The sequence below is a fragment of the Hydra viridissima genome, unplaced genomic scaffold (genome assembly GCF_058129835.1).
Source record: "Hydra viridissima isolate aposymbiotic clone 2 unplaced genomic scaffold, HvirCarnegie_v1 scaffold_7, whole genome shotgun sequence".
In the NCBI taxonomy this organism is placed as follows: Eukaryota; Metazoa; Cnidaria; class Hydrozoa; order Anthoathecata; family Hydridae; genus Hydra; species Hydra viridissima.
The window spans coordinates 9392258-9496545 of NW_028324306.1; the positions used below are offsets into that span (position 1 = coordinate 9392258).

Here is a 104288-nt window from a genome sequence, read left to right on the forward strand (position 1 = left end):
CCTCGATCTGTCATAGTGAAGACAGAGCCTGATGGTCTAGTCTGGCATCGTCATATTGAACAACTCAGGCATCGCTACAACTCCGGGGAGGTGGAGGAGTCAATAATAATACAGCCCGATTTGTTGTCGTGTGAGCCGACTGGTCAAGATAAAAAACAAGTCAAAACAAGACGATCTAGTAGATGCCTATCAAAGAATAATCAAAACGCTTGCTCTCCGTAAAACCAAGCTGGCGAGGAGATGTTACGGTCCATTCTAGAACTTTCTAGATACAACAGAACATTCGAGAATCTTCCATAGAACCCTCTAGATATATAATAACGCTCCAGAATGTTCTGTATCTTTCTAGGAACTTTCTATTTTACTATAAATATTAAGTTTGTGATATTATTGTATTGTATTGGTATTACTGAATCAAAAATAAAAGCTTTACTGAAATTGAACTTTTCTTTGGATCTGTTAAGAAACATAACAGATACACTTAAACGTTTCTTACATCTACTTGTGACTGGATGCTGTATCTCTTTAAAAAAAATCAATAAATCCCCCATATTGGGATAAAATACTCCTAATATGTCTTCTCCATAATATTGATTTTATGGTGAAATACTTCATTAACTTCATAGCGTAAAGCCCTTAAGTTACTTGGAAAGAATGACAAGTGTGAGTGTAGGAAATACATTTTCAAAGACATGTAGAATCTCATTTTTTGAACTAACCAGACATCTACCTTGTGATTGTTATCTTCCTTATGATGTAGTATTTATAATATCTATAGTATCTGGTTCATATATCTATCGTTATATGAACTTGAACTTACCTGAAGGTGATCTTACATGGTTTAAACAGTTTCCGAATGAGAATTGTCTAAATTCAAATTAAATTTGAACAATGGCACAACAACACTGGTTGTAAACATCAATCACTCATTGTGTTAGTGTCATAATGAATTTTTTTTGTGGTATGTTTAGTAAATCACTTAATATGAGATATCCTTTAACTGAAGAGAATGATTATGATGAGGATTTGGACGAGAAAAAGCCCACAAAGAAGAGAATAAAACAAAAAGCGAATAGCAACTAGTTCTCGAGCTGTAACTGTAGCTAAGGTTTATAAAATTGTCAAAATGCCCAAAGTGTTCTTTACAAGAAATGATGAAATCTTCAACCTCAAAATTTTAAGTCCTCTGGGAAGGAAAATCCTCTGTTTTTGGATTGTAAGCCTCAAAAGAAAAGTCTTCATAAAACACTGCAAACATCTATGATTTTCAGGTTCCTAGAAAAATATAGAACTATGAAATCTTCTTGCTCCCATTGAAATGGTAGTAGAATATTTATGTGAATATGTTAATCTTTTACATGCAGTAAAAATTTGCTGTAAAGAACCCGAGTTCAAAAGTGCGACGAAACTCCGATTTTCTGATGAGCCGCATGATCATATCAGAAATTAGGACTAAAACCACACCTTTGCAGATGTTGTATTTACAGAAAGGTGAAAAGCTGGCAACAGATTTTAAAGTTAAGGAAAAGAAAAGTGTTTCAGAAGAATTTGCTTTATTCATTGATACTTTGATTAAAATGTGTCAGTTCTACTAAGAGTAAGAATAGTTTAGAGGTAAAAGTCACTAAGAAACTATTTCATATTAATAAAACTTGTCGTAGCTTATTTAAAATTTTGCTTTTATTGTTAGACTATTAAGTAGAGATAATGGATAAACTGACCAAAATTGTTAAGGTAAGTTTGACCAAGGTAAGTTTGAAATTACTCATTGCCCTCACACCTGCCCGGAAAGGCTCAAAACATAAAAGTCATGCTCAAAAAATAAAACCAATTGGGTTTGGTGGCCCATACATCCATGTTTCAAAAAATAAAAAAAAATTGAAATCATCTGCCAACGTCTAAGGAAAAAAAATGACTTTGATACTTTGGATTTTTTTGTTCCTTGTTTTATCGCCCGGAGAGCCTCAAACCACAAAAGACACACTCAAAAATAAGAAATAAATAATAAAACTGATATTACTATGTTTGATATGCATAGTCTATACATAGAGGCTTTAAAAATAAAAAATTAAGCCATCAGTCAATCTGTAGGAAATCATTGTTACTCTGAACTTGTCAGTCATTTTGACCTTACTTTTAATGGAAAAGATTTCTTTAACCACCATTCTTTCTTTGAATTTGAATCATTTCTAAACTTAAAACACTGTCGCAAAAAAAAGAAACTATTAAAATAGCGTCTATAATTAAACTTTGGCAAAAGCTGTTTCAAAATTCTAAATATTATTGGTTTTACTTACTGTGGTTTTTTTTTACAAACTACAATTACACACAGGTTAAGCAAATAAATATTTAAAAAGATTTAATCTCATGAATAAATTTTTGAATCAGTTTAAATAAATCCATAGATATTTTCTCAGTTGATTTTTTTTTGTCACAAACACTTATTATAAAGTAGCAAGGTTTCAATGTTCATTAAAGATGCAACAGACATATTTCATCTAAATGTGCTTGCTATTGTATTCAACCACACATCTTTCAAGCCAATTTCCATATTGTGGATGTAATTTTGAATGTTTGTATCAATGCCACTGAACAGAAAAATCTTGATACTTTTAAAGATTGTTCACTGAAAGGACCAAGGGATTTTTTCTTCATTCTAATAAAATCATCAATGTGAAAGAAAACGATGTGCATTCTTGGGGTCACACTTACAAATCCTAGACTTAAAAAAGATGTCCGAAATTCTTCAATTTTTTTTTCATACTCCTTGTCAAAGACATTTCCAAAGCAGGTTCTAACAACAGCAATGAATTTTTTGAATGTATCAATGAGGCCAAAACTGATGAATCTAGGTTCTCAAAGAGCTGATCTATCACTTCAATATTTTTCAGGAGTTTTTTGCAATCATTGCCAGCAAATTGTCCGCCATGATATGGTTGGATTGTGAAGTTGAGTCTTTTTGGCCACTCATCTGCTTCTGGCAATTCTTCGTTTAGTGCTTTGAACAAGTGATTTACTATCTCAATAAGCAGATAAAGTTCCATTTGGGGAATTAGTTCAAAAATGAATTTGCTTGGATCAACTTTTAGAAGTGGTTTATGGACAATATTGTTGAAAAACTTTGCCCTTGAAAAAGAGTGACATTGCAAACCACATAAAATGTTAGCAACTTTCTAGTCGCAAGAGATTACAAAGTCTACATTTCCAGGTTGAACAAACTCAATAAAGATTTTGATGTTGCTGTAATTCTCATGTATATCCTCTGCAACTGCAATTAGAAACTGCTTTTTAACTCCGCTGTCTTTTAGAGCTTGAGATGAGACAATTTTTTTTGAAGATGGACTGCTTGAATCATCTTCATCATTCATTCTTTGAAGACTTACTGTTAGCATTTGGAAGCCTCGACCTCTATCAATCCCAACTTTTATGAGATGACCTGCTTGAAGTTGTCTTTTAAGTGAAATTTCTGCTAGAAAGTCAGAGAGATTTTTGCAGTGAACAATTGTGTACTTTTTGTGTGGCATTTTTTCGCCTGATGATGCAATTGTAGTTTTTGTAAAAAAATTTGCAAGTTGCAACCCTTCTTCATGAAAATTTGCTTGATAGTTTGACTCAAAAAGAGGCTATTTAGAAAACAAATTTAGTGTTGTTGTAAGTTTTTTGACTGCAATATTTGACATGCCTGTAGCTTGCTGAATTTGCACCAGGTCTTGGTCACTTAACTTATACTTTTCTGCAGTTGTTGATTTTGAACATGATTCTTCCAAAGACAAGTTTTAAAAAACCTTGTTATGAAATGTAATCATAGAACAGACAAAATGGGACCATTAAAAACAGGAAAGATACAAAATTTAAGTTACCGAGGGTCACAGGTAATGAACGACCTCCCTCAGTCACTTACAGCTTGATTGCCCCACCTGGTGATGATTCGTGACCTTTGATAGTTGCAGAGGCTATCTGTTCAAAAACTTTTTTGTTTTCTATTGAAATTTCTCTAAGGTTTAAATTCAAAAAAGTAGAGTTGCATTTATGACGTAAGTCTTTCCCTACTGGTGACAAACAATCTGAACATCTTTTCAGGGAATTTGTGGGATTTTAAGTTGTAGAATTATCCAAAGGATATTTTTCAGTCAGCTTCAGCTTACCAATTTGGCTAATCAGGCAATTACAGTTGGAACCTCTTATCACAGTCTTGACATTGATAGTTTGAAAATTGTAAAGAGTAGGTAGCTTGACAGATACTCCTCTTTTAACCCTTCTAAGTTGATTTCTACACGTTCCACACATTCCAGTTGGAACTCTAGACTCCAAAAAGTCAATGTCTGTTGCAAAAATATTTTTGAATCTTTCAAAGGCTACACGATAAATTGATGAATTGCACTTTTTCATACATAAAACAGACACTGTTTCTCTACACTCTTCATGAGATTTAGCACTATTGGGCATTTTGAAAGAGTCCAAGTAAAGGTAAAATTGCAAAAAGTATTTGTTCGTGTTTTCATTTGATAAAGCACTTAGTTTATTGTCAGCAACTAATAAAAAAACTTATGTTTTCACAGCTTCTTTATTTCACTATTAAATTACATAAATACATAACACTGTAACATTAAGTTGTAAGCAGTAAAATGGACCTAGCAATTCAAAAAATATGGGCTTAAAAAAACGTTTAAAACACTTGACTTTTAAAAAAAAGCGAATTTGCAAGTAAAGATACCCCTAGGGTTATGCATTTTAAAATGGATTAACAATAAAAGCAATCCAGTTTCTTTTTGTTTATTTTTTTTTATGGTTTTTTTTATCAAATTTTATTTTTTCTAGTGATTATCTATCAAGTTTTATAGTTATTTATAAATAAGTATCATCTTTTCTTCCTTATGCCTTTAGGAAAGAAGCCAATAACACGAGAAATATCAAAGTCATTTTTTTCCCTTGGACGCAGGCAGATGATTTCAATTTTTTTATTTTTTGAAACATGGATGTATCAAACACAATTGGTTTTATTTTCTGAGAATGACTTTTATGTTTTGAGGCTCTCCGGCCAGGTGTGCCCTAGTAAATTTTTTTACTCAAAATAAAAGCTAACAATCCGCATCCAGTTAAAGCTCACGGATGCGCGACGGACAGGATTGTATCGTCTTGGTTAGAGCAGTCTTTTTTAAAACGCGATTAAAAATAAAATATTACGAACATCATTTCATATAAATAAAGTATTAACAATGTAAAGGACGAACGAAAATTAAAGCAAAAATGCAAACTGTTAGAATAGAATGTGAAATTATAAGTCACTGACGTTTAGCTTATTTATAAAGTTGTACTAAAAATTTTATTTATAAAAAATAGAAGTTTTTCACGCAAGACGAGAATTTCCGGGAAAAAAATTCTTTAACATTTAGTTGATATATTCAAGGTTTTTAATTTCGATAACCACATCAGTTCAAATCATTTTCTATTTCTTCATTTTCCAGTTCTTCCGCCGAGTCTATTTCAGTTAAGTTTTCCTCATCGTCACTATTTAAACCAATTTGCTTTAAGTTGTCCTTATGCGACAGTTTTGATATTCCTGACAGATGAGACAAGGCATCGGATTGGTCATCATGCAACTGCATTTTGAATTTATAAGTTTTATCCGTCGTTTCCAATTTGCCTAAGGTGCAAAATTTTCAGAGGTAATAATAATGTAAAAACAAACACACTCTTTGGTTATCATGCAAGGAGGTTATTAAGTTCTTGAAAAGAGTATCTAAAATAACCAACCTGACGACAAGTCAAAAGAACGCCCTATAACCCCGTGGTCTTCTTTCGGTGGTGGAGACCACCAATTGTATAGTGAACTCACCAAAGGCACATTTCGCAAAACACCCTAAAGACGACGAAGATAGTTTAAAATGAAGAAGTTCATTGAAAAATGCAAAGAAATTATGCACAACAAAATATATGTAAATATATAAAAAAATTTGACGCATAAACCAGCGTTTTCCTTGGAATCTCCTACAATAATAATTCCATATAAAAGCGTGCAGCACCAAAGCAAGAATCGATTTAGGCACACGTATATTAAACAATTTTTTTTTTTTACTTATAATAGGACTATATATAATAAAATTGCTCAGCTATATTTTTAGGAAAAAAGGAAGCGCTTTTCAGGATTATAATTTTGGGCTATTGTTACTACGCCGCTGAAATCTAATATCTGTAATTGAAACTCTAACATAGGAAACAATACAGGTAAGTTACTAAAGGATTACAGCCATACATCTTGGAAAAATTTTTCTTCTCTTTCTCTTTCTATTTTTAACTTCGCTTCTTCGATATTTTTTTGAACAGAATCTTTCAACATTTCCGCATACTAGAAAATTAGAGTTAAAAAAATTAGAGTTATAGATGAAGAAGTAAAAAAAGAAAAAAAAAAGGAAAATAGAGAATCCATTTTCAAACCTTCTCATTATCTTCCATGTCAATGGTGGATTTTAGAACTTGATCGGCAAAAACTTGCAAATCAAAAGTCTCATCAACCTGAAAAGAGCAACGTTTTATACAGTAGACGTAAAAATTTAAAAAAAAAGTTTCATCGACCTGAAAAACAGTAAAGTGTTATGCAGTAGACGTAAAATTAAAAAAAAAACGCACGCAAAACAAAACTGCAATAAAAACTGTATACAACATCGTACCACATTAATGAGAATAAAAAACTGTCCATTTGACATTACACGTTTCTCTAAAAAGCGGCAGTGCTGAAGAAGTACATCGAAGATTTTTACGTTGAGATCGTTCAATTCAGCTTTTTTAATTTCAGAAAGATTAGACATGTTTTTCGTTTTCCAATACTTGGGTAAACACCTTAAAGACAAAAAAAAAAAAAAAAAAAAAAAAAATCTGTTTTCTAAATACTTCTATATTTATTAAAAGTAAAAATAAAAATAAATTACAAATCACTTACTGGAAAGCACCAAGGGCGAGCTCGTCGCTTACATCAACAACAAGAAGATCGGGTATTCTATGGAAAATTTCACCGAACGTTGTACGTAAAACCAACGTGTGATCCAGTTCAACCTTTAACAAAAAAAAGTACTGAATCATTATTTTGGTTCTTTGAAAATAAGTGAGAATATTTAAACGAGAGATTAGTCATTTGACATTTAACAAAGAAGGAATAAAATTTTAAAATGATATTGAGAATTCATTAGCAATTTACCTTTTTAATTTAAAAAAAATTAAAGGTTTGCGTCTCGGAATCGTTTTCTCGAAATGAACCGGAACAAGCATAACGAGACAAGAAATGTCCCGGAAAAAATTGACGAATAAACTGTCCCGGAATAAAGTTTAAACCGGGACAATAAATTTTCTTTCGGAATTTAAAAATTGTGTCCCGGATATCATCGTCTCGTCTCGTCTCGAATAGAAAAATAACGAGACGCAGACGCTTAAAAAAAAATACTTACAACTTTTTTCTGCAATACTTCCATGAAATAGTCAACATCACCTTTAGTTGTTTCACGACCTGAAAATTTAAGAAATGCGTTCTCAATACAAATCTTATTAACTAATAAATTTTTAATTTTATTTATTAACTTGTATCTTTTATTAAAAATGTAAATCTTCATATGAAAATCGGTTTTTAAAAGTAACTTGTATTATAAGAACTTTACGTTAATCATCTTAATTAATATAAAAAGGTACTGAGAATAATATTACTGAGTCAGAAGTTTTGTTATTAAATAAAAACAAGTTTTTTTATAGGACTTTTTAATCAACTATATTTTATCAACTTTAATGAAAAAAATTTAAAAAGCAAAATATTAAATTAAAAACATTAAAGACAATTTTCTAATAAAGCTACATACATCTTGAAGAGCATAACGGGTGGAATTTCAAACAAACACCTTCTCTTGGTATGTTTATAACATCTATTGAAACTTTCTTTGAATGGTTCTCGAAATGACTGAATAACTAAACAAAAAATGTACAAAACATTTCTTTTTAACAAAATAAAAGTAAAAAACATAGAAAATAAAAAATTGATCACAAAAGATAATTACATGCTCATTGCACACATCAGCAAATTTTTGAGAAACATCAACCTTCCCTCGAGGAGCAGCTTTGGTTGATTTCAAACTGTTCTCTAAATAATTTAGAGAAGTTAGCAAGATAAAAATTATACAAATCAAAAACTATAAATATGAAATATTTAAGAGCATGTATAAAAAGAAACTATAAAAATTTAGGAAGAATGATTTAAACTTTTACCTGAACTAAAAGAGAGAGGCAAAGATGGTGAAGCCTTATACTTGAAAACAACAATTGGTGAAACACCTGATGGCTGCTCTAACCGTTTTATACTATTGATCATATCAAGACGATGACTAATTTGTTGGGCCTATAAAAGAAAAATAAGTTTCTCTTACTGGTTTATGAAGAAAAAAAAAAAAAAGAAAGTAAAAAACAAGAGAATATTTCATACCAGTTCAGATGAATGCTCTATTATTCTTTTTATGTCATGAGTACCTAATAGTAAATAATTTGCTATTGTAACAAATTCTTTAATCCAGAGTTATTGAAGTTGAAACAAATATATCAAACATCAAATTAATGAGTTCCAACACCCAAAAAAAGAAATTTATAAGTATAGAAATCTTATTTCAATGGTATATTTACCCATGAACTGAATTATGACCCACAATGGTAAAGCAACAATGTCATGTTGATCAGATATCATAGATATTGGGATTGTCTAAAGTTTGAATAACTAATTCATATTCCACTCTCTCACACAAAAAAAAGTGCAGCTGACAAAAAAGCTACTTACTGTTGTTGGATGTTTTGTTTTGTAAAACGTCTAAGTTTTAGTTAAGTCTTAAAAAATTTAATTAAAGAAAAAAAAAAAAAAAAAAAAAAAATTAAACTACATAAATTAATGTAAATTGAAAAAAAAATTTAGTTCTTCTAAGAATTTAAGTAAGTCTCCAAATTTCTTCTTTGTGTTTTGTTTTGTTTTATTTTTTTTTTGTTTTAACACAAAATTATGTAAACTTTATTATTTAAATAAAATTATGTATAGGGATTAATTCTAATAAGGTAAACTATGGACTGTTACAGTGTGTGTTAAGAATCCTCTGATCTATTTTAAAAAATGGTTGAAAAGATACACAAAATGGTATATTAGGTAAGCCAAACCATGCAGGCAAATTTAACGTTAAGCTGTCTGCTGATGAAGCAACCTAAAGTATAAATAACACTATGAATGAGTAAAAAGCAAAGTTATATTAAAACTATATTATAAATAACTTGAAAAAATAAACTAGAAAAAACTCAGTACTTGGATTGAAGGCTGCATTTGTGTTAATGCAAGATTTGCAAGAATATCACTAGAAATTGTAAAAAAAACAAACATCAGATTACATAAAAACTTTGCAAAAAAAAGAAGCTATTATATACGATTATTTGTAGCATTCTGTTTGTAATATATGTAACCACAATCCATAAATAAAAATATTATAACAAAATTCAGTATGATTTTTATAAGCAGTAAAAATAGTCTGAATGAAACTTAAATTTAGTCAACTAATTACAATTTGTACCAATATTTTAGAAAAAATAAAAAAATATAAAACATGAACAAAAGTTGAACTTCAAAATGAAGAAAAGTTTTTGAGTGAAAATGAAAAGTTTTTGAGTGAAAATGAAAAGATTTTGAGTGAAAATGAAAAGATTTTGGAGAACATTTTTAAAAAAATTTCAATATCAGGAAAAAGAAAAAAAGAAAAAAAAAAAGATGAGCCAAATAATTGGACCCTAACTGGCAGAGTTGATTGCCAGTCAATTTTTCATATAAAACAACACAATATATTGTAAAAAAAGTATTAAAGTAATTTAACAAGTATTAGTCACTACTGTACAGCTCCTGACATTGAATTCTTTAAAGTTAACTATATATTAAATCTTATTTAACTCGAGTATTATGCTTTTAATTTTCTTTCCAGTGAAATTTTAAAAAAATACACAATAATTGTTACCCTTCAACGTGGAACCAAACGCCTGACTGAGTACATATTTCACGTAAACGCCCAAGATTATCAGTATGCCCAGATAAAGGTGTACCAGCATAAGCTATCAATAATAATGGTGTTTTTCCACATGATATATCATCAGTAAGATGTCTCTCAAATGCACTGACATCCTAAAATTTAAAATCCTAATTTTAAGAGATGTTTTTATTTTAAGTTAAAGAAAAATTTTTAATAAAATAAAAGTTCATTAAGGCTTACCATTGTATATGGAGAACCAAACATTGAATTACAAGGAACTAAACAATTCACAGAGTTTGACATAAAATGACAAGTTGAAATTATGAAAAGACTGATATAACTAGCAATATAATTACCTACCAATACAAATACTTGACTGCGGAAGACTAAGCTAAAATTAGATTAAAATAATATTAAATATCAAATATAAAATGAAAAACACATATCATTAACTATTTTTGTATAAATAAATAAATGTAATGTATGTAATGAATGTAATGAATGTAATGAATGTAATGAATGTAATGAATGTAATATATGTAATGTATGTAATGTATGTAATGTATGTAATGTATGTAATGTATGTAATGTATGTAATGTATGTAATGTATGTAATGTATGTAATGTATGTAATGTATGTAATGTATGTAATGTATGTAATGTATGTAATGTATTTAATGTATGTAATGTATGTAATGTATGTATGTATGTAATGTATGTATGTATGTATGTAATGTATGTATGTAATGTATGTATGTAATGTATGTATGTAATGTATGTATGTAATGTATGTATGTAATGTATGTATGTATGTAATGTATGTATGTAATGTATGTATGTAATGTATGTATGTAATGTATGTATGTAATGTATGTATGTAATGTATGTATGTAATGTATGTATGTAATGTATGTATGTAATGTATGTATGTAATGTCTGTCTGTCTGTCTGTCTGTCTGTCTGTCTGTCTGTCTGTCTGTCTGTCTGTCTGTCTGTATGTATGTATGTATGTATGTATGTATGTACGTATGTATATATTGTAATGTAATGTAATGTATGTATGTGTGTCTATGTGTGTATGTGTATCTATAAATAGTTAATGTGTTTAAATGTTTCTTTTCTTTAACATATAATCTAAAAAATGCAATACTAACTTCTGAACGCAATTGTTGCACAAGAGAATCAGGAGCAATTGCACTAATGTAAACCACAGGTGGACGTGTGTAAAGAGCTGTAAATCCATCTGTAGCATATTTAGTGTATTTTGAATGAAGTGAGATTCTGCAAACTTAATTAATAAAAGAAAAAGAAGTTTTATTTACTTTCTCTAATACATTCCAGATAAGTCAACTTCAAATTAAAAAAATTCATACCATTCAAAAGTCCTTCATTTTTTTTATGGTGAAATATAGAATAAACATCATCCAATCTAAAAAATAAAATAAGACAATAGAATAAACATCATCAAATTTTATTTAATTTAATAATTTTAGTTCAACTTTAAGAATGGTAGATGAATGCTTTAGAAATATTCAGCATCATTTACAGCTATGAAACTCAGCAATTATATTGTAATATAATACTAAAAAACCACAAAATTGATTACCCAAATAATTTACTGAGCCATTTTGTTGTTTTTTGTGTAACATGCTGTGAAAGTTGTGAAAGTTCGTGTGTTGGAAGGAGTTGCAAGTAACCTTGCAAACTACCACTAAGAATTGAAATATGATTATATGTGTTTGGTGGAGAAGTTCTAAAAAGAAAAATGTAAAAAATTATTGCACGAAAATTAGATTGTTTAAAATTTTTTATTTAACAATTTATAGTAGATTTAGATTATGTAAAAGACATTAAAACATTTTACAGATTTCTTTTAAAAATAAAATTCTTAATCAAAATTTTTTTTTCTTTTTGAGAAAAGTGTTCAGAACATACCTTTTTGTTGATGGCAAATGAAGAGCAGCTAATCTGTTAAGTATTTCTGATAAACTAACACCTCTAAAAAAAAAATTTGCAATTTCATTCTTAAAATAACTATCAAAAATACTAAGTAAGAACTTTACATAGAAAAATATATTTTATCCCATTTTGTATTCCCTTTCAGGAATTAGATAACATGGTTGAAGTTTTTGAATATAATAACTGCTTTTCAAATTTCAAATTTAAAAAATGAAAGAAACTAAAACATTTCTGCTATTTTAAGATACTATAGAATAAAGTGCACAAATATAATATTTGAAAATATATCATAGACCATGCAGAGATATATTACTTTAAAAGATAGAATAATATGTAATACTCTAAAAATTTAAATATTTACATTTTTTATGTATTTTGTTTTTAAAACAACTTCATTCAACTTTAAAGTAAGTTTAAAACATTAAGGCTTTTTTTAACAGGTTTAAAACATCATCTTAACAATTGAAATCTTAAAAAATGGTGTGTATTTCAGTTATTTTTAATTTATAAAACAAAGCTGTGACTTTAAAATGAATTTAAAGAAAAAGAAGAAAAAGAAGAAAAAGAAGAAGACAACAACTAATATTTTGCTCATTCCTAACATATGTTGATAGCATCCAGTTCATAAATCTACGGACATAAGCCTCATAAAATTTTCCAATGAAATGCATAAAAAGAAAAATGAACATCAAAAAAATATTAGTAAAATATCTCACTTATCAACATGGAAGTCTTCAATACAAGTATGCTGCCTAAACAATATAAAGATATAGCAACAAAACGTAGGAACTATATATATACATATATACATATATATATATGAAGACCACACTGGAAAAATGATCAAGCTACATTTTTGCTTTTTTTGGGTTTTTGCCCCTTTTATACTCGGTTGCAGTTTAACTATATAATAATAGACTACATAACTTGAAAACCGATCAAATTACACAGATACTTAGCTTAAAAAATTCAGCTATGGTTTTTTCGAAGTTTAAAATCTAATATACTTAAAACAATAAAAATGTAGCTTGACTGGTTTTCCAGTGTATAAAAGCACATCTTTACATTTTGCTATATATATATATATATATATATATATATATATATATATATATATATATATATATATATATATATATATATATATATATATATATATATATATATATATATATATATATAGCAAAAATGTAAAGATGTGCTTTTCATGCTTTCACTAGAGGATACTTTCACTAGTAGGGATAGTCCGGATCCTGATAGGAACTGAACAAGACCCAACCCAAACGGTTAATGGACACCAATAAAAGCCAAAAAACTTATTACCAGACTCTGATTACCAGATAATATCGATAAGATCGGGTAGTTTTCATACCCGACTTGACTCAATCTTTTGGGTATTTTAAATTATCAGTACACGAAATATATTGATCCTATCGGTTCCTGAACCCATTCACCCATTAAAAAAATAATTCTCAAATGGTTCTGTTGACTATTCAATGAAAAAGGTCCATTTTGTTAAAAAATAATTGATATTTCTAAAAAAGTGGAATACAACTGTAATAATCCCAATAGTTATATTTTCACTTCACTTTTTGGCAGTTAAACAAAATTTAATATACTTTCTCTTGCTATTCATTCAATCCAGTTGACAAAATTACTGTATCTCACCCTTTATTTGAAATGCTCCACTCTGATTGGTTGTAACAAAAAACTCAAGGAAACCAAAACCAGCAAAAGTGATCATAAAGCATGATTGAGTTATTTCAGAACTGTTTCCTTTTCATTTCTCGAAATGATGTTAGAAACGCTGTAATTTTAAAATTTTGAAATTAAATCAGACGTGTGTAAAAGAGCAAAACATTTCAAAAATATTTGCTAGCCAGTCAAGTGCTCTATCATCACAAGGTCTAGGCGATGTTGATACTGAAAACGAAAAAGAAAGTGAACGTTAAAAAGAAAATCCAACACTATCTTTAGATCCAGATGACCTACCTCCCCATGAAATAGTTGTGAATATTAGGCCATAAACTCAGAAAAAATTGGCTAAAGTTTAAATAAGCCTGACTATCTGCCCTTAAAGTCAGTCTTTTTGCCCATAAAAGTTAGACTTTTTAATTCTCATTTTTTGTTTTTTAGACCAATACGCCAAGTTCTTGAAAGCCAAGTTCAAAGAAACTAAATTCAGTCTTCAGAATTTGGCCAAGGATCCTGAAGAAGCTATCAAAGAGTTCTTCTCAAGTTTGTTCGACAAAAATGAGGAAGAAAGTCTTCTTTCCCACTTTTGCCGAGATTGAACCATTCCCTGTCGACAGCAGCCTGCGGCACTCAGAGTTTGGAAGCTTCTCTTTGAGCATTATCCAGTCAAAGAAGCAGAAGAAGAGCGCGATCGGATTGAAAGAAGAACCTTTTGCTTATGAAAATGATGTTAAGCCAGTTACGGCATGGATGGGAAAGCCAATGGAGTTCTAGATGAAAAAACGGAAAGTCTATCCATTTCTTTTCCAAGGCTGCCTGTGCTATTCTGAGCATTCCTGCAAGTTTAGCATCCTCAGAGCGCTTGTTCAGCGCTGCTAACCTGACAGTCACCAAGGGAAGAAATCGCATGGATCCTCTGAAGACTGAAAAACTGCTCTTCATCGAAAGCAAAACTAACTACTCTTAGTTTGAGAGAAAAATGCTGCTCAACTTCTGATCAGAAACCAAAAGCTCTTCATCAATTCCAAATGAGGAGCCTGATGATGATGATGATGATCTCTAGGAAGCTCCTGTTGATGCACTTAACGTTATGGACGTGCATGACGTTGAAGAAGATAAAGAATTTATCAAAAATGATTTTTTAAACGATGTTTCAAATTTCTTTCAACTTATTTCATGCTAAGAAACTCATGAAAACAATCAGCACATCTCCAAATTTTAAATGTTTGTTTTTTAATCAGTGTTGGGTAAAAATTCAAAGGTGAAAATACCATATTTGCCAGTGTTTTATTTCTATGACAACTAAGGCAACTAATGAGTTTAAGAAGTTCACTTTTGGTACCAAAACTGCATTTATTTTCAAACCATTTAACCTGTTTCATTTACTCATGTTGTTTAACTAACTTTGGACTTAATCTGTTTAATTAAATGCTTCTTTAATTAACTCCCAGCTTAAATAAGTTTAATTTAGTACCTTTTTTAAACTTTAGTTTATACATTTCACAGACTCTTGCTAAAATGCTAAAATTACTGTAAGCATCAACTTGTAGCAAAACTTTGTGACTTTTAGCAATTTCTTTGATTTTTTCAATTTTTAAAAAACCTTTTGCTAAGTTTCGGGAACCAAACGGTGATAAAGCCAAAAAAACCGAACGGGCTCGGATTTTCAAGTATTAAAAAATTCAATACTCAAACAGGTACCCGATAATTTTTCGGTTTGGGTTCTTTAGCTGTCATTGCTCGTTAACCTGCTTGATCGTTGTTTTGGGTTGTCGGGTATTTAATGAGTCTATACCCGAACGGGTTCCCAATGACATGTCCTGCACTACAGTTTCAATAACTTTACAAATAATTGACCAATTTGAAAACTATGTCATTTGAAAGAGTAATTTTTCTAATGTTATTTGATAGAAAGTGATCACAAGAAAAATGCCATCTACTTTTAATTACTTTTTATTTTGTTATTTTGAAATTTACTATTAAAAAATAACGGAACTTTTATTATTGTTAGTTGTTCATAAATTTTTCATTTTTGTTTTGTTTTGTTTTTGTAGCATTTCTCAATTTAAGAAAGCATTTACAAAAACTGCATAAAACATGAAACAGTCAAAGAAAAGAAATATTAAGTTTTCAGACTCCAGCCATTCAAACATTTCAGCATGAAGCATACAAGCTTTTCTCCATCATGCTTAACAATCAGAAGTTGATGCTTAGAATTAAACCTTTAACAGACATGATACCTAAAACATTCTATAACTATACACTTTGATTAATTGCTCTAAAGAATATAGCCTTAATTAATGGCAAAATTCAGTATTTGAAAGGCTCAAAGTAATTATTTGGGGTTGATTTAATCATAATATGATTGGTCAGATTCACTGTATTGACCTTGATCCAGTTTTATAATAAGTAATCATAGACAAGGTGAGAACTCCACATGCTAAACATAAATTCTGTCTAATTATTATATTGATCAAATTAAAAACTGATAAAATAGGTGACTTTAATTTTTTGAGGTGACTTTAATTTTTTGACTACTATTGTATAAAGTAAATAGACATAATAAATTTCTCTTTGCAATTGTTAGTAATGTACAACTGTAATATGTGGTAATAACTGTTATAGGATAAAAAAAAAATCTATATAAAGAACAAAAAAACAAGACAAACCTTATTTGTTCTTGAAAGAATTGATTAATACATGATTGAAACTGAAAGCTTATATTCTAAAGTAAATTCTAATAAATTCATAACTTAAAAAAAGTATATAATACATGTGCATAGCATATAACTTCATATGGTGTGCAAATATATAGTATACAGTCATGGCCGCCGAGAGGGGAGGGTGGACGGGGAAGATTCCCGGGGCCCCGTGTATCTAGAAACAATTCTTTTTAAATCATTTTTAAAAGATTTAAATAGTTTTGACTTTTAAAAAATTTAATTAACTTTCATTTTTCATTTTTAATGACTAGAGCACGCATCTATTGGTCCTGGGTATATAATTGATCATAACGAGGGCCCCTTAAAAAAACTTCCCCAGGGCCCGAAATTTCTCTCGGTGGCTATGTATACAGTAAGCAAAAAAGAAAAAAAAAATTAAAATAGAACTAACAACTTTTATATTTTTTCACTTATTTTTTGTTATAGGAAAAATAACTCTTACCAGATTTAAATTGAAACTAAAGCTTTAACTTAATAAGTTCTTCATTAGAAAAGAAACTCTTTCTAATTATAAACTTCCATTAATTATAGCAAAATGATAAATAGAACAAGAATTTAATTACACTTTTTAAATTTTAAAAAAAAACACCATCTAAATCAGTCTTTTTAAAATAAAATTCAAATTTAATTTCATTAACTAGGATTTAAACTTGCTTAAACATTATATTTAGCAGTATGACTGTCAAAAAAGCGCTGAATGATGGCTTTGCAAAATTTAGCTGTAAATTTGTTGATCCAAGCCCTGTCCAAAAAAATTAAGTTTCTTGAGATGTTCTCCCTATCAGATGAGGATCCACACCTAAAGATTGTTGAGAAGAAAGCTCTCCTCAGCAGTCATTAGGAGTGGTGAGATGTCACATGTTTATTTTCATCACCATAAGATTGAAAAAATGGTCATAAAAAGAAGCTAGAGAACTTGTCATTTCACAGCTAAATGAAATTTAGGCCAAAGAATAATTATAATACCTGAACTGATAACAAAATATATTGACAAAATTTGAAAATTTATTTAATAAATGTCACAACATTTGTTACAATAAAAGTATAAGTGTGGTTACACAAATAGCCAGCACAATTTGAATATTCTTTCAATTTGCTGGTAACTTTGAAAACTAGAGTGTGATAACTATTAAAAATTCTCCATTGTGGTAACTTTAAAAACTCATTAAAATCATTATTTTGCTGATAAAATTTTTTTATGAAATCAAAATTTTAAAATGTTTTCCTGTTTTACAAATGACCAGTTAAAATTTTATAGATCTTATTTATGTCCTTCTGAGCTCCCTATTAAATCAATACCAAATATGTAGTTAAAAGCTTTTGTTGAAAAAAAAAAATTTTATCTGAAATCTATATTAATGCAAATTTATGATAGCTAACTTAAATCAATTTTCACCAGCATTCTAAAGGCACTTGAAAATTTTTGTGATCTGTTAGTTTATAAGTTCAATAACTAATAATTAGAAGCGGATGTCTGGTTTTCAAACATGAAAAGACAAGAATATAAAGCTTAATTTGAAAGGACTGGACTCTCAACTAAGGTAATAAATCTTCAAAGTCAACAAGAATCTTAATTGAAACAGTTGTCCTGAAAAACTGACTGATCGTTAGAACAGAACTTGCAATTTAAGTTATTAAAACCTATTTTAAAACAAAAAAAATTAAGCAGACATAATTGCTAACAAAAAGGAAAATTAAGGAAGAGGAATTCTATTTCCATCAAAAATCTGAATAAAAGTTTTCGGTAATTCAACCAGAACTCTGTTTTCAAAACTGAATTGTAAAATAATCTATTACTAAGTTCATGAGAAAACATTTAGTTTCAATCACCAATCATACAAGATTATGGTGACTTATTGTTCAATCTGACAGCATTGGATCAAGTATTACAGGAGTGAAATATTTTTGAAAACATTTTGCTTCTTTTTTAATTGATCCGTCTTGTTAGGAGAAGATGAAGCTAAATGCATTTATGTTGTTGCAGTATTATGTATATACTATATTTTAAAAAGCGTCTTTTTTACCTGCTCATCAGTTATATTGTGTGATATCATGGCATCTTCAAACTTTTGATTATCGTTTTTCAACGGCATAGCCACTGCTTCAACAGCCATCTTTGGTATAATGCAGCCACGTTAATAGTTATTTATACGCTTTTGAATTATTTAAATCATTTGTTTATTTGATTATCTAAGTTTTCGTCGTGCGCTCTATTCTTTTCTCTCTTTAACAGAAAAGACTAAAGTTAATTTAGCTATTTTATTAAAAACTCATAGGTTACCTCTAGCCAGGACCGTCACCAGGAAGAGGCAGCTTTTGCGAACGCCCCTCCTTTTTAATTCCCCTGCCTTTATCATTACGCTGTAAATAAAAATTAGTAACTAATCCTTGTAATAGAGAGGCTACATAATTGCTTTTAAAGTTATACTAGCAAAAAGTAAGCAAAACAAATCAATTGATTTTGATTTTTTGATTTTAGTTGATATTAAATATAAGACTTAAAATGTAATTGCGCGAGGAAAACGAAGGAAGGATAAAATCGTAGCTACATCTTTTTACCACTTATACAAATAGACATAAAAAATACAATTAAAAAAGTGTCATGTTTTAAATTTCTGTTCATACGAAATGAAATCCTATGATTCTATGAATCTTATGATTATATTAATTGGTTTTTATTTACGTTTAGCTGTTCGTTAATCAAACAGTACTTGTTTGGTTTTTATGCTTTTCTAATATTCTCGGTATTTTTTTCAGCATTTATTTTGTTTTTTGCAAGTAAAGTTCGTTTCGCACCTTTCATATGTCCTTGTACTTTTGTTTGCTTATTTCAAAGATTTGGTTTTTAGAACAGTTGCCCCTGGATTCATGTAAAACTTCTTTATAATACTTTTTTTATAGCAGTTAAGGCCTTCTTCAGACATCAAACCCCCTGACGTCGCTAAGTGCAGTTTTTTTTATGCAGTGCAGTAAATGTTAAGTTATTAAATGTACAATATCTCAAACTATAAATGAAAATGGGTTTTTTGTTTGTTTGTTTGTTTTTGTTTTTTTGTTTTTTTTTATTTCCAAAAATTACCCTAATTCTTTTCAAAATCAAAAAAAAATTCTATACATTTCATTTTTGTAAATTCATACTTATGACTTATTGGTAAATTGTGGTTGCATAAATTTTAAAAATTAGGTTTTATCTTAAAACACTATTATTAAAGTTGGTACTTTATTCGTTATTATTCGTTAAAAACCAAAAAAGCAAACGCCGATGTTTTCTTTGATCCTGTTTTTTTATTGTCCCCGGACTTCTGAATCTTCACAGAAAGTCAGTTTTTTATTTATATAAATTGTAAGATTACTTTTGTAATTCTTTTTCCTCGAGAGGTGAGAGTTGTGTATATTTAGTTATTCCACATCTAGGGGCATAAACTTGTCAGCTTTTTAAAAAATGCTTTCTTCAAATAAAATTCAAATAAAAAATTGACAAGAAATCTTTCCAGCGCATATACCAAGGACAGACACATCATTGGTTCTCTGAAGCAAAAGAGCGGCGCAAATTAAACGAAAGGGATTGGAGTAATCTATAATTTTTTAATGTTAAAGTTAATTCATTTATTTTTTTATTTTAATTAGTGCGCAGATATGAAAAATTTATAGGTTTTTTTTTTGATTGGTGTGTCCATTTTGAGCATTGCATAGTCGTACTCTTTTGAAGGAATTTTCCTTATAAAAACACGTTTGTTTAAAAATCCGCAAATGAAAAAGTCAGGTGCAGTTAAATCAAGTGAACAAATTTATCCATCATGGTACGATAACGAGTACCATTTATCGGTAACTGTAATACTTCATTCAATTTCAAAAAATACGGACAGATGATACTCCACACCAAACCGTACATATTTTAGGGTCATTCCACGCCAAACGGTCCAATTTCAGAAATAATCCCCGCACTACCATCTCCGATTTTAATAAAATTTTGACAGTATGTTGTTAAACATGTTTCATGAACATTGCCAAAATTTCAGATCAAAATAATTATTATTTCGGATTTTGTGGTACTTTTTGTAAAGCTTACCCAAACTTCAATATCTGTCAGTAGCTAAAATTCGTATATTTGGAGTCCTATATTTTTGCAATGAAAGGGTAATATATCTTAAAAACATGGTTTCTTTGTAAACCGAAGGTGCAGATCACAAATAATTTATTACAAGTTTCATATTATGTCTATATTTTAGTCTATGGTTCGCCAAATATCGTCACAAACGCAACGCTATAAATATTTTTTACTTATTTGTAGGGTCATATCTCTAAAAATAAAAGTTTTTGAATATTGCTATTTTGTCAAAAGGTTCTACATACAGTCATAATGATATGGATTAAAAATTTGCTATTTTAATAATTTCTCTGCTGAGTTATTCTGAGTGCAATATGGCGAAAAAAGTGAAAAACCCTAAAATAACGTGTGTTTGAACCCCTAAAACATGATGCGGGCAAATTTTTTTTGTTTTTTTAATTGTATTATTGGAAAGATCTTATTTCAAAATTTTAGAAACAATAAAAACTGTCTTGGAGAGATTTTTCTTATGAACGAAAAACATCTAGTTTTTATAAGCTAAGTTAGGTCTGCAAAGTCTTTGATATTTTAAAAACGATATTAAGGTCCGTATATTAACTTTTGCCATGCAGAGGTAATTTTAGTAAGTAAGTATATTATTATTCTACGGACAAATCTCTCTAAATTAATTTCAAATATTTTAGTTTATCACTAACATTTAATATTCGAAGACGAAAATTAGAATAGATGTTATAATAAGAGTTATTTTAAATTTATCCTGACATGTCTGTTGAACAAAACTTAACTACTTGTTGTATTGGAAAATTTGATGGAATTTTATGTCATTTAAGTACTTATTCTCGAAAAAAGGGTTTTATTGACTTTTGCTCAGAACTTTCGAACGAGGAACAGAGTTTGATTGTGAGGCGAACTTATAATTTAATTAAAAATATTACTTTAATTTGTTTCCACCACAAATCACTGCTGTTGGTTAAATACGCGCATTTACAGCGCCATTGTTTAAACCCTTTTGGTATGGCCAATCGTTGCTCAGTTAAAGGACAAATAACTTTATTTGTTAAATTCGAAAGACAGTCTGCAGTCTCTTGGTATTGACCAAGAGACTGCAGACTGTCTTTCGAATTTAACAAATAAAGTTATTTGTCCAGGTTAAAAATTGTGTCCAAATTGCCGCAAAGCTTATTCAACCACAAGCTCTTCAAGTGAAAAAATTGACGATATTGATGACATAGATGATATATTTTGTTCAACTGACACTATTAATACTAGCCTTTCTGAGCTTGGAATTTCACCTTTAAGAAAACGTGTTGGTAAAAGAGATCATGCTAGTTATGTAAAAAGCAAAATTTCGAAAGTGCAAATAGCAGTTGCAGAAAAAGTAGTTGTTGTTAGTGGTTTATCACCAGATAATAGTGTCCTACCACTAAGCAGTGCAAGTGTAGAGTGTGAGAATTGCATTGACTGGTCAGATTTGATATTAGAATTGAAAGATAAAATATCTACAATCAGTAATCCCCGTGAAAAAGTTCAAGTTTTAATTCTTATACCAAACAGTTGGTCAAGAATAAAAATATGTAGTGAGTTTAAAGTATCAGACAGAATGGCTAAAGCAGCAAAAAAATTAAAAGCAAAAAGTGGAATCTTAGCACTTCCAGAAAGAAATGGAGCAAAGAAATTCCCAGAACATGTTAAAGAAAAAATTTTGAAATTTTATGAACACGAAGCTTTTAGCAGAACATGTCCAGGGAAAAAGGATTTTGTATCTGTAGGCATTGGTGCAAAAAAAGTGCATATGCAAAAAAAATTACTGTTAGTTAATTTAAAGGAACTTTTTTCGGAGTATAAAAAAGAAAATGGAGCTGAAGTCAGATTTTCTAAATTCTGCGAGTTACGTCCAAAATGGTGTATAACTGTTAGATCTTCAGGTACCAATCGTATTTGTGTATGTACTATTCACCAGAATATAAAATTAATGCTTGCAAGTAGCCCAGTTACGGTAGACTATAAATGTCTAATTAAAAATATAGTTTGTGATATTGAATCTAAAGAATGTATGCTTCATCGTTGTGATAAATATCCAGGGAATGAAATGTTAAAAGCTTATCTTGAAGAGCAATTTAAAGACTTTGAATCTGATGAAACTATAACATTCAAGCAATGGGTAAAAGTAGATCGTGAAACTTTAGAAACTTTGCAATTACCAGTAGACGACTTCATAGATGATTTAATTTCAAAAGTATCTACTTTATCTAAGCATCATTTTATTGCCAAAAACCAAAACAACTATTTGCGATTATTGAAAAATGAACTGAAATCAAATGAGTTGATCATTTTGATGGATTTTTCTGAAAACTATTCATTTGTTGTGCAAGATGCTGTTCAAGGGTTTTACTGGGAAAACAGCCAAACAACTTTGCATCCTTTTGTTGTTTACTACAAACTTAATGACATACTTAAAAATAAATGTTATTGTGTTATCAGTAATTGCATGCATCACGATACTATTTCTGTTTATGTATTTCTTAGTAAATTATTAACTGGACTTAAAACATTTTTATCTTTTGAACTTATTCATTATTTCAGTGACGGTTCAGCTGCACAGTACAAAAACTTCAAAAATTTTATGAATTTATATCACCATTATACTGACTATGGTATTAGAGCAGAATGGAATTTCTTTGCAACTAGTCATAGAAAAACTCCCTGTGATGGAATTGGAGGAACTGTGAAGCGTTTAGCAGCACATGCCAGTCTTCAACGGCCAATTAATAATCAAATTTTAATGCCCTTAAATTTATATGATTTTTGCAAGGAAAGTATCACTTAGTACTGGAAACACAGTTGCAGGTACTCGCAATAATCACAAATTTGTACCTGTAAATGAAAATCAGGTTTGTGTCAGTCGTATTTCAAATGACAATACATCTTCTATTGCAAACGTTAATGAGAGTTACAACAACAACTCAACCAAATTAGTTTCACTGTCTGATCTTAGTCCTGGAAATTTTGTTGCATGTATTTACGATGCACATTGGTGGATTGGACATGTTTGTGAAATTTCAGAAGAACAGGAAGATGTTTTCATTGATTTTATGCATCCTCATGGTATGGCTCAGTCATTTTACTGGCCTAGCACCAAGGACAATTGTTGGGTTCCTGAGCAGCATGTTATTGCAGTCATTCCAAATCTAATCAGTTCTGCAACAGATCGATATTAAAATTTACCGTCAATTGTTGTTTCAGACATTAATTCCAAATTTGAGGCTATTTTAAATATGTAATTTGGAATCAAGTTGATTATAGTTTCGTACAACTGAATTTTTTCTATCACAATTTTTTTTTTTTTGTAGATAAGAAACAATATGTTAACATAAAAATATTTGTTTTTAGTTTTTTGTTGCAGAAAATGTGTTGTAAAAGCTGTATTGTTAAACTAGATTTTGCATATATAACCAGGACCGCATTTGTGACGTGTTGGATTGATGGTGCTCTTAGGCATATGAATAATCGTCGCCTAAAATTTCGTAATAAAATTTAGAAAAATACATGTATAACAAAAAAACAAGCGCCCCTTTTTGGTTGGTGCCCATAGTCAGTTGCCTCAACTTCTCTAGTATTTTAAATTGCCAATAACATGCATTTATCCGCAGTATTTCATAGATAATAAGATAATCTCTTCAATAAATCTGTTGTAAGTTTTTTTCTTTTCCTTGGAGTAGTACCATATTCAAGAGATTAAAATAGCTCTTCTAAATCTTGAATTTAATGGCTATATATTCTAGTTTTTATTGTCATTAAAAGCTCTCTACTTAAAGTACCATTAGATTCTTTTAATTTTCTTAACATAAAATCAATTGCTAATTGGGATGTTGGAAGATTAGAAGCGTTTCTACTAAAAGCTTCAACATTTAATTTAATAGGCTTTAGCGTATTGTCAACTCATGTTTCATATTAATATTTTCTTAAAGTGCACACTTCCAATACCTTGAAGAGTTTCTTAAATGATACAAAATTGTTTTAAAATACATTAGAAAATATTATAATTTATATTTTGCCTCTTTCTGGATTAGATTTACTCAACTATTTTGTAATTGACAGTTTTGATCCAACCGTTAATTTTATGAACTTTTTTTACCGTGGGTTGCCCTAGCGATAATATAACTACAGTATTATCTAAGCATGCTATTATGCATCACATACAGATGACTAGAGAGGTCAGGGATTCAAAAAACACCCTGATGCGTCCGAAACAAGTCCAGGCATTCAAATCACGAGACTCGCCGAGTCTTAGACCGGGTATTCAGCCACAGATTCGCCGTGTCCGAAAAAAACGGGTACTCAGACCCGAAAATCCCTAGAAATAACTCAAGCAAATGTTAAAAAATATTTTTTGAACATTAAAATATTTTGATTTTTGGCACAATAAGCTTTGATTTTGATGCAGTATGATAAACCTTTATGTTTAGGACGAAATTGTAAAATTCAAAAAATTTATATATTGACCAAGTTTTTTTCGTTCATAAGAAAAATCTCTCCAAGACAGTTTTTATTGTTTCTAAAATTTTGAAATAAGATCTTTCCAATAATACAATTAAAAAAACAAAAAAAATTTGCCCGCATCATGTTTTAGGGGTTCAAACACACGTTATTTTAGGGTTTTTCACTTTTTTCGCCATATTGCACTCAGAATAACTCAGCAGAGAAATTATTAAAATAGCAAATTTTTAATCCATATCATTATGACTGTATGTAGAACCTTTTGACAAAATAGCAATATTCAAAAACTTTTATTTTTAGAGATATGACCCTACAAATAAGTAAAAAATATTTATAGCGTTGCGTTTGTGACGATATTTGGCGAACCATAGACTAAAATATAGACATAATATGAAACTTGTAATAAATTATTTGTGATCTGCACCTTCGGTTTACAAAGAAACCATGTTTTTAAGATATATTACCCTTTCATTGCAAAAATATAGGACTCCAAATATACGAATTTTAGCTACTGACAGATATTGAAGTTTGGGTAAGCTTTACAAAAAGTACCACAAAATCCGAAATAATAATTATTTTGATCTGAAATTTTGGCAATGTTCATGAAACATGTTTAACAACATACTGTCAAAATTTTATTAAAATCGGAGATGGTAGTGCGGGGACCACTTGGCGTGGAATGACCCTTTACACTTTTACACTTCGTTGTCGAAAATGTGTTATTAATCGGTTTTTTTGTTTGTTATTCCACAGTTTATCTTTTTATTTTAATTTCAATGTTTTATTTATACTAATCTTAAAACAATTAGATATAATTACATTAAACTAAAAAATTATACTTAAAACCCCCTCCGTTTCTTTTGCGCCATCCTGTATTTGTGAACTTCATATTATTGAAGACCGGTTTTTAGTTTCTTCTCAAAAAAACTTAAAAGAAGGATCATTGACAGCTCTAAATCTTTCAAAATAACTAATTCGTTAAAGCGAAGCTCGCTTGCGTGATAAATTGCGTGAAGAGCTTTTAGTATGAATTGATTCTTCCAGCAACTGCAAATACGTCTTATAATTCTTTTTTTTAAAGAGTAATCTCTCTCTCTCTCTCCATGATCGACATAATTGTAATTCTAAAAAACATATTTTACCTAAACATTCTTTATCATGAAATGAAAATGAAAACATGAGAAAATGAAAATATAAGAGTGAAAACATGAAAGTTTTGAGTAAGATGTTTAAAAAGTATTACCAAAATTGACTGTTGAAGGTGACAACAACAGTCCTAAACTGGAGGAACGCAATGTGAATTGAAGCTATAATTGCGTGCAGAAGTTTTAAGGCGTTCACTTTCTATTCCGGCTTCTTCATCTTTTTCTCAGAGAGAGTTCTCTCTTCAGTAGAAAAAAATTTAATCATTCAATCAAATTGCAGCCTGAGCAATTATTTAACAAAACTATAACAACGTTGAAATTTGGAACTGGTAAAACTATAACAACATTAAAGTTCGAAAACTTTTACAAAGTAGTATGAATGTATCAACAATAAAAATGTTTTGTCACAAAGTTAATAATTTTTGTGAGTGTTTTTTGACAGCTAACACAATGTCAGCTATACCAAAAAATATTCTAAAAAGATCTTCATCGTCAGCTATGACAAAAAGAAATTTGATTGTTGTTTAAATAAAAAACAAAAGAATATGTTTGGAACAAATATTGTTTGTTATTTTACGCTAAATAAAACAAGCATTTCTCTTAGCAGAGAAAAAAGGTTTCGTTGATTTTCTTAGATAACATACGACTTTTAAAACAAAAACTAAACAAATACTGATAATAGAGCATCCATAAAGAACTTAAAGTTCATATAAAATTGTTGACAGAAAAAAGGTGAACACTTTAATTTAATTCAATTTAAAGTAATTTAAAGTGTTCACCTATTTTCTGTCAACAAAATAAATTTGAACACTTTAAATTACTATTAAAGTCAATTTATTAATCACAGTTTTTACGGTAGACGATTTTAATATAATGCCTATCTTTTATCTTCATTTTTAGTCCCTTGGAAATTCAAATAACACAAAAAACTGCGCGCTATCTAATAAAAGTTGATAGAGACAAAAAACAAAAAAAATGTAAGAATTAGATAGTATGTTTCTGCAAAACATCAAAGCTACCTATCAATAGCTACCTATCAATAGCTACCTATCAATAGATACCTTTCAATAGCTACCTATCAATAGCTACCTGTCAAGAACATTAACGTTGATAGGTAGCTCTTGATAAGTTCGAAACTGGTGAAACTATAGCAACGTTGCTATAGTTTCACCAGTTTCGAACTTATCAAAAACTACCTATCAAGAGCTACCTATCAAGAGCTACCAATCAAGAACTTCCAAATATAAAAGTACTTAACATTTATGAAATGAATGTATATAAAATATTATGCTTTATGTTTCAAAGTAAAATCAATCCGTCCTTACACGTTTTAAAGATTTTATTACCTTAAAAACAAAAAATAAGTATACACTACGAAATGATAACTCACTCTTTAAACCCTTTTGTCGAACAAAATTCAATCAGTTCTGTATAGCTTATCGTGCACCCACGAACAAAATTGTTTTACCTAATTTTGATTTATCAATTACCTTCCAAGTCTTTAAAAAGAAATTTAAAAAATTCATTCTCTTTAATGACAATATCTTGAAATACTTTTAAAAATAAGAAATTTGTATATACACGCTCTTTTATTTTTTGTATTTTGTCATTTTTATTTGTCTATATTTGTTAATGGCTTAAGTTATATTCTATTATAACTTTTTATGGTTCTGGCGACAAGATCATTAGATCTTCTATCAGATACCAAGTTTTTATTTAAATTAGTCTATATATAACGGATTTTATTGCATTACGAAAGCATATATCTCGGATTTTGATGTATTACGAGAACATATGTCATGGATTTTGTTGTATTACGAGAGCATATATCACGGACTTTATTGTGTTACGACTAATTAAATGTAAAACTAAAAAAAAAAAAAAAAGAACTACCTAGCGATAGCTACCTATCAAGAGCTATTTATCAAGAGCCTAAAGTGTTGAGCTCAATAAAAAAGGGCACTTAGTTAAAATACTTTTAATAAATGCATATAATAATTACAACAACAACTTAAATCAATAACTTAACAAGTAAACAAAAACAAAAAAATTGTTAAGATAAAAATATACTTTTTAAATCATTCGTTAAATTTACCATCAAAAAACTCAAATGATTTAAGTTACTTGTTTAAAACAACGAAAAAAAACACTGTTTGAAAAGTTTTTATCACATTTTCTAAAGGGAAATCGATAAAAAAAACTTTTCTAAACTAAAAAAATTAATTAATAATGACTGAATCCTCAGCGATATCCAGATTAAATAAGTTTCTTATATGACTCACTCACAGCTAACACAACGTCATATTTTAGCTCCCACATTTGAATCGCCATTAAATGGATGTTGCAAAAAGAAAAAATGACGGTTACCTTTGTTAGTCAACTTTTTTTTTACGGGTTAAACAGCAACTGACCCATTACCAATGTTCCTATTTTTGGAACATCAATTTTATAATTATTCTTTTAACTTGGTTACAAACTTTAACTCTTTTTCAAATGTTTGCAACGTTTTGTAAGTTTGTAGAGGATATGCGCAGCAATTTCTAGTTTAAAAAAAGTAGTTTTTCGAATATTAAAACTTGAAAAATGTTGAAAACAATCATTAAAATGTTTTTGAACAAAAGGCGTTACGTTTACATAAATATAAAGTTTATATAAATGTTTTGATGTGTCATCTACAGGTAAAAATGTTTACCGACAAAGATGCGTTCTTTTTTCGGAATATGGTGATTACCCACTATCAAAAATTGCTCATATTGTCGTTTTTTATACTTTAAATAATTTTAGTATAAAATCTTAATTAACTCGAAAGTTATTAACATAAAAAAGGTGTGCAGTTTTCAGCAATTTTGAAAAAAATAACTTTATAATTGTCAGTAAACTTCAGAACGCGTTAAAAATTGTGAGGACGAGAAAATTGTGAAGATGAAGATTTGTAAATTATTGTTTTTCCTCAATGTTAAGACAGAGAAAAATAATTAGTTGATGTTGGGAGAAATAAAAGCTCCTTCAAAACCGTAATAAGATGACGATGATGAAGAAGTAACTTCAGAAAGTCGAGAAAACCGCAAAACGCAACTATATTCAAATTCTCCAACCCGACATAATTGCTCACACCTATCCAAAAAACGATCGATGGGCTATTAATCCGCAAGATCTCAGGTATCACCAGATGTAAAAATTAAAATCTAATCTCTATAGCCAAAGGAGAAAAACACATTTAAAGTTTTATAGCAACTTGCGCTACAGATCACACTTGGAGTCCCGTTGTAAATCTATTTTGTTTTTTTTTTCACTTGTGGGTAATGGAGTTTTTTTAAAAAAACCAAAAACTCTTTACATATATGCGCTGGCTATTACTTGACAAAAAATCAGCTCTCTAACACTTGTGGTTTGTGTACAGGGACCTAAAGTAAAATATGGTGTAGAAAACACATAGAGGCGTTTTTTCTAATTGTTCTGAATTTAAAACACATAAAAACCTCTTTAAATTTTAGTTGTTAATTCCACAGGTTTGATTTGTTGTTTTTGTTTAAAATGATTGACCAAATATTGGATATACACACAATAATAACAACTTTTTTTAATTTAAATAAGAAATATATCTTTACTGAAATGGGTTTTAACAAGATATCAAACAAAAGAAAATCCCATTTAACGTTTATCTCTCGTTGAAAAAACACATGCATACTGACATGAAATGATTTCTTTAAAAAAAAAATTACTTTATGATGGTGTTTTGATGTTTATTACTTTTTCTTCTAATTGCTGTTGAGATTTTTTTATTTAGTACTTGCAAAATAAGATATATACTTCTGATTAATTTTTTGTAAACTTATGATATTTTATGAAACTATAAATAAATGAATATAGTTTGTAATATTAAAAAAAAAAATTAGACAAGAATTTTTCTAATAAACAAATGTTATATCAAGTATTTCTAGAATGAAATTATTTAAATTTCATTCTAGAAATACTTGATATAACTATTCTAGGCTGAATTATTTAAAAAATCTAATTCAAAGATGCTTGCTGTTATAGTAAATAATACATTTCAGTAACTGGTCTTTATAAACAGGGTGATCAGGGTTTCTTTTGTATCTAGCCCATTGAGCACTGAAGATTAAATGCAAGACTTCTGTTGATTGCTCACTAAAAATGCCCTACACTGTACCCTTTTGAGCAATAAATTCAGGAACATAGTAGAACACTGCATCGGCTTTTGGGGTGACTAAAACTGGGAGTTGAAGATATGAGTTCTTAAAGTCTTTGATATGTTGAACATATGTAGTATTTAATGTCCTTCCAAAACAGGAGCTAACAACTTAAACCATATTAAGGTTGTAACTTTAACTTGATACGTAATGGCCAATCTTTGCCTTTAGGCCTTATCTTTAGCATTGATTTGTAAAGATGATTTACAATTCCAAGGAAACGATGAAGTTCCATTTGGAAATAAACTCGATAACTTGTTTGATATCTTCTTGGTCAAACAATGGGTTATGAACAACACTATGAAAAACCTTTGCGCACATCTGATCTGAAGTTTCTTGGATTTCCCTGTACTTTGAGGTCACTAGACTTAACATCACACCAATCATGGCTAACTTCAAGTCACATGCAATAAAGAAAGGCACATCAATTTTCCCAAATAAACTTAAATTTTTTTTGATATTTTCATAAGTTTCTGAAACATTTTCAGCAACAGCAACAAGTAGCTGACTCTTGGCACTTGTTATTTCCCATGTTCTACAGTCAGTAAGCTTTTGTCATTTGAGGCTGAACTTGTTTGACACATTGACATCCACCATTGGAGTTAACACTCAAGCTGAACTTGAGGAAAGATCCTCCACCATCAATACCTAGTTTGATGGGAGGCGGTGAAGTGATTGCTCTAACTCTGAGAATTTAGTTATAAAATTCCCCTAAACTCTTGCAGTGAACACCCTTTGCCAAATAATCAGTTTATGTTGATGGGCTTGTAGGTGAGATTTTGGAAACTTTAAATAAACTTTCAACATTTCGACCAGCCATTGTAAAATTTTCCCTAAATTTTGTTTCAACAACTTTTGAATTTGTAATATTGTAGCCAGTTCTTGCATCTTTTTATTTGAAAGACCAGTATTAATTTGAACTTGAAACATGTCCAAAGTAGTTAGAGAAGTTCTTGATATGCACTGAGCTCTGGAGGGATCTGGAGGAATAGTTAAAGCTTTATCATTTTCTCTGCTTAACCTAGATGTGCACTGTGGGGAGGATAACATTTGAGTTATTACAGAGGACACAATTTTTCAGAAGTTCTGGAATCAGAATAGGAATGCTCTGCAGGAAAGATACTAAGTATTTTTTCTGGAAATCAATGGAATTTCCAGAAAAAATACCTAGTATTCTTTCCTCCATGAAATCAGAAATATGCCTGTCACATTTTGAAAAACAGAAGAAGCATAGAGATTGCCGACAATCTTGATAATTTTTTCTTTCACATGGCATTTCAGTGATTAAAAAACTGGTCTTTGAAAAATAGCTTCAGTACAAGCTTGTGTTACTAAAAAATCTTTTTAGTTGTTTAGGCTGTTGACTGCTTAAATGTAATTACTTTGATGTTGTGGCTTTTCCCGGAAAATAAGAAACATTTGTTTTTACATTTTTAAATTGTAGAACAAACTTGGTCAAATCAATAAAAGATTTTAGGAGATACTTCAATACAAGAAAAAAAGCACATCAAGGTTATACATATTTGATTTATATAAAAATACTTGATTCTAATATCAATTTTGAAATTATTTTATAAATTACCAATTAATTTTGAATTTAACGTTCTAAAGTAACTTTAATAAAATGAAAAAAAGTTGTTATTATATCCAATATTTGGTCAATCATTTTAAACAAAAGCAACAAAGCAAACCTGTGGGTTTAACAACTAAAAACAAAGAGGTTTTTATGTGTTTTAAATTCAGAACTATTAGAAAAAATGCCTCTAACTATGTGTTTTCTACACTATATTTTATACAAACCGGGACAAAAAAAGCACTCTTTTTGCAGACATATAACACACAAATAAGAAGTCTGACAACCATAGAATCCCATATCCACTAGTCACATGATATTGTCACTAAATTAGTTATTTGGTGTAACTTTGAGCATAAAAACCACAAAAAGCATAAAAACCACAAAAAGCTGCTATATTTTAGCCGTTTTTTCAAAGACGAGATTCCTACTTTAAGAGCTACATCTTTACACAGATAAAAGATATCTTGCTTCTATTTTTTTTGCCTGAAAGATATATGTCAAGGTTTCATTCTATTAAACTTTGAAACTTCCTTAGTCGATAATAAAGTTAGAATAAAAACGTAAAGCATTTGTCTCTTTTTAAAGAGGCTTTTAGTGCCATACCCTATACTTTAGGTCCCTGTACACAAACCACAAGTGTTAGAGAGCTGATTTTTTGTCAAGTAATAGCCCCACCCGGGGAAATTCACCAAGCTTTCAAAAATATTTAAAAAATAAAAACCATAATATACTTAAACATTAACAAATATAACAGTTTAAAAACGATTGTAATATTTCCGCAAATACCTATGGTGATTTTCAAAAGTTTATATTATTTTCGAATTTCAGAAACTCCACGCTTCTGATGAGTTTGAGACTCATTTGAGATCGGTAAAAACGTAATAAAAAGCAAATTAACGGAACTACATAAACTAAAGAGTTAAAAGTTAAACGTTCGTTTAGCATTTTTTTTCTTTGATAAATTTGGCAGTATTATTTGTATTATTTATTTAAAAGTTTTGAATTAAAAGTCAATTGAATTAAAAAAACGTAAGTTTTTGAAGAAATTTTTTAATTGTTCAATGGTACATTGACTTTTAAGTAATAAGTTGTAGGATGTTGTAGAATGAAGAAGATTTGTGAATACTTTTCAAAAAAAGAAAATCAAATTGAAGCAGTTGCATTATTTTCTGAATCTCAAAATGCTAATAACTATCAATATAATAATCATGAAAGTTTATCATTTGTTCAGTTAGATGATGCAACTGATTCAACCGCTGTTGTTGAGTTGCCGTCTTTTACAGAGGAGTCTAGACCTTGTTGTTCAAGACAGTCATCTTTTCCATCAAAAAAGGGAAGAAAATTTAAACAAAGCTGGAATGAAAAACATAAATCGGTTTTACATGACTGCCAGAAAGAAAAAGTTTTTTGTTCTACCTGCATCAAAGCTACCCAAATAAAAATGCCTTTACCTCGTAGTTTAAGAGAAAAAGATTTGTACGAAGCTTTTATCTTAAAAGGATTTTCTAATTGGAAGAAAGCGTCACAAATTTTTGGTTCTCACGAGCGATCTGAACTCCATAGGGCGTCTGTTACTACGATCGCCTCAGCAACACTGGAATCAACATTTATCCAACAGCTTAATCATCACCAAGATAAAGAAATGATGGATAATCGTACGGCTTTATCAAAAATATTTAATAACACTCCTTTATTTGGTAATTCCTCAATTTCGTTTAAGAAAAATTTAGATTAACTATCAATCATTAAATTTATTTACTAGATAAATAAATGTTTTCTTCTAAATGTATTAGGGAACGCAAGGCCTTTTCATTCGTGGAAAGGCTGAAAATAATTCAAACTTTCGCATGCTACTCAAATTACGAGCAGACGATTCTCTGGAACTGAAGAAATGGTTGAACCGTCCTGAAAAGCAAAAGTGCCTCTCGCCTGATATTGAAAACGAAATCCTACAAGACTTTGCTCATGCAACGCTTCGTAAGCTATGCGAAAGTATAAGGGAATCACAATTCTATAGTTTGATCCGATGAAACAATGGATATGTCCAAGAAAGAACAAGTTTCGATCTGCATTCGGCGTGTTAATGAAAAATTTAAAGTTGAGGAGCTTTTAATGGGATTTTAGCAAACCGAGAACCTCAGTAACTGTTTAATGGACGTTTTGTGTCGATTTAGTCTGTTGATTCAAAATTTTCGTGGCCAATGTTTTGACGGATTGTCTAACATGTCTGGAAGTATCTATGGATTGCAGACTTTAATGAGTGGGAAAGAAGAGCGGGCTTTTTACGTGCACTGCCGCGCTCATAATCTCAACTTGGTAGCACAAGGTTCTGTTGAAAATCAAACAGAGATAAGGAATATTATGAATTTAGTGCAATCATTCATCGTATTTACCCGTGGATCTCCAAAACGATTGGCATGTTTCAACAAATTTCGAAATGTAGAGGATGTAGAAAGCGGAACATCACTGCGGCCATTTTGCCACACTCGATGGATCCTTAGAAAACCGTCCATTATGTCTATTACGAGTAACTATTCCGCCATTATCAATTGGTTAGAGGATTTTGAACATCATTCTGATAATTCAGCCAAAAATAAGTCAGAAGCAGCGGGTTATCTGGAATCTCTTTGTAAGTTTGACACATTTTTCAAATTGGAAATTTTGCGCATGATCTTCACGTTAATCGAGGATGCTAATACAGCACTCCAAGGTAAATATTGTTTTATTTCATAGTGTGTTTTTTTTAATATATTATTTTAAGCAAATTATAATGTTAAAAGTTTATTGAAAATTATTTTAGGCACGCAGCTTAATTTTTGCAAAGCAAGAAATACCATCAACACGTTTAAAGAGGTGTTAAAAGAAGCCCGGGGTGATACTCGCTTCAAAGTCTTATGGGATGCAGCCGTTGTAGCAGCAGAATGTAGTTTACTTGACAAACCAGAGATCCCACAGAAACGTAAAATTACATCAAAATTTACTGGAAGTGGAGTTCCATACTTTGCTACGACTCCAGAGGACAACTACCGCCAGCTTTTCTATGCATCTCTGGATTGTGTTATAACGGGACTTGCGACCCGTTTCAAACCAACTGAGACCACTGAGCATTTAGCAAATGTAGAAAAATTTCTCATTGGTCAGTGCTTGGAAGTTGGATTCGTTGAGGCTTTTAACAAAGATGACTTTGAAGATTATAGAAGGCTACAACTCCATCGTGACATATTTATTGATCATGCAAAGTTCAAGAATTTTCAACTAATTAATTTTGAATCAGTTTTGAAAGAGATGTAGACCATGATGGTGTCCTTTCTCAACTAATTTCACTGATTTCCTCATGTACGTGTGAGCGCTCTTTTTCTTGTCTTTGTAGGCTTAAGACTTATTTGCGTTCTACAATGTCTTAGGAGCGATTGAATCATCTCGCTATTTTAAATTGCCATCGCGATATTGCCTACACTCTTGATCTTGATCATTTGATCGATGAGTTCAAAATGCGTGCCTCCATACGCATGAACACATTTTACTTGAGAAAATAAATTAAATTTTTATGCCTATTGAAAAAAGTTTTTATTTCTTATTATAGATTTTCAACTCCTACAAAATATTTTATGCCCCATCCGGGAAAACTAAAACTCTACTTTTATGGATACCTGAGGTCTTGCAGATTAATGCCCCATCGGTCGTTTTTTTGGTCCTCAAAATTGAGGTTGGGACCATTTTTGTATAGGCGTGTGCTAGCGACACCAAATATTATGAGTGGTGTTAATTCGTTAAATCATTTCTGTACTGATTATCGTATTAAAAGTCAAAAGGGCTGGCAATGTCTTTTTTTCAAATTTTTTAAATAAGGCAGTTGTGGTTTCATCGCGATTACACTGATCTTCTGGTTGTGATATATACCATATCTCATCTTCCGATGACAAGTTATGAGGGCACTGTTTGGTAATTATGAAGCTGCAGCTTGCCAAATGCTTTCGAACATGTCCCATAAAGTGACGTCACAGTAGATGTAAAAAATCTGCTAGAAGAACACCTCATTCAAATGTAAACATTAAGATATTTGGCTTCACGCCAAATGTCTTACAGGAGTGCAAAACAATAAAATATTTACTGAATGTTTGATATTGAATGTTTGATATTGATTGTTTGATATATAATGTTTAGTTTTGAATAGACAAGACATGAATATAAATATATGATAAAAAGATTCGTTTGGAGACATTTGTCCTGTTTCAAAAATGGAGCAATTATATATTTAGCAATTAAATTTTTTTAGCTTGAAAAAAAAATTATGAAATTGCAATAACTTTTTGTTATTCAATTCTGATTGTTACCACTTCTATTTCGAAATTCAAACATGGACATTAATGGATTAAAAATTATATCAAAAGCGATAATTCACAGGAAAACAATCTTTCTTTCTCTTAAGAGGAAGCTTTGTCGATATTCACCGATTTAAAACTAATTAGACATTAGCATAATAAATAATCGTCAGAAAATATTTGCAAAATCCACGCATTTATTCTGTGCTTTATTGTAGGACCTATTGCATCAATTTTTTTAACAACCCGCACATCTTTTAAAGAAAATGATGTCATAATCAAAGATGAGTTTGCCTTTTTCGATAGACGGATAGATAGTTTATTAACTTTAAGAGTAAAAATCAAGTCGCCATTGCATAGAAAAACTATGGTAGATGGAAAATTGTTCTTCTCTGTCTTAGTATAAAGCTATTCAAAAAAAATAGTAATAAATGGAAATCTTCTCTTTCTCTGCTCAATGGCTTAAAGAAATTGCAATCAAAGTTTTCTAATCCGGAGAATCTAAATCTTGGATTGTCATTATTACATTCCAATAAACACTTTTATGTGCCATTTACATGTGCCATATACAATACCGACGGGAAGTTTGAGGCAGGTTGCAAATTTTTAATTAAAACAATAATGCAGCTAAAAAATAATTGTTTGGATGCCTACATACTTTAAAACATATAAGTAACACTGTTAAAAATTATTTACTAGGTTTAGAAAGTAATCAAGTTCTAGAATTATAATAGAACGACCAGTAGGCAGGGCCGGCGCGAACACGTAATTTTTTTTTTTTTTTTTGGGGGAAGGGGGGTGTGAGTCAAGAAAATTGCCGACTAATTTTTCTTCGTCATTATTATGTAATCATTTTAGTATAGTATAGTTGATTACTAAAGTAACCAAAAGCACTCAAAACTTGTTTGCTTATAGATATATATTTTTCAGATTCTTCTTTTATTGAGGATAATATATGAGAAGTAGAAACTAAAAATAAAATTGGATTTGGATAACTTTCTGTTTTAAGTTTTGTCAAAAGTAAGCTACATTCCTGGAAATTATTTATAAGTGATCCAAGCATTCCAGCGCAAGAAACCCAATCATAAGCACAATTGTCACCTGCAACCATAAAAAAAATAACTATTTAAATAAAAAAAACCAACTATATTTCATTAAATATTAAATAAGTTACCCAATTACAATAAACAATATATATGATAAATACTAGAATAAAATATATTATATTTTTTTTTTTCACATTTTACATGCTGCATTTTTCAATTTGTTGGTATTTTTCATTATTTTATGGAATACTGTATTAAAGCCAAATACTTAAGTTCTTAACTAATAAAAATTAATATTAAGTTCTTAATTAATAAAATAATAATATGTATGTTACGTTATTAATGATAACCTGAGTTATCATTAATAACATAGCATACATACATAACATAAATCTTACCTGAGTTATCATTAATAATCTCAGAATATCTAGCTTCTTTAATAACATTATCAACAGTTTGAATACTTTCAGTACACTCTAAAAAAACTAACGCCAAATAACAAAAAAAAATATAACGCCAGAGTTGAGCAAATATAACGCTAGTTAACCGTTATATTAAGCGTTATATTAGGCGTTATATTAGGCGTTATATTAGGCGTTATATTTGCTCAACTCTGCCGTTATATTGGCGTTATATTTAGAAAAAATAAACTAACGCTTCACCCGTTATATTTGGCGTTATATTTGGCGTTATATTTGGCGTTATATTTATTTTACTAATCTTATATTTACAAACTTAATATTAAAAAAAAATTAAAAATTGAAGATATAACAATTATGTATATAAAATAATGACCATTTATAATCATTTTGAAAAGATATATCATTACCATTTCCAATGTCGATGCTGCTAAAAAATGCAAAATAAAAAATATAATTAACAAATGAAACCTTAAAAATTTAAATATTTATTAATCTTTAAGATTCATACATGATTGGTATGATTATATAATAATCTTTAAGATTCAAATATGGTCTTATACAAACATTTTGAAAAGATATAACCACAACATTGCTTTCAAGTGTCGATGCCACTAAAGAATACAAAATAAAAATGATAAAAAGCATATGACTCCTTTAACAGTTATGGAATATGAAAAGATACATGTAACTTTACCACTGGTATCAAATGATGTCACCATTAAAGATTAAAAAATAAAAATTTAAAATTTAAAACGACATTTCCTCATACTAAGTGATTTACAATCATTTTGAAAATAATATTTACCAATGCTCTATTATCAAAGATTACAAAATACAAAAGATAAGATAATTCGTATTGAAAAGATACATGTAACTTTACCACTGGTACTAGATTTTATTGCCAATAAAGATTACAAAATAAAATGAACAATAATTTAAAAAGACATCTTTTACTAAGTCATTTATAATCACTTTACCACTGGTACTAGCAGGCCTTGTTTTAAAGCCTTAACCGTAGAGCGTTTTTTGATTGCGTTTAGCTATTTTAGTCAGTACAAGATTTTGATTAAGCAATTTTTTATTTTTATTTTATTAAAAAAAATATTAAAAAAATATTAGCATAATCGAAATCCCTTATTGCTTAAAATAGCATAACGATAAAATAATGATAAAAAATACTGTATAGTGTATAGTGTGTATTAATAAATATACATTAAATATACATGTACTTGTTATATATACATGTAAATATTTAAGTCAGTTTAAATACAACAAAGAATTTTAAAATAATATTAAGATAAAGATTATACAAGACTAAAAGTTTGCTCTATCATCATATTTAATCAAATTTCAATTAGCTTAAATAATGGGTTGTATATCTTATTTAGGTATTATTACTTTAATTTTGTAACAAAAACGAAAAGACAAGAAAATAATTTATGATTAAATTCAAAGAAATTAACATTCTCCGTTTTTAAATGTATAAAAAAACTTTTAAAAATTTATGAACTACTGATTTTTAACACATATCTTGCTGCAGCCTTTGATTTATGAGGGTAGTTGATTTTTAGAATAGTTTCTTGGAAAATCCCAAGTAACTGGGCAAAGCAAGATGGATAGCTCAAATCTTTAAGATAATATACTGCTATTATCGATGCTATAACTTCCTCCATGCATAAGATTTGTGTAGCACATAATTTAATTCCAGTTCGTGACCGAATACCAAAATATAAACCATTGAGCACTACTTGTGGACCATATAATGAGGGAAGTGCAAGTTCCGTATCGATGTTATCAGCCTAATAATAAAAATCATAATTTATGTAGTTTGATTAAAATTATACTTTTAAAGGTAAACCTATGAAAAAAAATTATTAATAAGATATTAAAAAAACTTACGTGTGATTGCAAAAAAAGAAAATCTTTACTTTTTCGAGAAACAAACATTCTTTGCAGTTCCATTACACTTGAAATAATATTTGCATTATCTTTAAATGCAGCCTTAAGAAACAATCTAGAATTGCTAACAACATTTTCATGTTGGGGAAAGAATCGCTTAAACTCATCAATTAGAAGAGATGGAGCTATTCTGAGTCTATCTGGAATTTGTTCAAATATTTGGTGGTAAAATAAGTTTCTGTTAAGGATGCTCAATACAGCAATAGATGGTACAGCTTTTTGAAGTTCGTTCTGTTATATAGTTAACACAAACAATTAGTAGTTAATAGTAAAGTTTCAAAAAAATAAATGGTATCTTTGATTAAAAAATATATACTTTGGCTATCAATAAAATCTTTCATATCAACACAAAAAATACTTACATCCAAAGCATTTCAAAACAATAAACAAGTTTACATAAAACATGATAAACTAAAAAAAAGGAAATATACCTTTATCTCTGCCTCAATTTCGTTGGCTGATAAAACTGGTTCAGCATGTGCTACAATCTCCTTGATTGCTAAAGTATTATGTCCTCTAGCCAGTTGGAAAAATTTTGGGGAACTTTCATGCATTTTTGACCATCTTTGTTGACGAAGATTGTTACTTATCTGAACAAACATTGGCTCCTAAAAACAATAAATTTTCAAAATCAATTGATTAAACTAAATAATCATAGTCACGACAATTAAATAATACTGTTTTATTGATGTATATACAGTTACAACTATTATTAGTGGGCGTAATAGTAGACCTAAGGAAAATAGTTTTAGCTAATATTAAACACTTGGTGTTGTGCAAATCGACCTTTTGAAAGCCTACACCACCAAGAGTAGTGACTTTGTTTTCTGTCAACTTATTCAAGATGGTCTAAGTAGAAGCAATTAAATTTATTGCGCTCGTTTTTTCTAATAAGTTTATAATAAAGAATTTTTACAAACAAAATGTATCAATCCTCACCACCTACAACATTATTGTTTTAGCAATGTATTTATATTAATTGGTACTTTCCTAATAATTTTTTAGCAAAAATATGTTTTTAAAGATTGCGTTGAATTATTATAATTCAGTTAAAAAGAAAAAAGTAGGAAATCACAAACACATACCCAATCATCTTTGAACTTAGGATAGAGATTTTTCAAAGTAATCTTGAGTCGCGAGAAGAACTCCCTGTTACCATAACTGTCATTAGCACTCACCTTTAATGATGCAAATTGAGTTAGTGCATTCTTCAGTTCTTTCAATACAAAAACATTACTAGCTCCATTGAGTAATTCTATAACTGGCACAGAAAAATAAGTCAGCAGAAGTTCGACATCTGATTGAGGAAGTTTAACTTTGGACACCTAAAAATATACTAGTTCTAAAAAGCAATAAGAAAAATATTTTTAAATGAAAAAGTAAAATAACAAGATTAGTAAATAATAACTTGAAATAACAATTTTTTATACTTAAAATATATATTTTTATACTTAAAATATATATGCTTAAAATTATGGTTAACAGGACACAGAAAGTGTCAAAAACAGTTGTTTATACTGTATAACAACATACATTGTTTTGCTTGAAACTAAAAAATGACGCTCAATATTATGAATATGGAAGAGACTATGGCTAACCCATAATCAATATTAAAAAGCTAACACACAAAAAAAAGACTTGAAACATTAAGGAGATAAATAGGTTACTAAGAAGTTTTAAGCCAGTTAAATTATTCTAGACTTTCCATTATTATTAAGTCCTCACCTACTACGCTCTAAAATGACTCAAATTTTATTATTTCATTTTGAAATTTTATAACTGGATAAAAAACAACTATCAAAATGGACTTTCCATTTCATCTCAATTTCTTTCAAACTTCAATTATAATGAAGATAAAGATTTTTTTTTAATAATCCTAATATATAAATATTATTAATATATAAGTACTTTAATTAAGATAAGCCTGAAATATGGTTTATAAGATATAAAATTTTATAAGATAAAACATTTGAACTAGTTTATTGTTAGCTGATTTGAAATACCATCATAAGACAAATTGGGAATAGCAAGTGGAAATACAAGGATAACATCACTAACTGATAGTCCAATTGTGCACCATGGAAACTGCAAAGTCTCAGGAAATACAATATTAATTGAAGAAAATGAAGGTAATCTGCAGGTGGAATAAACATTTGAGCATAAAGTGTCTAATTTTATTGTTTCAAAGTGTCTTTTTCCAGATAATGATACTATTTTATTGATTTGGTGGAAAATAAACTGATCATTCTCAAATATAGTAATTATCGAGCCATTTTTATATAAAATTCCATCAATATTTGCACTTTGTATTGCTCCGGAAAAGTACTTTAGTTCATCCTCATTATAATAGACATCAGCTTTAATTGCACCAACTGAATTAAAAAATTGTGCAATGGTATTTGCTACCATTGATTTACAGGCTGTATAAGGAATGTTCTTGAAGTTAAAATGTCGAAAATTCTTAATCACTTGATGTTTGCGCTCAAAAGCCATGCACATGTGCTCCCTTAACGGGCCTGAAGTAGCAGCCTGAGCTGGATAGTGGATAAGAAAATGGAGCTTCGGTATAAATTTATGAGGGTATAAACCCAAAAACAGTTCATGATGAATAGCAATGATTTCTTTCAAATCAGTAATGTATTTTTCTGTTATGATTGGAGACATACATAGCTGAACTATTTGAATCAATTTTAGCAAACATTTAAGATGTTCATTTTGAGCCAACATATTTTTCAATAAAAAAAATGGTAGAACTCTTGTAAGAGTAAGTATTTGACCACTTCCAAAATTACCTTTAATTTTACATGTTTTTAAAATTTTACCAGGCTTTTCAATGCCCGCTGGATAGACAAATGATTGGAGCCATGTATTTAATGATAATATTGTTACAAAATTACTTTCAATAGCATATAAAAGAAACAGTTCTAACTGAAGAGGAAAAACACCTTCTAAAAGATCGTGCATTGGGTCAAATAAGATTTGCTTTGTTACATCAAATAGTGGAATTGATAAAAGAACACTTGATGAAGATACCCCATAATATTTAGACCATTTAATTCTATCTTTAGGTCTAAGACCTGAATCTAATTCGTTTACTCTAATTAAATGTTCTTTTAAATTACGTACAGAGCATTGTTCATGCCTAGTGTTTGCATACATTTCCCCTCTTGTTGAATTACAAACTCTGCAGCATCGAACAGTCTTCCTGCTAAAACCTTCTTTAAATCCACCAATAGCATTTGCAGCTAATGAATCACCAGAAAAATAACACAACTCACCTGTCAATACTTTAGGAACTCCTAACACTGTTATCTCTATCCCTGTCATAAGTTTTGACATAACATCAATAAAGTCAGTCAACATTGCACGGAAGAAGATATTATCTTTAATCATCGTACTACTTGTAAATGCTAAAGGAAATATGGTTGATGTTCTTCCACGGTATTTTGCAGGAATATTAAGAATTTGAAAATACATTGCCCAAAGTTTGTGTTTTGATCTTGCTTTACCAATAGGATTTGTGATACCAAGATCATCACAATAAATAGCTATACTAATTTTACTATCAACAAACTTAGCAATCTCAGGAGATTGAAGTAAAAAAGATAACATGTCTAAAAAGGGTACAATACAACCTTGTTTTTTGAGACCAACATATTTAACTAAAGGCATTTTGAATACACGCACAAAATATTTCTCACGACAATTTTGAGATGTTAAAATTTCACAACAAGATTTTAACTTAGGCACATCAATATCTGGCACAGACAGCATTTCCTTTAAATGCAGAAAAATTGAATCTAAAATGTTTTGAGAACACCTGTGTTTACCTTGAAGATGCAAAGCTAAAGCTCCTAAATAATCATCAGTTATTTGATATTTTTCTGCATCTTCAATTAAATCAACATTAAAACTATCCTCTACAAGTGCTGAATATTGCTCAGTATGCTTTTGAAATCCGTAGAGCGTTTTAAACTTTGAATAACAAATATCACAAATAATTGAACCTTTGTTTCCATGAATGCGTAAGTGATTCTTCATCAAACAATACCTAGAAGATATAAAAGTACAGCAGTTACATTTGTATGAAAATACCTTTCGTTTTGGGTTTAAATTCTTTGTCAAATGATTACTATTTGGAGATATATTTATATTGCTATTTGGAGATATATTAGGAGATCTTGAACATTGTGCAGTTTGATTTGTAATATCAAGTGTAGTTGTATTGATTTGTGACAAAACAACTGGAAATTGATCATTTAAGCATCTTTGCTTGCTAACAGTGTCTTCAGCAAAAATTTCATTGCTTTGCAAGTCAGTAAGAAAGCTGAATGATGTGGAGCATAATGGTTGAGGATCAGTATGGAAACAGGAAGATTGAGACAAAGGCTGTTTGTTAATGTGATCAACTTCTTGTATATCAACTACAAATTCTAATGATTGTTCATTTAACAACGCTTTAAAATTTGTTTCTTGAACTGGGCATCCAAGCCATTTCAAGCCAATAACTTGACTGACACCAAATGTTAGACAGACTAAAAATATAATATTATATGTTTATAAATATATATATATATATATATATATATATATGTATGTATGTATGTATGTATGTATGTATATATATATATATTTCATAGCCAAAAATATCTTCTGATATAAAAAATATTGTATAACAATGTTACATGTGTGTATTTTTATGTTTTACGTTTGTTACAATATAACAAATGAATAAACATATAACAAACAAATACATATAACTTATATGTATTTGTTTGTTATCTGTTTATGTTTGTTACATGTATTCACATCTGTGTTTTTTTATGTATCATTTTTTTCTTTAATGTATTTTTTTATGCTATATTTTGTGAATATAATAGGTTGGAATATAATAGGTTGGTAGTAAAAACATTATAAAAAAATATATGTATACTTACCTTGTTGGACAAACGCAAACAAATCAGAATTTGCGACAACAATTTCGCTTCGATTTTTTAAGGTGACTTTTATTGCCTTCATGTTATTAATATATTTTTATATAATGAACACATAAATTTGGTATACGAGTAGCCGGAGAACAAAACAACATAACGGATAAATATAACGGATGAATTTTAGAGAAGAATATAACGGATGAAGTTTATCATTTGAAAGGAATCAATCAAGCATACATAAATTATGGCGCAAACAAAAAAATATAACGCCAAGATAAAGCCAATATAACGGAAAGCTTTTACTTATTTCAAATTCATCCGTTATATTGGCGTTAGTTTTTTTAGAGTGTAGTGCTTAGGCCTGTCATGGTTGGCTCAACAGAGTTCTAAATATGTTTCAAAATATTTTTTTAGTAACATATCAAAATAAAATTTTATTAATATATAATAAAATGTTTGTATATTGTACACATAACTCTATCTTACATTTAAATTCATCAAATGGTCTATTGTAGCTGAAAAGGTTGATTTTATTGCTGCTGATAGTAAATTTATATCAGTACCTGAAGCAACAGTGTTATTCCTTATTTTCTAAATAAAAGAAACACAAAAATAACAACCTGTAATTTTTTTTATTTATAATTTATAATATATTCAAACAAACTCACATAGTGTATGCCATACTCTGATTTTGATGCTTCCGGTGCATTTTGTAAAGGAGTTAAAGATAAGTTTTCCAGGTTTGATGAACTCTCAAATGAAGATAAACTAGCTGCAGTTGCCTATTATTAATTTAAAAAAACAAAAAGTATTATGTTTTAGTATATATTTTTTGATAATATTTCGATCTATTATTAATTACTTTTGGTATGGTTTTTTCTGTGATAAGATTCTCATTTGAAGCAGCAACAAAAGGATTATCTGGGACACCAAAGTGTTTAGTTTTCACTTTTTCACCGCCATGTTGTTTCAATTCGTGTTTTATTTTATAATCATTGTCAAATACGCTATCGCACTTAAGACACACTAATTTTGTTCTCTTTCTTTTTTTGTTTTTATTTACATTCATTGTAACTTGCAACAAAATAAAAATATACTTCATAAAAAAGAAAAACGATCATAAACATATTTTAAAAACCGGTAACCGACAATAAATCATATATAGTTGACCCAAGGAGGTTTAATACACCTCCTTGAGTTGACCTTTCTCCTACAATCGAAACGGGATTATGATTAACTCTTAAGACTTTTAAAAGTACGATTAATTTATTATACGATTAACTTTTAAAACTTAAAATTGTAAGTCTTAAAGGTTAATCGTAATAGTTTTAAAAAACTTAAAATGCTGTAAAAAATTGAAAGTAAATAATTTAAAATGTAATCGCAAAAATTTAATCAGTCTGCATTGCCGACTAAGATCATTAAATCCGTTTTGTGCCGACAAAGATTCAGTGTTTGGGGGGGGGGGGGGGTGTCACACACCCCCATGCACCCCCTATCGCCGGCCCTGCCAGTAGGGTGGGTAGTAAAGCTTTTTTTTTTTGAATTTCTAACTCAAATAGTAATAACAACAACAACAACAACAACAACAACAACAACAACAACAACAACAACAACAACAACAACAATAATAATAATAATAATAATAATAATAATAGTAATATTAATAATAATAACTAGCAAAAAAGCAACCCGTAATACGGGTTATGGTCGGTCTGTTAATTTATAGTGGCTGTTTTCCACAATTTAAAGTTGTAAAACCATAACTATTACCCTTTTAGAAAAACGCCTTCAAATTAAAAAATATGCAGAGGTAAAATAATTTACCAATTATTTAACATTATTTGAGTAATTTACAACTGACATAGGTCATATCAGTGTAATGCAGAAACATTTTCCTCGACATTACTAAGTTCAAAACAATACGTTTTTAGTTACTGATACAAAATAATATTACTTCCTCATGCTTTAAATTGACGAAAAAGTAAAGCTAAATTCGTGTTATATTCTTATAACGTGAACTTTAATTAATAAGATTAATATAAAGCGAACGTAAATTTTACATGAATTAATAATTCTTTGGCATCCCCTTGATACATGTTTCTTTAACACGTTCGCTGCCGAGCTATTTTAAACTATGCGTTATATCTTTTGCCGAGCCATAATGTCTGCAATGATTAATTTTTGCCGAGGCTGTTTTGCGTGGTTTCATTCTCAATGCCAAAGCTAGATATCAACATTCCAATAAAAAAAATATTTTTAATCACAAAAAATTTTATAATATTTTTTATTCTGAATATAACTGACAAAAAAAAAAGCACTACGAGTATACTCGTAGTTTGGCAATGGAGAAGGAATTTTTTTCTCCAGTGCCGAAAATCTCGTAACACCGTAATGAGTATAACTCATTGCGGTGACTATACCTTTTCAAGATGTAATTGAGAACTTGAAAGTTGTAATTAAGAAACGTAAGATGTAATTGAGAAATACAACATGTAATTTAGAAGTCGCAATATGTAATTTAGAACATGGAAGATGTTACTAAGAAACGAAAGATGTAATTTAGAAGATGAAAGTTGTAATTAAGAAAAGTTTATAATATATATTTCAAATTACATATTACGATTTCTTATTTACATGTTGGGTTTCTCAATTACATCTTACTTTTTTTAATTACAATTTTCAAGTTCTCAATTACATCTTGAAAAGGTGTAGTAATGTGGCTTATTTGATGCATTATTATTATAAATAGTGTTTCAATTTTTTTACACATGCACATGCACATTGGCAGTTTTCATGAGTAAAAAAGGTAATTTATATTTCGTTTTCTTTATACTAAATTGTTGTGTTTTTTAGACTAGAAGCTAAAATATATTTGATAAATATATTATACTGTATGTTATTAAAAATGTGAAAAATAACTTGAAATACACAACAAGATGTTTTTTAATACATTAAAAGACATTTTAGTGTGCACTTCGAATTTTTTACACAGTATACTAATTAATGTGTTTTATAGATGAGTAATTTCTTTTTTTATAAATAGATAATTTATAAATTTATCTATCTCCTATTAGCTCAACACAGATATTCCACAATTGGATCAGCACATATGATAATGGAAGATTGTGAGGACAGTGAAGATGATGATATTCAAGATTCGGATTCATTTTTTGCTTATGCTACTACCAATTCGAGCTTGACTGTATCAGAATCAGATTCTGAAGATAATAACACTTAAGAAAGTGATGACAATCAGTTAACAGACGTTCATCTAGCAGCCACTGCAGAAGATTTTATTAATGGCGCCGAAAAGAGCAAAAAAACAACGGGTGGTCCATCTAGAAATTCAAACCAATGGAAAGATGAGCCGAATATTGTAAAACAAATTCAATTTACTGCCGATCCTGGTTTGAAGATAAATCAATAAACATACATTTGTGGTACTTTAAGAACTGACCGAAAGTCAAATCCAAAAGAGTGAACAAAAGCAAAACTGAAACAGGGAGACGTTATAAGCAGAAGCAGAGTGGGTGTAGTGGTTGCTAAATAGAACAACAAAAGAGGCGTGCTAATGATTAGCAACTTGCATTCGTTGCAAATGATTGAAGTGACAAACAGGAGAGGAGAGAAGAAAATGAAACCCAACATTATTAAAGATTACAATCAATATATGTCAGGAGTAGATAGGGCGGAACAAATGGTATCATACTATGATTGCCTAAGAAAGACAATTAGATGTTATAAAAAAGTAGCACTTCATCTCTTTGGTTTTGGTTTAATGCTTACTGTCTAAACAGCAAATATGGAGTAGATAACACAATTTCCTTGCTTAAGTTTAGAGATTTATTGAGTGAACATTTGAATGAAATTGTGCCTAGAATCACCAGTAATAGTACTTGTCTTCAACACCACTACTTGTCTTCAATACCACCGAATGATAAGAAAAAATTCCCAACCAAACCATGTCGAGTCTGCTCTAAAATAAAACATAAAGAAACACGATATGAATGTGCTGTTTGTGAAAATAGAGCTCCGTTATGTATTGGCGAATGGTTCAGAATGTATCATTCAACAGAATAGGTTTACACTTGAATTTTCATGAAATAAAATTAAATCAATATCAATGTTTTATTTTTATCTGTTTTAAGCTATTTCTGTCTTTATCCGCATTTTTTGTTAGGTTCCCTGGATTTTTAAAATAAAAAATTGAATCTAATATTTTCTGAAACCAAATGTGAAGCTAAGAAAAAAAAAAAAAAAAGAACAGCCAGTAATGCACATGTGTTATTTGAAATAAGTTAGTATAACTACGAGTTTACTCGTAGTTGGCAAGTTCATGACGCCAGCTTACTACGAGTATTCTCGTAGTTGGCAGATAAATGACGCCAACTTACTTCGAGTATACTCGTAGTTGGCAGCGAAAGTGTTAACAAAGGAAATTGTCTTTAAAATGTTAAATGCACACAACTAAATAAATTTATTCAAAATATCTGAGCATTTGACTATTGCTATTTATGGCACTAATCTGACCATTTTTATATATGGCCACTTTGTTTCAATAATTTTTAGTAAACGGTTATTTGCTACCATTTATTAAAAATTCCTTTTGTTACTCGAAATTTAACTCTCTTTAATAATTTGACACTAATAAAGGACCTCCCTTCCCCGTTTTTGCCTTAATGGTGGTAAGGAGAATACATTTATCTTTATTAAGAGTTATCAAGTTTTTGATGAAGACCTTCTACCAGAATAATAAAATTATTATTTTTAGATATATGGAAGCTCTAATGATGGAAATACAGCGCGCCGCTTTTTTCAAAATGCTGCTATATCTGCTGAAATAACAGGATTTGATGAAAAATTAATTCACCGATTTCATGTTATTTTGCAGGTAATTTCGAGCGGGTTTGATATAGATAATGAAACATTCAAAGGCTATTGTGTAAATACCGCCCATTTATTTGTTGCTTTATATCCGTGGTATTACATGCCTACATCTGTACATAAATTGCTGATCCATGGAGCAGAAATTGTAAATATGCCCTTTTACCGATTGGACAACTTTCTGAAGATGCCCAAGAGTCACGCAATAAGGACATTAAAAACTTCAGATTACATCATTCAAGAAAATGCTCAAGAGAATTGAATATGAGAGACATTTTTAATAGGCTCTTATTAACATCAGATCCATTTCTCTCGAGCATCAGGAAATTGCCCCAGAGACCGGTAAAATCTCTACATCAAGAAGCTATACAATTGTTAAAACAACCTGAAGTCACCAGACAAGAGACAAGGAACGATTTCGATTCAGATACAAGTGGTTCAACATCAGATTCCGAATCGAATGATTCGAACATTGATGAATATGACATACGTGATTTTTGTTACCAGGATTAAAGAAACAATTTTTTACATATATGTGACTTAATCTTTTACCAATTTAAAAAAAATAATAAAATTAAAATTGCAAATTTCTGTTTTTTTATTAATAGTATAAATTTGAAAATAATTTTGCAATGTTTTTGCTCTAACTTATCTCCTGAATCATTAGCAATGACCTCGAAAACCAAACTACATGAGATTTCGTATTTTCAACGTATGAACAGTTTTGGCCGCCATATTGGAGCCGCCATTTTGAATTTTTTAAATCTGACCTCAGATTCGTAATCAGCGACCTCGAAAACCCTTATGTAGGTAATTTGGGAATTTTGGCCACAAAATCAGGATTTCGTCCCATTGTGCGCCGGTATAAAATATTTACTTCTATTAACCTTGACAAAAATAAGATTTCTAAAAAATCAAGACTAACAGAAAAATTTACAAAATCTCAAATAAAACATAGATATATCAAAGAAACACGAAACAATATTTATCAACTAGGTAAATGTCCCGCCAAATAAATAAATGTAACAAAAGCTGACCCAAATTTTGCTCCTTAATAAGACCCGGCCATTACTTTGCCCTACAATTTAAAATAAAAAAGTAATATCATTTCTTGAAACAAAAGCGATTTAGTACAGCCCAAGTATTATGACCCTTACAATTGGTATTTTTAAAATGATGGTATATTTACTTCAAAAGACAAAATTTTAATATATCGTCTTTTAAAGCATGCGGCGGCGCTTGTTTTATCACCTTTAAATTTCATCAACTGTCTAACATATCTTATGCAATGTCATTCTCGGGGCTGTTTTTCTAACCAAGTTAGCAACGTAATTGACAGACGCTCGTGAGCCACTAAATGTTCGTAGTATTTAATGTTAAAAAAATGATGCACAATTGTTGATGCGCTGTTAATAATGCGCTCGTAATTCACGGACATTTGTCCGTACTTTACAGACAATTTTCACGCAAGGAATCTTTTACGCATATTTTATTTAGATGAATGTTAAATACTTTTATGGAGGCTTTCCTAAGTCAAAACTTCATCATGCTCGAATAAAATTTTCAATCAAATATAATATCCATAAATTTCAGATGGTAATGACTTCTGCATTGGTTTTGATGAAGAGTTAAATCTAAAATTTATAGAAAGTAGCGATTTATACATTAATAGGGATAAAGACTTTATTTCAACACAGAAAAAAAAGTTTGGGATGATTGATCTGATAAAATATAAACACTAAAAAATTGGGATTGCAAGAATAAATCAAATGTAAATGTAAAGCACTCTTCTATTGTACTCAACATACAACAAGTTTGAGTGGGGTAGACTTGTTGGATTGGTACCATAAACTTGTTTGGCATAATTTAGATATGATAATTGTCAAAAGCTTGGATCATGTACTGTCCGTGATATGAAAAAAAAAATGCTTCAAAAAAAGAAATTTATCAATTGAAATCATTCGAGTTAAAACTAGCTTATGATCTAATGAAAGCCGGTGAAACTTTGAGGAAAAACAAAGAGATCAAAGATTATTGTAATTCCAGGCAATATATTTTTTCTTTTAAGTTTTTTTAAATTCATGCAATATAAGGTTAAAAACAAATTTGCATTTACCAGTAAAAATTTGACTTTGAAAACTAGGTATCTTTCTGTCTTTCGTTAAGTTTAGCAGGAAAATGATAGACCTGATTTGTTTATTACAACATTTTACAAAGAAATGTCCGTAGCTACAATGATTTATTCATAGTTATAATCATAGTTAGTCGATCTAACCATATTTTCTAGTGCCTACCATAAAAAGTCAATACTTCATTTTTCTTTACTTATCTACAACGGTTAGTCGATATATGTGCACTTTGGAACGTTGATCTTACAAAGTAGCTTATTTTAACTTGTTAAATAAAAAATATCAGTAGTATTAAAATTTAAACAACTTGTAATAAAACGTTTTTGTAGCAGTAATAAAAACCAGTCTGCGTATTTAAAAGAGAAACCACGAGGAAAACAATTGTAGTGAAAATGCAAATAAAAACTGATGACACGCTGAAAAACAATTTTTTTTCAAAAAGGAATTACACCAAAAGATATTTTTTTTCATGTAAAAGAAGAAAAAGTCAGTGTTTGAAAAACATTTTATCTAACTACACAGTCAATTTCACAAAAGCTAGTTTACACAGCTCACAACATCAAATATGTTAAAACAAATACTCCTGCACAAGATCTACGAGGTAAAATCATGAAAGGCAAACGTACACCGCACAGTGTACCAAAAAGTACACCAACTCAGCTAGGGATCACATAAAATCTTTTCCAACAGTTGAGTCACATTGTCGTGTAAGTACCAATAGAGAATACCTTGAGTCACACCTTGATATTTCAAAAATGTATAATCTTTACAAAGAGAAATGTATAAACGAAAATGTTGAGCCAGTAAAAAAATCTATGTACTACCATATTTTCTCCACCGAATTCAATCTTGGTTTTCACATTCTCAAAAAGGATAGATGCGACCTTTGTGAAGTTTAAAGTTGCTGAAAACACTGATACTATGTCTGAAAAGTTGAGAGAAGACTTTGAAAGACATCAAGTTTTTTTTTAAAAACAAAGAGAGATATATGTGCTAAAGAAAAAAAAGATAAAAATGTTCCGGTTTTACTTTTTGACCTTCAAAATGTTATATTGACTCCGCACGCAAAAATTAGTTCCTTTTTTATCTGAGAAAGCTAAGCGTGTATAATTTGACAGCTTATTTTTCAACAACCAAAAAGTGCACTGTGCATTATGGACTGAATCAATGGCGGGATGAAGCGGCAATGATCTTGCCAGTGCCTTTTGCAAAATTTTTAAAGGTGATGTGGCAGAGGAAAACGACGTAAGTGACTTAATTACTTGGTGTAACTCCTGCGTTCCTCAAAGTCAGAATAGTATATTATCAAATGCTGTATTAGATTTTTTAAGAGACTATCCTAACATTAACTCAATCACTATGAAATATTCCCTTCAGGTCATTCATGCGCCCAAGAGGTGGATCATGCCCATAGGGAAGTTGAAAAGCTCATGAGGAAAACTGATTTTTATAGTCCAATTGGATTGATAAGGATGTTGAAACAAGTTAACAGAAAAAATCCTTGTCGTATCATTCAAATGAAACCACATGACTTCAAGGATTATTCAGTAACAGCAAAGCTAATTAATTACAATTCAGTTCCTTTTTCTAACGTTGCTGTTCTAATATTTGTTTAAATATCTCACATTATACATTTTAAATCTAACCATGATCGCAATTGACCTATGAACTGTGCGAATGTCAAGTTTGATGAAAAAACTAATAGAAAGAATGTAGCAACAAGTCCATCAACTTTCACTGTTTTGAATGTAAAACCAAAGATTCAAAATTGTACAAAGGAACTTCCAGACTTAAAAAAAAAAGATATAAAAGCTGCATTTCCGTTTATGCCTCTCGAGGACAGAGATTACTATCGAGTTGTTTTTCACCTATAAAATAAACGTGAAAAACCTTTAAGGTTGTACTTAATGTAATGATTTTAAAATGTACCAAAAAATGTAGTACAAAAAAAAAAAAAAATGAGTAAACAAAATGTTGTAACCTTGTTTTGTGACTGAAACAATCTAATTTATAAAAAATAGCTTTTTATTATATTATTGTTTCAGTTACAAAATTTAAAGTAACTGCTTCAGTCATAAAATTTCAAAATAACTAACATGTTTCTAACTACCGTTGAACAGCAGTTAGAACCTTTTTATAGTGAGAATATGATTATTTCACTATGACAAGGTTCTAACTGCATTTTGGGGGTATTCATTTTTCTATGAAGAGTGAAACATTTTTTAATAAAAAATAGTAATACTTATAGCAATTGCTTATGTTATCATGAGTAAAAAATATTGATGGATTTTAATAATTTTTGATGGTAACAATTTTTAAAATTGATTTACTCAAAACTCTTCGCGGATCAGTTAGAACCTTGTCGAACCAACGCGAAGAACTGTTATAATTAAAAACTGATTACGCCCCCCCTTTCCCCCAAATTAAAATATAATTGTAATTAAAAAAATCATCATGACACTAAATTAAAAAATCTAAACTTAAAAAAATAATAGTTTGAAATAATTTGAATAGCTTGAACCGAAATTTCAGCCAAAACCGAATAAGTAGAATGTCGCCAAAACAGATATTTTGGTTTCAGCTGAAACTAATACCGAAGTTGAAAGTTTCTGTTCACTACTTGAAATAGTAAACTATTTTTTTTATTATTATCAAATAGTTACTGTTATTGTTTTTCGTTAGCAGTTAGAAAATGTCATAATTATTAGACACGAAATTAAAAAAAAAAAAAAAAAAAAAAAAAAAAAGATAAAATTACATATAACATAATAACTAAACATATTTAATGTTGCTTTGTAACATAGATCTAAAAATAATAAAAAATGGTAGTCCAATAGCTAAGTATTACCTTTACTATTCAACTTTTTCATTTTAATTATTTGTATTTTTGTTCGTAAAATTTTATTTTAATTTTATTTGTAACTTTGCCGTATCTATAATTAATAGGTGTTAAATTTCACAACTGTGCATTTAATTAACTTGTCTATTATTTCATTTTCAGGACCGCTACTATTTCTACGGTGATGTACACTGAAAGGTAATCGGTAGAATTTTATTAGATTGTCCTCTTTTAGCCAATAAGATTTATATTTTTTAATTAAAGCCAAAAAATATCCCGATAAATATTTTTAAAAATCATTTTTAATATTTACGTTTCTCAAATTTTTTTAATCTAGCAAATCTCACATTTATGTTTGAAGAACTTGTATCAGTATCAGTTGTGAATGAGCCTGACGAAAAGTCATTTTGTTGAAAACTGTTTTGTATAGGATATGGCAAAAAAGCTTCGGTAAAGCCATGCTCATTTGGTGGGTAAGGCGCCAAACTATCACTGTCATTAAAGTCTTTAAAGCTTGATGGGGCAGTAGGTTGTGTACTAGATGAGTATCCTAAATTCCATCCATATGGAGGCGGACTTTGATATTGAGAATTAATAGTAGAATGAAATGAGGAAGTTCTATGAAAGTTACGATCTTGTAAGCTATTTCGTATTGCTCGTTGAAGGTCTTCATCTTCATTATTACCTAAAAATTAAATCTAAAATTAATTTAAATTTAATACAAGATGAATTATTTTAAACTACACACACAAAATCATGACTATGATTATCTCAATAAGCACTATCCTCCTTTATAACTTTAATTACAACTTTTTACTAAGATGATTTTTGACCAATTTTCTTGATGTCTTGACATCTTGAAGCATCAAAGATTTTAAAAAGATCACTTCTAACATGCGATTTCGATTTTAAAAATATTTTCAATGATTATTTACACATTAAACTAATATTAAATTAGGAATCAAGGTTTTACTTGATTGACACGACTTAAAACCTGGCTTTAAAATAAAAACAAGAGGAAGGAGTCCTATTGCAAACTTAAACGTTCTTAAGTAATCATAAATAATTTATCATCTTTGTGTATAGTAGCTGCATAGTTAACTTTTATCTTAACTTAGATCTTTGGCAAGAAATTAGAATATTAATTTAAACCTAGAAACTGAAGTTTGTGTGTGGTGTGTGTCTATATATATATATATATATATATATATATATATATATATATATATATATATATATATATATATATATATATATATATATATATATATATATATATATATATATATATATATATATATATAGACACACACCACAGTAAGCGAAAATTAATATTTTCAATAGTGAGAATATGTTTACAAGTTTTATATACGCTATTTTTACCATCAGTCATTCTAAAACTAAGCTGCTTATCTAAAAATTAGTAACTTTTTTTGGATTAAAAAATATCATGGATAGGATTGGGAACAATATCCTTTTGAGAAATTTTTGTTTAACGCATCTTTCTCCCAAGCAATTTTGTCAAGATTCAGCAGTATCAATTTTCAAACCTGTAAAACGTAACCCGGATGTTTCCGATAGTAGTTTAACAGTTCGCTCTACACTCAGGGAGTCTGGAATGGAGATGGGAAGTCTGGAATAGTTGGCTTAACAGAATTCTCTATGAAGTATTGAATATCTTGAATTGTAAAATGTTGCGTAATAGGAGGTTCCGTAACGTCTAGAGCAGTGAGGTCAAACAAATCTGACCAGTGGATCGAATTCTTTCTTGGGTGTTCTTCATACCATTACTTTCCCATCAGACCAGAACAGATTAAATTTTAATTAATTGGACCAAATGACAGTTTCCCAAACCTTAATTGACTTGTTCAACATTGTTTTGGACAACTTCAAATGTTTACCTTGATTGATCTTATTGGCTAATAGTTTCTTTCGTGCTAAACAACCGAAAAGCCCAGCTTCATTAAGGCTTTTTGGAATAGTATTAACGTGTAGTGATATTCCTAGTTCAGTCTTCGATCTTTCCAACATTTGCAGATTTACTTCGATCAGACTTCACTTTTTGTACTATTGATTCAATGTTTTTCTTTTTCGACGGAAGTAATGTCTTAGCAGCAATTTCCCGTTGAGAGTCACTGTTTTGATGATGCTGAATTACTAAAGTTCATAGATTATTATTATGTTCTTTATTTTTAGGCGCCATTTTATTTGATTGTTATATAGTCAAGAAATGTACAAGTATTTATACTATGATTAATGGTTCTAGATATGTTTAGATTCTGAAAAAATTAAGGAAATTTTAGAACTTTTCAGGGAAATTCTTTTCTTTTCTTTCTTCTGAGGCATTAACTTTTTGTATGTGATGTTTGACAAACTTATACTGTTTTGTCAATAAAAAAAGAACAAAAGTCATTGAAAAGCTGAAATTAGTAGTACATATGCTAATGATAGCAGACCACACAATGATATACTTAGTAATTTCCTCCTATAATTCTTTTATGACGCAAACATAAAGTAGCTATGTAAGGGTGGGCCAATAATTTTTGGACTCACTGTACAATACGATTTTCTGAGCAATTTGCACTATTGAATCCAATGAGCAAGAACAAGCAGTAATATCCAACACCTTATCCAAATTTGTACCTAGATTTTGTTTAGTAGTTGCTCTACCATGCTTGCAGTTAATATTTTTTCACTAGAATGAGATCTTTTATTTTTCTAGCAATTTGACAGTTGTTAGATTAGGATTCACCATAGCAAAAATTGATTATAATTTATTTTTGTTTTGCTCAGTTACATCTATGACATCTGCAGTTGGCTTTACTTGAATAAGATAATAGTAGTATTGAATAACCTGTAAGTACTTGGATTCGTCATTAATAATTCACATGGACCACCACCATACTTCTTTTCACATTTTTTCGTGTAATAGGTGTAACTATAACTTTTGACATTTTTGTATTGTTAAGAATATTTAGAATTTTTGTTGAAGCTTTTATGTTTACTATTTTATCTGTTTATTCATCTGTTTATTTATCTTATAACCGCCAAATAAAGATTTATTTTATAATTGCCAAATGTAACACAAACATTTTATTGGTTGCATTATATATCTAAAATGAGATTTTTGAAACGAATTAACTTGTTTGGAATTTAAAATTTCAAAGATTGAAACTCAAAATATTTAACCAACTTAACAAAATAAGTTCATAACTGAAGACTTTAATGCAAATCCGCAAGCCATTTTTAATGCAGCATTCCTAAAAGTCTGTGGAGCTGTTATTATACCCTAGCTACAGTAATAGCAGTTTGATATTCAAAAAATATGGTAAAACCGACCTACCTTTTATATATATATATATATATATATATATATATATATATATATATATATATATATATATATATATATATATATATATATATATGTTTAACTCTTTTTTACATATATTTAAAACAGTTTTTATCTTAGCTTGCTAATCAGATTTTCAAAACATTTTTATTGAACCATATACGTCAAATATGATGTAAAACCTGGAAGTTTTTCTGGCTAATAGTGGTTTTGTAATTTTACAAACAATTATGTGAAAAAAAAAACACTTTTTTGAGGACATTTGATTGAAATATAATTTTACAGGGACTTCTGGATCCTAAAATGCATAAATCAAAATAATTTTTTTTCTTGATGATTACCTCCCATTTTGTTCCTATTCATGTAAAAACATTTTGTTTCTATTCATATTGAAGATTAAATTAAGATTGATTTATTTGTAGGGGTAGTTCGAATTTATAGGCTTTAGACTTTTAAACTATGTTGATGCTTTGTTACTTTTAACATTTCATATTGTACTGTGCTTTGTGAGCAGCACTGAAACCTAGGACTAGCAACTAAACTAGTTATTAAAAATTATTTGCACTGTGTTTGTTTGCTATTTAGTACTGTTTCTTACTAGATTTTGTGATAACAGTCTCTTGTTAGAATTTGTGGCTAGTATTTAACAGCCACAAACTCTAGCAAGAGACTGAATATCAGTTAATATTCAATTTTCAAAATTTTAAATTGATCACTAATTGATTATTCAGTCATAATCAGAACTTTAAATAACAGAAAATTTATAACAAACTAAACTTATTTTACCTTTTAAAGGAATTTGTGACAGTTTTATTTATCTATACAGAACTATACTTTTGATTTATCTATTTTCTACAGCTGCAGTGCTAAAAGACAACTTCAGTTCTCTTTCACTTGGGAACTTGCAACGCTGAAAAACCTGAAGCAAATGTTGTTTTTGTTGCTAATGTTCTTTCCTTGTAATCAGTGAATGAAACTTTTGAATCGTAGCCTCTCTGTACATTATAACTTTCTATTTCTAATTGCTCATCATGTTACAGACCTCTTTAAAATGATCTTCAAGTTTCAAGATCAGACTCAAGAAATTTGACAGAAGTGGTACTAACAGTTCTGGACCTGTATTATAGTAAACCATTGGCACCTTCATCACAAAGAGCTCTCACTTAGTTTTGGTCACAACATCTTGATCAAAAAATATAAAGCCTGATATTTTTTTACATATGAACACTAGAAAAACATTGTCATTGGGTGAAAAACATTTTACTCTTAACTCTAATTCTCAAACTTACATTGTATTTCTCATATTTAACTCCTGCAAAAATCTTAAATAACTGCTTAACAAAGTAGCTTGAAGGGCTGTAAACAATGCTCTCATATAGAGTCAGTAAAAAGACAAACATTCCTAAGATTTGTTTCTTCTTTTATTGTAAGATTAAAATGTCTTTGAAACAATCATAATTTTAACAAGGTTTTGTCATCCATTAAGCGTGATAAAAAACTCTTGGAGCTATGAATTGATTTTCATGTGTTGGAATTCAATTTGCAATTGTACACAAAAAATAAACAACAATTTAACATGTGTTGGATTTAGTGCTTAAATTTAGTTTGTATACTGGTTAACAAAACAGAACTTAGCAATTTGTAAAAATTAAGGAGTTTTTTTCATTTAAATCAAATGTTGCATAGCTATCTAGCAATGCTCCTATATGATTTAAATAAAAACTTCACTTGACTATGCCTAAATTTAAATGCATTTGGCCTGAACTACATTTATAGTTATAGGAACTAAATGGGAAAGCGCCACAACCATTGTTAAAAATTTTATTGTCCTAGTTATTAGGGACCACCCTAATAACTAGGACAATAAAAAAAATTTAACTTATAGACTAAAATGATATAAAACCATAAAAAAAAAAAATTTGTCATAAAATAAATAGCAAAGATTAAAGACTCATAATAAAATGAGAAAGTAATGAGACATTAATTTGCCTCTGCACTTCTCTGTATTTCTGAGAAAAATACAGAGTAACAACATGTGGCTAAATATTGTATGCTTTTCTTATTTCAAACTCCAAAAGAACAAACCTGACTAACATGTTATATATAAACACTCATCAAAATATTATGAGTATTCAAAATAAAACTTAAACCTGTAGGAGTACTTCTAAATTCATACGATTGTTGATAACCTTGGGTTAAGTATTTTCCTAAAATATTTTAAAGCATATAACAACAAAGTTAATGATAGAATAAAGTCATTCCATGCCAACATTTTTTTATTTACAAACTTCATTTTTCTTTTTGCATAGCTGACCCTGTCTTTATGAGCTACTAGTTTTAAAGGTGAACAACCAAGGATATTAATGCTTGAATTAAAGTTTTCTTTTAAAATGTTAGTCTCATTAAAATCATTATCTTTATGTTGACATGAATCGCTTCCATAATCTTTTTTGGAAAAAATGTGACATTTGAGAATTCAATCTCAAAGTTTTATTAAAGTAAGTCAAGAGTTGTTTACAATAAAAAAAAAACTAGAAGGTTTTCTGAAATTTTGTTTTAAAAATATAGAGCTTCAAAATATGAAGAAAACATGTTTTTGCCACTGAAGTTTTTATTTTTGGAAAAATCCGAAATTTCAAACGACTGTACCTTATGAACCACAAAAGATTTTATGCTGAAATTTTCAGAATTTGCTTTTCTTATTGATATTAACAAACCCACTAAGTTTCATCAAAATCTGAGGGGGTCCATGTTGAAATCCTAAAATTTTGGTCCATTTGGCATGGAATGACCCAATGTTAGATTTACACTTTATAATTAGTATAAAATATTAAATATAGCATACTATTTAACAACTTTGATTTTTTTAAATAATCATAAGAACATTTGAACTGGAAAAAAAATACCTTTAAGAATTTTATTAAATCCTTTTACAATATGTTTGAGTGGACCATAAACATACATCAATCCTACCAAAATGCCAGCCAAGTGACCTGTAAATGAAACATTAGGCACCATTATCTGAATCAAGATTAACTCCACCCAGCATGCATATCGAGAAGGCACAACAATTGGCAAACCCATTACTGTCACATTATCACTGGAGTAGTGAGTAGTTAAAACTTTTAATGAAAATATAACAGCGGAGAATCCTGCAGCACAATTATGTAGATAAGTGTCATTAGAAAAAACAATAGATAACATTGAATTTAATCCCAACATAACAACCTGTGTTAAAATTGAAAAGCAAGCTAACAAAATAAAGAATTTACGCCCCTTCATTTGCCGCTCTAATGTTCTTCCCTTCCAAATAAAAGATACCATGTTAAAGTATAAATGCATGTCATCCAAGTGAAAGAAAGATGAATATATCAGTCTCTGCCATTCTCTCCTATGAAAAACATTGAAGTTGCTTGTACACGCTTTTTTAACATCTGACATAAATGGAAAAAGTTGAAGATATACAGCAACATTAAAAACTAAAGTAGCGAGAGTAACTGGTGGAATATGATGAACACCAATTTGCATGACTTGAGATCCTAGGAGTAATAGACCTAGGCCACTTCTTGTTTGTCTTCGTGACATCCTGCATATATTCTTAAGTAGCTGTTATTCTGGAAACTAATAAAGTTAAATCTTATATCTAAATAGTTTCTATTTATATTTCCTCATTTACAACATTAGTATTCTTTTTGGTAATGCAACAAATCAGCGGCCTAAAATAATTTTATTTTTTCGCTTTTTACGCTCTCGTTCGTGGAGACTTTAAAACATCTTAGAATATATATTTTAAGTAGATAAATGTCAGAGTAGTTATTTTAATCTTTTTACAAATATAATATTTATATATATAATCATAATCATAGGCGCCGAGTCCACGGGGGCAACAAGGGCAGTACTCCCCCCCAAAAAAAAACTTATGGACGGGGGCGAGAGTATCTATTTGCCCCCGTGATAATCTTTGAGAATATATTATTAGTTAAATGCTGTAGCTGGTAGAATTTGTATTTGTATATATATTTGCCGTATAATATTATTTACATTAAGATTTATAATATTACAAGGCCAGGACTTCAAGAAGATCGCAATGATCTTATCACGAAGCCCTTAACAAAAATCTATTTTCTTCTTCAATAAAAACATCTATATACTATATAAAATAAATATATACCGAGAATATATAATCACTAATATCATAAATATATCATAAATTTAATACTCTACATATTTCAGAAGTGAAACTCAAAATAAAAACATGACAAATCAAGGTGTAGTATATAGCAACTGAAAGTATTTTTTTAAAAAAATCAAAAAAAATCAAGAATATTTTTCGTTGAAAAAAATTGTTTTTTTAATAGATTGCTTGAAAAAGGAATAGGTCAGTTCAGATGAAAAAACAAAATTAGGCCGTACTATTTCGTTCCATAGAAAAGGTCCACGATAAGATATACAAAATTGAGCTTGCTTATTTTTGCAAAAAGGTTTTTTCAAAATGCTATTATTACGTAGGTTATATTTATTTTGTGGTTTAATTTTGTAAAGGTTTATAAAAACATCGGGGGATATAAGTTCTTTACATTTGTACATAAAACACAAAACATTAAATACATTCAGTTGATAAACATTTAAGGTGGCCATTTCTTTAAAAAGCGGTTCAGAGTTCGAAAAACGATTTTTAAAATTTATTATGCGAGCTGCGTGTTTCTGATGCCGATAAAGAGATTTAAGTTTAGTTTTATGTGTACTTCCCCATATAATATTTGCATAATTGATATGACAATGAATAAAAGAGTAATATAATTGTGTTAATTGCTTTTTGTTTAAAATACCTCTAGATTTGTATAGAATTCCAATGTTTTTTGCAACTTTATTAGAAATATTATTGATGTGTGATTTCCAAGACAGATTTTCTTCAATAAGAACTCCTAAAAATTTTGTCACTTTTTCTCTTTTTAGGATGACATTGTCTATAAAAAGGTCGGGCATAATTACAGGCAGTATTTGTTTTTTAAAGTTTGGATGGAAAAGTATCCATTTTGTTTTTTCAATATTTAAAGATAGTCTATTTTTTTTGAACCAAAATGAAATTTTTTTAAGTTCTCTGTTCATATTATTAAAAAGTATGTTTATATTTTCATGTGACTGAAACAAGTTTGTGTCGTCTGCAAAAATTATAGTTTTCAAATTGGATGCTTTGTTAAGATCATTTATATATATAATGAAAAGAAGTGGTCCAAGTATGGATCCTTGTGGGACACCATATGTTATGTTCATTAATGTTTGAGTTTGGAAATCTTTGCTAAAAACAAATTGCTTTCGGTTGGAGAGATAACTTTTGAACCAGCTTAGAGTTTTACCAACTATGCCATAACATTCAAGTTTTTTAAGCAAAATATTATGATCGACCGTGTCAAAAGCTTTTGACAAGTCAATGAAAACACCAAGTGTAAATTTTTGATTTTTAAAAGATTCGTTAATACAACGTGTTAATTGAAGAATAGCATGTTCGGTTGAGTTGTTTTTTTTAAAACCGAACTGATTTTCATAAAGGAGTTTATTGGTAATTAGGTATGTGTTCACTCTGTTATACATTATTCTTTCTAATATTTTTGAAAAAACTGGAAGAACAGAAATAGGCCTGTAATTTGTTACATCGGTCGAGTCTCCTGACTTAAAAATAGGAATTACTTTTGCTATTTTCAGAGAGTCTGGGAAAGTACCTTGTTTAATGGATGATTTAAAGATTTTGTAAAGAATATCTTTCATGACGTCATAAGAGTCTATCACAATATTTCCATGTATACCGTCAGGTCCTACTGATTTATTTCTTTTTAATGATCTAAAAGCTATATCGAATTCCTCAAGCGTTAGGTTTGAAAAATGTAAGGAGTTTGACGTTTGAATTTCGTCTGTTAATTTATAATTTGTTAAAGGGATTTTGTTTGATAAATTCGCTCCTACAGTGGAAAAAAATTTGTTAAATTCAGTCGCAATTTCATTAATATCATTAGTTATTTTATTTCCAACTTTAATTGCATGTGGAAGAGAGGTTGAACTTACTTTTGTTTTCCTGTAATTTCCTTCATTAATTCCCAGATGCGTTTTAAGTTATGTTTGTGCTGAGAAATTAAATTAGAATAATAATTTTTTTTAGCATATTTTCGGAGTTTTTCAAACAGGTTTTTGTAGTTTTTGTAATTTTGTTTATGTTTTTCGGATTTAGTTTTTAAATATTTATTATACAACTTTTGCTTTAGTTTCGAAGACTTTTTTAGTCCCTTAGTTATCCAAGGAGATAATATGTCTTTGGCTTTGATATTTATTTCAAATATTGGAAAATTAGCGTCATAGATTTTAATGAAAGTTTTATAAAACGTGTTATAGATCATGTTTGTTATCATTAAAGTTTATGTGATTCCAGTCTTGCTGTAGAATTTGATCTTTGAATAATTTTAAGTTACAGTTGTTAACAATTCGCTTTTTTATTGTCATTTTCCCCGCGCTTTTTATTTGATAATCTGATTTAATAGAAAAAAATATGGGAAAATGATCAGAAACATCAGTTTTTATAATTCCTTTTTTTAAAGATTTATTAAAATAGTCTGTGGTTAATGTATTATTAATTAAAGTCGAGGAATGGTTTGTAATTCTAGTCGGTCTATCTATTATTGGTATGGTACCCATTTCAAATAAATTGTTATAAAATGTTTTTATAGTTTGGTTTTCGCTATACTCAAAACAATCCAAGTTGAAGTCACCCAAAATATAACTTTTTTTTTTCTCTTGACTAGCTTTTTCTATTAGATTGTATTTCAAAAATTTACCAAGATTTTCTGTTCTTCCAGTCGGAGGCCTATAGCAACAGCTGATTAAAATGTTTTTAGAGTTTTTGTTTATTAGTTCAATTGTTAAGATCTCTTGATCCGTATCAGAAACACTCATATCGCTTCTGACTTTATAGAAAATATTTTCTTTCAAATAAAAGAGTACTCCTCCTCCGCGCCTATTATTTTTTCGTTCTAAAAAAATTTCTTTAAAACCTGGGAGAAGGAGATCAGAATTTGTTTCAAAATCTAATTTAGAACACAAAGTTTCGGTTAAACAAATCACGTTAAAACAATTGTTGGTTTCGTAAATTAAATTTAGAGAATTTTCCAAGTTCTTTTTTAAACTTCTAATATTTACATGAACGACATTAAAATAATCACTTTTATTATCCACTCCTATAAAGTTATTAACTTCATTTGGTTGAAAGTAAGAGCATACAAATTCAGGCATATTAATTTCGTTAAAGTAACTTATGTCTGGATCGGATTCTTCATCCGATCTAAAATCATTAATTTGAAAAAATTTAAAGACATTTTCAAAATTATTATTATTTTTCGAATTCATTTTTGTTATTATTTACTTTTTTATTCTGTTATAGATAATCGTGAATATACTTTGTTTTAAGATAACTTAGTGATTATTTTATTGTACACAACTTTAGCGAATTTACCTGATGCTCGTAGATCTTTTGCCTGTTGGAAAAGTTGTTTACGAATACTAGTTGTCCGCTCGCTGAAATCTTCGTTTATATACAAGTTTTCCTTCCACAGCTTTTTTTTCTTGTATTTTTCGAGAATGTTTTCACGATCTTTAAAATTTAGAAACTTGACAATAATAGCTCGCTTTCTACGCTTACCTTCTTTGTGTTCTTTTCTTCCAGCACGATGCGCTCTTTCAATTTGTATACCTTCTTTAATATCCAGTTTTTCTTTCAGTAGATTCTTAATCAATTCTTCGCTTTTCTCCCATGTTTCGTCTTCGGTTTCCTCAATACCTTCAAATCGCAAGTGGTTTCTTCTACTTCTGTCTTCTAACTCAGCAATTTTATTCTTTAGTGCTTCATTTTCTTCGTTTAGATGTTTTTGATCTAGTTGACTTAGTACACTTTTTTTAGTATTGTTTAACGTTTCCTTTATTGTTTCGTATTGTTCACTAACAAAAAGCACTTTTTCACTAACAGAAGCACCAGAAAGTGTGAATTATACACTTTGATAATCTTTTTAAGTATTAATGCAAGTTTTCATAAAATTTTTCATAAATTTTTTTGAATTCCTTCAAAGATTTTGTGTTGATGGCTTCTTCTGGCCAAAAGCTTTTTTGTTTCGTTTGTTACTTAAATTTAGCGTTGGGTAATTTATGGATGATCCAAATAAAAAAAATATTCGAAAACTCGATTTTAAAAGAACACTGGAAATTCAAGGTTCGTTTGTACGTGTCAAGCCAGGAATTTCAAAATTCCTGAATTGACACGTACAAATGGCTTAACAATGACAAAGACAAAAATAAAACGTTCTGTTCAATGTCAAAGAAACGAAACTAACGTTTATTCAAAGTTTACCACAAAAGGATTTAATAATTAGAAAAAATCCATTGAAAGATGATATACATGAACAATCAGCAAATCACCGATAAAATATTACCTAAGAATCATACAAAGATAAAGATATATCTTCACAAGTTTCAATATATCATCACAAGTTTTATCCTCGATTTAAAAGAGGAATGGAAAAATCTTGGTTTAGATTAGCCTAAAGATCCAAGGAAAAGAAAACTACCAATTAAATTTGACTGTGAATTGACAGAGCCACACATCTTACTGCAAAAAATTGTTACAATAAAGTTTACAAGGAAGCTATTGGTTTTGTTCTAGGCGGCCTAGCATCAAGTTTTACCTTTGAGTCCCAATTGTTGTAATTGAATATAATCTTTTCTAATCTAAATGTAGATCGACTTAAATTGCATAGAGACATGTTTCATTACATAATTGAAGCCAAAATTTAAAAGTAGCATCTTTCATGGATGTTTTAAATATTTTGAATTGTCATGAAAATAGTATGACCCATCTAACAGAGCTAAAAAAAAATTCATGCACTTAATTATGACAGTTTCAATAACAACATGTACTATAGAGAGATCATTTTCTATGTTAAGAAGAATGAAGATAGATTTAAGAAATACAATGACCCAGAAAAGTTTAAATCACTTGTCCATTATCAATTGTTACAATGAAGAACTCGATAATCTGGATATGGGGAAGGTTGATAATGAATTTGTAAAAAAGAAAATCATTCAAAGCAATGCTTTTGCTTTAAAAATTATTAGTTCGTAAGTAAATAAAATAATACCACATTTTCAATTATTCATGTAGGAATGTCTTTTTTTAAGTTTTTCAAAATTTAAATTTGTTATCACTTATATTTTGAAAAAATATGTGTACCTTACCAAGTACCAAGTTCTCATCTATTTTCAAATTTTTATTTCATTTCAAATAGATAATAGCCCCTTAAGTTCTTATTGAAGTTAGGGGTCATCCATAAATGATGGGTTGGAGGGAGGAGGAAATTTTGGCCTCTTAGCATTTCCGTTCGCCCCCTCGACCAAAATCAAATGTCGGCGCCTATGTATATAATAGTAAATAAATCAAAAGTAGTAAAACTTATAAAATGCACTCACATTTTCATAGAATCCATTTGAGGGTTAGTAATATCATTATTCGTCTTTCTCTTAAACAAAATGTTGTATCAGAAGTTTTATGGTGAAAGTAAAGATACAGAAAATAGTATTTTTTAATATTCAAATTGAACACAGATCACTGGTCAACAAATATGATGCATACAAATAAGAGAAGTCTTGCAACAACAGCAAACAACAGAACAAACACAATTTTTATGTAAAACGCATCCACAGCATAATCAGCATAATCAGACTAAAATTGGCAGATTAATTTTAGGCTACATAATTGTTTCCATGTTACCATTGAGCACAGTTGAAAGACGTACATTTGTGGCACTTATGGCACAAACTAAAGCCCGTGGCTTCAATCCAAATATTTGAAACCAGCTTTATAAAGCTGGTTTCAAATATTTGGATTGAAGCGACAGGCTTTAGTTTGTCGACCTAAAGAAGAACGACGTATTTAAATCAAATTAAAGCGTGTACACGAAATAAATGTGAAAGAATAAGCACGTCATTTTTTTTCAGTGGTTGTATTAAAATCTTTTTAATTGTTTTGTATTTTGTTTACAACGTGTTGTGGTTACAAAAAAATATGTTAGTTTTTGGATTTAACTTGAAATTAGTTTTAAAAATGACAAAAGAAGAAGACGTAAGAGAAAAAATTATGCACAAATATTTACAAAATACTAATAGTAGCTACAATTTGATAGCAAAATCGTTGCAAATACATCCATACACCGTTAGTCGTTTTATTCAACGTTTTTCTCAAACAAAATCGATCAAACGCAAATCTGGAGGTGGAAGAAAGAAAGTTTTTAAAGATATAAAACTAGTTAGAAAACTGGTTAACAGTTTTAAGAATAACTCAAGCCTTTCACTCAGGGAACGCGCGAAAAATATATGGATTTTCTCAAAGTTTTGTTGCAAAAGTTAGAAACAAACATGGTCTTCATTCTTTCAAAGCACAAAAAGTGCCCAACCGTTCTGAAACCCAACAAAAAAGTGCAAGAACCCGCGGCAGAAAGTTGTATGACAATTTTATTTACAAAAACGCCTTTTACCTCTCATTAAATCACACAATAACAGACCTGTGTTCTGGCCTGATTTAGCATCAATTCATTATTGTAGACTAGCTATGGAATGGTATAAAAAGAATAATGTGAAATTTGTGCCTAAGACAGAAAATCCTCAAAACTGCCCAGAATTGAGAGTTATTGAAATGTACTGGGCTATTATTAAAAGAAAAATGAAAAAAGCAAAAAAGCTTTGCAGAAACATTAAAGATATTAAAATATCATTTAAAAAAGCATCAAATAGTTTTGATTCTTATTCTGTGCGCAAGCTTATGGGTACCACTGAAGCAAAAGCTTGAAATTTTATTACATTCCCACAGGAATAATTAATTTTTTTTTTAATGTTTGATCTTCCTATATTATTGTATTAAAATTATTACTTGGTTCGAAATAAAAATAGAGGAGTACTTTTTTTTAGTTATTTTTCTACTTTCACATTTATTTCGTGTACACGCTTTATATTTATTTTCAAATTGTTTTCAATTTAAGTTCTTTCCACACTATATTTCTATTTTAAATACTTCTTTATTAAATACTTCTATCTTATGTTGGTTCTAATCTTAGATATAAAATTTTATTGCCGTAAACTAACTTTGTCTATTAAGGATTTGGAAAAAGACGCTTCTTTCATACATTCTTTCCATATATGATTATGCAGTTAACGGTTGCACAAAATGTAAGCATTTTATTGTGCTACATAACTATTAGTTTACTGCATATTTATATTTAAGTAGTAGCCCTTAGAATGTATATGGTCAACAAACTTAGAGGAAAGTATTTTGTGAATCGTCCCATAACCCCTTGTGATACCGATTTTCTTCAGATATTAGGGATTTATACAAGTTGATAACCTTTACGAGGCACAACGATATAATAGATTTTGAAGAGGTTGGAAACCAATATAAAGATAAAAGCATTTTTCCACGATGATTTTGTGACGTCAAAAATTACGTGTTTGAAAAAAAAGGATATAAAATCAGCGAAGCACTATTATTTAAAAAACATGAAAAACTAAATCCCATTTTTAATTATCTAAACGATTCATGAACCAATTGTGATTTACATCTGATTAAGTGTTAGCACATAAAATGGTTTGGAGATTTCAGGATAAACAAATTATGCGTTTTCCTTTTTCTTTTGTTACTGGTGTTGTAATAGGCCTGCCTATCTATATAACATGTAAAGACTATTTTTGCTGTATAGCTCGAGTTGAGGGAACATCAATGCAACCAACATTAAATCCATGTTTTGAAGCGAATTGTGATGTTGTTTTACTGAATAGCTGGATCACTGATTATGAAAATCTAAAGCGCGGAGAAATTGTTGCAATCGCTTCCCCTTATCATAGAAATGTATCTTACATAAAACGAATTATTGGCTTAGAAGGTGACATTGTTTCTACTCCACGTTACAAGCAAAGCCATGTATTTATTCCCAAAGGTCATTGTTGGGTAGAAGGAGACAATAAGAGGTCAAGCCTTGATAGTAATTCATTTGGACCTGTTTCAATAGGTCTTATAAAAGCTAAAGCAACACACATTATCTGGCCTCCACATCGATGGCAAAAACTCAGTTTTAATATGCCTAATAGTAATAGTTCTTCTAGTGACAGAACTGAATGTATTGTTTTAGAAAAAAAGTGTTCAGAAGACGGAGCTACAAAAGAAACAAATGTAAACATAAGTACAAGATGTATGCTCAATGAAAGTAGTAAATTAGAAGACAAATGATAATTTTTTTAAAAATATAAATATGCTGTTTCTGCCATATATGCTGTATGTATATAGCTATATGTAGCTACATACAAATGGAAAGTACATTTTATATTTCTCTGGCAAAATTTTTTATCTGACTTATATGTAACTTATACATAAACTGTATAAAGAGATTTATACAAATGTAATATAAATGTAATATATGTATGTATGTATGTATGTATGTATGTATGTATGTATGTATGTATGTATGTATGTATGTATGTATGTATGTATGTATGTATGTATGTATGTATGTATGTATGTATGTATGTGTGTATGTATGTATGTATGTATGTATGTAGTATATGTATGTATATATATGTATATATATGTGTGTAACTGTGTGTGTGTGTGTGTGTATTTTAGTGAATTGTTTGTAAAACTAAAGATAAAGTTCCACTGAAGTATTATGCAGATGCATATGTTTTTGAATATTCATTTTTGAGTATATCATTAAAGTTTTATATGTTAAATAAATATGTATTTTATATATAAAAGTTTTATATATTTAATATTTAAAATTTTATATATTAAATTAAATATATACTTTATACATAAAAATTATTACAACTAATCAGTAAACATACTTATATATTCACAATGTATTTTGTTAGATTTTGGAAATATGAATTTCATGTAACTTTTTTTAAAAAACAGTTTAATAACAGTAGTAGTAAATATTGTGAGTATATATCTATTATATAATTGAGCAGTTAAAAATCTATAATTCTTTTATTGACAGACTAACTAAGCATCAAATGGCATCAAAGTTATCAAGTCTGGTTCGGTGTAAAACAGCTGCTTATTTGCAAAAAGTTTTCATTCAAAGTATCTTTACAAACTCTAGGTGTTCAAGTTATACAGAGAAACCACAATCTCTGTTCAATAAAGATGAACTAAGTATGATGAAAAAAACTAACTCACCACCTAATATTATTGTTACAGAAGCATCTGATGTTGAAAAAGTTCGAGCTGCTAATAGTTTTTTTAGTACATCAATTTTTTATGATGAAACTGTTAGCAAATTTGTAAACTGTATGATGAAGGATGGGAAAAAAGCTGTGTCACAAAAAGTTATGCATGATACATTTCTAGCTATTAAAAAAGTACAACTAGAAAAGTATCATAAATCATCAGAAACTTTAAATATTGAACTTGATCCATTAAAGATTTTTCATTGTGCAATGGATAATGTGAAACCTGTACTTGGTACTCAGACTATTAAAAGAAAGGGTAAAAGTCTTAAAGTGCCTTATCCATTGCTAACTAATCGACGGCGGTTTTTAGCCATTAAATGGCTTTTATTAAGTGCAAAAAGTCTACCTGGTAATGATGTTCGAATGAGCGAAAAGTTGTGTAAAACTATTCTTGATGCATATAAGAATGAAGGTGCTGCTGTTAAAAAAAAAATTGAATTTCACAAACAAGCTGAAGCAAATAGAGCTTTGGCTCATTATAGGTGGTGGTAATACTCTGCTATAAGATCTACTTGACATTTGTTTTAGTGTAAATGAAGCATAAATATGTTTCTATAAAGTCTTTGGTTTTTTTTATATATATATATATGTATAATAAAATCATGTAGCTTAAGAAATCTTAAGATATTTTTTTGTTTTTTTATAAATCTTTTATAAATGCTAAAGAAAAATAGTTTCATGTCTAGTTTTTTCATTAACCGATATAGTTTTACAAGAGTTAGACTTTTGAGGCTTCTAAAATGAGTGACTATTTGTTATTTAGTTGAAATAGAATTTAATATGTATATTTTTTCATTGAAATCATTTTTGTTCTTATTTGTCATTTTATTTATTAGGTTAGAAATTAGAATTATATTCAATATTATTCAATAAAAGTACTTTGATTTTATAGTCATAAGTAATGTCAGGGGTAGATCAAACTTTGTCAAACAATAAGCTTGATCCATACAGCATTTTATGGAAGAAGAAGTATATGTTACTGCTTAAAAGAACAGAAAACATTGAAAAGGTGTGAAGATAATTATTTAAACACAAATAGAGATGTCTTTTTTTTACATATTCTATGAAGTGATCTTTTTTTGAATTTCAGCTTAATCTACGTTTTGTAAACAGACTTAACCAATTGAAAAAGATTAGTAAATGCCTTTATAAAGAGCGCTGGTAATATTTTGTATACTATTACAAGAAGTGAAGTTTGTAAATAGACCTGTACATTCATACATGCATACATACATACATACATACATACATACATACATACATACATACATACATACATACATACATACATACATACATACATACATACATACATACATACATACATACATACATACATACATACATACATACATACATGCATGCATAGTTTTTATTATTTAAAAACTATGTATGTATGTATGTATGTATGTATGTATGTATGTATGTATGTATGTATGTATGTATGTATGTATGTATGTATGAAAATAATCTATTACTCTACATACATACATTTTTAGCTGTAGTATTGTTAGCTACAAAAAGTAAAGAACTTAGTAAATATTTACTCCGATTTTTGTTGTGAATTTGAACAAGTTTACCTCTTCTGTAATTGTGTTTTGTCTTGTGGATTTTTTATTTTCATTTTTTTTTTTTTTTTTAATAGACTACTTTTTTTGATCTATATTTATTGTAGCATATTAATTAGCATATTAATTTTCATTCAGTTTTCTGTTAAAAAGAGTTGCCTTGTATAATGATAGTTACAGAGAAGTAAGATTCTATGAAAATGTGAGTGCATTTTATAAATTTTACTACTTTTGACAATTAACATATTGATAGATTTCATGATTTTTGAGTTATAAATTTAGGCTGAACTATTAGAGGAAGGATGCTCTGAGAACAATAAAACTTCAACATCATCCATCCCAAAGAAACCTTTGAACGCTTTTATCAGGTTCTAGATTTTTTTGTTTAAAAATGTTTTACGTTTTTAGGAAACTTTAATGTTTAAATCAGTTTAATTTTCTATTTTTCTAATTACTGTTTTTAATAATATCACTTTCACAGCTCATTTTCTTCATCTTCATTTTTCTTCATCTTCATTTAAATCTAACAGAAATAGCAATAGCAATTTTTAAAAATTTTACAGAAATGCCAGTATGATTTTTTTAAAATTTCACAGAAAAATTTAAATTGAAATTGAAAGTTTACTGTTTGGTACTCTATAAAAACAGCATGAAGATATTTGTTGTAAAAGCATCTAATTTTGTTTTTCAAAAAATTAAATTTTATATGAGCATGTAATTTATGGCTTCAAAATAATTTAGCTAAAAAAAAACAACCAAATATTACTTTTTTTTTGGAAAAAAAAAACAAAAAATAAAAAAACATGAATTACACAGGCCTGCAATGGTTTTCCTCTTTAAAATCTGAGTAACGTTTTTTATAGTTTCTGATGTGCTGATTACGAGAAAAATAATTAAAAAAATCCATCACGTCAGGATTTTTTGATATGGAATATTTAAGATTTTGCTTTAAAATGTTTGAGCGCCTACCTTTTGAAATGTCTAAAACGTTATTAATTTACTTCAGCTCAATTTTTATTTCATATAATTAGTGTAAGGGAACATAGAAATTAACGCCAATTAGTAATTTGTTAATGACTACATAATAAGTATTAGTAATTCGCATTAAACGTCAAAAACGGGTCATTTTGGCTTAATTTAGTAATGAGCTCATTATTACATAATGATTTGGTAATATTAACTAATTGTTGTGAATATTATTAGAAAAGGGTGTAATTAAGATAAACCAAAGGATTTTTGTATAAGTACCCGCACTGATTTAGAAATTTAACAGTTGAAGTGCGTATCTTGCAACATAAACTTTAAAATGGCATCGCGAAGTTGTTTAAACTCTCCTAATTGTTTCTGTTATATTTGCGGGAAATTTATGGTGATAAAACAACGAAACAGTATTACAGACTTTGTAAAAAATATTTATAAAAGTTATTTTGGACTCGTTTTAAGTAACCAAGACAAAACTTGGGCACCTCATAAAATTTGTACGACTTGTTTATTAGAACTTCGCAAGTGGTCAAAAGGACAGAAAAATAGCTTCAAAATCGTTTCGCCTGTGCTATGGAGAGAGCCTAACGACCATGTTAAAGATTGCTACTTTTGTTGTTGTGACATAACTGGATACAATTCAAAAAAAAAAAGGGACATAAACTATCCAAACGTGTCATCAGTTACGCCTGCAATATTTGGCGATTCAAAAATGGTGCAGCCCCCGGTTCCAGCTCTACAAATTGAAAATTCTGACTGTGATATAGAGGAAGAGGATGTACACCAATCTGATCCTGAATTTCATGGAGATTCTGACGCTTGTCAGCTCTTTTCACAGTCACATTTAAACGACTTGACAAGAGATTTGAATCTTCCCAAAGATGCAGCGGAACTCCTCGGATCACGATTAAAAGAAAGAAATATGCTGGCACCTGGTACTTCATTTTCATGGTACCGTCACAGAGAAAAAGATTTTCTTCCATTCTTCGCTGGAGATGAAGATTTAGTGTTCTGTAAAGATATTCCAGGCTTGACGAAAATGTACGACATTGAATACGATCCTAATGAGTGGAGATTGCTTATTGACTCCTCAAAAAGAAGTTTGAAAGCAGTTCTTCTGCATAATGGGAATACATATGCCTCGTTACCTGTTGCACATTCTGTCCATTTAAAGGAATGTTATGAAAATTTGGAAAAGCTTTTGACTAATATAGCTTATGAGCAACACGGTTGGATGTTGTGTGGAGATTTGAAAATCATAAGCATGCTACTAGGCCAACAAGGTGGTTATACAAAATACCCGTGCTTTCTTTGCGAGTGGGATAGCCGGGATAAACAACATCATTGAACCAAAAAGGAATGGACTCCAAGAACTGAACTAACCCCAGGATTCAAAAACGTACTTAAACAGAGTTTGGTTCCCAGAGAAAAAGTTTTACTGCCACCATTGCACATCAAATTGGGTATAATGAAGCAATTTGTGAAGGCTTTAAATAAAGAGGGGGAAGGCTTCAAATATCTGCATTCAGTTTTTCCATCTTTATCAGAAGTTAAGATAAAAGAAGGAATTTTCGTCGGCCCTGATATTAGGAAATTAATGTTGGATGAAAAGTTTGATGAAAAACTTAATAATATCGAGTTGCAAGCATGGCAGTCATTTAAGGAAGTGGTGACAAAATTTTTGGGGAACAATAAAAGCTCCGACTATAAAGAAATAGTGGCCAAAATGATTTCCAATTTGGGTGTAATGGCTTGTAATATGAGCATTAAACTTCATTTCTTAAATTCTCATATTGATTACTTCCAAGATTTGAAAGAGCTTGAAGTCCGGTATCAAGGAAGATGGAATACCAACATGATGGCGGACTATTGTTGGTTATTGAAGCGCGACGATCCAAACCGGAAATTTAAGCGAAAATCGCACAACCGAAGCTTCCAGGAGAAAAGGACCAGGTTCCACAAATGAAATTTAAATGTTATTTAGACTAGTGTTAAGTTGTTATTATATTTTAGTAGTTTTTTAAGTTAAAAATAATGTTCTGTTTTAAATATATATTTTTTTATGTGAAATCTTGTTTTTTTGCTATTTTCTATCTGTGCCTTTTTTGAAAAATCTGGTTGTGATAGAGAAAAACTAAGTACATATTCGTAATCAGCGCACCAAAATACCCTAGAATCAGCTATCAAATTCCAGAGAGGAAGTTATGACTCTCATTTTGCAGGCCTGTGTTATACTCAAAATTTTATCAAAAAAATGTCTAACATCCTCAGTTGCAATAACAGGAATAATTAGATAAATGTTTAAAATCATAACAAAGATTATGGGCAAAAAGTAACTTTTTTCTTTTTAAATGCTCTCATCCTTTTTTTAAATAAATTTTTAGTAAAAAAGTTGTTTTGGTACTTTTTTTACAGGTATTGTCAAGAGATCCGAGATGAAGTTGATGAGCAAAACCCTGGAATATCACGCCAAGATCTAACAAAAGTGATTTCAAATAAATGGAATGCAATGTCTTCAAGTGATAAAGAGGTATACTTCATCATGGCTTACTTAAATGTTGAAAAATTTATTTAGTTAAATAAAGTAGAGCATTAACAGACATACTTTTATGGATTTTGACTAAATGTTTTTATTGAAATTTTATTAACTATTAACAGTTTACACCTTTGCAGCAAAAAAGGTTTGAAGCAAGAAAACTAAAAAATTTAACTCAATAAATTTAAAATATTACTTGTATGAAGATTCTCTAACAACTGAGAACAAAGCTAACTGCTATACTTAATTATTATCCACTATAATTATGCTAATTCACAAAAAGCTTCAAAGCTTGACAAACATTTGAAGGCTTGTATAAATTAGCATAATTATAATGGATTATAGTTAAGTATTTCAGAAAAAAATATATCAAATCAAGGCCTATTTTAAGATTGCATGAAAAAGTTTAAAATTTTTGATTATTTTAAACTTAGTCTCACTGACAACTAAAATTATTGCTTTATTAAAGCCTGGTATCTAAGTTCTGTTATTTGTAACCATTGTCAAATTACGTTTAACTGCACTTTTTTATTTCATCATTTGAATTAAAAGTTTGGCACATATGAAGATTGTAACACTTTGTTACTTTTTGAAATACTTGCTATAGAATTGATCATGATAACAGCTGTTATTGAGCTACATTCTACTTCCAAATCTGTCTATTTTCACAGCAATCTAAATGTGGTGCAAAATAAGAACCTTGAAAACTCAGGATTCTTGAGAAGCTCTGGTTCACTCAATATGTCTCCAAGCATTCAAAAACTCTGGATCTAACCTATTTAAATCAAAGATGGCATATCATCCATGAACCAATTGTTAATAAGACTGACAGCACTTATTATGTTAAGTCTCAAATGATGAAATTTGTAGTTAGGAATATTTTAACTTTAACAGCTTATTATTTGATTTTGGCTGAATAGTTTACCGTTCTTTTTTTGTTGTTGTTGGTAACTTTGACCTCACAAATGAGCAATGCAGTTGACAGAATTAATGATCAATAATGACAACAACAAAAGGTCACTGTTGAGCATGATCCATCTTAGAGCACCTATGAATTATTGTTGAAGTTTGATGTTAGCAAAAAACTTTATAAAACTTTATAAAGTGGTAAAGTGAAAAAGTCGGACAAGTGGGTTCCAAACAAACTGAATGAAAAACAAAACAAAAGCATTTAAAAACTTGCTTCATGTTGCTTTCTTGTCACAATTCTAATCTGTTTTTGAATCAAATTGTAACTTGTGATGAGAAATGGATCCAACAGGACAATCACAAATTTTCAACACAATGGTTGGACAAAGATGAATTACCAAAACACTCTAAAGTTCAGTATTCATTAAAAGAAGCTGATGGTGAGTGTTTGGTGGTGTAGTATTGGTGTGAGCCATTATGACTTATGGAATCTGACTCACCTGGATCACAGCAGAAATAAACTGCAACCAACTGGACTAAATGTTGCAAAAACTTAAAGAAAAACTGCGTAAATATTTTAACAGATTAATTTCTATCTTATTGTATGATAATGCAAGATCACACACTGCACAAACAACTGGCAAGACTCCAAGAATTAAAATTAAAATTTCTTTATCATCCTCCATACTCACCAGGCCTAGCCCCCTGAATACCACTTTTTTTACGATTTGGACAACTTTTAATAGGAAAACAAGTTAATTTTGACAATGCTGTGAAACTGGCCTTCCAGGAATTCATTGACTCTTGTCTGCTAGGGTTTTATACCACTGACCTGAACAACCTGCTGCAAAAGTGTATAGGCTGTTTGGGTGCATGCTTTGATGAATTAAATAATTACTTATATTTCTAAGTTGTTTACCAACAGACAATGCAAGGAGAATAAGTGTAGAAATCTGCTCAATCTTAACTCATTCCAGAGAATAGTAGAAGATGATTCAGCATTTCAAGTGTTTGGAACTGTTAACTTTTTGAGTATGTTTGTTTCTGTGGTCTCCATCAAGCTCTTTAATCTAAGGTTCTAATCTGATTTTAAAATTTGCATTCTTGGTTCTGGAAAGAGTGTACTAAAATCCCATTGTGTTCTCAGGTTAACTTAAAGTACATTTTGTTTATTGGTGAAAGCATGTTGAAAATTTAGCATACACAGAACTGTTGCTAGTAATGCATATGTTCAACTTTCAAAGTATCCTTAAAATTCTCTAAACTTATATACTGTATATAGTTTGAACATAAATATATGTTTCATTTCAAAATACTGATATCTATATATATACTTTTTGGACTATCCTAATTTGTAGATTGCTTGTTCGCTTTACATGTATTAAAAGTTGAAAATATGTTAAATATTAAACTAAAATCCTTTTAAAGGATTTGATAAAGTATTCCCATAGGTATCTATGGGAATACCTTATCAAATCCTTTAAAAGAATTTTAAAAATTTCTTTTAATCTTAAGCTTTTATAAATATCTATTGTTGTTGTTGTTGTTGCTGTTTTTGTTGTTGTTATTTTTCCTATTTTTGGTTATAATGGGTGATAATTAAAAAATGCAACTAACTTTAATAACAAATCCTATGTTGTTAATATATAATGTAAATTTTTTCAATATGACCTTTTTAAAGCATAATTTAATTCTTGTTTAAAAATGCTAGATTATAAATTTTTAAAATTTAGATCATTGAATAAGATGCACAATAAACAAGCGTGTCTAAAATAGTGGATATACAACTTTCTTTTGCACAATCTGAAGGCAAAAAGTTCACGGTGGATCATTTTAAGCACAAGAAAACCTCAAAAGTACTATTTATAAGAGAATCTTGCTGAGAACGAATTTATTCAAAACGTTGAAAAAGAAGACATCTATTTAAAGAATTATGAAGCAAAAGATTCTAAAGCGAAGTGATAAACAAAAAAGCAACAGCCCAAACAAAATGTGTTCGTCTGTAAAACATAGGCCATGTGCTAAGTTTGAACATAGGCCATGTGCTAAGTTTGCTTATATCTGCATGTATGAAAAAGTTGTTATGCAGTGAACCAGGAGATTTAATTGAATTTTTCATTTCATCGAGAAAATTTATTTCAATGGCGAATATATATTTTGGCCTGATCTCGCAACTTCATATTATGCCAAAACAGTTGTTAATTGAATAGATGAAAAGAATGTCAATTTCGTAGAGGAAGAAGATAAACTTGCCAGAAATAAGTCCAACTGAAGATTTTTGGAGTATTCTAAAAGGTACATAATTGGCAAGCTAAAAATCTTAATATTCTTATGAATAATGTTATTTAAAAACATCAATACAATTTTTCATCCTCTATTAAATTTTTATCCATTAAATTAATTTTCTTAAAAAGTTAGTCGCATTTTTTAGTTATTGTTATTGTTTTTATTATTTTGATTGTAATTTTTCCCATAATATCGTTTTTATTATCTTTATTTATATTTGCGTTTATATTATTATTATTATTATTATTATTATTATTATTATTATTATTATTATTATTATTATTATTATTATTATTATTATTATTATTATTATTATTATTATTATTATTGTTATTATTATTATTATTATACTGTTATTGTTATTACTATTACTATTATTATTATTATTATTATTATACTGTTATTGTTATTACTATTACTATTATTATTATTATTATTATTATTATTATTATTATTATTATTATTATTATTATTATTATTATTATTATTATTATTATTATTATTATTATTATTATTATTATTATTATTATTATTATTATTGTTAATTACTGATTTAACTTTAATCTGTCTTGTTAAGATATTGCTGTTGCATTTAAACTATATTTTGAACAAATAATCTTTAAAGATATATCCTATAATTGCTCTCTCAAATTTGTAATGATATTTGTTTTAGTGTTTTTTTTTCAGGTTTATTTTGATTTGTTTGATAAAGATAAGCAACGTTATGAAGAAGAAATGAAGCAATACACCCAAAAAATTGCTCAACAAAAGATGGATAGAACCGGAAATGCAATGTCAATAAGTAGTGATTTGATTTTAAAGAACCAAGCGCATAAATCTCCACAATTAGAAAATTCTTCTCTTTTGTCAATAGAAACTTTATCAAGTTCAAATAATGATTTTTCCTTAGATGGTGATAATTACACTGAAGCCTAATTTCAATTTTATTGATTTTATTAACTCATCAACTGATTTTATAGACGATGTTTCAATATAAATTGTGTAGGGCTTGTAACTTTATTTTGATTGGAAATGTCTCATTGAAGTGTTATAGAACACGACACAGATAAACAGTTGTTTACGTTATTTAGCATTCCGATTATCTTAAAATATAGAATTTACGCTGATGAAAAAATATATTGGTTTTGAAAATACAAAAATTTCTCTAAAAATAGAAACACTTTTAAGTTGCGATATGTCAAAGTGCGATATGGTATAGGCGTGAAATATTGCGTGCAACATGTGAAAAAACAATTATAGGAAAAAAATTTCTAAAATTTAAAACACGATTTGTTTGATGTTAACACGAAATATATATTCATATTTACGCATCATCATGCTACAAAATCAAAATATTCAAAGGTTGCTTCTTTTATAAAAGTATTAAAAAATATCTCTTGTTGCATATAAAAGCTGATAAGCATCAGTTTCTCACTGAGAATATTGAAATGATGGAATAGGTGTTTAAAAATTTAGCAATTTAACTTAATACCAATTTTCCTCTTATCTATAACTAACGAAATTTATCAGATCATATTACTATTCTTATTATCTATGACTAACAACGAAATTTATCAGGCTATAATTCTATTCTTAGTTTATTGTTCGTTTAAGAATTCCAATGTGACATTCGAAAGTTATTTTAAGTTGTTGTTAATTTGGTGCTTTTATCTTGTGTAGCCGAAACCTAACAGAAGATTAAACAACTTTTGTTAAAGTAGTTTTAGAGCGTGTTTTCCTTTTGTTCATTCAAATCACTAGAACTGTTTTATTAAAAAGTTTATGTATACATGAGACTTTATGTATACATGATCATAGGCGCCGAGTTCACGGGGGCAACAGGGGCAGTGCCCCCCCCCCCCCAGGAAATTTATACTAATAATATATTATCACGAATTATCATGAGGGCGAGAGTATATATTCGCCCCCGAGATAATCCGTGATAATATACCATTAGTATAAATTTCCTGGGGGTGCGCTGCCCCTGTTGCCCCCGTGAACTCGGCGCCTATGTACATGATATGTTTACATGAGAATTAAAATAATAAGTGGTAAACGTTTAAAAATGATTTTAAAAAAAGAGTTTTAAAACAAAATTTTATTTAACAAATTTAATTTAGTAATAATAAAAGAAAAATCATTTATTTTATTAAATCAAAAAAATTTTAAAACTTCTAAAACACTTGTTAAATATTTTTAATTACCAAATAAATGAAATGATAAAACGTTTTTTCTTTGGATCTCCGAAGCTACTTTCACTTATTGTTGTTGGACTTTAGAAAGATTTAAATTTGTTTAAACGAGTCTGCTTTTACTCAGAATGCATACTTGAATATATGCTTTTACTTAGAATGTATACTTGACTATCGATAAGTGTTAGTTTTATGTAATATATACAATTCTATATAATCTATTTTTCTTTTTCTTTTTCTTTTTTTTTTTTTTTTTTTTTTAATTCTCGGTAAAAATAAAAAATAGTATTGGTTATATATTCACATATGCATTTGAAACAATTTTGTATTTTTTACATAACAATTAAGTTAACAATTACGTAACATTGCTTCAAAATTATTTAGCGTTTAGTTTTTGATTGCAACCAACATACACTCTCTATATACTCCTTTAACTTGCTGGATTATTAAATTTTTTACAATAACATATTTCCACGGTCTGATTTTTATTTTTTACCGAAAATCAGTACTGTCAAGTTACTGATCTATAATTGATCATCATCATCAACTGATGAATAACTGATCAAATTGTTATTTAGAAGACGATGTTTGGTAAATAATAGTTTGATATTTATTTGCCACAACTAATCCTAAAAAGTTAATCAGTCTATTTATCCTCCTTCAAAATTTCTTTTTACTCATAATCTTACTGTTAAATAGTTACAATAACTAGTTTTTTAATATACTGATTACGTATTTATGTGGTAGCGCCATGCGATTTCCGCCTTTCCACGAACATTATTTGCATTTCTTAGTTTTACAGACAAAATAAACAAAAATACAAACAGTCTCAGAGCTATAATCCAGGCGTATGAATATTTAGGTATGTATATGCGTAAAATCTATTACCAGTGCAGATGCACTGACAATAAGCTATCGAATTTTGCTATTACCAGTGCGCCAATCATATTGCGATAATTTTATCACACAGATTTTTTTAACACGTGACTATTCCGTTCCGTTTATGTTGTTGTTCTTTTTACATGAATGCAAAATTAATGCTGTGCGTTAAGTTTGGTCTCTATAAGAGTAATAATTACCTTGTACATAATTTTTTAAATTTCTTCATTAAGTTTTCAAAAATTCAACTGTTTATTTATATTTTTAAGATATCTTAGAGAAAAATAAAATATACTAAATTGCAAGAGTTTGACTTTAACTGGATCCAAGTAATTTATGGTGATCATTTTTCTGCATGTTGCAAGTTATGTCAGAAAGTTCTTTTTTAAGTCAGTGGAATTAGAGCAAGGACACTAAGTAGTTATGCAATTATCAAACTTCATATGTGATTATTTAAATAAATTTAGGACAATAAAGATAAAGGTAGATATTTTGCTAAAATCTTTAATGGTTTGTTTTACAGTTATAAAAGAGGTTTTAAAAACTTAAACCTTCATGGTTTTAAGTATATTGAATCTAATTATTCTTTTGATTTGATCAATCAAGATGTTTTCATATTTAAAAATTGCCAAAGGATTTAAACAAAGCAAAACGAAGTCCTAATGCACCATTAAGTCTGGAATGTTTTTATATTAAAGTTATTGTTATAGGAGTTAAACTCTTTTCAAGTTTAAATTTAATGAATCTACAATTCAACAATTTATTAAACGTAATAGGTATGTACAGTATTGGTCTAAAAAATTAGCTGCATTAAAGTTACATTCTGTGGATTTGTCATTGTGTGTTCATTGTGTGTGATTGCATTGCTGAAAAGTTGTAGCAATATTTCCTTGAGTTTCTCGTGGAAGTTAAGCTTATTATAAAATTTATGCACCAAACATATCAGTGTGGAATAAATGCTTGGTTTGATAGACTTTTAAAGCTGTCATTTAATATTAAAAGTTTAATTTGGTACTTGCATATTGTTAACTCTAACCCTGAGAAATTTAATTGAAGATTTTCATAATGATTGTAAGCAATCACACATCATCAAAGCAACTAAATGATCCAGTTATTCCAATTACTAGAGACATGTTAAAGTCTGTTAAATCATCTAGAATGTGATGTTGCGTTTGAAAGTCCCCAAAAAAGTAAAAGCATTATCAACTGTAAGTTCAAAAAGAAACGTTGAAATTGATGACATGTAAAAAAAGAAACTAATTCAAGCACCAGCCGATGGTTTAATAAAAACATGAAAAACTTGATAGTTTAGAAAATCTTTTATGTTTAAAAGGAGACTGTTATTTATATTTAAAAAAAATTTTTTGTGAAATTTTTATTCTGGTTATATTGTATAATAAAAGAGTTTTTGATTCCATTAAAAAATTCTGATCAATTATATGTTGTTGTTTTTATTTTTGCAATATTAACTAGTGTTGTAATTGAGTTTAATTAAATCAACTAAAAGTCACTTATAATCAAAACTTTAACTAAGTGACTTTTGTAAAATAATTGAGAGTAGTTGACTTTGAAAAAACTGAGTAGTCAATCAATTAAGGATTTCCTACCAATAGACTAAAAGTCAATTTAGTTGGTTAATTATCGTGACATTCTTATTTCTAAATTCGATATAAGTGTAAATATCGATTAGTGTAAATATCGATTTTGGTCAACTTTAGAAAGTATATTAGTCAGTTAAAAAATATTTTGATTAAAAATTTTTTCTTTTTTAATTAAATAATAGCAAGAAGATCTAAGAAGTAATAATAAATATTAAGGAGATCTAAGGAAATGCAAAAATTTACTGGTTTGAGGAAATAAGTTATTGAATATTTTAAGTCCATGTAAATACTCTTATACTAAGGACACAATTTAAAAAACTGATGATGTCCTTTCGGTGAGGAAACAGTTTTAAATAGACATTCTTCTGATAGATTAATTGCTTTTTAATATATGATTAATCTATAGAAAGAAGTATAAAGATTTTTGTAGAACGGATAGGTTTGAAATCAATTGTTGATCCTTAAAATTTGAAAAAATTGGGGATTTTTATATACTTTTAAAGCTTTCATTCTATTCATCTAAGTTGTTAACCTTTTCTCAAAGGCTTACGCTAAGGGTTATGCTCATTAAACCTTTATTAGTAAGTTTCTTGGAAAATTTTCTGTTGAAATGTTCATGATAGTTCTTCCCATCTTCGTAGAAAATGGGAATGTAATGTAGAAATTTTATTTTTCACTTTTTTCATTTTTTAAGTTTTTCAACTTAAAAATGAAAAAAGAAATTATTAGTCACGCAATGTTAATCTTGTGTTAACAATCGAACAGAAATATCGATCCATAAAAGAACAAAAAAATCAGTCAAGTTAATTACAGAGTAGAAGTTTAATTGCCTTGCTTTGCTTCCAACAACCATGTTACTTCAATAACCTAAGTAAAATAATTTTTTGTTATTTCTTGTTATTTTCTTTTTTGTTTCTTTACTATCTATCCTTAAGGGATGATAATTCATTAAAGCGAACTTATTGACTGCATTTATACAACTTTGAAAATCAGGGAAAGTATCTCCTAACTTTAAATTTGCGGCCATTTTTAAAAAATAAGTATTTACAAATGATTTTGCCATGGAAATTTATTTAATTTCAGTTAAAATACGCGCGTGTCACATGCCTAAAATAAGGTGATATGATTGGTGCACTGGTAATAGCAATTTTTGCCGGTTTATTACCAGTGTATATGCACTGGTAATAGCACTTTGCATGTATATGTGTTTTTTCCCGTGCGTCTTCATATATATATATATATATATATATATATATATATATATATATATATATATATATATATATATATATATATATATATATATATATATATATATATATATATATATATATATATATATATATATATATATATATATATATATATATATATATATATATATATATGAAGACCACACGGGAAAAAACGGCAGTTACATTTTGTAATCTTTTAAGTTTATGCCTCCGTCCAACATATAGTCATGGATATTATGTACTAAACTATTTTTCGAGTGAAAAAACAAGAATATACTTAGAAAATAAGAGAAGAAAAAACCCTGTCATATGGAAAAAATAGATCTAGCCCGTTGTTTAGCATCAAGTGGTTCTAGACTCTTATGAAATGCAACGCTTATGAAAACAACATTAAAGATGGCGGATGCTGCTGAACATGCTCATACTGCAAATTAACCGATGAAGAGAAGGAAGATTAAAAGAAAAAATAAAAAAACAAAAGATTTTAAATCATGCAACAGGGCCAGAATGAAAGTATTCACAAGATTTAAATGTTTTGAAATTGTAACAGAAAATCATAGGGTATGTTTATTGGCTAAGTTTAATTTAAGGTCCACTAAAGATTTTCAAGATTCTCCTCTAGCTGGGTTTACAACGGTGTATAATGTCAAAAGAAGACGACTACAAAAAAAAGTTCCTAAAAATTTAATGTTAATAGCTACAATTATAAATTTTTTTAAGTAACGAAGATTAGTTTCGATCCTTTTGATCTTTGGTATCAAAAAAGACAGATTAAAGACATTAAAAAGAAGCTTGTCAACTACAGGTAGGTCTACATCTGCAACATTTTTAATAAAAATAAATTCTTAAACAAGTAGGATCTAGTCTAAGCTTATTTTATTAAATTATTTCATGTTTCAATACTGCTTCAATATAATATTTGGGGCTATACTATTTATAGAGATAGGTCAGTATAGGTGTTTATAGGGGTCATAAGTAAAAAAATATTTTTATAATGTTAACAAAGCAAATAGCCTAGGCCTTATCTTTAATCTTATACCATCAAACTTTAGCATGATTTTTTTTAGTTTAATTTTTATATCTTTTCTTTGCACAGGTAAGCCACTAAAGGTTCAAAGAGGACAGCACAATAACAAACCTAAAAAACTTAGTGATTATGTGGTAAAATTAATGCAAAACCAAAATTCAGTCTTCGGAGGAGCATAATCTCACAATTCATTGGGAAATGTTGGCACATCTATATGCCAGAGGGGTTAAATAAAAACAAATTGTATACAATTTTTTATGAATTGTGACCAGATCTGCAGGTTTCTTATGAAACATGCAGAAAATAGTTAACAATAATTTTAATGTTTCTTTTGGATACCCAAGATCAGACACCTGTTAAAAATGTGATGAAATAAATTTTAAAAAACCTTCTAAGGAACTTTCTAATAATCCTGTCATTGAACATCTTAAAAAACTTTGATTTTCAAGGGACATTCATCAAAAAAAAGCAGACATCTTTTTTAGAGAAAAACAAGAAATTTGTCTCAAGGCAAGCAAAGAACAAAATTTTGAAACCATTGTCATTGATTTTAATAAAAACTTAAATCTGTCAAACAAAACTACAAATCACTTTTATTACAGCAGAAACTTGTTTATATTTTATTATTAATTGCTCTCAAGAGATGAAGTTTTCATCAATGCACATGATGAAGCTATTGCTTGGAAAGGTGCAAATGAGGTCATCTTTATGATTTCTCATTTTATGAATCATTTAAGTGGAGATATCCAAACTTGGAATTATTTTGTGGCTCATGTAAGTCAGAACTTAGACTACGCAATGATTTTTTTTTTTTTTTTTTTTTTTTTTTTTGATTTCTTAGTTAATCAGAGGAAAAAACTTGATTCAATCAAGATATCATTTTCTGAAAGAGATCATTTCTATCTTCAGTGTAATAAAGATATTAGTCTCATTAATTGCAAGTAACATGCTAGTGTGATAAAGATATTAGTTTCATTAATTGCAAGTAACATGCTAGCACACTTTCAGACTGGCATGAAATATTCAATACTGCTAGTCTCTACAATGTCATTGAACTGAAGCAAGATATGGTAAAAAATGACTTTTTAAAACCTGTGCATAAAGCAGGATGTCCTATGAGATAGTATCTGAGACCTCTTAAAGAAGTAATGTTCTTAACCAAATCATCTAATTAGTCATAGAGACTCATGGAATTGACCTATCCTTAATAACACTTTTTTGTCAAATACTGGATGTTCAAATAAAGCTGTCAGTACTGATGAGCCAGTAAAACTATACAAGAAAAAAACTATTTAGCCAAATGCAAATATATTTAGGCCGTCAAAAAAATTCACTTCAGTGGCTGAATTTTACAATTTGAAACAATGAAACTAATAATGATACTGAAAAATTTTCAGATGATTAGATAAAATACAAGAATTGGTTACCTATTAGTTCTTTTCATATAATGCAAATGTTTTTTTGTTAGTTTTTTTTTCTTGCATTTTCTTTTTGTATTTTTGTTGTTTCATCTGTGTAAGTCCTACTGAGTCTACCCAGCTCTGATGGGTATCATTAGTTGGGCATTGCCCAGCCCCCTTTACTATACCCCCATTGACCACTAAATCGCCTAGTAAGCACTGACAACAAAAGCTGGTGAATGCTGTTCCACTGGCCCTATCATCAATTTGTTCCAACAGCTACTTTATCTTAATTACGAAATTTTTAAAATAAGTCTTTAGTTGAATTAAGGAACAATAACAATAAAAAAAAATGTATAGTCCAAAACAATAGAAAAAAAAGGCTGAGTTCATTCTAACCCTACTTACAAGATATTCTTATAGCTTTCATAGTATAAAGGGTCTAAGCAATAAATCTGTATAATTAGATTATGAATTGGGCACTCTCAGTACAAAACTAATTAAAGTGATACTTTATTGAACAATTACTACTGCATATGGTTTCAAACTTAGAAATTCAAATAACTCTAAACCACAAAAGTGTGACTACCATTTTTTTCCTTGCGGTCTTCGTATGTAATCAAACAGCCCATTTAATTCTACTGTTCTTTGAAGAAGCACCTTCACCATGAGTCGTCGTTCAATTAGTATGAATAAATTATGGCGAGCTTTTATAATTGAAAAGAATCAGTAACGCATTATTATTGTAAACGTTTTTTAAAACTTGCTAAAGTAACATGAATTTGCTGATGGTATTGGGGAAAAGACTTGAAAAACATTGACAATCTTTTTCAATTCTTTTGGCAAAAAGTGACATTCCGTTCTGTTTTTCTAGACTAAATTTTTTTAAAAAAGTTAATATTTGCCGTTTAAAAGGCAAATCAGGTTTGAACACTGCTTTACTTATAGTTTGAATCTGTAATATTCGATCTCTACCCCACCGAAAGGTTACTTTTATATGACGTATTAGACGAATTCGGATATCAAGGAGAATGGCAAGCGTTTATCATTAAATGCAATCTTCAGTTAATTCTTTGAACGAAAACAGCTGCTTTCGTTAAGATATAACTGAATGTACTATCATGTGTGAAGACAAATCTGGGTTGCCTTCTCCAATGTGAAATTGACAAAATCTGGCACATCATTACTATACTTAGCCAAAAGCATTCAAGACCAGCCCAGAGTCCTGCAAATACATAAAAATTTTCTCAAATGAAGTTTTCATTTCTATACACTGCCTTGTGCTATTAAGGCTATTATTTAACAGCTGAAAATTCATAGATTAGTACCTGTATATATTAGATAGATTGTATTTGTTATAGTTTGAAGTAACTAAGACTTCTTTAAAAGAATCAAACTACACAAAATGTAAAAAACTTATAGAAGCTTATAGGTATAAAACTTGATAGAATTTACTGTTTTTTCTGATATTATAACAGAAAGCTTGATATAAAACCAAGAACTTTGGTTTAACGCATTATTATTGTAAATGTTGTTGTACAATACTTATTTACATTATCATTTACAAACAGCTTCATGAAACCTCATATGCAAGGCTAAAAACGAGTTTTTTAAAACTTGCTAATTCTTTCAAGCATTAGAATTATTTAGATTTGTGTCTCCAGTTCAGGTAAACCAAAAGCATTACCATTAATGTCGCCAAGACTGTTTAAGACATAGCCATTTGATAGTTTTGATACAATTCAAATGAGCAAAGATATGCTACCTATTAATGATAGTGCTCGTATTGTTATTTGTTGTGTGTGATATTTGTTTATTTTCATTTGTTTGCAGTTTAGCAAATGCCAGTAACGCATCTGGAAAGTTAGGTGGTGTTGCAGGTGTGTTACATGGTGCCACCATCTAAAGATATAATTGCATGACTAGGATTGAATAACTCTTTAACATCCATTCAAGTTAAATAAAAACTTTATTAATTATCTAGACATTCTTACAAATCATTCAAAGCATAACCTTTATCATCTCTTCACAAAATAAGTACACAACTTAAAGTTATATAAAATAAAGAGCATGTTTTAGTTTAATCATTTAGGAAGCACTTTTATAATTTTTTTTTTTTTCTTTCAACTTTTGACTTAATTACTACTCAAATTCCATTGATTTGTTTGTACTAGAACTTCTTTACTAGAATTAACATTTGTCATTGCGTATATAAAGAAGAATTCAAGCCTTCATGGAATAACACTTCTAAAATGTTAACAGCACGTGATAACAAGTCACGTGACGTAAACAGAAGAGTTCAAACCATGAGAATTTTGAAAGTTGCTTAAAAATAAAACAAAAACTTCCAACTTACAGGATGATGCGAATTATGGGGTAAAGCAACTTCTTGAAAATATATGCTTAAAGCAACCTGAGATAAACATTAAATGTACGCATTATAACTATAGATTTGATTATTAGGTTACGTAAGGCACTTTTCAGCTCGACTAAAAGATAATAGCTTATATACCAAAGATAGTTGGAGTTTTTTACCTCAAATTGCCATTGAGAAGCTTGTAATATTTGTTTAGCTTGTTCCCTATTGCAGCCAGCAGCCATTGTAAATTGATTTATCATAACTTGCTCCCTAAGACCTTCCATACTTTCGTATCTTAAACGTGGAGTTTTTTGTTATGATTTCACGACTACACAAGTTTCTCGAAAGTCGCACATGAGCGTTCTATTCATAACATTTGAGTAACGTTGTTCAATGATTACGTAGATAATACATACGTAATAAATCTAATACAAAGTTTTGAATGCTTAAGTGGGTTTAAGAAATTGTAATTTCATTATCTCTTGAAGGATTAGCGCAGTAGTTCTCAAATTCTAAAAGTATGATGTAGATACTTGTTTATATTTTGAAACGAAACTGATTGGATCGTTTCACGTTTTCTTTGTTCTTTTACACAAGCCTACTTGAATGAGATCTTTCAACGCGGGGGTCCGATATGATTGAAAGTTAATAATAATAATAAAAATAAAAAAAAAAAATAATAATAATAATAATGATAATAATAATAATAATAATAATAATAATAATAATAATAATAATAATAATAATAATAATAATAATAATAATAATAATAATAATAATAATAATAATAATAATGATAATGATAATAATAATAATAATAATAATAATAATAATAATAATAATAATAATAATAATAATAATAATAATAATGATAATAATAATAATAATAATAATAATAATAATAATAATAATAATAATAATAATAGTAATAATACTAATAATGGTAATAGTAATAATAATAATAATAATAGTAATAATAGTAATAATAATAATAATGGTAATAGTAATAATAATAATAATAATAATGATAATAATAATAATAATGATAATAATAATAATAATAATAATAATAATAATAATAATAATAATAATAATAATAATAATAATAATAATAATAATAATTATTATTATTATTATTATTATTATTATTATTATTATTATTATCATTATTATTGTTATTATTATAATTATTATTATAAATTCGGCATGAAATAATTATACTGCTTAAGTAACTTGCTTTTTCAATTAAATATTTAAACGCGAAGGAATTAACAAATTTACAAAATAGTCATTGTGTAAATGATAGAAACGAATTACAAATTTAAAAAAAGTCATTGTTTATATTATAGAAATGCAAACCCCATTATTAATTAATGGTGAGAAAAAAAAAACACCGGAAAAGTTCGAAATTTTTCCGCGTTTTAAAGAAAAAAATCGATTTTTCGCATTTAACTACAGACCACGATGAATTCGGTTTTTAAAGAGAACACGCCTCAGGTGACGAAGACTACATATAGTGCATTTCGTCAACAAAATTTACATCGATTTCTCGTAAAGTATCCATTTCTCAATAAAAGTCAAATAAACGTTAAGATTAGGCAACTATGGATGAATTTATTTAAGAAAAAGTATTCAAGAGAAAACAAAGGTAAAATAAACGTTTTTTTTACCATGTAGAAGTATGAAGTCTCCCTTCACTAAAAAACCGGAAATTTATATTTTTATCTGTGAAAGATTTTCCTTTTTTGATAATAAGTTTTCAAAAAAGCCACTTTAACTTTGTTAATAAAATTTCCTCGGTGTGAATTAAACTTGAAGGTTTTACGAAAAAACCAATTAATTTTTGGCGAGTATTTTCTAAAAAAACGCTGACAGCTTATAGGAATTCAAATTAGATGGTGGGAAAAAAGAAGTTAAATTACTATTTGTCAAACAGAAGTCTCATCTTTTAATAAACACATAAGTGTAATAATTGTTTGGAAATATTTATTTTAGTTATTTCTGTTGTATTTTTAAAATATTCTTTAAACATTTTTAAATTACAAAGTTTATGATTTTTTATTTGCAAGTCAAGATAATCAATTTAATGTTTTAAAAATACTTTAAAGTTTCATTAAAAAATATCAGTTGGTTAAAAAAAATATATTGAAATAGGTTAACAAATGAGTTAAAATATTCTTTAAAGTTCTTAATCAAACTTTCATTTTTACTGATTAAAAAAAAAATCATTTTAAATATGACCGACAGTTTAGGAAAGAATCTGTTAATTGTTTTTTAAGTAAAAAATAAATTAATGCAATTTTAATTTTTACTATTTTTTCCAAATTAAGTGATCCTAAGTTAAAAGGAAGCATTTTTAGTCACAAATAAGGAAACTTATGAAGAACAATGAATTCGATTAAATCTTACCAAGAAACAACAAGCGGCTTGGTTCTGTCTGAAGTAGGTAATTCAAGGATTTTTAGACAATTATAAAGCTGAAAATGCCGAGTTTTTAGTGGAAGAGTTGTAGTGTGTCTTTAAAAATACATTTTTTGCATTCTCATCTTGATTTTTTTTCTCCTAATATTGGAATGATGAGTGATGAATAAGATGAATGCTTTCACCACGGATATAAAAACTTTACAAACGAAAATGGAACGCCAAAATGTTAGCTGATTACTTTTGATTTACAATTCAAGAGGATTTATTAATTCATAAAAGGAAAAGTTAATTTTTCGTCATTTTCTTTCATAACACGTGGTTCATTTTTCTATTAAATATTTAAACTTCCGCTAGTTTTGTTTTTAATTTGTAAGTGTAAAGTGAAACTATATTTGTATTAAAATTCAAAATACAGGTAAATAAGCATGTTTAGATGACTTTAGATGAAACATGATTTGAAACTGTTCATACTGTCTTTATTCATTAACAAAACTTAAATTTGTCATCCTTTTAAATGGTTCGTGAATTTAGTTTATATATTTCCGTTTCGCAGGACCGATTTGACAGAAATCAGCTATTTACTTTTTTTTAAACAATAATAATAATAGAAAAAATTGTTATAGTGGTATCATTGTTTCCAAAAGTGTGTGTTTTTTTTAAGTTTTTTAAAAAAAAGTCAAAATGTTTTCATTTATGATTTATTTTGAAAAATAAAATCGTTGAAATATTTTGCTTTAATTCGAAAAAGGTTTTATATATAATTCATATATAGTTTGCATAATTACTTCTTTTTGTGTAATTGCTATATGATTGTCCAATAACATCAAGAATGCTAATTTTTATATTAGTATTTTAACTATAAATATATTGTAAGTAAATAAAGCTTTTAGAAACCACTTATTTAGAGATATTTCTAACTAAATTTTCCAGGGGACTCTGTAAAGAAAGGTCCAGCTTCACCTTTTTGTCTTAAAGAAATCGGATACAAATCCAACAGGCTCCTAAGATCTTTATCTATCCTAGATTATAACATGATCGCTAATAAAAATATATCATCCTCGGGAAGAAAAGATCTTCAACGATATAATGAATTGCGCTATTTCGAAACCTCTAACGAAATGACTTGCGTTGATGAAACAAAAAGTTCAACTGATGATGAAGCTGGATTTTTGACTGGAATGTTTAACTCTAAAATAGAATTGCAAAAAGGTGGCTTTCCCACAGGGTAAAAATTTGTGATATACAATAATTGTATGTTCATAAGAGACATTCAAGTTTTGTTCTTATTTCTTTTATACAATTCTTTTTCTAATTGAATTTTATTGCAATCGAATGATCGATTTCTACAAAACATTTCTAAAATTTTAATTAGCGGTTTTGAAAAAAGTTTTCTTTTACAGGCGCAGTTTGGTTTTCGGCGAGAGAGAAAAATTGTTGTTTTGTTCGTTGTTTGATGAGACCGATGCTGAAATATTTTCTTAAGTCCAAAAATATTTATTCTGTTTTCTTTTACATTGAAATTAAAATGTTTGAAAATCTGTAATGAAATGCTTTATCGTTTTAAACAATTACCATGTCATAGTGATAATATTGTGAAATTGCTGTATATACCTTACAATTATAACTACTATATACGCATGTAATCTATGTTTTAGAGACAGTTTGTAGTTTCATTTTAATCAAAAAGTTCAAAAAGTCACATTTTATTAAAAATTAAAATATATTATCCGAATTGAAAATACAAGTCAGTTTAACCATGGACCTATAAGAGATTGACGTGCAACCACTGATCTCTATGATAACTGGATAGCGCAATTCCGAGCGAAACTTCTTATTTTTTGACGCCAAAATCGCCATATTGGAAAGCCCCAAAAATTTTAATCCCGTAAGCTTTAAGTTCTGTTTTTTGGCTTGTCGCTTTATCGCTTTATCGCACATATCAGATTTCAGCGTTCTGGGGCTTTCCAATATGGCGATTTTGGCGTCAGTTTTGATATTAGAGATGCGCTATCCAGTTATTATAGAGATCAGTGCGTGCAACCTATTGTTTTTTTTGCGAACCATGCTCGTTGCGCATTATTACAAATCTTATGTTTTAAACAATAGAAATTAAATTATATTAAAGTCTGTCGGATTTGTCCGAAGTTTTTGGTCTCGTCTAACCAGTCACATCAACTTCCTTTTAGTTATTCAAGATAACAGCAATAGATTCATGTTTTAAGCTTAATTTTATATAGCTAGATATTCTTAATACTTTTAGAAATAACGCTGATGATAATATAGAAATTTAGCTCTGCAATTTGTCAGCGAGGGCAGTCGAAAAAAGTCTTAAAGGGTACTGAGCTATTTCAAGTGATTTATAGTGAGTATTCATAGTTTTAAATAAATTTTGGTAATATTTTTCTGCTATTTTGCCAGATATTAAATACAATTGAACATATGTAAATTTTGTTTGTTTAGTTTTAAAAATTGTGCACTCTATTGTTATGTTTAGTAGAAACCCTTATGGTTCAGATTTTCAAAGACGATAAGAATATTGTGTATTTAAGATTCTTTAATTACTGGAAATGTATTATTTTTTATAGAAGCCTTAAAGCTTAACAACCTGACGTCGACATGCACGATGAAAGATTTCGAAATGTCCCTTGCAAAATGACTTATTGGTCCTCGCGATCGAGATGGTAATAGAGCTAAGCGTGGTAAAACAAGAAAACATTCTAACAAGCTCTAATTTATTTATACTCTTTTTTGTATAATATAATATTTACATTAATAGGAAATATATATTATTCTCAACATATTGTTTATTGTTTTTATCTAATATATATATATATATATATATATATATATATATATATATATATATATATATATATATATATATATATATATATATATATATATATATATATATATATATATATATGAGAACGTAAGAGTTAAGTTAGTTGTTAAATATTTAACTTGACCTATAGGTCAAGTTAAATATTTAACATAGTAGTTTATTGATACCAATATATATTGGAATATATATGGATTGACAAACTAAAGTTTCATATAGGTCCCAAAAAAAAGGAGTTTATTGGGTCCAATATGGGCCAACCATCGAATGCACCATATAGGTCAAAGTTAATAATAGAAAATGGGAGTTTATTGGGTCCAATATGGGGTAACCATAAAAAATTATGTTTGGGTCAAAGTAAATAAAAGAAAATAGGATTTTGTTGGGTCCAATATGGGCAAACCATGAAAAACTCTGTTAAGAAAAATAAAATAAAAACATAGGAGTTTGTTGGGTCCAATGTGGGCTAACTATATAGACTAGCCCATATAGGACCCGTTGATAAACCGCGGACAAATTTTTATGGGTCTAATATAGGATTCCTACATAGGCTCATAAAGCAGCCCACATGGGTCCGATATATGACCCATGTACTATTGTTAACTGGGTATTAACTTAAATATCATTTGTGATACAAATGTATTTATATTATGGTTTTTTTGTAAATGAAATAAATAAATATTAATGGGTTATTTTGACTACAATAATGGCTGACTTTTTTAAGACTTAGAAAAAAGCCAAATATCATGTGTTTTAATTTTGGAAGTATACATATTTAGCACTTAGTTCAGATTTTTTTGACAACATATATTTTGTTTACTAATGCATTTGATTGATTAAATGTAAAAAAATCAGAAGTGGGGAGACTTTCAACCTGGGGGTCAATTTGGAGAACAGTGTTGCTTCACTTTGTCTTTACAGAATTTTTGTGAAGTTAGACATCTAGATAATATATACAATTGGGAAGGATTAACTTTTAAAACCGGTAAAGATAGGCAAAACGACATCTTGACTCGACTTGAAGATTTATTATATATTTGAACTAAAATTTGGCATTTTAAAAAAAAAATATGGAATATTGTAAAAAATATCGTTATTATACCGATAAGTATCGGTATTCTCGTTATTTTTATGTATTCCGATAAACCGATAAAAAAAAAGCCGATAATATCGTTTCAAACGATAAGTTATCGTTTGGTATCGTTTCAAACGATAACTAAACCGATATTATCGTTTTATAGACAAAATCATATCGTTTGATATCGTTATCGTTTCATATCGTTTTCGATTCAAAATAATAACGATACGCAGACCCTTAGATTGCACCTCCATCTCTTTTAGGTTCATGGTTTAACGCGTTTGAAAAACCAAAGATGTCGAGAGTGGTAGAGAACACAGTTCCCTTTTTACCTTATGGAAAAGAGGTTTTACTGGTCCCTACCATATAAGTTCCCACTCCCCGACTTACACAATTCAACCCTAACATGGTGGCAGTGTGAAACTTGTTTTTCGGATGCTTCTCGTTACATTGCAATTTTTTAAAGGTTACAGGGTATTCACTGTAACAGTATTTTGAGCTCACACTGTTTAAACATTGATATTCGTTTTCAGTTTTTAGTTCGATACTCTCTATGTAGTATTAGATTGCAAAACTTTTACGGTATCAAAATTTTTATATTTGCTATACGCACGCGCTGTTTTTGTTGAAAATAGTTTACATTTTAAGATTTCAGAAAAGTTTATTTTTCAATCTCAAAGAAAACATCATTGCAGCAGCAATCACGAAAAGAAGAGGGCCATTGGTAACAGCTGAAACAAAAAATAGTGCCTATTATAAGGAAGAAAATGAAGATAAAGTTTTTAAAATGTATTTTTCAGCGTAAGGTTGTTAAATTAAAAACTCACATCCGCTACATTTAGCGCATTGTTCGCATGGTACCAGTATAACTGTAGCTATACCAAAGTTGTCTGGAGCGCAATTGCCAGGTACAGGAGGGTAACATTCTCTTTTCTTAGTGAATGAACTGCTACTACTCCAAGCTTTATCACAGCTACACTGAGATGCACAATCTTCAGTAAATGTTGTCCAATCTTTTTTAAAAAAAAGGCATGGTTTTTATTTTTTAGAAAAAAGGTCTAGTTTTTATTTTTTAGAAAAAAGGTCCGGTTTTTATTTTTAAAAGCATTGAAAAATTTTTACTTTGTAAATGCTTTAAATTGAGATGTTGCTGCTTGAAAAAATATTAACAAAAGTTTTTACTTGAAACAATGTTAATGACTGGTCTTTCAGAAGTTATTTTTGAGGTAAGCCGCGTGGCCAGAGGGGATGTTTTTTCAGAACTAACATTTGTTGATATTGATGGGGTGAAGTGGAGTAAAGAATTTCTGGATATATTTTTTAATACACCTGATTCATATAAAGAGGAAAAAGAGCTTATCGGTTTAACAGGTTTTGTTGTCTCTGGCAGTCCTGATGCCTCCTTGAAAATAAGTGGAATCAATGATGGCAATATAGCTGAAGTATTTTGAGTGAAAACTGGTGTAAACATTGTAAATAAGAAGAGCATTTTCTTTTGAACCATTACGAAATCTAAAAGAAAAAAATTAACTAAATCACCACTATTTACTAACTAATGCTTTTCCATAATTCTTTTTTACTTACCAAAGTCCAGCAAATTTTTTTATAGTCAAACTTAAAATTTTTTTATATACAACTTAAAAATTTTTATTATCGTCTCAACATCACGTGATCACAACTCTGCTAAAAAATTTCAACCAGATTCGTGCGTGCCAAAAAAACAATAATCATGTTTTAGAAGCATTATATCTTACTTATTAAGCTATAATTTATAGCTTAATAAGTAAGATATAATGCTTCTAAAACATGATTGCTTCTAAAACATGGTTAAATATTATTATGAATGCTTCTAAAACATGATTAAATATTATCATTATTAAATAATAAATATATTATTAATAAAGAATTATATATAAAAAAGTATTATATATAAATATAAATAAAAGTAATATATCGTCGCCTTAGAGGGCAGAGGTTCTATCTCCATTTTGGGTAGTTTTTCAGGAGAACAAAAACAAAGTTTGAGCATTAAGCATAAATCAGCAATTTCATTTTTTGTTAGTGTTAATGTTTTCTTCTCCTACTATGTGGAGATAGACCCGCTGCCTAATCTGATTCTAGCACTTAAAATAGATGTCCCTAAAGTCATAGTTGAATTTGAGCACAACATGGAGATAGAACCTTTGCCCTCTAAGGCGACGATAATTATTGTATAAATATATTACTTACTTTTAAGCTACAAATATATTCATAAGAACGTTTCCTGGAGAACACGTCAGTTTTATGTTACAAAAATACAGCGGTGGACCACTCATTTTTTAGTTGGTTTCTTAATCTTTAAATTAAAATTAAGAAGATTCTAATTGACATACAAAATTTTTTTTTTTAATATCTTGTTAATTGAAACATATTTAAAGTGGTATAATTTTTTCAATCTATTTCTAATTAAATAGCGTTTAACTTATTAAAAAACTGATGAGTACTTATAAATCTTCTTTAAATAAGTTGGACAAAATTTAACGACCACTTTCAAATCTTTAATTTTCACTTATTAAAAATTATAATCCATTATTTTTTTAACCGTCTTAATTGCTTATTACGTTGGTTATAAAACAAAATGTCGAAACCTGAGTTTCGATATCAAATAAACATTTATTTTTTGAATTGCAATAAGGATATAAAAATATTGCAAAAATGCGTGCAAAGATCGAAGAAAAAGACAGATACGCGGCTCTTGTATTAAAAGAAGAAGGCTATAGCATCAGAAAAATAGCAGAAAAGCTCGGAAGGTCTCACTCTTGCATTATTAACATAATTCAACGATACAAAGAAACCCGGTCAATTAATGATCGTCATAGGACTGGACACAATAAAATTTCAAAAGACCGTGATGTTCGCTCGTTAGTGAGATTAATGAAAGAAAACAGACAAGCATCATCTACAGACTTGTCTACGAAATGGACACTGTCAAATGGCTGAAAGCAAGCCCTAGAACTGTGCGAAGGGTCCTCCACAATTCAAATTATTTATGACGTGCTGCTGCAAAAAAAACCACGCTTAAATAAAAAACAAAAATTTGCCAGGAAAGAGTGGTGCAAACTACATAAAAATTGGTCAACAGATCAGTGGAGCCGTGTGGTCTTTAGTGATGAAATGAAGGTAGACAACAGAAAAGGTCGCGTAATGTTGCGTAGACTTCCAAGCGAACGGTTCGATTAATCATGCATTTTGAAACGAACAAAACAAGGCAGTGGTTCAATAGGCATTTGGGCCTGTATGAGTGCCTGTGGAGTTGGCGTTTTTCATTTATTCGATGGTAGACTCAACAAAGAAAGGTACATCGAAATTTTGGAAAACTCGCTTATTCCTAGCATTGATTTATGGCAGTTGCAAGATGGATTTACTTTCCAGCAAGATAATGCGTCGTGTCATAAAGCGCATGTTGTTAGCGATTGGTTCAATTCTAATAAAATTCAAGTGCTTCCATGGCCTGCCTATAGTCCAGACTTGAATCCAATAGAGAATTTATGGTCGTGGCTTGATCAAAAGCTTGGTAAAGAACAACTTTACAATTTGGAAGATTTGAAATCTTCTATCTCTCATCATTTGAAAAATGTGCCTGATGATGTAATCAAAACTTTAATGAATTCAATGCCAGAACGAGTACAAAAGTGCTTGAAAACAAATGGAGGAACAACACGTTTCTAAATTATTTTTTTATTGCTTTTTGAAATATTTTTGAAACTGGTCTTAAAATTTTGTCCAATTTTTTTTCCTATTTATACTTTTTACTAGTCAGTTTTTTAATTTTTTAACATTATTTTGTAAAAAAATTATAAACTCTTTTATAATAAATATAAAATACAATAAAAATTCTTTCTAAAAATGTTTTTCTTTTTTTGATACCTTTTTCCAAAATAAAATTATACTAAGGTTAAAAATAAATTTTGAAAAAAAAAAGAGTGGTCTTTAATTTTTGGCCACCGCTGTATAAAAGTTTCTATCGAGCGTTTGTAAAATGGGAGAGGGTCACTTTCAAAGACTATTATATAAAAATAATGTCTGTTGCTCCTACAACGTCGCGCAATACTTCATGCTCCTCAGTAAATAAGTTAATAGTTTAGCAAAAAGTTAATTTTTATTTGATTTGATTTTTATTTACTTTAGGAGAAAATAATTCCGCAATGGTTGCAGGGCCAACACCATAAAAGATACCCACCAAGCACTTTTGTTATCTGCAACATCATTAATTTTGCTTAAGACTTGAAATAATTCGTGAGCTCATTTATTCCTCACACAGCTTCTAGTTGAATAAAAATTTTTTTGCATCAACAATTCAAAACTTTTTTGACGTATGTAATGATTGTTTTCAGCTTCGTTTAACTTTTTTGTGTGGTTTTATTTTATACACGTTAAAAACTTTATGTGGTTTATTTTATACGCGTTAAAAAGTCTTTGTAATTGACGAAGTAATTAAAGAAATTTAAAACAAACTTTAAGATTTGTGGTTTTTCACAGAGAATCTTCCTGAGAGGGAAAAAGATTTAATAAAAATGAAATAAGAAAAACCACAAAAAAGATTTCAAGTTACAAGGTTTAAGTTTTGAAATTACTTTTAAGGTCTTAGAAAGAAAAGCGAAAGAAAAAGTGAGGCGAAAATTTTTTTTTTGTAAAAAATATTTGTAAAAACTTTTAAATATGCAGACGTCAAAAACGTCCAGAATGTTAAGGTTATGCCCAAGAGATGTTACAAGAGATTTTATGAATAAACAAGAATTTAAAAAAAAAACCGACAGAAAAAAAAAAAGAAAAGAAAAGTCAAATAAACAACATTGTTTAAAAAAAGCCAGAAATTAAATTTTTTTAAAAAAATCACCCTGGAAAATTTTCACCCTGGAAATTTTTCACCCTGGAAATTTTTCACCCGGAATTGCCCACTCAGAGTTCGACCACATTACAACAAAAGATATTTATAGAATTATTTTGTGGCATAATTAACTGCTTTTATGTCGTAAAAGGTGTTTCTAAACCAGACTCATTATTGTGAATCGTTTTGTGACTCTGATACTATGTTACACGAGCGACGTTTGGCGCAACATTATTCAAAATATTTTTCAAAATGTCCCACGTAAAATCGATTTGACGGTACATAAAAGAAATATCGCTTAAATAAACATTAACTAATGTAAATATAATTAAATCGTTATGATATAGCAATTTTACTTTTGCATATAACTTTTTGATAATAGTCTACGAGAAGTAAAATTTTTTCAATTGGTAACAAATGAAAGACCAAACTGGATTTAGCGACACATCTCTTTTAAGGTATAAGGTAAAACAAAACGGAAAAATGTTTTAGAAAGTATTTTTATTCTAGTTTTTATCCACACAATCAGTTACTTTTAATTAAACCATTCCTTCTGACTTTATCAACTAGGTCTGGTATAGACTGAGCTTAACTCCGCATGAGCAATACTTGATTCTATAGCGTAATAACTAATAAGTATATCGTCGCCTTAGAGGGCAGAGGTTCTATCTCCATTTTGGGTAGTTTTGCAGGAGAACAAAAACAAAGTTTGAGCATTAAGCATAAATCAGCAATTTCATTTTTTGTTAGTGTTAATGTTTTTTGATCAATTAGAACTATCAAACATGATAGGAATAATTCAACTTTTTTGAAATTATTAACATTGAAGAGAGTATGGCACAAATTATAAAAGTCATCATGGAGATAGAACCTTTGCCTAAATTAATTGCGAATTGAATGGAATTTTTGAAACTTATAAACATAATGAATCCAATTAAAATTCTTTTTTAATTAATACAAAATGCTTTTTATGATTGTGTAAACTATCAGATAATGACAATCATGATTCAAACTTTTTAAAATTAGTAACATTTTGGGACATATTTAACAATTATCATGGAGATAGAACCTTTGCTCAAATTAACTGTGAATTGAACAGAATTTAAAAATTTGTAAACAATGTTTTTGTAATCAATATTATTAAATTATAAGTGAAATCTTAATTAGCAGAAAAATCAGAAAATTGTTATATTAGCAAAATTATATAACAGAATAATTATTATAGTAATACTGAAAAAAATGACTGAGAAAAAACAAAGTCTTAGTTCTAGTTATCTTCATAGTCCGAGTTAAGAACAAAAATTGTTTTAATAGCAAAATTATATAACAGAATAATAATAGTAATACTGAAAAAAATGACTGACAGAAAACTAAGTCTTAGTTCTAGTTGTCTTCATAGTCCGATTCATCAATTTCTGACTCATCAGCAGTTGGTTCTGGTAAACTGTCTCTCATGGCTACTGCAGACGGTAGGTTGTTATACCATTGGGCATAATCTGGTGGAATAACACGCGATTTCACCAAAAAAAAAGAGTTGCGCATGTACGCGCCCTAAGATTTTTTTATTTTTTTTAGTCAATAACGCAAAAACATTTTTTTTTGTGATTATAACTTTTATTTAATTTTATTCATACTTTTATTGTAGAATCTCAAGCTATCACAATAGAGATGACTAGACGATCACTTTATGAAGTCTTGGGGCAAAGTTAAGAGAAAAAATTGACGACAAATTCGTGTTTTTATTAGAACACCTTAAAAAAATAACTAAATGCCCTGCAAATGAAGAAAGTGCACTAAAAACCATTTTTTCAACTTTTAAGTTCCAATTTAAACAAAAATGGAAAGACACAAGCCGTAAAAGAGAGAGTTTTTTAAAAGATAACAAACAATGGCTCAATACCACCATATCTCTACCAACTTGGACGGTGGCAATACCCGACCGACCGTCAAAAGAATTTTGTGAATCGAGTTCACCAACGAGAAGGCGAAAAACAAGGGTTTTAAGGGAAAATACACCTTGTTAGCAGTTGATGTATGCTGCTCAAATGAGTCAACGTGCTGCAGGGAACAGTGACGCGTCTAACGTTATAAAGGAAATTTTATTTACACCAACAAAAGTCAAACAATATAGAAAAAATGACACATCTACTGAAGATATGAAAAATTAGACACACACCATTAGAAGCGTTGTCAATTTTTGTGGAAGCTGATATGACTAAAAAACAATATGAAATTATTCATGCAGCCAACAAGAATTAGTTAATTTTTTGCTTTTAGATTTCGTAATGGTTCAAAAGAAAATGCTCTTCTTATTTACAATGTTTACACCAGTTTTCACTCAAAATACTTCAGCTATATTGTCATCATTGATTCCACTTATTTTCAAGGAGGCATCAGGACTGCCAGAGACAACAAAACCTGTTAAACCGATAAGCTCTTTTTTCTCTTTATATGAATCAGGTGTATTAAAAAATATATCCAGAAATTCTTCTGGGTTCTTTAGCTGTCGTTGCTCGTTAACCTGCTTGATCGTTGTTTTGGGTTGTCGGGTATTTAATGAGTCTATACCCGAACGGGTTCCCAATGACATGTCCTACACTACAGTTTCAATAACTTTACAAATAATTGACCAATTTGAAAACTATGTCATTTGAAAGAGTAATTTTTCTAATGTTATTTGATAGAAAGTGATCACAAGAAAAATGCCATCTACTTTTAATTACTTTTTATTTTGTTATTTTGAAATTTACTATTAAAAAATAACGGAACTTTTATTATTGTTAGTTGTTCATAAATTTTTCATTTTTTGTTTTGTTTTGTTTTTGTAGCATTTCTCAATTTAAGAAAGCATTTACAAAAACTGCATAAAACATGAAACAGTCAAAGAAAAAGAAATATTAAGCTTGCTAACTCGAAACTAAGCATTTGTGTCTCGTTGTTTTTTTATTCGAGACGAGACTATGATATCCGGGACAATTTTTAAATTCCGAAAGAAAATTTGTCCCG

General features: G+C 29.0%; 10 protein-coding genes, 2 long non-coding RNA genes and 2 pseudogenes across 15 annotated transcripts; 8 read left to right on the forward strand and 6 right to left on the reverse strand.

Annotated features, from left to right (window-relative positions):
- Window positions 1–5180: 5180 nt before the first annotated feature.
- Window positions 5181–18728, reverse strand: LOC145184059 (putative pyridoxal-dependent decarboxylase domain-containing protein 2). The gene is made up of 25 exons (XM_090092199.1): window positions 18424–18728; window positions 16346–16401; window positions 12698–12733; window positions 11958–12020; window positions 11629–11775; window positions 11396–11451; window positions 11177–11310; window positions 10383–10413; window positions 10263–10300; window positions 10011–10174; window positions 9314–9362; window positions 9144–9215; window positions 8804–8833; window positions 8653–8728; window positions 8459–8502; window positions 8245–8374; window positions 8037–8119; window positions 7842–7947; window positions 7440–7498; window positions 6938–7050; window positions 6669–6837; window positions 6436–6513; window positions 6254–6346; window positions 5755–5860; window positions 5181–5644 (listed from the first exon to the last, which is right to left on the reverse strand). Exons 1-25 carry the CDS (start codon window positions 18511–18513, stop codon window positions 5430–5432), a joined length of 2238 nt encoding a protein of 745 aa, XP_089948325.1. The 5' UTR covers window positions 18514–18728; the 3' UTR covers window positions 5181–5429.
- A 2443-nt stretch (window positions 18729–21171) lies between these two features.
- LOC145188186 (uncharacterized) lies at window positions 21172–23686 on the forward strand. The gene is made up of 2 exons (XM_090094310.1): window positions 21172–23294; window positions 23371–23686. The coding sequence occupies exons 1-2, from the start codon at window positions 22069–22071 to the stop codon at window positions 23684–23686; spliced, it is 1542 nt and encodes a 513-aa protein (XP_089950436.1). The 5' UTR covers window positions 21172–22068.
- Window positions 23687–34120: 10434 nt separating this feature from the next.
- LOC149886033 (zinc finger MYM-type protein 1-like) lies at window positions 34121–35301 on the forward strand (annotated as a pseudogene).
- A 1742-nt stretch (window positions 35302–37043) lies between these two features.
- LOC149886034 (uncharacterized) lies at window positions 37044–45706 on the reverse strand. The gene is made up of 6 exons (XM_090094137.1): window positions 45443–45706; window positions 45249–45362; window positions 45067–45171; window positions 44929–44966; window positions 37664–37734; window positions 37044–37320 (listed from the first exon to the last, which is right to left on the reverse strand). Exons 1-6 carry the CDS (start codon window positions 45680–45682, stop codon window positions 37061–37063), a joined length of 828 nt encoding a protein of 275 aa, XP_089950263.1. The 5' UTR covers window positions 45683–45706; the 3' UTR covers window positions 37044–37060.
- LOC149886035 (uncharacterized) lies at window positions 39658–41181 on the reverse strand (annotated as a pseudogene). Its single transcript, XR_016454157.1, has 4 exons — window positions 41173–41181; window positions 40732–40971; window positions 40078–40254; window positions 39658–39877 (listed from the first exon to the last, which is right to left on the reverse strand). The product of XR_016454157.1 is annotated as an uncharacterized LOC149886035 (transcript).
- Window positions 41577–44859, reverse strand: LOC149886036 (uncharacterized). Its single transcript, XM_090094139.1, has 2 exons — window positions 44584–44859; window positions 41577–44181 (listed from the first exon to the last, which is right to left on the reverse strand). The coding sequence occupies exons 1-2, from the start codon at window positions 44663–44665 to the stop codon at window positions 41621–41623; spliced, it is 2643 nt and encodes an 880-aa protein (XP_089950265.1). The 5' UTR covers window positions 44666–44859; the 3' UTR covers window positions 41577–41620.
- Window positions 45707–47269: 1563 nt separating the features above from the next.
- Window positions 47270–48861, forward strand: LOC149886037 (uncharacterized). Its single transcript, XR_016454358.1, has 2 exons — window positions 47270–47389; window positions 47658–48861. It is a non-coding gene; the product is annotated as an uncharacterized LOC149886037 (long non-coding RNA).
- Window positions 48862–52085: 3224 nt separating this feature from the next.
- LOC145184307 (rhomboid-related protein 4-like) lies at window positions 52086–61507 on the reverse strand. The gene is made up of 4 exons (XM_090093785.1): window positions 60694–61507; window positions 59938–59994; window positions 54783–55120; window positions 52086–53464 (listed from the first exon to the last, which is right to left on the reverse strand). The coding sequence occupies exons 1-4, from the start codon at window positions 61370–61372 to the stop codon at window positions 53387–53389; spliced, it is 1152 nt and encodes a 383-aa protein (XP_089949911.1). The 5' UTR covers window positions 61373–61507; the 3' UTR covers window positions 52086–53386.
- A 7799-nt stretch (window positions 61508–69306) lies between these two features.
- On the forward strand, window positions 69307–70525 carry LOC145200098 (mitochondrial inner membrane protease subunit 2-like). The gene has a single exon (XM_080074416.2). The coding sequence runs from the start codon at window positions 69453–69455 to the stop codon at window positions 70092–70094; it is 642 nt and encodes a 213-aa protein (XP_079930542.2). The 5' UTR covers window positions 69307–69452; the 3' UTR covers window positions 70095–70525.
- A 301-nt stretch (window positions 70526–70826) lies between these two features.
- Window positions 70827–71659, forward strand: LOC149886038 (small ribosomal subunit protein uS7m-like). The gene has a single exon (XM_090093441.1). It carries the CDS (start codon window positions 70880–70882, stop codon window positions 71588–71590), a length of 711 nt encoding a protein of 236 aa, XP_089949567.1. The 5' UTR covers window positions 70827–70879; the 3' UTR covers window positions 71591–71659.
- A 254-nt stretch (window positions 71660–71913) lies between these two features.
- On the forward strand, window positions 71914–80449 carry LOC149886039 (high mobility group protein B3-like). Of its 2 annotated transcripts, XR_016454285.1 has the most exons (7): window positions 71914–72107; window positions 72189–72259; window positions 72805–72868; window positions 72949–73034; window positions 76063–76177; window positions 78826–79387; window positions 80066–80449. XR_016454285.1 is itself a non-coding variant. In XM_090093442.1 (6 exons), exons 1-6 carry the CDS (start codon window positions 72000–72002, stop codon window positions 80312–80314), a joined length of 693 nt encoding a protein of 230 aa, XP_089949568.1. In that variant the 5' UTR covers window positions 71914–71999; the 3' UTR covers window positions 80315–80449. The 2 variants fall into 2 exon arrangements, 1 of the variants encoding a protein (XP_089949568.1); XM_090093442.1 differs by lacking the exon at window positions 78826–79387.
- Window positions 80450–85431: 4982 nt separating this feature from the next.
- Window positions 85432–90405, forward strand: LOC149886040 (uncharacterized). Its single transcript, XR_016454407.1, has 3 exons — window positions 85432–86090; window positions 86382–88025; window positions 88160–90405. It is a non-coding gene; the product is annotated as an uncharacterized LOC149886040 (long non-coding RNA).
- On the reverse strand, window positions 89196–90419 carry LOC145184180 (UBA-like domain-containing protein 2). The gene is made up of 3 exons (XM_080059796.2): window positions 90248–90419; window positions 90069–90125; window positions 89196–89614 (listed from the first exon to the last, which is right to left on the reverse strand). The coding sequence occupies exons 1-3, from the start codon at window positions 90353–90355 to the stop codon at window positions 89474–89476; spliced, it is 306 nt and encodes a 101-aa protein (XP_079915922.1). The 5' UTR covers window positions 90356–90419; the 3' UTR covers window positions 89196–89473.
- Window positions 90420–91476: 1057 nt separating this feature from the next.
- Window positions 91477–94220, forward strand: LOC149886041 (uncharacterized). 2 transcript variants are annotated; one of them, XM_090093903.1, is made up of 3 exons: window positions 91477–91719; window positions 93519–93720; window positions 93896–94220. In XM_090093903.1, the coding sequence occupies exons 1-3, from the start codon at window positions 91536–91538 to the stop codon at window positions 93975–93977; spliced, it is 468 nt and encodes a 155-aa protein (XP_089950029.1). In that variant the 5' UTR covers window positions 91477–91535; the 3' UTR covers window positions 93978–94220. The 2 variants fall into 2 exon arrangements, with proteins under 2 accessions (XP_089950029.1, XP_089950028.1); XM_090093902.1 differs by having other exon boundaries at window positions 91483–91719; window positions 93426–93720.
- Window positions 94221–104288: the final 10068 nt, after the last annotated feature.

Bases quoted from the DNA above. Each gene is read 5' to 3' on its own strand.
- LOC145184059 (XM_090092199.1), bottom strand. From the start codon at position 18,513: ATGGCTGTTGAAGCAGTGGCTATGCCGTTGAAAAACGATAATCAAAAG. The intron at 12,021-12,697 runs GTGAGATATTTT...TTTTTTTTTTAG, and splicing joins GAAGACTTCCATGTTGATAA to AGGTGTTAGTTTATCAGAAA. The intron at 7,051-7,439 runs GTAAGTATTTTT...TTTTTGTTAAAG, and splicing joins AAGTATTGCAGAAAAAAGTT to GTTGAACTGGATCACACGTT.
- LOC145188186 (XM_090094310.1), top strand. From the start codon at position 22,069: ATGGCTAAAGCAGCAAAAAAATTAAAAGCAAAAAGTGGAATCTTAGCA. The intron at 23,295-23,370 runs GTACTGGAAACA...GGTTTGTGTCAG, and splicing joins TGCAAGGAAAGTATCACTTA to TCGTATTTCAAATGACAATA.
- LOC149886036 (XM_090094139.1), bottom strand. From the start codon at position 44,665: ATGAAGGCAATAAAAGTCACCTTAAAAAATCGAAGCGAAATTGTTGTC. The intron at 44,182-44,583 runs GTAAGTATACAT...TTATATTTTTAG, and splicing joins GTTTGCGTTTGTCCAACAAG to TCTGTCTAACATTTGGTGTC.
- LOC149886034 (XM_090094137.1), bottom strand. From the start codon at position 45,682: ATGAAGTATATTTTTATTTTGTTGCAAGTTACAATGAATGTAAATAAA. The intron at 44,967-45,066 runs GTAAGATAGAGT...AAACATATTTAG, and splicing joins ACCATTTGATGAATTTAAAT to AACTCTGTTGAGCCAACCAT. The intron at 37,735-44,928 runs ACTCTAAAAAAA...TTTAGAGTGTAC, and splicing joins ATGACAGGCCTAAGCACTAC to TGAAAGTATTCAAACTGTTG.
- LOC145184307 (XM_090093785.1), bottom strand. From the start codon at position 61,372: ATGTCACGAAGACAAACAAGAAGTGGCCTAGGTCTATTACTCCTAGGA. The intron at 59,995-60,693 runs GTATTTTTTTTC...AAAATATTTTAG, and splicing joins ATTTAATAAAATTCTTAAAG to GAAAATACTTAACCCAAGGT. The intron at 53,465-54,782 runs GTGAGATTTGCT...TTTATTTTATAG, and splicing joins CAAGTTCTTCAAACATAAAT to GTGAAAAACAACTCGATAGT.
- LOC145200098 (XM_080074416.2), top strand. From the start codon at position 69,453: ATGGTTTGGAGATTTCAGGATAAACAAATTATGCGTTTTCCTTTTTCT.
- LOC149886038 (XM_090093441.1), top strand. From the start codon at position 70,880: ATGGCATCAAAGTTATCAAGTCTGGTTCGGTGTAAAACAGCTGCTTAT.
- LOC149886039 (XM_090093442.1), top strand. From the start codon at position 72,000: ATGTCAGGGGTAGATCAAACTTTGTCAAACAATAAGCTTGATCCATAC. The intron at 72,108-72,188 runs GTGTGAAGATAA...TTTGAATTTCAG, and splicing joins GAACAGAAAACATTGAAAAG to CTTAATCTACGTTTTGTAAA. The intron at 76,178-80,065 runs GTATACTTCATC...TTTTTTTTTCAG, and splicing joins TGTCTTCAAGTGATAAAGAG to GTTTATTTTGATTTGTTTGA.
- LOC145184180 (XM_080059796.2), bottom strand. From the start codon at position 90,355: ATGGAAGGTCTTAGGGAGCAAGTTATGATAAATCAATTTACAATGGCT. The intron at 90,126-90,247 runs GTAAAAAACTCC...TGTTTATCTCAG, and splicing joins CTTCTCAATGGCAATTTGAG to GTTGCTTTAAGCATATATTT. The intron at 89,615-90,068 runs GTAAGTTGGAAG...TTATATCTTTAG, and splicing joins CCCATAATTCGCATCATCCT to ATGGTGGCACCATGTAACAC.
- LOC149886041 (XM_090093902.1), top strand. From the start codon at position 91,536: ATGAATTCGGTTTTTAAAGAGAACACGCCTCAGGTGACGAAGACTACA. The intron at 91,720-93,425 runs GTAAAATAAACG...TAAATTTTCCAG, and splicing joins GTATTCAAGAGAAAACAAAG to GGGACTCTGTAAAGAAAGGT. The intron at 93,721-93,895 runs GTAAAAATTTGT...TTTCTTTTACAG, and splicing joins AAAGGTGGCTTTCCCACAGG to GCGCAGTTTGGTTTTCGGCG.